Genomic DNA, 144,179 nt, shown 5'->3' with positions numbered 1-144,179 from the left:
AGTAAGTGTCGCGACTGTTATGTTAGACTGTGGTTCTACTTTGTTGCGCCATTTTGCTTTCTCCACAATCGAATAACGTCATTCGATTGCTACCTCGCAGCTGGATTCAAACCTTTCTAGTGCGTATTCGTTCGCAGATAGTGCTTTTGATCGTGCGTTTGTTATTAATATGTCGAAAAAGTGGTCAACAGCTAGAATTACGAGATTCTTGGAGGTGTATCAAGAACGAGAATGCCTTTGGAACCACAAAAGCGAATCATACAAAGACAGAAATTTGAGAGATGCTGCATTAATTGAAATATAAACAGTATGCGTGAATATGTACCTGGAATTGATGTAGCTAAAACAAAATTAAAAATTCGAAGCATTCGAAATGCTTGCATGAATGAACATAAAAAAGTACTGAAATCACTTAAGAGAGGTGCGTCTACAGACGGTATTTATAAACCCAGCCTTGCTTGGTTTGAAGCTGCAGACCGGTTCTTAAAACATGTAGTCGAGACAAGAGAGACGAGAAACACTTTGGTAATTAATATTTTACATTTATTATGTTTCCTAAACATCTTATTTAGTAATATGTACAGCCGTTTAATCAGCTGAGACAGGTGACGCCATTTTGCAAACTGCGCAATTACGAAGAATTTGTGGCGTCCTGTGTGAACGGTAGCTCACAACGCCACTCCAGAATGACTTGACTTGTGCCGATACTTTCGTTGCCTGTGTGAACCTGGCTTAATGCAGTACTGTATTGAGGAAAATACGAGCTGTGATCGTCTTGCCTTTAATTGTTGTAAGATGTGCAAAGTGTGGCAAAATGATTGCCCAGCAGTCCAAAGACCGCTGATCTCTCTGTAAAAGTGAGTTATCTTCCTGATTTGTTATTACAGAAACGACATTAGGAAATATTATGAGAGCATGAAGACAGAGGATAAATAGCGTAGATGTAAGAGATTAATAAAAATGTGTTACTTATAGCGACTATGTAGTATTATTAATTAAATAATATTTTTCAGTCGCCCTACAAACGTGTTATGTACGTGCACCCCATACATTCTCCACTATACTTGAAAGCATGTTGCCACCTATCACCACATGAGAGTATCTGACGCAACCGGGAACACTGTCGAACATCGTCATTTGATGGTCCAGATGTTAATGAGGCGTATTGTTGCATAGGTGTACTGACCTCCAAATATTTGAACATGGTGAACTCAATGTTATTGTGAAACTATACTGCATCGCCATGTATGTGGGTGCATTCGGCTCCCACTTCATTTTCATGGATGACAATGCGCGACCACATCGAACAGCACTGGTGGAAGAGCACATGGAGTGAGAGGATATTTGGCGAATGGACTGACCTGCACGTTCCCTGGACTTAAATCCCATCAAGGACGCGAAGAATTTGTTGGGGGCACATATTGCAGGCATGTCCACATGCGCCAACAACCATCCAGCGGTTCTCAACTCTTCTGGTGGAGGAGTTGAACGCTCTACCAGAAGAATTCCTTACTGCACTTGTAGCCTACATGGGAGCACACTGCTGTCCATGGTGATCACACACCCTATTAAAAACCATAACCCACCTCTTGTAATGTTCAGGGGACCATAATAAATCGTGGTGACTTCAGGGTACCAGTAATTACTGTATTTGAATAGAAGTGTCATTTCTATTCATCTCACTGTGCAGTTCCTTCAGTAAAGTTCTGTACTATAATGTAGTACTTCTTTCTTATCGTGGTCGAGTTTTCATCGATTTCTGTTACTTAGCTGTCACACATCATGCTAAAGTTACTTTCATCTCTAAGTTTGCGCATCAGTTACTTACAGTGTACCCAGAGGAGTTTAAGCAATCTCCCTTTCCTCACTCCATACATGAATGAAACAGAATGTAACTCTAATAACTTGTCCAAAGGAAACTATCCTCTGCCAAGAACTTCACAACAGTTTGCATCTTATGAATGTAGATTTACAAGCAGAACTGTGCCGACATACTTTAATTATTGTTGCTGTTGACAGCAGTGAGCTGGTTGCACAGTTTTTTTTTTTTTTGTGTCTTCATTTTCTGTTGTGTGGTGCACTAGATATTTATGCTCTATGTTAATTCTGTGACATTATAGAAGTACATCTTTTTTTTTTTTTTTTTTTTTTTTTTTTTTTTTTTTTTTGTGTTACAGTTGCGGTGTAACTTTTGGTTGTAGTAAAGAAAGGAGCAATAAGTTGTTTTTATTCCAATATACAGTATTTCCCTCTGTAATTTTCTGCCAAACACAATTAAAGACATCCAGTTATGGGCCCAGGCAAACGCATACATACAGTATTTGTTTCTGTTCTGTGAATTCATTGCTTTTATCGGAGTTTTATTCACGTGAGCTGTGACGCTCAAGTTCTGGAACCGTCGTATTTCATTGGTCTATTGTGTAAAACCTTCGTTTTCGTTTTAAACTGAGTATTATAAGTTTGTCTTACATTCAGCCTACAAGAAGATGGATAAATTGAAAACGTACAGCACCCAGGAATTTGACAGTAAAAATTTCCAGCTGTGAAAATATCAGTTGCAAATTATTTTTCTTCATGAAAAAGTGCTCGATATCGTTGAGGGGAAACCGAGGCCAAATGAATCTGGTGGGAGTCAAACCGCTTGGGACGACCTAAATGTGAAGGCGATGCTCATTGTATCTACTGTGATGGAATTTGACCAATTGCTATATGTTATGGCGTGCACAAATGAAGCGGAAATGTGGGCCAGACTAACGACTATTCTGAACAGCGATCTGCAGTTAATAAAATGGCCTTGAAGCAGAAAGTTTTTGATTGCAGAATGTCGCCAACAGACACAATTGTACAACACATCATTCAAGTCGAGTCCTTGGCACGAGCATTAGCTGGTGTTGCGGAACCTATTACAGAAGCTGACAAAATGTCTAAAATTTTGGGAAGTCTACCAGCAAAGTTCGCAGTTTTTTCAACTGTACTAGACTCGTGTGCTGAAGATCAAAAAACTTTCTATGATTTGGCTTTAGGGTTATTGAAACAAGAAAAAAAACTTTTACAATGTGATGAAAACTCAACAGCCTTCGCAGCAGTTAATGTGGACAAAATATGCAAGTTCAGTTCCAATACCAGTATCAACAGTCCGTTTATCATGGTCAGTAGAAAAGACGCTACATGTTATTACTGTCACAAAAAGGGACATTTTAAATCTGAGTGCAGAAAACTTTTAGCAAAACTTAATACGAAAACTGATACATCTGAGCGCCAATCTTTGCATACAGAACAAGCATATGTTTTTGCTCGAGGTTTTGACAACATTTGGTTACCTGAGAGTGCTATGTCAAAACATATGACGTCACACAAAGAGTGGTTCAACACATTTAAGCGAATTCGTTCCGATGAATCATTTGTTCAAATTGACGTCAACTCGATCGTCAAAGCAGAAGGCACTGGATTAATTGAAGTATAGTCATTAGTTGAGGGCAAATGGCAACCTCGCACTTTGGAAAACACAGTATATATTCTTAAGCTAAAGAAATATTTATTTTCAGTGGGAGCAGTCACAAAAAGACGAATGAAAGTTATTTTTGACGACAAGGGAATGGAAGTTCTCAGTTCAGGTCTAATTGCAGCAGGAATTGAGGTGGACAATCAGTGTTATCAAATGTTGTTTAAACATCCAGACGTACTACAGTCAAATCCTGCTTCCCTGAATTCCACCATGACCTGGCATGAGGGACTTGGGCTCATTAATTTCAGTGGACTCAATAATTTGGATGATCTGAACTTAATACCTGGTTTCAATATGTAGAAAGTTGAAAATCTTCCTTGCGAACCACGTCAGTATGCAAATATCAAAAGAAAATCTTTTAATTCAGATTTGGAATCAGTATCGAAAGTTCCTGGCGAATTTATTCATGTATATTTGAGTGGATGGATGAGAAAACCGTCTCTTGGAGGTGCACAATTGTACATAGTTTTCAAGGATGATTGCACTTCACACAGGTTAGTGTATTTTCTTAAAAGTAAGCATGATGCTTTCCCTGTGTTTCTGGAATTTCAGAGACTGATGGAAAGACAACCTGGAAAGAAAATCAATGTTCTGAGAAGTGACAATGGAACCGAATTTATAAATAAGCAATTTGAAGATTATTTTAAGGAAAATGGTATAATACACGAGAAAACAAGTCCGTATACACCACAGCAGAACGGCCGAATTAAAACAGGTCAATTGTTGAGTGTGCACCCACTATGTTATTAAGTGCTGACTTGTCTCACAACTCTGCTGCATACATTATCTTAAATAGCCAACCGTGTAAAGCAAACGACAGTGTTACACCATATGAAAAATGGCTTGGAAAACCTCCTTCTTCAGAACACATGAGGATGTTTGGATCAGCATCATACTTTCATGTTCCTGATAAATTTAGCTCAAAATGGGATAGTAAATCAAAGAAATTGATCATCATCGGCTATGGTGGGTATAGTACCAATTATTGCGTCTACAATCCTGAGTTAAAGACAATCTCCTGCAATGTCTCTTTCAATGAAGGGCAAACCCATAGCTTCAACATAGAACAAAGATATACTGAATTTTACCTGGGAGACTATGCTGCAGAAGATGTTCAAGAGGAATCTGAAGAAGATGATACTGGTGAACAAATGAAAGAAAATCAAAGGATGAATCTGAGAGATCGGTCTAATCTGTGAGCACCTGCTTGTTTTCGGTACCAAGATATAGCTTGCCCTGAATTTATCTTTGAACCTCAAACTTTTGAAGAAGCAATGGCATCGAAAGAGTCATCAAAGTGGAAACAAGCAATGGAAGAGAAAATGAAATCCCTGAAGAAGAGCAAAACTTGGGATCTAGTACCATTCCCATACAACCGCTAGGCAGCTGGATGTAAGTGGGTCTATCACGTGAAGCAGAATTCAGAGGGAAAAATTGAACACTTTAAAGCCAGATTATCTGCGAAAGGTTATTCACAACGAAAAGGCATTGATCATGAAGATACATTCTCTCCTGTGATCCAATATGATTCAATAGGAGTTTTATTAGCCTTATCAGCTTCACAAGATATGGAAATTAGGCAGTTTGATGTTAAGACTGCATTTCTGAATGGGGATTTGAAAGAAGAAGTTTACATGGAGCTACCAAAAGGTTTTGTTGTAGAAGCCCCAAATAATATTTCCAAACTGAAGAAGAGTCTATATGGACTCAAACAATCACCACATTGTTGGAATCAAAAATTTGTACATTTTCTGACAATGTTTGGCGTTGTGCAATGGAATGCAGACAAATGTGTTCTCCATGCTTTAACAGATGACACTGATGTTTACCTGACACTTTTTGTGGACGATGGCTTGGTTATTTGTAAGTCTCCAAAAATACAGTAAAATGTTTTAACAGCACTGGGATCAATGTTTGAAATTACTGTGGGCAATGGAAAATACTTCTGTGGATTGTAAATCTAACACTGCCCTTCTTCAAAATAAATCTATATAGGCCAGCAAAGACACATCAATTGTTTACTTTAGAAGTTCAACATGGATGATTCAAAACCGAACTCCTCTCAGTTTGATGTTGGAACCATGTTGCACAGTGGGCAGTCTCCTGCAAACCAACATGAGGTAAAGGAGATGGAGAGCAAACGTTATCGCCAGGCAGTTGACAGCTTAATGTTTGTAGCAACTGTCTCATGGTCAGACATCATGTTCACTGTGAGTATGGTGAGAAGTTTTTACATAATCCGGGTCTCGATCATTGGCAAGCTGTTAAAAGGATTATGAAGTATCTACAGGGGACCAGGAACATGACCATAAGGTACAAACATGACTCTGCTGGACTGGTGGTGTACTCAGATGCCGACTTCTCTGGTGACTATGACACTCGTCGGTCAACAACAGTCTATATGAGCTTGTTAGCAGATGGGCCTGAGACACGGTGTTCACGTCGGCAGAAATGTGTTATCAGATCAATAATGAAGGCTGAATACATAACACCTTCATAGGACCTATGTTGATGTTGTTGTTCTTGTGGTCCTCAGTCCTGAGACTGGTTTGATGCAGCTCTCCGTGCTACTCTATGCTGTGCAAGCTTCTTCTTCTCCCAGTACCTAATGCAGCCTACATCCTTCTGAATCTGCTCAGTGTATTCGTCTCTTGGTCTCCCTCTACGATTTTTACTCTCCATGCTGCCCTCCAATACTAAATTGGTGATCCCTCTATGTCTCAGAACATGTCTTACCAATCGAACCCTTCTTCTAGTCAAGTTGTGCCACAAGCTCCTCTTCTCCCCAATTCTATTCAATACCTCCTGATTAGTTATGTGGTCTACCCATTTAATCTTCAGCATTCTTCTGTAGCACCACATTTTGAAAGCTTCTATTCTCTTCTTGTCTAAACTAATTATCGTCCATGTTTCACTTCCATACAAGGCTACACTCCATATAAATACTTTCAGAAACGACTTTCTGACATTTAAATCTATACTCGATGTTAACAAATTTTTCTTCTTCAGAAACGCCTTCCTCGCCATTGCCAGTCTACATTTAATATCCACTCTACTTCGACCATCATCAGTTATTTTGCTCCCCAAATAGCAAAACTCCTTTACTACTTTAGGTGTCTCATTTCCTAATCTCATTCCCTCAGCATCACCCAACTTAATTCGATTACATTCCATTACCCTGGTTTTGCTTTTGTTGATGTTCATCTTATATCCTCCTTTCAAGACACTGTCCATTCCGTTCAACTGCTCTTCCAAGTCCTTTGCTGTCTCTGACAGAATTACAATGTCATCGGCAAACCTCAAAGTTTTTATTTCTTCTCCATGGATTGTAATACCTACTCCGAACTTTTCTTTTGTTTCCTTTACTGCTTGCTCAATATATAGATTGAATAACATCGGGGAGAGGCTACAACCCTGTCTCGCTCCCATCCCAACCACTGCTTCCCTTTCATACCCCTTGACTCTTTTAACTGCCATCTGGTTGCTGTACAAATTGTAAATAGCCTTTCGCTCCCTGTATTTGACCCCTGCCACCTTCAGAATTTGAAAGAGAGTATTCCAGTCAACATTGTCAAAAGCTTTCTCTAAGTCTACAAATGCTAGAAACGTAGGTTTGCCTTTCCTTAATCTTTCTTCCAAGATAAGTCGTAGGGTCAGTATTGCCTCATGTGTTCCAATATTTCTACGGAATCCAAACTGATCTTCCCCGAGGTCAGCTTCTATCAGTTTTTCCATTCGTCTGTAAAGAATTCGCGTTAGTATTTTGCAGCTGTGACTTATTAAACTGATAGTTCGGTAATTTTCACATCTGTCAACACCTGCTTTCTTTGGGATTGGAATTATTATATTCTTCTTGAAGTCTGACGGTATTTCGCCTGTCTCATACATTTTGCTCACCAGATGGTAGAGTTTCGTCAGGAGTGGCTCTCCCAAGGCTGTCAGTAGTTCTAATGGAATGTTGTCTACTGCTAGGGCCTTTTGCCGACTTAGGTCTTTCAGTGCTCTGTTTAACTCTTCACGCAGTATCATATCTCCCATTTCATCTTCATCTACACCTTCTTCCATTTCCATAATATTGTCTTCAAGTACATCACTCTTGAATAGACCCTCTATATACTCCTTCCACTTTTCTGCTTTCCCTTGTTTGCTTAGAACTGGGTTTCCATCCTTGTGATATTCATGCACGTGGTTCTCTTTTCTCCAAAGATCTCTTTAATTTTCCTGTAGGCAGTATCTATCTTACCCCTAGTGAGATAAGCCTCTACATCCTAACATTTTTCCTCTAGCCATCCCTGCTTAGCCATTTTGCACTTCCTGTCGATCTCATTTTTGAAACGTTTGTATTCCTTTTTGCCTGCTTCATTTACTGCATTTTTATATTTTCTCCTTTCATCAATTAAATTCAATATTTCTTCTGTTACCCAAGGGTTTCCACTAGCCCTCATCTTTTTACCTATTTGATCCTCTGCTGCCTTCACTATTTTATCTCTCAAAGCTACCCAGTCTTCTTCTACTGTATTTCTTTCCCCTATTCCTGTCAATTGTTCCCTTATGCTCTCCCTGAAACCCTGTACAGCCTCTGGTTCTTTCAGTTTATCCAGGTCCCATCTCCTTAAATTCCCACCTTTTTGCAGTTTCTTCAGTTTTAATCTACAGTTCATAATCAATAGATTGTGGTCAGAGTCCACATCTGCCCCTGGAAAATGTCTTACAATTTAAAACCTGGTTCCTAAACCTCTGTCTTACTGTTATATAATCTATCTGATATCTTCTAGTATCTCCAGGGTTCTTCCATGTATACAACCTTCTTTCATGATTCTTGAACCATGTGTTAGCTATGATTAAGTTAAGCTCTGTGCAAATTTCTACCAGGTGGCTTCCTCTTTCATTCCTTCACCCCCATTCCTTATTTACCTGCTACATTTCTTTCTCTTCCTTTTCCTACTATCGAATTCCAGTCTCCCATGACTATTAAAGTTTCGTCTCCCTTCATTATATGAACAATTTCTTTTATCTCATCATACATTTCATCAATCTCTTCATCATCTGTGGAGCTAGTTGGCATATAAACTTGTACTACTGTGGTAGGCATGGGCTTCGTATCTATCTTGGCCACAATAATGCGTTCACTATTCTGTTTGTAGTAGCTTACCCGCATTCCTATTTTTTATTCATTACTAAACCTACTCCTGCATTACCCCTATTTGATTTTGTATTTATAACCCTGTATTCACCTGACCAAAAGTCTTGTTCCTCCTGCTACCGAATTCCACTAATTTCCACTTTATCTAGCTTTAATTTATTCATTTCCCGTTTTAAATTTTCTAACTACCTGGCTGATTAAGGGATCTGACATTCCACACTCCTATCCGTAGAATGCCAGTTTTCTTTCTCCTGATAATGACGTCCTCCTCAGTAGTCCCTGCTTGGAGATCCGATTGTGGGACTATTTTACCTCCGGAATATTTTACCCAAGAGGATGCCATCATCATTTGACCATACAGTAAAACTGCATACCCTCGGGAAAAATTACGGCTGCAGTTTACCCTTGTTTTCAGCTGTTTGCAGTACCAGCACACCAAGGCCATTTTGGTTAGTGTTACAAGGCCAGATGAGTCAATCATCCAGACTGATGCACCTGCAACTACTGAAAAGGCTGCTGCCCCTCTTCAGGAACCCCACGTTTGTCTGGCCTCTCAACAGATACCCCTTCGTTGTGGTTGCACCTATAGTACGGCTATCTGTATCATTGAGGCACGCAAACCTCCCAAACAACGGCAAGGTCCATGGTTCATGGAGGGGGGGGGGGGAAAGATATATTACACATGTATTAATATTCTGTCATTCAATGTACAGAAATGTGCAACATAAAAAGAATATATATACACATAAAACTAGTTCACTTAGTTTACACCACATTGGTTTATAGATCACGCTGAATAAAGTCTTGTACACTTTAGAAGCAATGCTTTGTTCACAATGCTCTAAAAGTTTATTTTTCATTTAGTAACTTCTTGAAGAATCTCTGTTTCTTCCAGAAGATGGTTATAAAGTTGATTCCCATACACTGAACATTGTTACTGTACTATTTAGTTGCATGTGGAACTAACCTTAACAATCTCTTCGACCTTGTGTGGTGACTATCCATGTTCCAGACTAGCCTACTGATGTTTTGTTTAACAAAGCATAGATGTTCAACAACGTATTGATTAGGGAGAGGCAGTACGTTTAATTTTTTAAAGAGTAGTTTACATGTTGGTATTTTATTCTTGTGCATGATTGTTCTAATTTTTTTTTTTTCAGTTTGATTCAATATTACGACCCCAAAAAATGATCCTATAATTTTCTGTTGAATGGAAAAGAGCATGATACATACAAGTCAGTGTGCTAGTATTTAGCTCATCCCTCACTGAATGAAGCATAAAACAGACTTTGCTTAGCCTACAACTAATCATGTCAATGTGGTTTTTCCATATGAGTGTGTCCATGATGTGGATCCCAAAGAATTTTGTCTCTTAAGCAAATTTAGTATTCCTGTCACGTAATGTTACTGTTGGAGGCGGGGGAGCTCAGTTCTGAATGGTGTGAAAGGTTAGACATACTGCCTTTTTTGTATTGAGGAGCCTCTGTTTGACACTAGTCATGAGTCAGTTTCAGCTGCATTTCTGTTGTTGCTGACTGGAGAAGTTCAGCTGTATTTGAGGTAAGGACATTAGCATAATGGGCAAAGAAAGATGCCTTACTGGTTGGTAGGGTGGGGACGTCATTTATATAATGAAGCAATAACAAAAGACCTAAAATTTTATGACTTGTGTATGAGAGTCCATCACATTTAGGACACATACCTGATTTACTTTATTTATATGAACATACTGCATTCAATCTTTAATGTAACTACTGATCCAGCCACAGGCAGTTTCCCTCATCCCACACCAATCCAACTTTTGCAAAACTATGTTGTGATTAACCATGTCAAAAGCCATTGTGATGTCAAGAAAGACCCAAAAAGCTTGGCATTTCTTGTCAACTGTGTTTAGGTAGAATCATGTATTGCATCACTAGTTGTTTTATTGTCTTTGAGAGCATACTGAGCAGAAGACAGAATGTTATTTTTTCTAAGAAATTAATGTAGTCTGGCAGCCATTGCATACCAAAATATTGTACTAAATGAGAGCACTGCAACTGGATGGTAGCTGCCAGGATCTTCTTTAGATCCCTTTTTATATATGGGTATGATTTTTGCTGTTTTAAGCTTCCTTGGAAGTATTGCATCGGAAAATGAGGCATTTATTACGTGAGACTGTGGCTTACCAGTAACTTTACCTCATCTATGGAGAAGGAAGCAGGAGATCTTGTCTCCTCCTGCTCATGAGGCTTTCTTTATTTTACTACTGATTATATTTTCTTCTCTGCTCCCAAAGTAGATAGTTGCGTTAATGAAGGTATTGACGACTGATTGAGGAACGCAATTACTTTTTATATGTTCTGTTAGTTTTTCTACAGTTTCGATAAAATATGAGCCAAATTCCTGAGTTACTTCCTCTTGGTCAGTAATTAATGCTGAATTTATTTAAGTTTAGTGTTACTTACACTTTTCCTATTTCTACCTGTTTCTGAATTGATTAATTGCCATATGCATTTGCTTTTATTATATGAAGACTTCAGAAGGATGTCATTTTGTAGTTTTTAGCAGTTCTTTTGTATGCAGTGAAGTATTTCTTAGATTGTTCCCTGTTGCTAAGGTTAGCCTTGCTGAGGGACCAAATTCATCGATTACTTCATCATAGTACATTTGTTGTGTTATTGCAGAATTCGTGGAGAGGACCGCAAGACTGTTGACTCAGTCCTGCGACATGGATGTCCTCAGATAATTCTGGAGTCTTTTGAGGTGTGAGATAGAACAATCAGCTGGACAGTTGGTTGCAGTGGATGACAAAAATATTCGTAATGAAATCTCCAAATTGAACATCGTTTTCATGTAACAGTTTATACAATATATCTAAGGGAGGAGGTTTTTATTTCGTTCCTCTTATGTATGCTTTAAAATGAATAACGTCATCATTCAAAATTCTTCTAAGTCGTCTTTGGCATGCTGCTACAGTTCTCTAGCACATTTCAATAGTTCACCGCTATCTTGAAAAATTACTCAGGTGCTCAAACTTACTATAAAACTCTGCCAACATTTTTTTTCTTTTCGATGATTCAGATATCAGTCTCTGCATAATAACCAGAAATAGATTCACAGGAAAATCTTCCTTTCCTTCAAAAGTAGCATCGAGCTCGGCTGTTTCGTCCACTTTCAATTTTCTTAACTTTTCATTTCTGTGGCTGTGTTGTACATATTTATCTCATTCTTTTCGATGCCAGAGTCTTCATGTGTGGCGTACATGGAACGATTCTCTCGAAAGTATTCCAGTAAAGGATCGTACACCTTGTTCATCCTAACGTCGGTATCAACACTCTATATCTATTTGTAGCAATTAATCTCTTCAATATCACTGCCCAAAAAGCTGTAATTAACACAGTTTCCAGACTCTGGAGACTCCTCAGCATTCCAGTCACCTTACATCTTAGTGAACCCTTTTGAGATAATCCTGAATAACTTCCAAAGCTGATATTATTTATACTCAGTTGACAATAAGACTATAGTAGACATTTTGACTCACTGACTGGCGTATTTCTGAAGAGATTGAAGTATTTGCACTGATGAGCCAAAACATTTTGACCACCTGCTTAATAGCTTGTTTGTTCTTTTTTCGAACGAAATACATCTCTAATTTTGCTTATGAGGGATCCAACAGTTTGTTGGTACGTTTACAGAGGTATGTGGCATTAAATGTCTACGCCCTGGTCATGTAATTCGCGTAAATAACGTGATGTTGATTTGCATACGCGGTGATGGCGCCGATAGCGACCCATAGGATATACATCAGGTGACTTTCGTCGTCGAGACATCAACATGAGTTCGCTACCATTCTCCTCAGATCACTGCAGCAAGGTTCTGCCTCTGAGACACGGATAATTATACTGGTAAAAGATGACATCGCCATCATAAAAGACATCAAGCATGAAGGGATGCAGGTGGTTCGCATGTGTCAGCGTGTCTTCGATTATTATCACAGGTCCAATGCAAGCGCAGAAGAATGTCTCTCATAGCGTAGTATTGCTCCCACCAGGCTGCATCCGTGGTGCGCTGCTCGTTTCGAGCCGCCGATCACCTCCATGACGGCGTTTGTGGAGAAAACCATCGACCTATTGTAGCAGAAATGTGATTCAACCGAAGACCCAACACGTTTCCATTGATCGACGGTCGAAACCTGATGGTCCGATGCCCACTGCAATCGTAACTGATGATGCCGTTAGGTCAACATATGAACATGTAGGTGTGGTCTGCTGCAGAGCTCCCTGTTCAACAATGTTCAATGAACGGTGTGCTCTGGAAACAGTTTTGTGTTCACTAGCATTTTGCTCTTTCGGCACAGATAACAAAGATCACCATCTCTTCCACTTTACACAGCAGACAAGCCACCGAGTCCTTTGTTCTGTGAAGAGTCATGGTCTTCCAGTCACTTAGCGCCTAGCGGTAGTTTCACTGTGCTCCCATCTCTTTCCATAGTTGCTCATGACAGTGGCATGTGACATTCGACCAGTTTCACCATATCTTTGGGATTAGCAACAGAACTGTGTGTGATTTACATAATTTAGTGACCGGACTGAAACATATTCTCCACATCCACACAATTCGAAAGTAAAATGAGAATGAGGTAGATGGCTTAGAAGAGAGCATTGGGGACAAAATTGTATTGCAGACATCTTCAGTAATGCAGGTACAGGGTGGTAATAACGCTGACAACATAGCTGTTGATGTCAGTGTAGAAGTGAACTCAGTTTCTGTCATATGTACTGTTAGGACTCAATCTACATTTGACAGCTCAGAAAATAAAAAGTAGAGAAGGTGTTGTGTTAGCTTGAAAAAAATATTGAAAAGAGGCATATGCTCCAGAGAGGTACAAATATTTTGGAGAATGTACCACAGAATTATTTGATGTGTACTGGTTTGATGACAGAGCGATGGAATGAAAATTAGTTGGGCATATCCAGATTACAATAGGAGATCTAACGATAGAGTGAATGGATGTAGTGAGAAAATGATAGCAAATTAAAACAGTCAGACACTGCATAGAAAGATGAAATTTAGCTGAAGTGTTAATCAATAATTTGCATTATCAGAAGAGCTGTAGGTTGGGAGGTCAGAACTGAAGCGGAGACGAGATGTTATCGCCGCTTATGGTCCAAGACATGCAGTGAACTGGTTTTACTGCTGCACGCACGCACAATGCCCAAGGAAGAGGCTTGGGGACGGGAACGTGACGGAAATTGACAAGAGTTGTTTTTTCAGTGACATACGTTCATTTTGCTGTACCTCGCTAGATGTTGCAAGCAAACTCGTGGCTTTTAACGTCCGTACTGGTGCCTTGCACTGGTGGTTGTTGTTGTTGTTGTGGTCTTCAGTCCTGAGACTGGTTTGATGCAGCTCTCCATGCTAATCTATCCTGTGCAAGCTCCTTCATCTCCCAGTACCTACTGCAACCTACATCCTTCTGAATCTGCTTAGTGTATTCATCTCTTGGTCTCCCTCTACGATTTTTACCCTCCACGCTGCCCTCCAATGCTAAATTTGTGATCCCTTGATGCCTCAGGACATGTCCTACCAACCGATCCCTTCCACTGGTGGTATGGTTCCATAATTGATCCTGGATGGTACACTCTCCTTGATAAGCATGTTGAGCGACTGTGCGAACCGTGCAAAACAAAGGTCGCGTCACCGAAAGGTCGGTTTTCAGCGCGACCCGTGGAGCATCGTGTCTTTCGCGGATGGATGACAGACACTGTGAAACTAACTAGTTAAACGAGATTTTGCTACGCGCTTGTGTGGAGTTGCATTAACTCGACCCACACGGCCTGTGTCAAAAAAGATCGGAGACGTGTGTCACGTCCTATTGTCCAGATCACACTCACTGCATGCTTTGTCTCATGCGGGCTGGCCAGTACGTGTCGCACTGTTGCTAAAATTTTGTGTAACGGTAAACCTGCCCTCGGGGGCCAGTAAATGCCAGGCGCAGTTTGCCTGTGTCGGATGTGACCATAGTTCTCTCGTTCTCGCATTTCTGTGGTACAGCCGCCTCACAGATCCCCCCTTAAAGGGCGGAGCTCCGTAGCCGCGAGAAAGGGGCGGCGATGAGTCTGTGGAGTAGATGTGTTTAGTTAGTGCTTTGCGTGGTGACTTCAGTACTATCGTGATGGCGGTGGGTCGGTCAGCAGTGGAAGGGCGACGGCCCGTGACGTCAGTGTGAGGGACTTGATGAGAGTGCAGGGGTGTGTGTCCCCGCGCGGTCGACTACTGATAGCAGCAACAGCCAAAATGTCCGTAGCAATGTGTAGTGTAGGCTCCATAGCTGCGAGTCACTTGGAAAGATGTTTCGTAGGTTGACACACTGGTAGCTTAATAAAGACACAGAGTTTTCACTATTGCTACAGTTAATGCAGTACATTACAACGAGAAAAATGACTAACAAAGGTTGAGGCCAGGAGAGTGACAGGAGTGTAGGATATAGTGCAGGGAGAGTTCCTGCCTACGCAATTCAGAAAAGCTGGTGTTGGTGGGAAGAATCCATATGGTAGTGGCTCATTGTGGCCGGTTATTGTGCCCCCACTGCGATAATCTCTGCTGTCATAGACCAAAATCTTCAGCATATTACTTGGACCCTACCCTGCGACATAAAAGATACCAAATATTTCCTCCACTGACTCTCCACAGTTCCTGTCCCTTTACCACACAGTGCCCTGCTCGTCATTATTGATGCCACCTCCATTTACACTAACATCCATAATGCACATGGCCTTACCACTTTTGAACCCTACCTTTTCCAGCACCTGATGGATTCCAAACCAACAACCTCCTTCCTAGTCGCCATGACCAACCATATCCTCACCAAAAATTACTTCTCCTTTGAAGGCATTACCGACAAACAAATCCAGGGTACACTACGGGCAACCACATGGCACCATCCTATGCCAACCTATTCATGGACCATCTAGAGGAATCCTTCCTCAACACCCAGAATCCTAAACCCCTCTCCTGGTTCAGATTCTGTCATAGCTCCTGCACCTGCGTCGTGTACTTGTGTCTCCACCACATCAAACGTTGAGGCCAGATAGACACCCATGATGGTTTTCAGACTCACATTCCCATCAAGCTCTGGACGTCGCCTTCGTGCCACCAGGCTTGTCCATTGCACCTCTGGGACCTGCATTCGAGTTGTGGTGACACTGTTCTCATGCAGGTTCATACTTACTGTGTAATCCCTGTTCATTTGAGTCTCGAGCATTGAGTTTGGATCGAGTGCCGCGCTGTGGTTCCACAACTGAGTCTGTCAGTGAACTTGTAGTACAGTGCTACTCCAGAACATTGGAATTCTCTTTCTGGATGTCATTCTGAACAATTCAAAGATGGTAGATCAGTACCTCTGCCCATATAAGACCTACTAACCATATGCAATATCTCCACTGCCACCTGTTCCATACCAAGAAGTCCCTTCCATACTGTCTATCCACTCACAGTTCTCGCATCTGCAGTGATGAGCGGGCCCTCTCGAAATATACCGGGGGTTTCTCTGTCGCCTTCACAGATCATAATTATCCTCCCAACCTTGCACAAAAAAAATCGCCCGTGCCTTATCTTTCCAGTCTCCCACAACCTCCCAAAGTCTCGCTGTCTGGCCACAGAGGAGCATTCCCCTCATAACTCTGTACCGACCTGTCCCATTCATCCTCCCACCAACACCCACTCCAGTCTGGTCACAAACATCACCTGTCCCATCAAAGGTGGGGTTACCTGTAAAACCAGTCATGTAATCTACAACCTAATCCGCAACCACTGTGCTGCATTCTATGTGGGCATGACAACCGACAAGCTGTCTGTCTGCATGAATGGCCATTGACAAACTGTGGCCAGGAAACAGCTGGACCACCCTGTTGCTGAGCACGCTGCCCAACATGACCTTCTTCATTTCAATGACTCTTTCACAGCCACTGCCATATGGATCCCTCCCACTAACACCAGCTTTTCTGAATTGCGTAGGCAGGAACTGTCCCTGCACTATATCCTACACTCCTGTCACTCTCCTGGCGTCAACCTTTGTTAGTCATTTTTCTTACCCATCCAGCCCTTTCCCTGTTCCCATTCCAGCACTACACAACCCTCTTCTACCAACGCACACTGTTTTTACTTCTCTCCTTTTTTGCAACCATCCCCACTCCTACCTCTCACCTGCCCTCCATCTAGCCTCCTGACTGCACCTAGCTGCCCTACCCTCTCTCAACCTCATCCTTGCAAACTCCCCAGCAGCACTTCATTGTACCCCACCCCTACATGCTATCCCTCACTCTCCCCACCCCAGGCTCTTCCTTACCCTCACCCAGTTGCCACTCCCATCATGTACTGCTGCTGTTGCTCACAGTGTGGCTTCAACGGCCAAAAAAATGGCTCTGAACACTATGGGACTTAACATCTGAGGTCATCAGTCCCTTAGAACTTAGAACTTAGAACTACTTCAACTTAACTAACCTAAGGACATCACACATAACCATGCCCGAGCCAGGATTCGAACCTGTGACCGTAGCGGTCGCGCTGTTCCAGACTGAAGCGCCTAGAACCACTCGACCACCAGTGGCCAGCTCAGCTGCCAAAGGCTACAGTCATGTGTGTGTGCATTGTGTTTGCGTGTATGTGTGTTCGTGTGTCTGTCATCTATTTTTGACAAAGGCTTTGATCGCTGAAAGCTTATATAGTGACAATCTTTTTGTTGTGCCTATCTGTGACTCAGCATCTCAGCAACTTCCCTTTTCATAATATTGTTACATTCCATCTCGGATTTTCCACTGTTATATTATTTTTAGCAGTTTCAATTCTTATGATCTTTGGGTTATCTTCGTAACCACTCTCTTAGTATGTATTCCAGGGCAGAGTTGGACAGCAATGCTGATAGACAGTGACCTTGTCTTAAGCCTATTATTATAAGGAATGGATCAGAAATTTCTCCTGTAAACTTCACTTTCGGTTTGGTGTTGCTTGGAGTAAGTCCTATTAATTTACTTAGTTTTAGATGAAGTCCCAGATTCCTTAAAATTTTTAGTATTGATTGTCTAAGGAGGCACTCATATGCTTTCTTAAAATCTACAAATGTTTGTTCTGTTTCATGTAGTATGCCATAATCAATTTTAAACTAATGCTCTGCTCTGCACAGCTTCTCTATGGTCTGAAACCTCCCTGGCATTTCCCTAACTCCTGTTCTACTCGTTCTGTGATTCTTCCTTATAGGACCATGGATAAAATCTTGCATGTGTGGTCTAAGATAGATTCCTTTGTAGTTCTCTGGATTGCTCTTATCCCCCTTCCATTGTAGTGGGTGGATGGTGACTGTGGTCCAGTGTTCAGGGAATTATTCTGTTACCCAAATTTTTGTTAGAGACTTGTGTAAGGAGGTCTTGACAGTGTCTCCTGAATGTTTCTTCATTTCAACAAAAATGTGATCTTCTCCACATGCCTTATAATTTTTTTGTTCTTGGAAAGTTGGAGGTTCTAATTTTTAGGTTCGGTTTTAATTGGGGTATTTAAGTCAATGTGTAAGAGTTATTTGGGTTCTTCACAATTCAAAAATTTAATAAATGCGTTTGCTATGATTTCAGCATTTTCTTTGTTACTGTGTGCGAGTCTTCCCTCTTCACCTTTCCATATTAGCGTCAGAGGCTCATACCATTGTAGTTGTTTCCCAAAGATATTGTAGTAGTTCCTTGATTTTGTGTTAATTATTTTCTGTAGAGTTATTATATCTTTATGGAATCCTCTCCTAATTCTCCTGATGTTTTTTGTGAATTTTTCCATACATTTTTGAGGTTGATGGCATTTACCTCTGTTTTATTTGTTTGCAACCTTAACCATGCTTGGTATCTTTCTTCATGGAATTTGTCGCATTTTGGAGTCCACCTTGCATGTTTTCTTTGTGGGTTCAAGGGAGCTAGATTCATGGCTTGGTCTTTGAGATTTAATACCAATTCTTCTACATTGCCTGTTACTTTAATGATTTGTGTTATTTGTTGGTATTTGTCATTTTTAATTAACTTCTTGTTTTATTTCTTTTTTCATTCTTTTCATTAATGGAGTGAATTTGATTTCATGTTAACTGAGTACTGGTTTGAGCCTGTTTCTACTCCTCTCAATTCTTTAACGTTGTGTATTTCCTTATTAAAGTTTTTGTCTATACAGATATGGTCTAGCTACCATTCACCCTTCGTTCAGTCTGGATATTTCTAGTTTTAAGTTTATTTCTCTTCCTCTTGAAGTATGTTGATTATATATACTGTTGTGTTCTCTGCAAACTTCTTCAACACTTTGACCATTCTTGTTTGTAAATTTATGTGGACTCCATTTTACAATTATTCCTTTATATATCTTTTCTTTTCCTAGCTGGACATTGAAGGCTCCCAATAAGGTTTTGCGTTCCTTTTATTTATTCTGTCCACAGTTTGTTTGAGAAGGTTCCAAATTTAATCTACTGTTCCCTTTGTTTTCTTAGAACTTGTTTTTCATTTGTAGGAGCATGTGCATTTCTAATTGTGTAGGTTTTATTCATTGTTTTAAAAGTCAGAGCTGCAATTCTCGGCGATACTGTTTGAAAATCACTTATTGAATGTATTATTTTTATGATCACTATAAATCTTGTTCCAAACTGGGAACATTGCTTCATAAACCTCTGTCCTGGCGACCTATTATAAATACTATATCCTTGTGATTCAAATGGACCCTCTATCATGTTTCTCATTTCTTGGAGCATCGATATTAAAATTTTTTGTTTGTTTAATTCATCTGAGACATTATTGAGTTTTCCAGTCTTAAGTATTGAGTGTATGTTGCTAGATGATTTATTTGATTATATTGCATCTAATTTTTATGTGTCAGTACGCATTTTGGTGACTGCAAATGCTCCAATTCATTGCTGCATTCAGTTCGCTATCCATCGAATCTGATGCAGCGTTTGCCTGCGGTTTTGGACAGGACAGTGGTATCTTTTTCCCAAATGACCTTCTCATATTTCACTTTCAAAGGTAATCAACCTCAGGTGGAGCAAGCCCCAATTTACAAATAAGACTGTCAAATGCAGTGGGTGTCTTTGTCCATGAGAGTTATTTTATTTCACTAAAGTCTGCTGGTAAGCGAGCTAGGTCCACCCCCCCCCCCCCCAAATCTGTCACCTGGGACGCGCCATGTGGGAGAATTACCTGTCCTTCTACTATGACAGCATAGTAGTTTCCTGGGATTTGGCCATTAATAGTATTTGTCATTATTAGTTCCTCAATTCTGGTACTATACTGTGATATTTAGTATTAAAAATGATAGGTCACAACCTCACTTTAGCCTTTCAGTACTGAGCTAAGGGATGTGATGTGACATGACATGATGGACAGTGCGAATAAATGCTAAGGCGATGGTGCCTTGATATGATGTAAGCTGATTTTACTCATCAAAGCTACGAGCCCAGTTTGTTCAAATACAAATTGTTATGCTGTCTATAAAATGCCTATACCAAATCCACAACACCTATGAAGCGAATTTGTCTGTATTAACGATATGACGACATTCACAACTTATAGGATGGATTATGAACAAACCTATATCATACACCTAGATCATGCGACCATATTAGACAATCTAGGTTGACAACAGAAGATCAATCCTGTGTAACTGAATGCTCACACTGAATGCTCACATTTCCACACTATGCTGTAACATTCGGATATTAAATCCTGAATTACCACCAAAGTCAAATTTTGACGATTACAGTTTCAGAGAAAATGAGTGATTTACTCAAGAGAAAGCGCTTCACAGATTGAACAAGTAAATAACACATTGTTACTGGCCCCTATCAAACAGTTACTCAGCTTGGTATTGATTGACAGACTTGTTGGATGTCTCCCTGATGGCTAACGTGTCATATTTTGTACAGTTAGTGGGTTAGAGCGTCAAATCACAAATTTGCGACCTCTTGCATTACAATTGTATCCTTATGGTCCATGGTCCAGAATGTTGCTGCTGTATCTACACAGATTATTCTCAAATTGTTCCAATGTATTCTGTGCTAATTAGATATTAACCAAAGACCGTTTTCCATGTCTTGCCGGATTTCACATCTCTGACTGTTTTCTGTATTGCAGCGTTAGTTGTGAAAGTTGTAATAACTCACCAGCTATTTCTGAATGCAGTAGACGCTGTATCCTTCACCGTGGGTTGTCCATCTTCATCTGGAGATCTTGAATAATAATAAATATTTTGTGCAATTCTTGTGAGTGTGTGCAGGAATGCAGAATTAAAGCATAAGCTGTTGTTTTGTGAGAAGTTTTCCACAGCTTTGAATTCCATATGTACATTGGTAGGAGCCAAATTTTGCAGGTTCATTCTGTTTCAAACATATGACAACAATGGGTGCTAACTTTTTAAATTCCAGTGGACTGACCATTTATTTATTTACAAGTCTCATTCGGGAGGACAAAATTTGAGGAGCAAATCTCCGAGGTCATGGAATGTGTCAGTACTTGAAATTACAACATAAATGTAATAACAGATAAAATAAAATGCTTGTGAACCCCAAAAAAAGTCAAGCCATAAGTTCAAGTAAACGCAATGAGTAATCTAACATAAGAATCAGCTTAGTTTTTCTAGGAACTCCTCAACAGAATAGAAGAAGTGACCTATGAGAAAATTTTTCAGTTTAGATTTCAAAGCACGTGCATTACTGCTAACAGTTTTGAAATTTTGTGGTAGCTTATTGAAAATGGATGCAGCAGTATATTGAACACCTTTTGCACAAGAGTTAAGGAAGTGCGATCCAAATCCAGGTTGGATTTCTGCCAAATATCAACTGAGTGAAATCTGCTAATTCTTGCGAATAAGCTGATGCTGTTAACAGGAAACGATAGTAAAGAATATATATATTGAGAGGCCAGTGTCAGAACACCCATACTAGTGAACAGAGGTCGACAAGAGGTTCACGAACTTACACCCAAATTCCATTCCTGAGTCAAAAATATCCTTTGAGAATGGAAAGAGTTATCCCAAAATATAATACCATATGACTTAAGCGAATGAAAATAAGCAAAGTAGACTAATTTTTGTGTCAAACGATCACTTACTTCAGATATCATTCAAATAGTAAAATTGGCAGCATTAAGTCTTTGAACAAGACCCTGAATGTGGGCTTTGTATGACTGTTTACTATCTGTCTGAATATGTAGAAATTTGACCAATCAGTTTCACCAATCATATGCCCATTCTGTGAAATTAAAATGTCTGATTTTGTTGAATTGTGTGTTAAAAACTGTAAAAACTGAGTCTTACTGTGATTTACCATTACTTTATTTCCTACAAGCAATGAACTTGTGTCATACACTGCAATATTTTAAACCAAGACACTGTCACACACAACATCCTTTACTACCAAGCTAGTGTCAAAAGCAAACAGAAATATTTTAGAATTACCTGTAATACTAGAGGGCATATCATTCATATAAATAAGGAACAGAGTGGTCCCAACACTGATCCCTGAGGCACCCCCCCCCCCCCCAATTTAACCGTACCCCACTCATCCTCCACATCACAGTCATCCTCAACACTGCGAATAATTACCTTTTTCTGTCTGTTGTTAAAGTAAGAGGTGATCCATTTGTGAGCTACTGCCCGTATTCTGTAATGGTCCAACTTTCAGAGCAGTATTTTGTGATAAAGGCCTTAGGTAAATCAAAAAATATGCCTAGTGTTCGAAACCCTTTGTTTAACCCATCCAGTATCTCACAGAGAAAAAAGGATATAGCATTTTCAGTTGTTAAACGACTTATAAAGCCGAACTGTATATTTGATAACAAATTATGTGAAATAAACTGATCAATTGTACTTACATGCACAGCCTTCTCAATTACTTTAGCGAACAGTGATGGCATTGAAATGGGTGTAAAGTTGTCTACATTGTCCCTTTCACCCTTTTCATAAAGCAGCTTTACTGCTGAGTATTTAAATCATTCTGGAAACTGACCATTCTTAAAGGAAAAATTACAAATATGCTAAGTATAGGGCGAACATGTGTAGCACAGTACTTTAATATTCTGCTAGGCACTCCACCATATCCATGACAGTCCTTAGTCTTCAGTGATTTAATTATTGACTCAGCCTCCCTCTTGTCTGTATCACAGAGGAGTATTTCAGACATCAGTCTTGGAAAGGCATTTTCCAAGAGAATTATATGATTCCCTGTAGAAACTAAATGTTTATTTAATTCACTAGAAATACTTAGAAAGTGACTGTTAAGTACTGTACATATATCTGACTTATCATTAATAGAAATATTTTTACTATGAACTGACTTTATATCATCGGCCTTGTGCTGCTGTCCAGGCACTTCCTTCACAACGGACTATATGGTTTTAATTTTACCCTGAGATAGCTTTTCTGTTAGCATACCACACACTCTTTGATTTCCTAGAAACATTTTTAAGCACCTTACAATACTGTTTGCATAGGTGCTACTGTAGCTTAATTGTGACTACTTCTTACATTTTGATACAGTTCCCACTTTGTTTTACATGATATTCTTATGCCAATAGTCAGCCACCCAGACTCCTTTTACTGCTAGTACCCCATTTAAAACGTTCTAATGGAAAGCAACTCTCCAAGAACATAAGAAATGTGTTAAGGAAAGCATTATATTTGTCATCTATGTTATTAGCACTATAAACATCCTGCCACACTTGTTTCTTAACTGGGTTTAAAAAACTCTCTATTGCCATTGGATTAGCTTTCCTACATAGTTTGTAATTAATTGTGACATTTGTTTGAGTACAAAAGCCTTTTAGTGTTAAAATTTGTACATCATGGTCTGAAAGGCCATTCACCCTTTTACTAACAGAATGCCCATCTACTAAAGAAGAATGAATAAACAGATTGTCTATGGCTGTGCTACTGTTCCCCTGTACCCTAGTTGGAAAAAACACAGTCTGCATAAGATCCTATGAGTTTAGTAGATCTATCAACATCGTTTTCCTTGAACAATCATATACAAAATTAATATTGAAGTCACCACATGTAATTAATCTCTGGTATTTCCTATAAAGCGAACCAAGAACCTTCTCTAGCTTGAGCAGAAATGCTCTGAAGTCAGAGATATGGGACCTATAAAGAACAATTAGAAGTTTAGTTTCACTAAATCAACTACCCCTGCACAACATTCAAATATATGTTCAGTGCAGTGCCATGAGCTCAAACAGAATACTGTTTTTTACATACATGGCCACTCCCCCACTCCACAAGGAACTCCTTGAAAAACAGCCAGCGAATCTGTATCCTGGTAAAGGAAGTCTCTGAATTATCAAAATTATTTAAGTGGTGCTCCAATAGACCAATAATGTCAAAGTCAACATCTATAAGCAGGTCACTAACTTTATCTCTAATGCCTCTTATAATTTGATGAAATATGCTAATTTCTTCTCTACTTGGATACCTGGTCCCCTCTGAAGATGATTCCTTAGTTAGACAGACTTCTATTAAGCAGCTACACCTATCAGTGACTTCAATCTAAAAAAGGTGCAGCTCTAAGACCAACTACTAAAGGAATGATTCCACCACCACCACCTACACTGTCATCTGTAAGCTTTCCCAGCCTCCCCTTCCCATACCTATTGAGGTACAGACAATGCCTAGTGAAATGTGATCTATTGATACACCAACTGGCACCACTGCAATGTTACCCATGCTCTCTCCCATCAGTGCCTTCTCCAGCCCCATTTTAACATGCCTAACAGCCATATTAATATGAGGCTGAACATGATGCTGAAACAGTTGCACAAAATGCACATTAATGCTAGCAGTTTGAGTAGTTATCTTACCAGATCACCACCTACATCATGTTTCCCGTCCCTATCAAGACTATTCCCTGCTCCACCCACAGTCGCTACCTGATCCTCTTTCGTAAAATTCTACATAACTCCCCTACGCTGCCAGTCACCTGAACCACCCCTGCTCTAGGATTCAGAATGCTGGTGACCTGGTACTCATTCCCCAACACTTCCTGGCTTTGCTCGCCCACACCTTTACACGTTGAACAAATTCCACATCATAACCCACTACTTACAAACCTACGACAAAGGCCACACTTTCACTCACGGTAAAATTTTAAAGTTACTGAAAAAAACGAAATGTCTACATTACTTAAGTTCAATCACACCAGTAGAACTATTTATAGAACTAACAATAGTGGCCTCGAAATTACCACCCTACTAAGAAAGCAACAACTTTTAGTGATACTAATAAAACACAACTAATACCGATGCCAACAAACATTCACCCAACTTATTAGCTAAAACCAAACATTCAAGCGGCCACTGGAACACTCAACAAAGTTAAAACAGTGAATGAAAATTTTACTGAAATATTTCACCAGACACAATATGAAACATCAGCTGAAAACTACCACAAGAAATTTACTAAACGACTTCAACAGACAGAAAACTCTAAAAAACACAGTGAACGAATGTTTCCAAAAATTTATTAAACCATTATTTTGCCACAAACCGCACGAGATACCGTTGAAAACTACTAAATTAATAACTGTGTAACAGTGCACATGCATCCAGAATTTTTTTATGGTCCTCATATATCTAACAGCAAACTGTAAACGTTATAACTGCAATCCTGCTGCATATTTTGATACGGAGAGATATCCGAATTTTGGTATGCTTTGGTGTTAGTTAAAAATTGACAAATAACATTTTGGGTTCGGTATTCCATCAGTCTGGGAGTACTCAAAAATCTGGGAGTGCCAAATCACCTCAGTCATCTCATAAGGAGCTTATACTCGGATCAAGATTCAGAAAGGTGTACGGCAAGACTGCGTATTATCAACTTACTTATTCAGTCTGTATGCGGAGCACATTATGAGGAATGCTGGGCTGGATGAAGAAGAAACTGGAATCAAAGTAACTGGGATAAGTAAACAACCTGAGATACGCAGATGATACTATACTGTTGGCAGAAAGTGAAGAAGAGATAAAGACACTCTTGCTGAAGGTGAAAGACGAAGTGAAAAAGCTGGTCTTAGGTTGAATGATCAGAAAACGAAAATTATGGCAACTACACCTTTCATTTCATGGCATATAGGAGGAGAAACGACAGAGGTAGTGTCTACATTCAATTACCTCAGTTCCCAGATTTCTGCTGATGGTTACTGCAGCCACGAAATCAGGAGCCGCTTGCTGCTAGGTAGAGAGGCAATGTCAAACCATGACAAGGTTTTAAGGAGAAGAGATATAACATTAGAACAAAGATTCTTATTGTAAAGGCTATGGCGTTTCCAGTAGTGATATATGGATGTAAGACCTGGACCATTAGAAAGGCGGAATTGTGTAGAATAGACTTCTTTGAATTGTAGTGTTGGAGGAAAGTTCTTAGCGTCCTAGGGACTGCAAAGAGAACGAATACGACAATATTTGAGCATATAAAACCAGCGTGCTCCGTGGAAGGTCTGATACTAAAACAAAAGCTGACCCATTTTGGACACATCATGAGAAGACATGTTTCACTGCAAAAAACACTAATGCTGGGGAAAATCGAAGGCTCTAGAAGAAAAGCACGTCAGAGGATGAGATGGATCGATGGCATCACAGAAGTAATGTGATTCAACCTGGAAAGCGCTCAGAAGTAAGTGCAGGACAGAACAAACTGGCGTGCCTTGGTTCATGGGGTACAGAGATTCGGAACCGAAACCGACTAAACGAATAGAGAGAGAGAGAGAGAGAGAGAGAGAGAGAGAGAGATTATGTCTGTCTGCAACATGAGTATGACGAAATAAGGCATTTTTAGTTGAACTGCTGTTTTAATAAGCCATGTTTGTTGTGGAGCAGTATAAAGTACAGCGTATGTAATCAGTTCCCTTGAACAGAAACTTAGAGGCAATTGAAAGCACATGCTCATTATATGTAATATGTTAACTGCTCTCCATTAAATAATGAGAAGTAAGGTGTCTTCCATACATGGTTATCGATCACAATCTTATTATCTTGCACATTACTCGATCCTTGAGTGTAAGCATTGATGTCTGTTGCATTTCGTACTAAAATACTCGTAAGTTCTTGTTTTACATTGATGAGAGGTGTTTCATGCCTTCAAAACATTCCATTGGCAGTTTCAACAGGATGCATGTGCCAATACCTTTGCATTTGTCTGTCGACATTCTACAGTTGCATCGATACTCTGCAGTCCACCTTACAGAGTGTGGTGGACTGGGTACAGCTCCCTGTACCACTACTAGTGATTTCTGTTCCTGTTCCACTCACAAACGAAACTAGAGAAAAACGACTGTCTATGTGCCTCTGTATGAGCCCTAATTTCTCATATCTTCTCTTTGTAGTCCTTATGCACAATGTATGTTGGAGGCAACAGAATTGTTCTGCAGTCAGCTTCAAATGCCACTACTCTAAATTTTCTCAATAGTGTTCCTCGAAAATAACGTCGCTTTCCTCCCAGGGATTCCCATTTGAGTTCTCGAAGCAACTCCGTAACACTTGTGTGTTGTTTGAACATATCAGTGAAGAGTCTAGCAATCGGCCTCTGAACTGCCTCAATGTCTTCCTTTTATCCAACCTAGTGTGGATCCCAAATAGTCGAACAATACTCAAGAACTGCTTGCACTAGCATGCTATATGCATTCTCTTTCCTACTGCAATCATCACATGCTCGCTCCATCTCATAATCCATTGAAACATTACACTCGGATATTTAAATGACGTGACTGTATCAAGCAGAATACTAGTAACGATGAATCTGAATATTATGGGTCTGTTTTTCCTACACACCCGATTAACTTACATTTTTCTACATTTAGAACTAGCTGCCATTCATTGCATCAACCATAAATTTTGTCTCAGTTATCTTGTATCCTCCTACAGTCACTCAATTTCGACACCTTGTCCAGCAGACAACCACAGATTGCTGGCCACCCTAGCCACCAAATCATTTCTGTATGTATATAAAGAAGAATAGTGGTCCAGTCACACTTCCCTGAGGTACAGCTGGCAATAGCCTCGTTTCTGGTGAGCACTCGCCGTCAAGTACAACATACTGGGTTCTATAGCTTCAGAAGACTTTGAGCCATTCACACATCTGTGAACCTGTTCCATATGCTTGTACTATCTTTAACAGCCTCTAATGGGGCACCATGTCAAACCTTTCCGGAAATCTAGAAATACGGACCTGCATGTTGCCCTTCATCCATAGTTTGCAGTATATCGTTTGAGAAAATCTGAGTTTTATACGAGCGATGCTTTCTAAAACCTTGTTGAATCGTGGACATAAGCTTCTTAGTCTCAAGAAAATTTTGTTATAATGAACTGAGAATATGTTCCAAGGATTCTGCAGCAAACCGACGTTAGGGATATTGGTCTGCAATTTTGCAGATCTGTTCTGTTGCCCTTCTTTCACACAGGAGACACCTGCGCTTTTTCTGCAGTCGCTTGTGACTTCGTGCTGGACTAGAGATTCACGATAAATGCAAGCTAAGTAAGGGACCAATGTCTTATAGTACTTTATGAAAAACCGAATTGGGATTCCATCCAGAACTTGTGTCTTAATTGTTTTCCAGCTCCTTCAGATGTTTTTCAGCGCCTGGTATGTTTACTACAATGTCGTCCACACAGGAGTCTGTTAGATGGTCAAACGATGGTACATTTGTAAAATTCTCCTATGTGACCGTTTCTTGAACGCAAAATTTAAAACTTCTGTTTTAATTTTTATATCTTCAATTGCCACACCATACTGCCTCTTAGTTCGTCTCAAACCATCCTGCACTTTCTAAACCATTTGGTTCCACTTACTATATGAAACATATGTTTTAATGGTTCATGTAATCCCAACATTTCTCATGTGAGTGATTTTAACACCATTCAGTGAAACAGGAATTCGAATGCATTTTCACGAAGTTTTCTTTCCACATAGAGGAAACTGTTCCACAGAACTGTTAAAGCATCCTGGTGCTGAATGCGAATTCTGACCTCATCATTGTTATTAAATACTGCCAAAGCACAAGGTTTGTGCAAGTACTATCTTTGTTGTATAACCCATTCATTGCGTGGTTTCAAGAGTAGCAGTTTAAGAACTTGTAGTTTTCTGTGTTAGTGCAATGTTTTTCCGTTGCAAATGACACATTGTTGGCTTCATAAGTCTGTTTTATACTTTACTTCAATTCTGCGAGTGTACATCAAATATAGGTTCACTACGATTTCTTCACTGTGAAAGTCAATGAGATGTTGATCTTGGTCGAAAGTATTCAACTCAAATAAAGTCTTTTCAATCTCTAATGGCTGATCCAACTCACTAAAATGTTTATCAGGCTTCAGTCTCAAATACTGTACCTTTCTTAAACTTAATCAGAGATCCCATAGAACCTTCTTGTTCAAAGTCTATCTCTTTTGTTGCTCTTATTTCAGTTTAAACTAATTGATGGCTGAATGTATCTTTATCCCCTGTACCAACTGTTTTAAATATTATTTAAATCATCAATATTTCGTGCACCATAGCGTATTTGTACAATTTTATTGTCTGCTAGATCCAGTTCACAATTTGATGATGTAATGATCACTATGGTGTTGCAGGTTTTTAAATCAGTCAGTGCAATAGCCCTACTCTGCTTAAACCATAGGCAGAAAGTACATTGGAGGTAGAACTGATGAGCAATGTGTATGATATCACACCTAAAGCACTACTGGTAAATGAGATCATTTTTCATATTTTCTAGGAGTAGGAAAATGAGACACAAATGTCTGCATATGTATGTATCGAATTTTTGCAAGTTTTGAAAATTGTAGAACACATAGTTGTTGGCAAAACAGTCAGACGGTCATAGGTCTCCAAACGAATCAAAGTAGTAGATGCTATTTCCGTTTTTCTTAAACTTGTGCCACCAAGCGGGTTCCTGATCCTTCCTCAAGATCTAAATTTACAATTTTACATTCTGGTTTCCACATTGTCTTAGGTGAAGTATTTTGTGTGAACACTCAGTGTGATCTCAGGATGCAGAAGTTTTTGACGAATTTAAGTAGGTCGGTAGTGGTAAACAGTCTGTTTGGCAGTATAGATGGAAACTTTCTTTCTCCCATTAGCCTGTCGGCCAGCCTTCATGGAAATCATCTGGTGGGGATGTGTCGTGGTAGCAGCTGAAGAAATAGTGTCGGCTTCTTGAGTCTCCTGGGAGGCTGCAGTGTCACTCATTGTTGCAGGCTCAGCACAGGCCAGTGGAAAACTGACAGGACGATGCTGCAGAGGTTCCTCCTTCTAGTGGTAGGCAGCCTCTAGTCGCTCCATGGAGACTGTCCCATGCCTGCCATTCTGGTCAATCTTGAATATGTTCTTCTTTTTCGAAAGCACCCTGTAGGGCATGCATTATCATCTCTGAGTCAGACATGTGATGCTGCAAGCAGATCTTTATTTCTCTCTCCATGCGTGAGAGGTGGGCCCGCATGCAGATGTTTCACCTGGGAGCTGAACTGTCATGCAAACTCTGTCACAGTTTCCGAAGTGGTCGACTGCTCACCTGTTAACTTGGTACATGCAACTGCTTGCCATAGACCAGTTTGGCTGGCAAACATTGCAGATACTCATCAACTGATGTACACAGGCCTAACAATATTAGCAGCGAGGTGTCCATCCACGTTGATGAATAACACATTAATGCAACCTTTAGCATGCAATGCTTCGCAGCACCAGGGTTGTGTGTTCACTTTGGAGCAAGTCATGCAGCACAGTGTCCTCTTGTTGCTTGGCCGCTACCTCAGCATGATTTCATGATAGGCAATCAGCAACAGTTTTTTCTACCTGAAACGTCATGCCCATCAGTTGCAAATTTGACTATATAGCCCGCTTCTCTACACTGCTGCAGAGAGGCATGATACATTGTGTGTTGGATGAAATAAGTTAGTGGTCTGTGGTCAGTAAAAATTTTAAAATGTCTTCGTTCCACAGACAATCGAAAATGTTTAATGTCTGTTTGGATTTCCAGAAACTCACTATCGATAGCACTTTATTTCTTCTACTTTGGTGTAAGGTTCCGTGAGTAAAAGGCAAGTGTTTGCCACTGACCATCCATTCCCTGTTCCAGTGCTGCACTTATTGCATTTTCGTTCACATGCACCAATAGAGCCAATGGGGCACTAATGTGTGGGTGAGCCAGCCATGCTGCTTGTGCCAGACTTTGCTCGACTTTATGAAATACCGCTTCACTCGCTTAGGTCCAAGGTATCTTCCAATTACCGGTTGTATGCTTACCTGAAAGCAGCATAGTAAATGGTTCCAGCTGATTTACCAGCCCTGGAACGTGTCGCTGGCAGTAATTTAACATTCCCAAAAATCTGTGCAATCCTGTTGCCAAAGCCATATCTTGCACTGCTGCCACACATCCAGGGATAGGTGACAGACCGGCTGATGAGACTACATATCCCAAAAATTACACCTCTCTTTTGCTAAAAACACTCTTAGTGGTATTAGTGATGTGCCATGCTCCTATAGGTGCAGGTGAGTCACATTCTTCCAGCTGTAGATGAAAATATGATGAAATCAGCCACGTAACAGAATGGGAATGGCAACTCACACAACATTTCACACACAACATGCTGCAACATCTGCGTGTCGTTTTACAATTCAAAAGACATGCACCTTTTCTATAAAAAAAAAGCCTAAAAGTTGTTATTACAACAGTTTTTGAACATCCTCTAACACTATCAGTATTTGCAAAAATGCCTTCGTGCAATGAACCACATTAAACACCTGAGTTTAAGCAATGGCACTGTTAAAGTCAGTCACATGAGGAACACGATAACAATAGCGAACTGTGTGGGCATTGAGTGCTCTGCAATCACTGCATATCGCCAGGAGCCGTCTTTTTTGCGCACCATGTATCGTGGAGACGCTCAAGTATTATCTGATCTACTCACAATACCTGCTTTTAACGGTTCCTAGAGCACTGCTTGAACAGCCAAGAGCTTGTGAGATGGAAGCCCCCTTGGATGAGCTGCAACAGGTTGACCAGTTGAGGTGTGGATATGGCGCATTGTCAAGAGGCGACACTTCCCATCAGTGTTGGCCAGTTGTGTGAACACTGTAAAATAATTTTTGAAGTATGTAGCCAAGGATTGACAGCATTTATTATATTAAGGTTCCCATTGGCCATAAAACATTTTGCCCCATAGTCAGTCTCATGTAAGACACTCAGATGTTTTCCATGCTGTTGAACTGGCGCTACCTACTCATTTACCATCACAGATGGCACATTTGACAGATTGGCACTGTTACTGACTAAAGTTAAACGACAGTTCACTAAATCCAGCACCAGATGGAAATGAGACAAAAAATCCGTACCAAGTATAGGATTGACGGCAATGGTGATAATTAAATGTCCAAGTAGGTTCATACTGAAGACCCAAATAGAATGTCATTCTATGTTCACTGTATTTCGATGCACAAGTCATTCACTGTGATGAGTAAACTTGTATGTGTGTCGGTGGGGCAGGAACAACACTCACCCTGTTTAGGGTAAACATTCACTTCAGAACTGGAATACACAAAGAATTTTTTTCCGAAGATCCCATCCTGCATGAATAATCACTGTGACTGGTTCAGTGCTAACAGCGTTGCATTTACATGCTGCTTTTCTACCTTCAATTGCAGACGCCTACATTGTTCATGGTGAACGTCAGAGTCATCTAACATCCTTCCACAGCATTTGGATAACAGCGGGGACAGGTGCATTGGTGAGCCTAATCTCCAAATCGCCTGTAATACCAGCGCCATTGGTCAGTAGTCGTATCCAATCTACTCTGATCATCTTTCCAGCGCACTGTACGCTGCTCGGGAGTATTCTCATAGCGGCGTGTAATTTGCACGGCTTTGCTGATAGCTTCAGGTTCGGCATGCAATTTGATCTTCAAGCTGCTCCACTCTTTCCCCCTTCATTGGCACATCTGCATTTATCATATGTGTTTTGGCGCTAGTGGCGGCACTAGCTACTTCAGTTTTCGTTCTGTGACTATCGTAAGATCAACAATCTCAATGTTCACTACTGCATCAGCCATTTCTGCCAGCGCCTGCAATGGCAAATCTTGATATGTTTCCACGACTTGCGAATACCAATTGGTAACTTACAGAGGCACAGCACACATAGCTACTGTTCAGGCAGCAGGTAAGGACCAGATTAAGCATGTAAGGCTCGCAACATTTTAAATGGGGACTTGACGCCTAGCTGCTAATCCTTAAAAACTTTCTGCAGCCTAAGCTCTGGCAACAATGTGTAGCGTCGTGTAAGTGCGTCCTTTAGGCTATGTGCAAATTGAGTCGCGTATAGCGCGTGTGGTGCGGCACAGCGCAACGCGCTTTTTTGAAACTTCTCAGGTTCAAGTGGGACCGCAGAATTACGACGCGATGCGACTGGGACGCGACAGGCACCTGCGTCAGGTAGCGCGGCGTTGTGGTTGTAAAACAGTTTCTAGTGCCGCACGCCACGCGAGTACTGCGGGAGGGATGAGGCGGGTGGAAGTATTACCCGTCCGAAAAATACGGCCATACTGTATTATCACTGAGTAGTGTATCGTTTTTCGCCATTCAGTTCTCCATCACTTTTCGTTAGTACATAATAGTTTTCAGTTACATATATCTGTGCAGTTCTTTTCTTTGTTTATTCTTTTGTCAAGAACAATGCACACATCAATAACTGGTGAGCCATTAGCCACTGGGATTATATCTTCTGCCTCCACAATGTTTTCAGATCGTAAGAAGGAATAGACGATTCATCGTGAAGGCAGTGAATAAGAGAGTAAGGAATATTACACAATCACATGATTTAGAAGCAAGGCAGGAAAGTAAAACAAGTTTATCTACTTGCTGCCTGTTATGCTGACGCATCTCTATGATCTGTTGCAAAAATCGAGAAGGCGTAATTTCCACAGATATGAGAAAATAGATTAAGGAAAGGCAAACCTACATTTCTAGCATTTGAAGACTTAGAGAAAGCTTTTGACAACGTTGACTGGAATACTCTCCTTCAAATTCTGAAGGTGGTAGGGGTCAAATACAGGGAGCGAAAGGCTATTTACAGTTTGTACAGAAATCAGATGGCAGTTATAAGAGTCGAGGGGCATGAAAGGGAAGCAGTGGTTGGGATGGGAGCGAGACAGGGTTGTAGCCTATCCCCGATGTTATTCAATCTGTATATTGAACGAGCAGTAAAGGAAACAAAAAAAAAATTACGAGTAGGAATTAAAATCCATGGAGAAGTATTAAAAACTTTGAGGTTCGCTGATAACATTGTAGTTCTATCAGAGATTAGATTAGATTAGATTAGATTAATACTAGTTCCATGGATCATGAATACGATATTTCGTAATGATGTGGAACGAGTCGAATTTTCCAATACATGACATAATTAGGTTAATTTAACAACATACTTAAGTTAATATAACAACTTTATTTTTTTGTGTTTTTTTGTTTTTCTTTATTTTTTATTTTTATTTTTATTTATTTTTTTAATATTTTTGTTTTGGTTTTTTTCTTTTTTTTTCTTAATTTATATCTAAAAATTCCTCTATGGAGTAGAAGGAGTTGTCATTCAGAAATTCTTTTAATTTCTTCTTAAATACTTGTTGGTTATCTGTCAGACTTTTGATACTATTTGGTAAGTGACCAAAGACTTTAGTGCCAGTATAATTCACCCCTTTCTGTGCCAAAGTTAGATTTAATCTTGAATAGTGAAGATCGTCCTTTCTCCTAGTATTGTAGTTATGCACACTGCTATTACTTTTGAATTGGGTTTGGTTGTTAATAACAAATTTCATAAGAGAGTATATATACTGAGAAGCTACTGTGAATATCCCTAGATCCTTAAATAAATGTCTGCAGGATGATCTTGGGTGGACTCCAGCTATTATTCTGATTACACGCTTTTGTGCAATAAATACTTTATTCCTCAGTGATGAATTACCCCAAAATATGATGCCATATGAAAGCAATGAGTGAAAATAGGCGTAGTAAGCTAATTTACTAAGATGTTTATCACCAAAATTTGCAATTACCCTTATTGCATAAGTAGCTGAACTCAAACGTTTCAGCAGATCATCAATGTGTTTCTTCCAATTTAATCTCTCATCAATGGACATACCTAAAAATTTGGAATATTGTACCTTAGCTATATGCTTCTGATTAAGGTCTATATTTATTAATGGCGTCATACCATTCACTGTACAGAACTGTATGTACTGTGTCTTATCAAAATTCAGTGAGAGTCCGTTTACAAGGAACCACTTAGTAATTTTCTGAAAGACAGTTTTGACAATTTCATCAGTTAATTCTTGTTTCTCAGGTGTGATTACTATACTTGTATCATCAGCAAAGAGAACTAACTTTGCCTCTTCATGAATATAGAATGGCAAGTCATTAATATATAATAAGAACAACAAAGGACCCAAGACTGACCCTTGTGGAACCCCATTCTTGATAGTTCCCCAGTTTGAGGAATGTGCTGATCTTTGCATGTTACGAGAACTACTTATTTCAACTTTCTGCACTCTTCCAGTTAGGTACGAATTAAACCAGAGACAGCAAAGGACCTGGAAGAGCAGTTGAACAGAATGGACAGTGTCTTGAAAGGAGGATATGAGATGAACATCAACAAAAGCAAAACGAGGATAATGAAATGTAGTCGAATTAAATCGGGTGATGCTGACAGTTAGATTAGGAAATGAGACACTTAAAGTAGTAAAGGAGTTTTGCTACTTGGGGAGCAAAATAACTGATGATAGTCGAAGTAGAGAGGATATAAAATGTAGACGCAATGGCAAGGAAAGCATTTCTGAAGAAGAGAAATTTGTTAACATCGAGTATAGATTTAAGTGTTAGGAAGTCGTTTCTGAAAGTATTTGTATGGAGTATAGCCATGTATGGAAGTGAAACACGGACGATAAATAGTTTCGACAGGCAGAGAATAGAAGCTTTCGAAATGTGGTGCTACAGAAGAATGCTGAATATTAGATGGGTAGATCACATAACTAATGAGGAGGTACTGAATAGAATTGAAGAGAAGAGAAATTTGTGGCGCAACTTGACTAGAAGAAGGGATCGATTGGTAGGGCATATTCTGAGGCATCAAGGGATCACTAATTTAGTATTGGAGGGCAGCGTGGAGGGTAAAAGTCGTAGAGGGAGACCAGCAGATGAATACACTAAACAGATTCAGAAGGATGTAGGTGGCAGTAGGTACTGGGAGATGAAGAAGCTTGCACAGGATAGAGTAGCATGGAGAGCTGCATCAAACCAGTCTCAGGACTGAAGAGCACAACAACAACAATATGTATCTGGTAAAAAGCGTCAAGGAATGATGTACATAAGTTTCACTATCGTTACTTGGATATGGATGTATTATGAGACATTTTACTTTGTACATGTGGACATCACATTTCGACTTCAAGCTAGAAACAGTCGAAAAGCAGTCACACATAACAATGTTTTAATTGGCTCACTGTGTTGAGAAAAAGCATTTCATTTGTTGCATACACACTTTCAGCATTAATAAACTAATTATACAACAGGCTCTGCAAATGAAAAAAAGTGGTCGGTATTATTACGAAAGTAGAAGTTGTGATTAGATGTATTTGATTTGCTGAAATATATTGCTGAGAGAGGCAAATATACTTTCATGACAATGTTTTTCGAACTCCTGCTCACAAGGCACAAGTGGTTAGCTTTCATATTCCGTCACGTCCATTATTCTCAACTGCTGACGATACGCTGACCATTGTGTTGTGCGACAGATCAATTGTTTATTTTTCTCAATAACAACTATTTTATTAGCGAATCACACATTGTCAGTTTGGCAAACCGTAGCTGGGTAAACAGCATCTGGCATGTGCCTACCATTCCGAATATCGGAAATGCTCATCATTATTTAATAATGCTCAGATCAAGAGAAGGAATAAAATCTTTCGGTAAGTTTCCATTTCAGTCGTTCAGTGTTAAAAATAGGGTGGATTACGGGGATTCAACAAAAATTCCAACAGAATTGGCAGTTTATTTTTGTGTGAATTGTTAACCTTTTCTTAATCGAAGGAACATCACCATTTATGAGTGAGCGCCACATTTCTTTTATTGACACGTTTGACTGCACTTCCTTTGCCAAAACACTGTGTAGTTTGCACAATTTCATGTCACAGAGCTATTGCGGCAGAATTCTGAAACAGAGTGCCTCATTAAACAAGTAATTGGTAATCAGGGAGCTCAATAGCTTAAGAAAAACCTCATAGTGTCTCCTCACAGTAACATAACAGAAGAATTTTCATGTTTATTTTCATAATAGGAAACTCTTATTTCATTAGTTGTTGATAACTCTTAAAAATTACACTTAGTGGAGTGAAAAAAATAAATAAAAAGGAAGTATAACTACTGATATATGGCCGAACATAAGAAAGTCCCCTGTGTTTACGAACTGGCAAAGTACTCTCTTCCTTGTGTGCTATCATTCGCCAAATTCTCGTCTCGACGTCTCGAGCGGTTTAGGAGATATGAGGGAAGTTTTGAATATATCATTCCGCGGGCGTGAGGTCGGTAGTGAACGTGCTACATAGGATCCATTTTCTCGAGATCGGAGGCAGATAGAGACCTCCTCCCTAGTCTAAAGAAAAATTCAACATGTTAGATGAAGTTTTCCTATTTTGCATTGCAAACTTTTTGAATTTTGCGTAGCGTGTTACTAAAATGTGTATTCCACAATAAGTATGACCATTAGCGAGATGATGGGCACTTCGCCACGAATCTGACATATAACGGTACAAGCAAGGTAGAAATGAAATTTTTTACTGAATAGTTTCTGTCAGTGCAGAGCGTCGCCAACTGGCGCGCGCGAAATAAGTATACGCGTCTCATTATGCGTTGGAACCGCGCAACACGTGAGGGACGTGCGCGTCGCGCCACAGTGTCGTATCACGTCACGCGTGCTATACGCATCTCAGTTTGCGCTTAGCCTAGTGATTTGCAGACTGTAGAACGTCTTCTGTTTCTTCTATCATTGCTCCTTCTAAATGTGCAATTACGACCACACACTTGTCTTCATTGGTGCACACTCCGTGTTACTGAACGATCCACTCTACGTGCGCGAAAAAGTTTCACATGACCAAAGCGGGTTGTGGGATATACGTCTTGCTGATTTATGTCGGTGGCTGAACATTGTGGTGTAGCTGGAGATGATGTGGTTTGTTCCACTATGACTTCAGCCTCTGGCGAGACAGCGATGTCATGTGTGTCATTATCGCAAAAAAAAAAGAAGAAAAATCTTAGTTACAAATGCCCTTTTCAAGGTATCACGTTGAGGTCACCATCATGGCTAACTCGTCGACAAGAAATAATGCAAACACAGTGATTACTCAATACATAACTTTATAACACACTAAATCATAACAAAGAATAATGAACAAAACTCTTACTTCGATAGAAAACTCTCTGTGCAAAACCAGCTATACATATTTTGTTTCTCGCGCCCATAGACCACAGACAACATAGACTGTGCATGATGTCATTTTACTGAAACCAACAGCTAAGTCACGTCACTCGGGGCACGAAGCCGAGCATATCATTACGCATTTATAGCGCACGATTTTTTGACATACCAAAGAATATTTTTAACACTTCAAATATCACACATACCAGATGCCACAAAGGAAAACAAAGAATTGGAAAAATAAACATGGGGAATTTCACAGACTTAACAATCCTCCATCAAAACATGCAATCAATAAAGAATAAAATACAACTATTAGAATATTAGAAATTGAGCTCCAATCTTTAAACTGCACAGTAGTTTGTGTTACTGAGCACTGGTGTAGAGAGAGAGAGCAATCCAACATGCAGTGTTGTCATAGTATGAAAGGGCGAACTGTTACTGTAGAACTGCTTCAAGGGGTGGAGAATCATGTATTTTATCAGAAAAGGAACACAGTTCAAATCAAGACATTACCTCAGTACAGCAAGTGAAGACAAACACTTTGAAATATCAGCTATTGAATTAACAGGGTTTGATAACACCAAGAAATTAATTATTTTATGTGTTTGTAGATCTCCCAGTGGTAGTGTGAACACTTTTTTCAATACGTTAACAGCAGTTCTAGATAAAGTCTCAAGTACAAGGGTCAACATTACTCTGTGTGGGGACATTAACATCAACACTAATATCATAAATGAATCCAGCAGCACCCTCATAAATATCTTTCAAAGTTTTTGGCATGTCCTTATTGGTCAATAGTGCAACAAGGGTTGCTACAATGACTGCATCAGTAATTGACCATATGGCCACAAATACAGACAGGAAAATATGTGATGTAGCTGTAAAAGATCTCGGACTATCAGACAATCTCTGTCAAATAACAACAGTAAAATCAGGCATCGAATCATACCCTAAACTACAAGCCAACAAACAACATCTATCAGACATCAAAACGAAAGATTTTTCAAAGGGACTAGCAAAACAAAGCTGGGATGAAGTGTATAAGGAAACCAATGACCAATGTGAATACGAAATTCCCTAAATTCTCCACATTATTTAAACTGAACTTTGAAAAGGCATTTCCAAAAGTATGCATGCTTGTGTCAACATCTCACAAAAACAGATGGATAACAGCAGGTCCTCCCAAACACGTAAATACCTCAGTTCCATGAAAAAGATTTCTAATGATCCAGAATTCTTAAATTTCTATCATAGATACAAAAAGATCTATAGGAAGGTGCTGATAGCTGCAAAAAAAGTCATTTAGTGACAAAACAATAAATAATGCAGAGAATAAAAACAAAGCAGTCTGGAATGTTACAAAAAAGGAAATGGGGAGAGGCAAAGAAAGACAGAATAACATATTGATATCGGAGGGGGATGAGGTAATAAATGATCCACAACACTTAGCAAACTATGTAAATGAGCATTTTTCAAGTACTGTGGAGACGTTACAGCAAAAAGTCCCGAAAACAAATATAACACCTGTAAATAATGCACTAAATACAATGATGTTCCTTCCAACCACAGAGGATGAAGCCAATAAAATTGTTCAAAAACTAAAAAATGAAAGGTCAGTAGGCTTAGATGAAGTACCAATGTGTGCAGTGAAACAATGCATAGAGATTATACAAGACCCATTAGCAAATATAATAAATGAATCTCTCACATCAGGGGCATTTCCAGAGCAGTTAAAACAGGCAACTGTTGCACCTTTGTTTAAGAAAGATAATGCAGAAGACATAGAAAATTACTGGCCCATTTCTCTGCTGTCACCATTCTCAAAAATAGTAGAAGCAATTATGAAAGACTGATTAATGAATTACCTGAATAAATACAATCTTTTAAGTGAATCACAGTTTGGTATACAAAGTGGCAAAAATATGGAGTCAGCCACAGTAGAATTCACAAAGGTTGTACATGATGCTCTTGACAAAGATGAGCGTGTCGCAGCATATTTTTAGATCTTTCTAAGGCCTTTGATACAGTGAACCACAAAATTCTATTAAATAAATTAGAAGCATTAGGAATAAGAGTAGTAGCTAATGACTAGTTTCGACCATACCTAGCAGATAGCATACAAATAGTAGAGACAATACATATTTCAAATATATCTTAGCATTTATTAAAACACTTATCAGGACTAAAATACATTAATATAGGGGCTCCACAAGGTAGCATATTAGGACCAGTACTATTCCTGATATACGTCAATGACTTTCCCAGTAGTGTCACTTACGGTGAAAAAATTCTCTTCACTGATGACAGCAGTATTATAGTCACTGAGAAAACAAGAGAACTCCTTGCAGAGAAAGCAAATGAAGCTCTCAGGGAAGTTTACGAATGGTCAATAAGCAATAAAGTGACATTGAACATAAAGAAAACTAATGCCATGAATTTCAGTTTGAAGTGGAAAATGACAATGTTAAATTAAATGTAGATGGCACCTCTATAGACTGGGTAACAAATGCAAAATGTCTAGGAATGAATATTGATTCTCAGTTGAAGTGGTGTGAACACACAAAGATACTTGCAAACAGAATGTCATCAGCACATTACGCCCTTAGAATCCTATCAACAGTGTGTAACATGCAGTGTCTTTTAGTTAAATATTATTCATATGTAAACTCAGTTCTTAGCTATGGAATTCTTTTTTTGGGGAACAAAAGCAATAAATATGAACACAGTTTTCAAACTCCAGAAAAGAGCCATAGGAATCGTAACCATAAATGGTAGACAAGCTCATAGTAAAGATTTGTTCAAAACACTGAGGATTTTAACTACTCCATGTGAATACTTTTACCAGTCAGTTGTACACATTGAAAATAACATTGGTAATTACTGCACAAACAGTTCTGTCCATGACCATGGAACTTACATTTGCCAAGAAAAAATAAACATAAAACTCATAACAGTATTTTCTGCCAAGGAATAAAACAGTACAATAAATTACCAAAAGAGATAAAAGAAATTGCAAAAATACACTTATTTAGAAAGGCAAATAGAAAACCTGTTATGCAATACATTTTTTACATTGAAGGATTACTTAGATAGACCAGAGTAGGGGTTTGATAAAAAAAATTACACAAATAAATAATAATAATGATTATGAAACATCCAATATTCCACATAACACCTTCACAATATGTTTTGTCCTTCTTTTTCCCTTTTCTAGAAAACTTACTTCCAAGCTATGCGTTGCATGCGTTGTACAATACTAACACCTCTTCCTCTTTCTGAGCTCATTATCTTTCTCATTATAGAGGGATGCTGACTCAGTTTTTAGGGATAGCAAATGTGAAGTTGTAGTACAGAAAATGGCCCAGAGATCACCAGAGTGTGTGTGTTTGTGTGTGTAGTGAGTGAAGTGTTATGAAACAATGTGTGTACAGTGTGTGCAGTGACTGATAGTGAGATATGAGTGAACAGTGGGGCATTACATTATTTAATATGTTATTTGTATAAAAAAAGTATTGTATACCAGGAGTAAATCTAATTATTGTCTCTAAATAGAAGTCTGTATATGTATGTGTACACGAATTAGTTTATTTTAAATTGGTCTAAACTTGTAAAAAGTCCTATATCCTTGTAAAAAGAGATCTATGGATGAATAAAGCTACAGTCTACTTCTACTACTACTACTACTACTACTACTAGATGCAGAAGTAGAGACCTTCACATATGCTCAGATTAGATAGTTGTTTTGTATCCTACAGATTAGATAAAGTGACGAAAATGTCAGTTGTATAAATGAATTACTTTAAAAAGCTTGCAGAGGTATTTCCATAAGTTGAAAGGTAGCATGGATGTTGGTCCTTGGATGTAAAACTTCGTGAATGACTAAGATTTTGAGACGACATATCGTTAATATCGAGCTCACTACACCAGTATAATCAACATTTTGCAAATATATTACGCTTTCTGTCTTAATATCGTTTCGGTAACTGTACTGGATTAAGCAAAAGTCAGAAAACATACGTGCTTATTTTGTGTAAATGCTTGACATTATGCATATATACGAATTTCCTTTCTTACAAAAGCTTACTAAAGCATCTACATCTACATCTACATCTATACTCCGCGAGCCACCTTACGGTGTGTGGCGGAGGGTACTTATTGTACCACTATCTGATCCCCCCTTCCCTGTTCCATTCACGAATTGTGCGTGGGAAGAACGACTGCTTGTAAGTCTCCGTATTTGCTCTAATTTCTCGGATCTTTTCGTTGTGATCATTACGCGAGATATATGTGGGCGGTAGTAATATGTTGCCCATCTCTTCCCGGAATGTGCACTCTCGTAATTTCGATAATAAACCTCTCCGTATTGCGTAACGCCTTTCTTGAAGTGTCCGCCACTGGAGCTTGTTCAGCATCTCCGTAACGCTCTCGCGCTGACTAAATGTCCCCATGACGAATCGCGCTGCTTTTCGCTGGATCATGTCTATCTCTTCTATTAATCCAACCTGGTAAGGGTCCCATACTGATGAGCAATACTCAAGAATCGGACGAACAAGCGTTTTGTAAGCTACTTCTTTCGTCGATGAGTCACATTTTCTTAGAATTCTTCCTATGAATCTCAACCTGGCGCCTGCTTTTCCCACTATTTGTTTTATGTGATCATTCCACTTCAGATCGCTCCGGATAGTAACTCCTAAGTATTTTACGGTCGTTACCGCTTCCAATGATTTTCCACCTATGGCATAATCGTACTGGAATGGATTTCTGCCCCTATGTATGCGCATTATATTACATTTATCTACGTTTAGGGAAAGCTGCCAGCTGTCGCACCATGCATTAATCCTCTGCAGGTCCTCCTGGAGTACATACGAGTCTTCTGATGTTGCTACTTTCTTGTAGACAACCGTGTCATCTGCAAATAGCCTCACGGAGCTACCGATGTTGTCAACTAAGTCATTTATGTATATTGTAAACAATAAAGGTCCTATCACGCTTCCCTGCGGTACTCCCGAAATTACCTCTACATCTGCAGATTTTGAACCGTTAAGAATGACATGTTGTGTTCTTTCTTCTAGGAAGTCCTGAATCCAATCACAAACCTGGTCCGATATTCCGTAAGCTCGTATTTTTTTCACTAAACGTAAGTGCGGAACCGTATCAAATGCCTTCCTGAAGTCCAGGAATACGGCATCAATCTGCTCGCCAGTGTCTACGGCACTGTGAATTTCTTGGGCAAATAGGGCGAGCTGAGTTTCACATGATCTCTGTTTGCGGAATCCATGTTGGTTATGATGAAGGAGATTTGTATTATCTAAGAACGTCATAATACGAGAACACAAAACATGTTCCATTATTCTACAGCAGATTGACGTAAGCGAAATAGGCCTATAATTATTCGCATCTGATTTATGACCCTTCTTGAAAATGGGAACGACCTGCGCTTTCTTCCAGTCGCTAGGTACTTTACGTTCTTCCAGCGATCTACGATAAATTGCTGATAGAAAGGGGGCAAGTTCTTTAGCATAATCACTGTAGAATCTTAAGGGTATCTCGTCTGGTCCGGATGCTTTTCCGCTACTAAGTGATAGCAGTTGTTTTTCAATTCCGATATCGTTTATTTCAATATTTTCCATTTTGGCGTCCGTGCGACGGCTGAAGTCAGGGACCGTGTTACGATTTTCCGCAGTGAAACAGTTTCGGAACACTGAATTCAGTATTTCTGCCTTTCTTCGGTCGTCCTCTGTTTCGGTGCCATCGTGGTCAACGAGTGACTGAATAGGGGATTTAGATCCGCTTACCGATTTTACATATGACCAAAACTTTTTAGGGTTCTTGTTTAGATTGTTTGCCAATGTTTTATGTTCGAATTCGTTGAATGCTTCTCTCATTGCTCTCTTTACGCTCTTTTTCGCTTCGTTCAGCTTTTCCTTATCAGCTATGATTCGACTACTCTTAAACCTATGATGAAGCTTTCTTTGTTTCCGTAGTACCTTTCGTACATGATTGTTATACCACGGTGGATCTTTCCCCTCGCTTTGGACCTTAGTCGGTACGAACTTATCTAAGGCGTACTGGACGATGTTTCTGAATTTTTTCCATTTTTGTTCCACATCCTCTTCCTCAGAAATGAACGTTTGATGGTGGTCACTCAGATATTCTGCGATTTGTGCCCTATCACTCTTGTTAAGCAAATATATTTTCCTTCCTTTCTTGGCATTTCTTATTACACTTGTAGTCATTGATGCAACCACTGACTTATGATCACTGATACCCTCTTCTACATTCACGGAGTCGAAAAGTTCCGGTCTATTTGTTGCTATGAGGTCTAAAACGTTAGCTTCACGAGTTGGTTCTCTAACTATCTGCTCGAAGTAATTCTCGGACAAGGCAGTCAGGATAATGTCACAAGAGTCTCTGTCCCTGGCTCCAGTTCTGATTGTGTGACTATCCCATTCTATACCTGGTAGATTGAAGTCTCCCCCTATTACAATAGTATGATCACGAAACTTCTTCACGACGTTCTGCAGGTTCTCTCTGAGGCGCTCAACTACTACGGTTGCTGATGCAGGTGGTCTATAGAAGCATCCGACTATCATATCTGACCCACCTTTGATACTTAACTTAACCCAGATTATTTCACATTCGCATTCGCTAATAACTTCACTGGATATTATTGAATTCTTTACTGCTATAAATACTCCTCCACCATTGGCGTTTATCCTATCCTTGCGGTATATATTCCATTCTGTGTCTAGGATTTCGTTACTGTTCACTTCCGGTTTTAACCAACTTTCCGTTCCTAATACTATATGCGCACTATTTCCTTCAATAAGAGATACTAATTCAGGAACCTTGCCCTGGATACTCCTGCAGTTTACCAATATTACGTTAACTTTTCCTGTTTTTGGTCTCTGAGGACGGACGTTCTTTATCAACGATGATAATGTCCTCTCTGGTAAGCCGTCAGGTATTTTATCGTTTCGCCCAAGGGGGGGTCCCTCTAACCTAAAAAACCCCCGTATGCACGCCACACGTACTCTGCTACCCTAGTAGCTGCTTCCGGTGTGTAGTGCACGCCTGACCTGTCTAGGGGGGCCCTACAGTTCTCCACCCAATAACGGAGGTCGATGAATTTGCAACCATTATAGTCGCAGAGTCGTCTGAGCCTCTGGTTTAGACCCTCCACACGGCTCCAAACCAGAGGACCGCGATTGACTCTGGGCACTATGCTGCAGATATTAAGCTCAGCTTGCACTCCGCGTGCGATGCTGGTTGTCTTCACCAAATCAGCCAGCCGCCGGAAGGAACCAAGGATGGCCTCAGAACCCAAGCGGCAGGCGTCATTCGTTCCGACATGTGCTACTATCTGCAGCCGGTCACACCCAGTGCGTTCAATAGCTACCGGAAGGGCCTCCTCCACATTACGGACGAGACCCCCCGGCAAGCACACCGAGTGCACACTGGCATTCTTCCCCGACTTACCCGCTATTTTCCTGAGGGGCTCCATAATCCGCCTAACGTTGGAGCTCCCTATAACTAATAGGCCCGCCCTCTGTGACTGTCGGGACCTTGCCGGAGAATCGGCCACTGGCCCAACAGGCGAGGCATCCTGTGGTGGCTCGGAAACGATGTCATCACCACTAGGAAGCACCCCGTACCTGTTGGAAAGGGGTAAGGCAGCTGCCACGCGGCCAGATCCCACCTTCGCCTTTCGGCCAGGCACGCGCGAGCCCACCACTGTCCGCCATTCACCCTGGAGTGATGGCTGACCGGTAAGATGCTCACTGCCGGAAGACGCAGCGACATCAGGGGTTCCATGTGATTCCAAGGCCACCGAAGTAGGCATAGGTCTCACCACAGTTGCCCCAACGCCACTACGAGCCGACGCCTGCGCCTCGAGCTCGATGAGCCTAACAGACAAAGCCTCCACTTGCCCCCGAAGAGTGGCCAATTCTCCTTGCGTCCGCTCACAACAACCACAGTCCCTACACATGACTATGTTTACCCTACTCTATACGGTGACAAATTCCCAAGATAATCTTCTGATGAGCTACTCTGATAATCAAGAAACACTCACTGAAATACGAGACGCGAAAACTACGCTAGGTTTTCCCAGAAAAACTATTTAAAAGCTAAGCGCAGCAAATAAGTACAAAAACGCTTTATACAAACAGTACTCGCTGCTGCTGGTGTTCTCGCTCTGGCTGTCACAAGACAACTGCTGATTCACCAAGTGACTAGTGGCTAACGGCCGCGAAACAAACAAAAGACGGTATTAGGGCGCTTTCTGTTCTAAACGATCAAGAAAACACTAAGAAATCTAACACGAAAACTACGTAAAGTTTTATCAAGAACTGTTAGTTACTATGCAGAGCAGATAAACACAAATAGAATCCCTTCCTTAGTGGAAGGTCGTAAACAAAATGCAAAATAAACGCTTTATACAAACAGTACTCGCTGCTGCTGGTGTTCTCGCTCTGGCTGTCACAAGACTCATTTCACTCATATGCTTGTGAAATAGTGAGAAAACTAATGCTATGCTCGAAATTGTTATTTTGTAGTCCATTTCTGTGGAAGCGGCGGACTACAAGAATTCACAGAGCAAAAAAAAAAAAAAAAAAAAAAAAAAAAAAAAAAAAAAAAAAAAAAAACAAGTATTCACTAAAGAACAGTCATTCTGTTGCTTGCCACATGTAAAAATAATAACCACTGCTTTATTATCAGCAATTTTGGAGAAACTAGGTTAACTGCACTCCTACATGTGTATGAGTAGTACTACTTGACCACATGTAAAAATAATAACCACTGCTTTATTATCAGGAATTTTGGAGAAACTAGGTTAACTGCACTCCTACATGTGTATGAGTAGTACTACAGTTCGTTGAATTATCAAACTCGATGCTTGATTTCAACTATAAATGAGAGACACTGCAACTGTCAGCTTCACTTGACACACCACATAATGACAGGTACTCGGTTTTCTGATAGATTGTGTGAAGATGATGCTGTCGTTTACCTTCTGGTAGAGTCCTCAGAGATCAGAAAGAATGTCAAAGTATTTCAGACAAGATAACCATATGGTGAAAAAAGAGGCAACTGATCCTAAATAATAAATGGCGTGATGTCGTCTTCACGCGTACTTAAATCCGTTAAATTTCGGTTATTTGATAATTCACTTAGATTTAAAGGACATCGATCCAGCTAAATACTTGAGGATCACAGTTATGACCAGCTTAAATTGAAACCGTCACATAGATAATGTTGTAGAGAAGGTAAACCAGACACTGGATTTCATGGACAGAACGTTTGAAGAAGCAACAACTCAGCTTATACTACACTTGTCTGTCCTTTTTGGAGGGTTTCTGCGTGGTATGGAACCTTTACTAGGTAGAACTGGAGGAGAACATTGAAAAAGTTCGAAGAGGTGGCAGGTCGTTTAGTTTTATCGCGAAATAGGGAGAGAGTACAATGAATATGATAGGTGAGTTGGGTTGCCAGTCTTTAAAATAAAGGTGTTTTCCTTTGTGGAGAGATATTTTCGCGCATTTGCAATCATAAATTTTTGGCTCTGAAGGTGAAAATATTTAGCTGACTCCTACATCCTTAGGGAGAAATGACCATTGAGACAAAATAAGAGAAATGCGAGCTCACACAGAAATATTTTTTTTTTTTCGGTTGCCCACAGACTGGAATGGTTGAGAAGTAATCTGAAAGCAGTTCTAGAAACAGTTTCCCAAACACTGACGTGTGAATTGGGAAGTAGTGATGTACAAGTAGGTTACTTCCTTTATCACCACATGGTAGACGCTTTTTCAGTTTTCCTGCTGATCCACAAATTTGAAGTTGGGCAAATTGTCTAGAAGACCACCACTACCGTATACAGCATGCTTGCTATTGTGCCTGCTATGCTACTACATGCGTTTGAGAGCTTTGGCATCCATCCAGCTGTTTTGTCAAAGTAGAAACCCCAGCCATAGAACCAGTGCATTGTTCCCCCAAGATCTCAGAACACGCTGAACAAGGAATACATCTGGTATGCTACTCCCTGTAATTCTTCAGTGTGGAAACTCGCTGCTATTTTTCTCATGTTTAAAACATGTGTTATTCTGTTGCATCGTGGACTGACCTACTCTAAACACAATATTGTGGAAAGAAATGTTAAGTGCTCAAAATAACAGATCAGATGAATACCCTTTGTACTGAGCAATGTACCATTAATGTGTTTTTTGATGTCTTAAAACACCAGCCACCTTCAGTGATGAGAATCTTTGTCATAGGCGATTTCAATTGCAGAAACACATCATGGGGATACCCAAAGACCGACACAAATGGTACAGGACTAGAAACATGGGCTGAGGCTCATGACCTACATCTGATCCATGATCTGAAGCTCCCACCTTCTTTTAACAGTGGGAGGTGGAAAAGAGGGTACAACACAGACATCATCTTTGTTTCTTCAAAGGCAGCTTCACAATGTACGAAGACTGTAGGAGAGTCGATCCTCCATACCCAACATAGACCTGTCACATGCACTGCGAATCCCATAGTAGACCCTGAAGATGTACCATTCAAGAAGAGGTTTAACTTCAAGAAAGCTGACTGGAAGACGTTTAGTGAAGAGCTTGACTCAAAAGTGATAAACATTCTACTGCAACCTGAAATGTACGAAACCTTCATCAAATGCGGCCAATAAGTTTCGAGGAAAACTATTCCAAGAGGATGCAGAACTCAGTATGTTCCAGGCATGCCCAGTGACGACAAGCTGTTATTAGAAAGATACCTAACACTCTATGAAGAGGATCCATTTGCAGAAGAAACGATTCAAGCTGGTGAAATGTTGCTGCAAGCCATTTCAGCAACTTGCAAGGCCAAGTGGAGTAACCTGATAGAGAACCTTGACATGAAGCTGAACGGTAGACAAGCCTCGAAACTGCTTAAAAACCTGAGTGGTGACCCTGTAAAATCAGAAGACAATTTTATGAGTGTGACTCCTGATGAAGTGGCAACCCAGCTCCTGCAGAACGGTAAAATAAAAGGAAGGACGCCCAAAGAAGCTCTTCAGCGCGACCCAGAAACAGAGCATTATTTTCTTCTCCATTGCTGAACTAAAAGCTGCCATCTCCGCTTTGAAGATGCATAAGGCTCAAAGTGTCGATGACCTTAGAGTTGAACAGATAAGTAACTTTGGCTGTAAAACGATGGAGTGGCTACTAAGCCTAATGAACACACGTGTCGCCAAACTACACATCCCCAAAATGTGGAAGGAGTCTCGAGTCATTGCAATACTTTAGCCTGGGAAGAAACCAAGTGACCCAAAACGTTGTCAACCTATCTCCCTTTTATGCCACACCTTCAAGATATTAGAGCGGCTGGTACTTAACCGAATCAGTGCCACCCTCGAAATGAAGTTCATCCCACAACAAGCAGGCTTTGGTGCTGGCTAATCATGTTGTAGTCAGATCTTGAATGTAACCCAGCATATCGATGACGGTTTTGAGCGTGGTGAGATTACTTGGAGTCACTTTTGTTGATCTAACAGCTGCATACGACACTGTGAATCATAGGAAACTGTTAAAGAAAATGTATGACCTTACTAAGGACTACCAACTAACATCCCTTATTAGCACCTTCCTTCAGAACAGAAGATTCCAAGTTTCATTACAGAGTAAGAGGAGTAGACGGCGAACGCAGAAGAATGATCTCCTTCAAAGCAGTGTGCTTGCTCCAGCACTGTACAATATCTACACAAATGATCAATCAATACCAGCAAGTACTAGGCTCTTCATCTATGCAGATGACACAGCAGTAGCTGTTCAGGGCCCAACCTTTAAATAAGGAGAGAGAAAACTGTCTCTAGCAATGGATGAACTCTCCAAGTACTATGATGCCAACCACCTGAAGCTCAATCCCAGTAAAACTCAAGTGAGCGCCTTCCACTTACGAAACAGGGAAGCTCAGCAAAAGCTGGACATCACATGGCGAGGAGAGCAACTGAAACACTACCCAACACCAGTCTACCTAGGTGTCATACTGGACAGGGCTCTAACGTACAGGCAGCAATGTCTAAACGCGAAGCAGAAAGTCATTGCTCGCAATGGCCTACTGATTGCCAGCAGCTGGGGAGCCAACCCGCACCTCCTAAGGATTTCTGCACTTGTACTTTGTGTATCAGCCGCTAAGTATGCTGCTCCTGTGTGGAACGCTTCAGCTCATGCTAAGCAAGTCGATATTGCGGTCAAAGATACTGCAAGGATCATCTCAGGATACTTGAAGCCAACACCCAATATCTGAAAGGCCACTGGTACAGACAATGAGAGAACAAAGCAGGAGTATGACAGCCGACATCCTCTGTATGGTCATCAGGCAGCAAGATCCCACCTTAAATCCACTGTATAGAGGTCCCACAACCGCCTAAGAGTGGGCGTCCCCCAATGCAAGATCAACCTGAAGAAATGGGGAATCCTTCCATCGAGCGCAGACACCTCTTGCGACTGTGGGGCTGAAGAAGATCCAAGCCAGCTACTTTTATGCCCCCTATTGGACAACCCGTGCACAATACAAGATGTTTACGAAGGAAATGACAAAGCTATCACAGCTATTTTTTGGAAATGCTGACTGGACACAGAAATGAATGAATGTCTTTAGTAGACATGCTCTCTCAGATAAATACTTATGTGAAGCAATCTACTCTGTGTTTTAAATGTAACCGTCATATACCATCATACCACCTACTCTGATTTGTACGATACCATGATCTTCTTTCAGTACGAAGTATGACCTAAAGGTCCAATAAAAACACAATACAAAAATATTTCATAAAATAACAAAGTTTTTTATGAAAGTGCTGAGGAGCACATAACTAAAACACTAAAACTAATCAAACTTATTTAAAACTGACAACCAGTGTGAAAGAAATAGCCCATTTATCAGTTAGTCGATGTGATACAATAAACTGTCAGACACCATAAAGCACGTATGGGAAATTGTACTTGGAGCGTAAAATCGTCCAGGTCAGGGCACAGCATGACGCAGAAGAAAAATAGCTTATAAACCAGAATTAGAATGAAGTACATTGTCTTATCATAGATACGGTATCTATCACTGCTTATCATTCATCGATCGCTTACCCAAAGTTGTAACTACAAATTTAAACGACCATCTTTGACGGTAGGACATCGTTAGTAAATCATATGTTTTGACTTTTCGTGTGTGTTTGTAAATACGTTCATGTTCTTTAACTGTACTGTGAATTTTCTTTTGAATGTCTGATAGCGAATTTGATTCAGCCACAGAAACCACCGGTTTAATGGATGCACATGTTGGTCAGAGCAGAAGCGAGATTTCTGGTGAAAGACCTGGCAGACGACAAAAGAGAAGACGGAGCACAGAGCGTCGGACTGCTAACGAAGTAAGCAATTACCGGTTTCCGTTTCAAACCCTATGAAGTGATATTTACACATCAATGAGTACCCCACTAAGTGGTCGTAATATCTGCTATTTCACCAGCATTTTTTTTTTGTTGCAGGACGAGAATGGTGCAATTCCCGAAGTCATCATAGCCTCTAGTTCAGCAGGGAGTCCGTCTAATGGCGAATGGCCTAGCGAAGAAGAAGAAGAGCTAAAATATGGGGCAAAACATGTCATTAAGTTATTTGTCCCGGTTTCACTATGCATGTTGGTTGTCGTTGCTACCATCAGTTTTGTCAACTTCTACACAATCAAGGATTTATACTTGTAAGAAATACTGTTATGATGTTGATTTCGTTTAAATAGGTTTTCATATTGCCCAAGAGTAATTTAACAACCCACTAGACCATAGCAACGGACGTGGCGATACCCCTACACTGTAAGAACAACAACTGACACTGATAATTGACAAGTAAAGATGCAGTGAGGGGTGTGCTTTCTTTTTCTTCCTTAAAAAAAAAACGCTATGCTGCACCGTTCCACATCATAATGATTATTGTGAATGGGATCCAACAGTTTCAGCCCGCATTTGGTCTAAACATGGTTTCCCTTCCAACCTTGGCATTCATATCCCGTAGAATAACTTTCACATCATTTTCCACTATAGCATCATATGTGCCCTCGAGCTGTTCATAAAAGGAGTCTTTAGCTTCATCATTCATGTACTCTGCTGGAACATGGGTGCAAATCAATGTGACATTGAAGACTTTCATTCTCAGTCCAAATAGCCTGCTGTATATTGACTCAAAATTTGATATTGCCAAACTGTGCGCACTGCGTACTAGGAAACCGGTTCCAAAATTAGCTGTACCACCAATGCTGCAAAACATTGTGTAATGGTTTGGGTATTTGTCATGTTTCTGAGTGCTCCTGCTCTATTAAGAGTCAATAATACATTCCAAGTAGCCATTCTTAGATCAGTCTGAGTCTGTCATCATTGTAGAGGCTGTCTGATTTCCATATGTGCTCAACATTTTCGTGACTACATACTTTTTATGTAGCCATGTAGTCACCCCTGTGCGCTGCTAGCAGGGGGGCTGCTCCTTTTCAACCCATTGGGGGGCTATCTTTTCTGCCAGTGTAGGTCCCTCCTCTTCCTACAAAGTGGCAGGTTCCTACTGTTAGCCTCTGTAGGCAAGTGTCCCTTCCACTTGCTCTGCCATATGAATAAGCTTTATCTCCACCTTCACTGTCATTGAGAAAATATGCTTATAATACTATGAATCCAGTTTTCCTTTAACACGTCACATTCAGTTTGCGAGTCTGTGATAGCTGTTTTTGCCTGTTCATGTGTAACTTGATTTATTACACATCCCTGAGACTCTCCTTCATGATATAGTTTATAAATCATGGTATATGAATAAATAAATAAATTAAGACTGGTCTACTGGTGTAAGAAATAGACATTAATGGTCATACACTGAATGAAACACACGTGTCTAAAATTCTTTGGAGTCTAGCTGAATAACAAGGAAGGTGGAGTCCACAGACTGAAAAATTGATGTAGAGGCTCAGAGTTCAAGTTTGTTATGTTTTATAGGTAGAAATATCTTTATGTTGTCCTGAAAACAATGATATTGTATTATTTTGCAATTTTTCATCTTACAGAATTCTCATGTTTGGCAGTACACCTAAAATAGGTAGCGTATTAAGCAAAAGTAAGCAGTAGAAATACTGTGTTTGATAGATAACCATTACTTGCAGAGACCTCTGTAAAGATTATTAGTGATATTTGTTTTTTGGGCATTAGGCCATGGTCCAAGGCATAAGTCTCTGCTTAATATTCTGTCTTCTGATGCTGGAGACATCATCAGAGGCTTTAATGGCTCAGAAAGCAGTTACAGTCTCATACAAGCTGAGCAGGCTGAACTGTTTATATGTATCTATGCGACAGTCAGTTCATGGTGTCGTCAGACCACTGCCTAAGATTGCAAAGGCACACTGATTTATGTTACATAGGTTGTAGTGTGAAAGATTCTAAGTTGTTTGTTTTATTTGGTACTAATGTCCACAACTTGTGCAATTTAAGTATTTATTCATTTCTATTAAAGTCGTTTTTGTTCTTTAGAATTTGTATGGTCTCTCCCTGGTCCCAGTGCATGATCTTCTACTGCTGATTTATCCATATTGCACAGGCAACAATTGCTCTTGTGTTCCTTAAGGCAGATGTTAATGCTTCTTGTAATTCATATGTACACTTGACTGAAAGTGCAAGGTATGTTATATACTCCTGTTGTGGCAAGCAGTGCGAATAGGTCCTTTGTATATTCAAATATTCATGAATTCTTCTTGTTGGTTCAAACACTGTACAGTAACATGTTTATTGAGTACTGTTGGTAAGAAAAAAGTTGGTTCTTTGGTGGGGTGTTGGCATGGTGGTTCTCTGCCGAAGATGGGATGGACATGTGCAGCAGCAGGAGGTGGTCCTGGTGAGGGTACAATAACTTCTTGATTACTGTTCTACTAATTATATAGCCTGGACTCCACCATGTAACTGATCCGAAGTGGCTGTGGACAGCCATGAGGCCTCCATGTAATACTGTGGTGCTGTAGCAGCAGGCAAGGTAATGGGCAAAGGTGCAGGATTGCGAGCTGCTTACACAGAGGAATCCTGACACAGCACACTGACTTGATGGTGATGGTGCAGACACCACATGTGGCCTGGTTGCAGTGTGGAGCAAGGCAGCAACATCTTATATTTAGCAATAGGACATAGCGTCCCAGAGACGCGGCAATATCGCTGCCCTGTATGGAAGTCTGGACCGACGGCTGAAAAGCAGTGGTGGGCCTTCTGGTCTGGGCAGACAGGCAGAAGTTCGTGGACTGTGGCTCGATAGTGGCAGAGTTTATAGTGAAGACTCCAGGGCTGCATCAGCACAATTGTAGCTACAACTGACACGTGGCAAGTGCTGTGGATGTCCTTGACGCGCCATATGTCATGTACTCAGCTGGGACAGATGTAAATGCTAGTTCTTAGTAATGAGTCTGTGTAAGGGATGTGTGTTTATGGGTCACCATGAATCATCTGGAACATGGCAAGAGCCAGGCCCTGACGTAATCAGCATTGTGCATTGACAGTGTGGATTTCGGTCAAACTGGATTGGTTTCTTGACAGCTGGCCCCAGGACACCAACACCCAGAATAGTGTCATGGAAGTCTGTCTCTAGTAAAGCCAACCAGTGCCCTTGAACAGTGCAAGGAGATACTTTACCAGTGCTTTGCTAGACACAATTTCTTCAGGTCAGGTTGATCCGAATATTCTGTCTTTTAATCACTAATGCCTCGCATTTGAAGATCGAATGTGATGCGGTTTCCTCGCCCCCAACACATATCCTACATTTGGGGTCTTCTATTATCCCCATTGTATGTAGGAGTTTTCTGAAATTACTGTGGCCTGTCAATAGTCCAACCATGAGTTTAATTTCTCTCCTGTTCAAATCCAGGATTGAGAGAATTCTTGGCTTTGGCATTAATACCGTGCCATGTTTTTGCTTTTGGACCTTAGCCCAATATTCTACATGCTGTCTCCTTCTCCAGTCTTGAAGTTTTATTTTGATCATCACCTTGGAGATTGTCAGGACAGGTTCTGTTCCAATAAATGGTGTCATCGCCCTATCCTGGCCAACCTATCGGTTTGCTCATTACCACTAATCCCTGAGTGACCAGGGACCCACAATAGGTTTACCCTAGTGCTTTCCCCTAGCTCCACAAGGACTTTCTGACATTCTGCCACAATCTTTGATCTTGTTGCAGAGGCTGCCAGTGCTTTCAGGGCTGCTTGGCAGTCTAAATAAATGAAAATGCTGCGACCTCTGTAGCACCTCTGCAAATTCTCCCCCATGCTCTCCCAGATAACAGGTATTTCTGCTTCAAACACAGTGGCCATCTTCCCTAGAGAGATGATGCCCTCCAGCCTCGGCTGCACCCCATATACCCTGGCCCCAACACCTTGGTCTGTTTTCGAACCATCAGTGAACCAGACTATGTCCTCAGTATGGTGTCAAAATTTGTTCTCCCAGAGCTCTCTACTTCCAATTAATACATTTAAAGACTTGTTGAAGCAGTTGGGAGTTGTTATATAGTCGGCTGGCATTTCCTCAACCATACCTATGGTTACCTCACTCAGTATTTTAGTGTGAGATCCTGGTTACCCCAATGAGTTCGAGTTTTTGCCAGTCTTTAACCTGTGTGCTCCAGCTGCTGCCCCCATCTTTACCCACAGGTGTAATGGGGGCATGTACAGCGTGGTTTCCATCCCAGCATTGGGTGTGCTGCTAATTCCTCCTGTAATGGCTAAGCAGGCCAATCTCTTTCTCTCTTTACCTTAGCAAGCTGTTGTTTGTGGTAACATACGTCAAATTTGTTGTTGTTGTTGTTGTGGTCTTCAGTCCTGAGACTGGTTTGATGCAGCTCTCCATGCTACTCTATCCTGTGCAAGCTTCTTCATCTCCCAGTACCTACTGCAGCCTACATCCTTCTGAATCTGCATTGTGTATTCATCTCTTGGTCTCCCTCTACAATTTTTACCCTCCACGCTGCCCTCCAGTGCTAAATTGGTGATCCCTTGATGCCTCAGAACATGTCCTACCAACTGATCCCTTCTTCTAGTCAAGTTGTGCCACAAACTCCTCGTCTCCCCAATTCTATTCAATACCTCCTCATTAGTAACGTGATCTACCCATCTCATCTTCAGCATTCTTCTGTAGCGCCACATTTCGAAAGGTTATCGTCCATGTTTCACTCCCATACATGGCTACACTCCATACAAATACTTTCAGAAACGACTTCCTGATACTTAAATCAATACTCGATGTTAACAAATTTCTCTTCTTCAGAAACGCTTTCCTTGCCATTGCCAGTCTACATTTTATATCCTCTCTACTTCAACCATCATCAGTTATTTTGCTCCCCAAATAACAAAACTCCTTCACTACTTTAAGTGTCTCACTTCCCAATCTAATTCCCTCAGCATCACCCGACTTAATTCGACTACATTCCATTATCCTCGTTTTGCTTTTGTAGATGTTCATCTTATACCGTCCTTTCAAGACACTGTCTATTCTGTTCAGCTGCTCTTCCAGGTCCTTTGCTGTCTCTGACATAATTACAATGTCATCGGCTAACCTCAAAGTTTTTATTTCTTCTCCATGGATTGTAATACCTACTTCAAACTTTTCTTTTGTTTCCTTTACTGCTTGCTCAATATACAGATTGAATAGCATCGAGGATAGGCTACAACCCTGTCTCACTCCCTTCCCAACCACTGCTTCCCATGGATTTTTTCTGATTTGCCAAAGTCACATAAGGTGTATGCTGTGATGGGTCCTTTGAAAGAGGACAGCCAATACCATCCCCATTCTTCCTTAATCCAAGCATAAGTGACACTGGTACTTCATCTACGTCTGCTGATATAGTTAGATACATTTAATCACATTTACTCCTTCATGTTCACTAATTGGAAGTAGTTTCATGCTTTCAAGCATTTATAAAGTAATCATTTATATAATTCAGCAGGTCATTAGTGCCAATACTAATGTTGCCAGTGTTTTCAAGTGTGGTTTCCTGTTTCTCATGCCTGTTCTTTGTTTTACTTTTTACAGTTTACCGCAGATTTTTATGTATTAGTAGTAATTCTTACTAGCTACCATTTCTCAGCAGTTCTACTTTTACTATTACCTTTCATTATATTTTCTTGTGGCTCTTTACATATTCCATACACTATGGATCAGCAGATATCTTCATTTGAGAACTGTGATTTTTTAGGGTGCTAAGAGAATTTTGAGTGCCTATTGTAATCCAGTTACTAGATTTAGTGTCTCCACATGAATGAAATGTGATCAATTTCATTGGAAAGCACATTTCCAAATTTGTCATGAATAACAAAGGGAAAAGGTTATAAGCATTGTTAACACCTGATTGTGAAAGTGCTTCTGACCAGGGTTCTTCACTTAGAATATTTACAAAATTTGCTCAATTTTCCACATAGAAAGTTCATCTGTAGGCAGATGTAATCTCTCTCTTTCACAGAGCTGTCACACATTTGAAAATACATTGTCTGTAAGACTTTCTGTTCTAATTGTTATTTATTTATAAGAAACACATTGCAGTTATGCAATACATTCAGAAATTGCTCCTGTGATGCAGTTTCATTCACAAGGTTTATATTGAAGTCCCTTCAGACAATTGTCTTCCCTTCACAGTTTTCTATCTAAGTTCATGAATCACTTCTGTAACATACTTGTATTGGTGGAACCAATTGGTAACAAATCTAGCAGCACACCTCTGAATTACTTCAATGTCTTCTTTTAATTTCATGTGGTGGAGTATCCAAACAGTCAAGAGGTACTCAAGAATCTGTCAAACAAACATTTTGTACAGGAATATGTACATGTACATGAACTATACTGACACACAACCTTCCCAATACACAGCAGTCAGCCATTTGCCTTCCTTACATCTGATGCTGGGTGTTCATTCCACGTCATGTCATTTTGGAAGACTACATCTAAGTACTTCCAATAGTGGAAACTCCAGGTTAGAATATCAACAATATGAGGAAAAGGTAAAATGCTACTCATTGTAAAGATGGCACATTGAGTTGCAGACAGGCACAACAAAAAGACGGTTACACACTTAGCTTTTGTCCAAAGCCTTTATCAGAAAAGAAAACACACACATGCATAATCGCGCGCGCCCACACGCGCACACACACACACACACACACACACACACACACACACACACAGACAAGCACACCTCATGCACACATGACCACCATCTCCAACAGCTTGGACTGGCATCCTTACATAGGCTGTTGTCATGGTGAGGTCACCACTCCCAAAAGTATTTTAAAGCTACAAGCACCTTATGTCTGTGTCTGCTACAATTGCATGGTGAAATGTCACATTGTTCCTTCAAAGTGTGTATACATCATGTGTCTGAGGCAGAGTATGGGAACCGGCATTGTATTTACCTAGGTGGATGTGGAAAACTGCCTAAAAGCGACATCTAGACTTGATAGTTCACCAGCTTTTATCATTAATCCATAAGGCTGATTTGATCCAGGGCGGCACACGTTCCCATGTTGTGGAAGCATGTACTTTAACATACTGGGCTATCGGGGCAAGTGCTGTGCACCCTTCCTGTCAGAAAGTGAATATACATGTAGAACAGGAGTGGTCCTATCACAGTTCACTGGGAACTATTGAGGTTGGCTTTGTCTCTGATGAATATTTGCCATACGGAAAATGTACTGACCTCTGTTATGCAAAAAAAATATGCTTGGTTTCTGTGAAACCTAACTTCTATTGTTATTTCTAAATTGCTTGCTCGGCTCCTTCACTTCCTCTGCAATCAAACTGATCATTTTCTGCCATGTCTTCAATGTTGGTTTATTTTTAAACATTCTTTTGTTTGTCCTATCAACTTTTTTAGAGTTTAAGATGTCAAATTCACAGAGTTAGTGTTTCACGTAAGTAGAATAATGAACACATAAGGTGGTTGGGGAGAGCTACCAATTAACCTATCTTAAATGCCTGGTAACAAGAAATATTTGTTTGTTGAAGCATATGCTAAGCTGAAAGTTCACACATTTTCCATATTTACAAGAGTTCAGAGCTTCTTATAGATTACTTCAGTCAAATATTTATTGAAAATATGCCTGTTTGTTCTACTCTAGCATTTTATTGTTCTTTGCAGCATTCATAAAATCATATCTAAACTTGTAATTTTTTTCTCACTATAATTTTATGCGGGAGACACATCTGCCATTGAAATTTCATAAATTGTCCTATATTAGGACAAAATCATTATGATTACAGTGAAGTCTGTATAACAATCCACAGTAGTTTTATAAGGGATTAATAAAAAATGGCAGGCTGAAAGATGTGAAAAGTAGAGCTGTCTGCAAAAAAATATTTTATTCATTAAATATTTAAAAGTCTACATCAGGGCCAGTGGTGTACTTACGTGTTTCATACAGCAGTGTTATCGCCACACGCTATAAGGTATGATGGGTGGGAAAAAGGATGCGTCAGCTGCTAGGTCTACACAGTCAGTGAGAGAGCAACAGGCAGATGACGTGTTTCAAAGAAATATTGTCACATACTAACATTAGTTCATCACAACCTCCAAACTGCTAACAAATGTGGAAGGAAAAGGCAAATGTTTTGACAATGAAGATTATGAATTTAATGTATGTTGTGCTATTAGGTCTCAATCTAACCCTAAATTGTTTCAGGCAAATGCCGGGATGGTTCCTCTGAAAGGGCACGGCCGATTTCCTTCCCAATCCTTCCCTAATCCGAGCTTGCACTGCGTCTCTAATGACCTCGTTGTCGACGAGACGTTAAACACTAACCACCACCACCACCACCACCACCACCATCAATCTAACCGCAACCTCATAACTCTTGACGAATTTGGAAAAAATTCACATATGACAACAAAGATTATTAATTTAATATTTGTGAATAAATCCCCTATTCAAATCTAACCAAGGCCTTGGGCTAAGTTGCCGGTATTTTAACTTTTGCATTGACTGGCTTTGGCATCTCTCAACCAAACTCTCACATTCCAACCTAACTTAAACATCGGACTAAGCTACAGATCAATCTTTCTCCACAATCAGGTTTTTTTTTTTGTTTTCACGTTTGTTGGCTTCACCAACTCAAACCAAACTCTCACATTCCAGCCTAACCACTGTGTCGCAATTCATGACACACTTGGAAAAAGGTCAGATGTTTGTGACAACACAGATTATAAATGTAATTACTACTCATTTCACTTGCAGCAATTTAAGCTGTTCTATCAGTTCCAAACCTAACACTAACCTTGTATTTTATCACACATTCAGAAAAAAAATAGTAAAATATTTGTGACAACAATGAAGAAGAGAATGGTTTCTATTTTGGCACCAGATATCTAATGTTTTTTTCTCGCCTCTCATTGGTTACGTGGAAGTGTCATCCCATTGGCTATGCGAAACTGACAATTTGACAACCCATGAGCAGTAGAGAAATACTGCCATGACTTACGCTAGCCCTGATCTTGACTTTAGTGCATTAATTTAATTATGTGTGGTTTATTGTAATAACAAGTAGTGGTTTAAAATTAATGGTACTGACTAATGTACCTATAATTCTTTTCAGGCTTTATACCCCATTTCATGAAGATAGTCCTCATGCGAGTACCAAAGCATGGAATGCTGTTGCAAACTCTTTAATATTGATGGCTGTTATTGTGGTGATGACAGTTCTTCTGATTGTTCTATACAAGAATCGTTGTTACAAGGTGAGGATTTATATTGTTTGCCCCACTCCACACTGTCATGCAATAAATAACTTTAAAATTCCATTCATAAGTGTAGAGAGGTATTTCAGAACTACACGGCAGTGTTATTTTCCGCCCTTTTGTTTGACACTAATCTGTTGCACCATTGCTTTTAATGGGAAAAAGTAATGTGATTACAATAATTTTTTGTAATCTTCTCTACCTTGTTTAACTGGTTAGATAAAAAATCTATTTACCAAGTGGCATCAAGAGAACACACAATATAAATGTTAAGGAATTTTGGAGCCAGTGGCTCCTTCTTCTTGCAGAACAATTGAAGGGGAAGAGAGAGGACTGACGAGGTTCAGGAGATGGAGAGAGTTGGGAAAATTCAGCAGAATCCTGGGTCAGGGGAGACTTAACAGATGGGATGGAAATGGTCTTTCCTTCTCATCTCGTCTCATAAGTCTCCCCCGACCTGGGGTTATGGGCAACTTTTCCTAATTCCCCCCATTTCCTAAACCTCACCAGTCCTTTTTCTTCATACCTCTTCCTTCCCATTCAGTTTTTATTCCAGAAGAAAGAGCTATTGGTGTTTGTGCTATTTGTGTGTCATTGTTTTGCAGCGGCTTGGTGAGTAATTTTTTTATCTATCCATTTGCATTAAATTTTCAAAAATTGATTATTTTTGTTGATGTATTAGCTCTACACTTCATTCTTAATTCTGTTTGCAGGTCATACATGGATGGTTGATAGTGTCTTCATTAATGCTGCTGTTCATTTTTTCATACATTTATCTTGAGTAAGTATACGCAAAAGGTATTAATTATCATGTGTAACATTGATTTCAAATAGTATATTTTTGTCTGACTCTATTACATTTTAAATTGGAATCAGATACCATAAAAAATTATTCTACTTATCTGTTGGCAGTAGAACTACATACAAACTAAACATGACTATTTGCTAGCTTCCACAAATTGAATTTTCTTAATTTGGGGAAGGAAATTGGCCCTTTCCTTTCCAAATATACTATCAGAATATCTAATCAAATCCATTTTGGGGAGAGGATAGCCACAGCATCATGTAACATAAAGACAATATGAAACATAGGAAAGAAGAAAACCAGTAGCCTCATAAATAAGAACTAGTAGATGGCTTTGAGGGTTAAATTGTACACTGGAATCAGATGTGTGTAGCGTGGCAAAACTTTTTAACAAGCATTTAGTGTCACAACATTTTGATGAGTATTCCGCTTATCATCTTCTGCCGAAGTGTCAGGTTCATGACAAGTCGATTCTGCCAATTGCATCTGTCACTTTCATGTCAGTCAGAGCATTCTTGATATATTTTTGCTAATGTCACATCCCATGTGGAGCTCAAAAGGAGAGGTCCATCTATATGGTGCCGTAGGTGAGAGTCCCAGGTATCACACTCTGCAGCCATTCACCCTGGTCATCCCTTGTCAGCAACTAATTGCTGGGGGAAAAAAATCATAGTTTCGCATGATATTAGAGAGCCTTAAAAATATTAATAGTACACAGAGGTGTGATGTTGGGATTATGGTATGTCCCTTACATGCAGAAGATTGTGGGTTCAAATCTTATTATGTGCCTCAAAAGTTTTCATTTTCAAATTCTTATCAAAATGACTTTGATCATTATTTTTATTCAATTCATTGATTTAAATGTAGTTTTTTTCAATTTCAAGTCCTTTGTTACAATATTTAAATCATCGTATTCAATATTTCGTTTTTCTCTAATTTTGTCTTGAAAAAGAAAGGTATGAATCTTTGTGCCAAGTGATATTAATTGTGTTTAACTATCTATCACAATATTTAATCATTTGAAAATACCATTCTATTGTTTAGAAAACAAAAGACAAAGTAATATATGTATGTTGGCTTTGCAATGGTGTCAAAAATGTATTTTTTAATACAAGATGTACACATTTTGGATGGTAATAGTTATACAAACCTTTAAAATACAAATTCTTATTGCATTGTGGACAAAATAGTGCAAATGAAGATTTAAACAAAAGAGAGTATAATAAATAAAACAGAAATTCAAGCAGCATGAGAAATAGAAATAACGAATGCAATAACATGAACGAAAATATAAAGTGATAATACGGTAGAAATTAGCACACAAAAATACATAAAATCTCATGCACAGAGATTCCAAATGAAAAGCAAGAATGATTTGAAGACAGAATAAGAACAGTTGAAATAGTTAATATGATAATTAAAATGACGTGACACAGGATTAGAAATTAAAAAAAAATACATTTAATCCAATTGAATAAACATAATGACCAAAGTCATCTTGATAGAGATTTGAAAATAAAATGTTTCAAATCAACTGAGGAGGCCATAACCTACATCACCATAGATGGTTTCAAAAAGTCTATCCCACGTCTGAGGACCTTTCCTTGTCTGTTTTTAACCAACTCTTTGAGACAGTGAAATTAAGATTTAATGGCAATCTTCTCAACTGCAGCAGCAGATTCCAGCTGAGCTGTGCATGGGTTGTTAGCAAAAAATACACCGGGAACATTCTGATGTGAAAATGACAGAGGCAGTGGGCAGAACAGACTGGCAGCACCAGGGCTCAAGCCAGGACCTTCTCATTCCCCTCCACCCCTCCAGGGTCCCTCCCCCCACCACTGTCTTTGACATCTCTGCTGGAGGCAACCCATTGAGCACTCAACAGGGAAGTCTACGGTCCAGCAACTATAAAGGAACAAACTGGATACAAATGCAACACTTCATCTGAAGGTTATGCATAGAAAACTTGTCGAAATGTTGTGATAATGTGACACCACACTCAGCTGATAATTTGAGATTATTTCATCAGTGAAATTCACTGAGAAAGCTTATATTCCCATTTAATATTTGTTACTGAAAAGTTCCCATTTAATATTTGTTACTGAAAAGTTGGCGTCATCAGGCTCAGTAAGTGCAACCTTGGAATAACTGAGGTCAGCCTTTCCAAGTAACTCCAGTCATGTGCAAGCGAGGTACTATCCAAAATTTTTGGGACTGGTGCTGCCATCTGTTGAAAACCTTACCTTTGGACTAATGGTCACCATCACCCACTAAGTAGCTCCCATCCGCACGTACACACTGGTCCCAGCACTTCTGCCACTGGTCAAACATTTTCTGGAAGTCCTGTTCTTTGAGGGTGTTTATCACCGCCAGCGATGCTTCTTGAATCCTGTCTAGAGTGTCGAACTGATGGCCTTTCAACTTGAGTTTCAGTTTCGGGAATAGCGCAAAGTCACAGGGTGCCAAATCTGGCTAGTATGGTGGGTGGGATACAACCACCATGTTGTTTCTTTCCAAAAAGGTCCTGGTGAGCAAGGATGTGCGACAGGGCGCGTTGTTGTGATGCAGCAGCCAGTTCCCTTGATGCCAAAGTTCGGCCCGTTGTCACCACAAGTTTTCATGGAGCCGTCGCAAAATATCACAGTAGTTTGGTTGGTTGGGACGAATTCTTTGTGCACAATTCCCTTGGTATCAGAGAAAACAATGATCATGCTCTTCACTTTGCTCTTCACCTGTCTCGCTTTTTTGGGTCATGGAGAGCCCGGGCTCTTCCACTCACACACACACGGATGGCTCATGCTCTGTCCCCGAATACTTGTTGAATCATTGTAAGGGTCTCTGTAGCACTTTTCCCGAGATCTGCAAAGAATTTTATACACATGCGCTGTTCTGTTCGCGGATCCATCGTAAAATCACCACACACTAAACACAGAGTAGTACAGAAATCACTGTGGACATGCAACACATCCTCCCAGCCGAATGCCACTCTGCATACTGACTCATCAGATATGCAGCTCTCGCCACCTTGCGGTGCAAAGATCTACTACTACTACTTTCCAGATGGCAGCACCAGTCCCGAAAATTTTGGATTCCACCTCTTATATACTTCACTAAACCAAACAATGTAATGTCCATCGTAAAATTTTTAGACTGAAGATAACCTACACTTATGCAGAAAATAAACATTTCCATAAAAGAGTATTTCTCTTAATTTACCGATTTTAAGTTGTTTATATAATCTGTAATTTATCGCTGGAACATTTCTAGGCATCCCATTGTCATTAAAGAGTGGAAAACTCATATACAGTTCAGAAACTACAAGAGGCACATGCATAAAATATGAGGCTCTGCAGATGGAAACAGTTAACACTGTTAATTTCGTTATATTGTGACTTGGTGATAAATTCAGTTGAGGCAAGCGTACCACAAAACTGTTAAAATCACTAAACAAATCCTTATGTGCAATTTGAATGTTGTGAGACATGGGTGATAAAAGATAATAAATCTGACCTCCTTCAGTTTCTCTCATTTCGTAATGTCCTACAGTGTAATATTTTGAGGTGAGTAGCATGTTAAGTCAAATAAAAGATAATAAATCTGACCTCCTTCAGTTTCTCTCATTTCGTAATGTCCTATAGTGTAATATTTTGGGGTGAGTAGCATGTTAAGTCAGGCTAATTTTTAGGAGTCCAGAATGGTGTAATATGAATTAGTGTGCTATGGACTCGTGTTGAAGCCTGTTCAGGGAACTGTTTTAAACTACTACCACTCCTTATAAGGGAAGTACTCCAACTCACATGACTAAAACTGAATAAAAATTATTTTAAAATGCAAAAAGTCTGTTCTACCGCTCATCAAGGTCATTCATCTGTAAGCCTTTATATTTCCGTACAATCAACGTTTGACGGTTAACAAATAAGACTACAGAAGTGCAAATAGCTCAAGACACAGTACCGTATTACAAGCAGTTATGACCAGCAGTTTCACAAGATTCTTAATTCCTGACATTGGCAGTTGTGTGAGCCACAGCAGCGTATATTATTTATTATAATTTTCGACGTTCTTGATCGCAGTATAATGTAATATCAACTAGATGCTAACTGGTTTCAGTTGATTAACAACCATCCTTTGATCATGCTCACACAGTCATTGGTAGCCGTATACAGTTTTAATTGGCAAAGTATGATGATTACAGACAAGTACATGCAGCGATTAGTCTCCTACAGGTTTTATATGATAACAGTAATTCTCTGATGTGCCTCGGGATACTGGCAAGTGCTGTGGCTGCTCGCTGCGTACATTGTAGCGCCTACTGCATCGACATCCCACTTCATGTCCAACCAACGGGATGCCTGTATCACAGGGCATACATTCACCAGGAAAAACTATGTCATCTATGTTGTCAACACAAATATTTACTGGCAGCCACAACACAACACAGCTCCCTGTCTCCACCAAAGGCCGCCACTACCCGTTCGCAGAGCCTGCAGAACAGCTTCACCGGATGTCGCAGCTAGCCCAGGAACTACTTTGATATGCCAAGCACGTGATTGCAAATAGTTCCGGCAGATACATCTGCCAAATGGGCTTTATAGGGCGGCGCACTGCTGGGAAAGGGCAGTTTGATGCACTGCTTGGAAGTATACAGAGCTGCCACCCCATCAGCCATGGCCAGATGTCTCTTCTAGCTTGCCAATCTCTTCCAGATGGATTTGGTATAGTTGACGAACTTTTTGACATTGTAGAACTGTTTTATTGTGATCTCTCCCTGTGAAGAGTCAGATCTTTTCTATTATTATATGTTATTTCATATTTGTGATGGCCCGCAATTGGGATCCAGTCTCTTGTTTTTTTGGAGATTGCATTATTGTTTCATTTTGGTGAGTCCAATAAATTGTTTTTGGACTTGGGTTTTCCACATTTCTGTTCTGCTAGCACAGGTATTTCAGCAAGTTGCACTTGTTAGTAATGATGCTGTGGTGGTTAATACTGTATGTAGTTACCAGTTACAGTGTAAGCATGATCTGAGGATGGCTGCTAATCAACCAAAACCAGTTATTGTCTAGTTGATATTATATTGTATTGTGATTGAAGCCATTAAAACCTACAGCAGCTTCACAAGAGTCATAAATGATGTTTTATTTGGCAAAAACCTAACCATTTGCTGGTGACAGTATATGTTATCACGTAGCACTACCATATTTGCAGGTGATATTTCTCAAAATAGAAGTTGTGTTCCCTTATTTGTCAACAGAGTGTAAAAGTGGAGTTTCAGTGAAATGATTTAAACACAGTGGAATGGAGCAGTTCGTGGCAAAGATCTGAATAATGTGATTGCTGTGACTCTTGGTGTTGGACTACTTCAATGTGAATATACCCGAAATGATGTAGCATGTCCACGTGTTGCCCTTTCTAAGTACACATTCTGTTCAGTTCTGCTGTTTGCCAAATAATATCTCATTTATGACTTCAACATTTTGAACATGGCTGCACTTCAGCTGTGGTTAGAGATTAATAAATGAATCCAAAGCAGCCAACCAGTTGAGTTGGTGCACAGTTCATAACATGGCTTTACATTTTATTTGATTGGTTTTATTTCTGGATTTTTAACCACTCTTACTTGACAGGCCCTGATTATAGGGTCCAGCATATTTTATAAGTTACATAATGATGTGTGCCGATGGCATATTTTCATTGGACGAATGTCAGAGTGCTTCATTATTTAGCGTTTTTCCAATGTGAAATTTTAGTTACATGTATTTCTCAAGAAGTTAGGTTTACATCTTTTGAAACCATGGTCAGGTTGAATAAAATCACCTTTTGTTGCAACTGGTTGGCTGCTTTGGATTCACTTAACTCATTAATAACTGTTATGAATCTTTCTACCACTCATCGAGGTCGTTTATCTGTAAGATTGAATTTGTGTACAGTTGTTAATTAATGTAAATACAACAGAAGCACAAGCCCCTGAGGAAACCATACTGTGTAACACACAGTTATGAGTAGCAGATTCATAACTCATAAATGAATCCAAAGCAGCCAACCAGCTGAAACTAAACATGGTTTTGTTCAACCCTTGTCCATGGTTTCAATAAATGTAAACCCATATTTTTCACAAATACATGTAACTAAAATTTCACATTGGAAAAACACTAAATAGTGAAAGTATATGATGACAGAAGAAAAACATTCTAGTGACATGGGTCCATAAATGATATCTTTTGTGAGATAATCGCAAATCTGTGGTTACAAGCCATCACTGACTTCAGTGTGAAATATTGTCCTAGTTTATAAAAATGTAATTGAAATATAACCTTTTCGATTAGCTCCCCCTCTAATTGGGCTCAAATTTTGCTCATGGTTGAGGAATGCCATAAATGCATAATGGGCCACCAGCTCATTTTCCTACTAATGTAAGATATCTTACGTGCCAATAAAGTCTGAGATAAGTAAGTCAAGTACGGCCTGTACCTTGGCTTTTGAGATCGCCTGACCTCAGTCCTATGGATTTTTCTGTCTAGGGTTGTATCAGAAGTGAAATTTACTGGACTCCCACTGATACAGTAGAAGGACTGCAATAGCGAATCTTATCAAGATTGGCGAGATGATCTGCTGGTAGTTGAAAGAATTTGTAACTCACTGCAGAAATGGGTGCAGTATTGCATTTAAAAGCCATCGCAACATATGGAACACCTTTAACAGCTTTTGAGAGTGAAGTAAATTTTAAGATGCTAAATTACTATTGTATTTATTGTAAATTATAAATTGCAGCAATCAGTCGCCCTTTTTAAATTTTATTATTCAGATCTAAATTTCGGCTAGATGCTAGCCATTCTTGATGCTAAGAATACGAGAAGTACATAGTCAGATGATGTCATAAAGAGTTAGAAGTAATGGCTTAACGCATATGGTTTGTATATTACATACCACTATTATTTTCGCTCAAAGCATTGAAGTCCCTGTTGATCAGCCTTCACCCACAGTTCATTGAATACTACTGTTTGCAGAAGGCAGGCTGTATGGAGAACACATCCGTTGCTTACTTGGCGCCATCTACATGAACTACATATATAAAATTCAAGGGAAGTAAACCACTTCAAATTTGCATGAGAATTACATAAAATGAAACCTCTGTAAAATTCTTTACATTGTAGTCCGACTTATTTCGTAGTTGTCGGCAAGTAATAAAATTTCCATGTTCACTCCTTGTGAGTCTGTTATTATTATTAAAACATCTAAATTATGTCAGATGGGTAAAACTTTAAATTTAAAAAAAAATTATAAGACACAAGAAGTGACTTGCTGTATACACCTATTAGTTGAAATGGCTTAAATATTTTTATCTTTATATTTTATCTCCCTTTATTAAAACATAATAAGTTTATTGTTCATCATATTTACTAAATAGTTCATAGATGGTACCAAATGTCAGTCAGATGCATGGTTGGTGCAATTTGGCTATTCTGCTATAGATATAGAGGGTACTAACCTCATTATCCCTTATAACCGATTTTCCTTGTAAATGCAGAACAACCAATATACTGAATTGCTGTTAATAATACTGTATATGCATCTGAACTAACATATCATTGAAGAAGTTCTGTTGGTTCAGAATTATAATCATCGTAACAACCTGATCATTAATTAGGTTGCTGTCGGTATTTTTGTGATGGCAGAAGATGTCGAGCTCTTCTACGAGGTTGAGGAACCTGCCCTTCTCGCACTTATGGAGCGACCTCACATTGGATGTTGAAGTCAGCACCTTATGTTTTGTTGTAAGTAAATTTGCAGCCATACTTGATTTCTCTGTGTTATCTTTTCTTCACAATGTGACATGTTCCCCAAACCTGATTTCCAGCCTCTGTCCTGTTTGGCCAACATAACAGGCCCTACAGTCTGGGCAATCAATTTTATAAACTCCTGAAGCATGAAATATGTTTTTTATGTCTACAGATTGTTGCAAAATACATCCTAAGTTATTTTTAGTACCAAAAGACACTATCATATTGTACTTTCTAAGGATAGTTGCAATCCTAGTGCTCATTTTTCCGTGGTAAGGTAAGCTGACAAACTTAGTATGTTCTTTAGAAGCCGTATTATTATTGTAAAGCAACATCCTATTTTAGTATTTATTAGCTATGTTCTTATATATAGCATCTGCAAAGTCACATGGATAGTTATTTACTTTTGCAATTTTACCTTATTGTTGACATTTCCTTATCATGTTCGTCTTTCGACAGCAGAATTTTAAACAATCGATTGACAGCAAAATTGAAAAATATCTTTTTTTTCTGAGACCGAAATAAATAAATCTGTTACTTTTCTAGATCTATCAACTCGAAATGAAAATGGCAGGCACACGTTTGGTATATTTCGTAAGGAGACTTGTACCAATGGCATTGTGGATTTTGCTTCAGACCACCCTGTTCAACATAAAATGACGTTTTTCAATTTTGCTATCAATCGGTTGTTTAAAATTCCGCTGTCAAAGGACGAACAAGATGAGGAAATGGCAACAATAATTCACATTGCTAAAGTAAAGAACTATCCATTTGACTTTGTAGGTACTATATATAAGAACATAGCTTGCTTACTTCCTGTCATTCCCTCTGGAACATAGGAGCCATGACAAAATTCCTCCACCTGGTACTTCACTTCACTCCAGGCTTCCCCATCCTATGCAGCTTCTCTCTCGATCGCCCTTTCCCACGTCTATTTGGGACGCCCACATTTTCTAACTCCTTGAGGGTTCCAAACCAATGCCATTCTTCCAACAGCTCCTTCTGGTTTCCTCAATGTAGGCCCAATTCAGTTCCATTTTCTTTCTTTGATTTGTAAATTGATTGGTTGCTGATTTGTCTCCCTCCAAAGATCTTCATTTGTCATTATATCTGGCCATCTCACATTTAAAATACGCCAGAGACAGTGGTTGATAAAAACTTGGAGCTGGTTTTGTACGTGGTTATTCACCTTCCAAGTTTCGCAACCATACAAAAGACTAGCCTTCACATTGCTGTTGAAAAGCCGGAGTTTGGTCTTCTTTGAGATGTGCCTATTTCTCCAGACAGGTTATAGTTGTACAAATGCACCATTTGCTTTGTGGATGCGGCTACGAACGTCCTCCTCAGCACCTCCTGTAGTCGTGACTATACTTCTGAGATAGAGGAAAGATTGGGCCTGTTCTACGTCCTCTCCATTAATGACTTCCCTATTCGTGATAGTCGAATTTATCCGCATTTCTTTGGTTTTGCGAACATTTATATCTTGAGGCCTACAACTTCCGCCTCTCTCTGTAACCTGGCCAGTTTCTCTTCGATGTCTCGATATTGTTGTGCCATTAAGCAAATGTCGTATGCGAAATCTAGATCTTCGAGCCTATCCTGCATGCCCCATTGTACACCTCTCTTCATCACATGGTCCAACACCAAAAAAAATAGTGTTGGCGAAAGAATACACCCTTGTCGTACTCCCGAATTAACTTGGAAAGGCTCTGTTAGTTCTCCATTATGTAGTACTTGGCATTCATAGTCTTCATACATTTCCTTGATGATGATGATTTTTGTTAGAATGCCATATTTTGCAAGAGTATCCCATGGCTCTTTGACTTTTCAGAGTCAATGAAGGTAAGGTAGAGGGTGTGTTGCCACTCCCCACTTTGTTCCAGAATAATTATGAGAGTATTGATAAGGTCCACACAGCTTCGATGTTTTCTAAAACCTGCCTGCTCTCTCCTCAGTTGTGCTTCCACAGAATCCTTAATGCAGTTTAAAATGATCCTTACTCGGTACTGACAATAGGGTAATGCCCTGTCAGTTGTTGCAGTTGGTAACATCTCCTTTTTTTGAGTATTTTCACGATAATACTTTGTTTCCAATCTGTTGGCAGTTTCTCCTCTCTCCATATCTCCTCTAAGAGGATGTACAATAACTCGATAGTGGTGTCCAAGTCTGTTTTCAGCATCTCAGATGTTATATTATCTGGTCCTGGTGCCTTCCCATTCTTGATCTGCTTCAGTGCTGTCCGAATTTCTGCTTTTGTGGGTGCATTTACACCAATGCTGGGATTAGGATCATTGTATTCCGTTTGTTCTTGTTCTTCTACCTCCACTGTGAGGTCTCTATTTAGAACTTCTTTAAAGTGTCCCTTCCACCTACGTGATTGTTCTTCATGTGTAGTTAGTATCTCTCCTTACTGGTCGGTTCTTCTGGAAGCTTTTCTTGGAGAGCAATTTATTGATATCATATAGTTCTTTCACATCCCCTCTCCGTGCTGCCTGTTCTGCTCTATCAGCCTGTTCATCTATCCATCTTCTGTGGTCTCTTCTCACACTCCTTTTCACTTCCTTATCTGCTGCTCTATAATCAGCTTGTGCCTGTGCTTTTTGTTGCCTGGTCCTGCTCTGATTTACTCTTCCCTTGGCCTCCTTTCTATGGGTGATTTTCCTCCAGGTATGTCTGGACATTCAATCTCTCCACATGCAATTTTTAAAGCCAAGTTGTCTCTCACTCACTTGCACAAAAGTATTCTTAACTTCTATCCACATTTCCTCCATGTCCTTATCCTCAGCCTTCTCCAGTTCCAGCACCTGGAATCTATTCCAGAGCTCCAGCTGCAACCCCTCAGCTATCTGTGGATCTTTCAGTTTACCTACATCAAATCTTCTACACCTTGGCTCGAATTTCTTTCTGGAAGCCACAATCTTAATTCAAAAACAGACAGTAATAAGAAGGTGGCCGCTACTTGTGTCTGCTCCTCTTCTATTCGCACATCTTCCAGGCTCCTCTTGAATTTCCTGGATACTGTGATGTGGTCAATTTGATTTTCTGTAATATAATCTGGGGATACCCATGTTATCTTATAACATCTCCGATGAGGAAACAAGGTCCTTCTTATTACAAGGTCATGGCTTGTGCAGGTCATTAAATCTTTCCCCATTGTCATTCATTTCACACAAGCCATGTACCCCCATTATCTGTTCCAAACCCTCACTGTTATCTCCCACCTTGGCATTTATGTCTCCCATAACAATGAGGATATCTTTTTTGTCTAAGTTCGTTATCAGCTTGTTTCCTTACAGTCTCTCGTAGCAGGTAATAGAACTCCTCCTCCTTCTTAGTCTCTGATGTCTCTGTGGGGGCATAGCTTTGGATAAGTGTCACGTTTCGGACCTTCGTCGTAAATCTGGCAGTCATGATCCTACTGGACACAGGTCTCTATTCTAGAAGGCTCTCCTTCGCTGCCTTGGTCAACAATAGCCCAACTCCATCCCGGTGTTCCTCTTCCTCTTCACTTTCTGAATATAAAAGCATAATTCCATCGGATGTCTGCATTTCACCAAACTCTGGCCACCTCACTTCACTCAATCCCAGGATATCAAGCTTATAGTTATTCATTTCCCTTGTCACTTGTTTCAGCTTGCTATAAGAACATAGCTAATAAATACAAAAATAGGATGGCACTTTACAATAAAAATACGGCTTCTAAAGAACATACTAAGTTTGTCAGCTTACCTTATCATGGAAAAATGAGCACTAGGATTGCAACTATCCTTAGAAAGTACAATATGATAGTGTCTTTTGGTACTAAAAATAACTTAGGATGTATTTTGCAACACTCTGTAGATGTAAAAAACCTATTTCATGCTTCTGGAGTTATAAAATTGATTGCCCACATTGTAGGGCCTGTTACATTGGCCAAACAGGAAGGAGGCTGGAAATCAGGTTTGGGGAACATGTCGCATTGGGAAGAAAAGATACCATGGAGAAATCGAGTATGGCTGCACATTTACTTACAACAAAACATAAGGTGCTGACTTCGACATCCAATGTGAGGTCGCTCCTTAAGTGCGAGAAGGGCAGGTTCCTCAACCTCCTAGAAGAGCTAGACATCTTCTGCCATCACAAAAATATCTACAGCAACCTGATTAATGATCAGGTTGTTATGAAAAATGCACAGTTCTGGGAATTATTCGAAGATTTGTTGCTGGGAAACAGTGTAGGGTTTGACCCAGGGGGAACAAGGTAACACCTGCTGTCTTGCCAATATGTAGCAGCCATTTTCATAATAATATGTGAGTACGATGATTATAATTCTGAACCAACAGAACTTCTTCCATGATATAGCTCAGATGTATATACAGTATTATTAACAGCAATTCAGTATATTGGTTATTTTGCATTTACAAGGAAAATTGGTTTTAAGGGATAATGAGGTTCGTACCTTCTATATCTATAGCGGAATGGCCAAATTGCAACAACCATGCATCTGACTGACATTTAGCGCCATCTATGAACTATGTAGTAAATATGATGAACAATATACTTATTATGTTTTAATAAAGGGAGATAAAATATAAAGATAAAAATATTTAAGCCATTTCAACTAATAGGTGTATACAGCTTGTCTCTTCTTGTGTCTTGTAAATTTTTTAAAAAATTTAAAAAGTTTTACCCATCTGACATAATTTAGATGTTTTAATAATAATAATAACAGACTCACAAGGAGTGAACATGGAAATTTTATTACTTGCTGGCAACTATGAAATAAGTCGGACTACAATGTAAAGAATTTTACAGATATTTCGTTTTATGTAATTCTCATGCAAATTTGAAGTGGTTTACTTCCCTTGAATTTTATATACGTAGTTCATGTAGATGGTGCCATGTAACTAACGGATGTGTTCTCCATACAGCCTGCCTTCCGCAAACAGTAGTATTCAATGAACTGTGGGTGAAGCCTGATCAACAGGGACTTCAATGCTTTGAGCGAAAATAATAATGGCATGTAATATACAAACCATATGTGTTAAGCCATTACTTGTAACTTTTTATGACATCATCTGACTATGTACTTCTTGTATTCTTAGCATTGAGAATGGCTAGCTTCTAGCCAAAATCTAGCCCTGCATAATAAAATTTAAAAAGGACAACTGATTGCTGCAATCTACAATTTACAACTCAATATAACAGTCACTGAGTGCAACTGCTTTCCAAATGGAGGGTAACCTGATGACTCTATTTCTTCTTGACCATGATCTTCGGGTGAAATTTGAGATATCTTACTTGGCGTCTATATCCAGAAACGTGCATTTCACATTTATTTTATTAAGTAGGCAACATTTCACTGTGAAATCAGTTGTGGCTTGTAACCACACATTAGCAACTATCTTGCAGACAGCTCATAAGCAGACCCATATTTACTTGAACATTTTTGTCTTTTATACTTTCACCTGTATCAGTTTTTGCTATAATGATACACCCTGTTAATCTCTTTCAGAGCAATATCCCATGTCACAAAATAAATACTAGGAGAAAGAATAAAATATATAAAGGCTTAAAAATCACTTTATTTTGAAAAAGCATTTGTTATTCAGGAACATGCATTTTCAGTAACTTGCTGGTAACTGTAAAATTTTTAGCTACTAATGAAGTAAAGATTATGTAGAACATAAACGTTTTCTTTGTTGCCATCTCGTCCTACTTCATTAATGAATTTCTTAGCAGAGCCAGTTTACTGTTTACTGTCAATATAAGTTGTGTTCTGTGTAATATAATAAGATAAGTATTGTTTTGATTAGTAAATGAGAACATTTTTTGCCATGACCTTCAGGATCGTTTCACTTAGGATCATTGGAATAAATAGCATATTAGTTATTTTTTGGGTGTGTAATTTTTTTTGTCAAGTTTCAAATCCTTGAGGATCTTATTACCATGGGTCTGCAAAATGATCAGTGTATCTAATCTTATCGAACCTAATGAAGTACAGCCTCTTCAAATGCACTATAAACTCATTGTCATCTTGAAAGCTCCAGTGAAAAAATGAATATCTGGTAGGCTTTCAGCTACTTTTTTCTGTATTCTTTATGAACTATGTGAGTAACATTATTTTAAAGTTTTGTTTGTATGTTTGGATTTTTGATTAGTATTAAATATGATTTCAGGGAAGTTCTTAGAGCTTTCAATGTGCCAATGGATTACATTACCCTTGTTTTCCTTATGTGGAACTTTGGTGTTGTTGGGATGATATGCATCCACTGGCGAGGTCCTCTGCGTCTTCAGCAAGCATATCTCATATTTGTTGCTGCTCTTATGGCACTGGTGTTCATCAAATACCTACCGGAGTGGACAACTTGGGTTGTATTGGCAGTAATTTCAATCTGGGGTAGGTATAGATTTCATGTAATTCTTAGCGTTTCTTACTTATATTTTCATAGCATTGTTCCAAAGCATTGTAAGTATTTACACGTACATCTACAACAACTGTGAGGTGCATAGCAGAGGGTACACCACAGTGTACCATTTATTAGGGTTTCTTCACGTTCTATTTAGATATGGAGTGCAGTAAGAATGATTGTTTGAATGTCTCTGTGCATGCAGTAATTAGTGTGATCTTATCGTCACAATCCCTACGTGAGCGATACAGAGGGTATTGTAGTACATTCCTAGAGTCATTTAAAGATGGTTCTTGAAAGTCTGCTAGTAGACTTTCTTGGGATAGTTTACATCTATCTTCAAGAGCCTGCCGGTTCAGATCCTTCAATATCTCTGTGACACTCTCCCATGGATTAAACAAACCTTCCATTTATGCTGTCCATCTCTGCATATGTTCAATATCTCCCGTTAATCATATCTGGTTTGGGTCCCACAACTTGAGCAATATTCTAGAACCAGTCACTCAAGTGATTTGTATGCAATCTACTTTGTAGATTGATTGCACATCTGTAGTATTCTACCAATAAACTGACGTCTACCACCTGCTTTATCCATGAATGGACATAAGTGGTCATTCCATTTCTTATGGCAACAGCAGAAACTTCGGTTGTAAGATGTTTTATTTTAAAAAAATTAAAAATAACCTTGTTTCAAGCATACAAGGACATTTACAAGTGATACCTGCTACACCATTCTCCCAGTCAAACATATACTTGATATCAGCTGAAAAATGCTTCCTACAAGACCAAAGCTAGTTAACCTTTGGTGATTAAGAATAAGGTTAGTTTACCACAAATTGTCTATATTTGTATCGACAGTTGCGAATAATACTTTTATCTTATTTTTCTATTTATCTGTTACGTTATTCTCATATTTTGGTTAAAGTCATCGCATAAGAGCCAAACTCAGGATTTGTTAATCAAAGTTCAGTGTCGGTCACTTATGAAACAAATATCAAAGTGGAACATTCATAATTATCTGCCTGTCTCTTTCTCCTTATATATGAACTGTGAAACATTTCTAATAACATTGGAGAGTTTAAACTTATAACTGTAATTATCTGTGAACAAGAATAACACTCTTAGGAGCTACTAGTTGGATCAGTGAAAAGGATAATATCTGAAGAAAGCCTAGTGCTGTATAAGAGATCTGTTCAAAGAATTCCGGAACTTTGTCTACAGAATTGTTTTGTACTTATGTTTTACTCATTGTGCATTCTCTCCTTCAAAATACTCTCCTCCACAATTTATACACTGCCCCCAACACCATCTCCACTTCCAGAAGCAGTCTTGGTATGCATCTTATTGGATCATGCGAAGCGCTGTCTGCGAATTTTCTTTTACTCGGCTACTGTTGCAAATCTTCGTCCTTTCAACAGGATTTTCATCTTTCGGTGGAGGATGAGGCACACAGTGATTTTGTTTCTTGTGCAATAGTAACACACCAACAGAAATGAATGTGCAGGTGCGTTATTGTGGTGCAACAGCCATGAATTGTCTCACCACATTTCAGGCTGTTTCCTTCTCATATTTTCTTGTAGGCATTGCAACACGTCCCAATAGTACCATCAATTAACAGTTTGTCCAGTGGCATGATGGACTAATCCTTCAGAGTCAAAGAAAACTATCATCATGGCTTTGACATTTGACCTGATTTAACGAGCTTTTTTTGATCTCGGAGGACCTTTCCCTACCCTTTGTGAAGATTGAACCTTGGTCTCAACATCATAACCATAGACCCACGTCTGATCATCAGAGATAAATTCTACCGAAATTTTTACAAAGGTACAGACGGTGTTTAGAAAGGATAGATTGCATGCAACCGGTGGTGGAGTGTTCGTCGCTGTTAGTAGTGGTTTATCCTGTAGTGAAGTAGAAGTGGATAGTTCCTGTGAATTATTATGGGTGGAGGTTACACTCAACAACCGAGCTAGGTTAATAATTGGCTCCTTTTACCGACCTCCCGACTCAGCAGCATTAGTGGCAGAACAACTGAGAGAAAATTTGGAATACATTTCACATAAATTTTCTCAGCATGTTATAGTCTTAGGTGGAGATTTCAATTTACCAGATATAGACTGGGACACTCAGATGTTTAGGACGGGTGGTAGGGACAGAGCATTGAGTGACATTATACTGAGTGCACTATCCGAAAATTACCTCGAGCAATTAAACAGAGAACCTACTCGTGGAGATAACATCTTGGACCTACTGATAACAAACAGACCCGAACTTTTCGACTCTGTATGTGCAGAACAGGGAATCAGTGATCATAAGGCCGTTGCAGCATCCCTGAATATGGAAGCTAATAGGAATATAAAAAAAAGGGAGGAAGGTTTATCTGTTTAGCGAGAGTAATAGAAGGCAGATTTCAGACCACCTAACAGATCAAAATGAAAATTTCTGTTCTGACACTGACAACGTTGAGTGTTTATGGAAAAAGTTCAAGGCAATCGTAAAATGCGTTTTAGACAGGTACGTGCCGAGTAAAACTGTGAGGGACGGGAAACACAACACCGTGGTACAACAACAAAGTTAGGAAACTACTGTGAAAGCAAAGAGAGCTTCACTCCAAGTTTAAACACAGCCAAAACCTCTCAGACAAAAAAAAGCTAAACGATGTCAAAGTTAGCGCAAGGAGGGCTATGCGTGAAGCGTTCAGTGAATTCGAAAGTAAAATTCTATGTACCGACTTGACAGAAAATCCTAGGAAATTCTGGTCTTACGTTAAATCAGTAAGTGCATCCAAACAGCATATCAGACACTCTGGGATGACGATGGCATTGAAACAGAGGATGACACGCGTAAAGCTGAAATACTAAACACCTTTTTCCAAAGCTGTTTCACAGAGGAAGACCGCACTGCAGTTCCTTCTCTAAATCCTCGCACAAACGAAAAAATGGCTGACATCGAAATAAGTGTCCAAGGAATATAAAAGCAACTGGAATCACTCAACAGAGGAAAGTCCGCTGGACCTGACGGGATACCAATTCGATTCTAAACAGAGTACATGAAAGAACTTGCCCCCCTTCTAACAGCCGTGTACCGCAAGTCTCTAGAGGAACGGAAGGTTCCAAATGATTGGAAAAGAGCACAGGTAGTCCCAGTCTTCAAGAAGGGTCGTCGAGCAGATGCGCAAAACTATAGACCTATATCTCTGACGTCGATCTGTTGTAGAATTTTAGAACATGTTTTTTGCTCGAGTATCATGTCGTTTTTGGAAACCCAGAATCTACTATGTAGGAATCAACATGGATTCCGGAAACAGCGATCGTGTGAGACCCAACTCGCTTTATTTGTTCATGAGACCCAGAAAATATTAGATACAGGCTCCCAGGTACATGCTATTTTTCTTGACTTCCGGAAGGCGTTCGATACAGTTCCGCACTGTCGCCTGATAAACAAAGTAAGAGCCTACGGAATACCAGACCAGCTATGTGGCTGGATTGAAGAGTTTTTAGCAAACAGAACACAGCATGTTGTTATCAATGGAGAGACGTCTACAGACGTTAAAGTAACCTCTGGCGTACCACAAGGGAGTATTATGGGACCATTGCTTTTCACAATATATATAAATGACCTAGTAGATAGTGTCGGAAGTTCCATGCGGCTTTTCGCGGATGATGCTGTAGTATACAGAGAAGTTGCAGCATTAGAAAATTGTAGCGAAATGCAGGAAGATCTGCAGCGGATAGGCACTTGGTGCAGGGAGTGGCAACTGACCCTTAACATAGACAAATGTAATGTATTGCGAATACATAGAAAGAAGGATCCTTTATTGTATAATTATATGATAGTGGAACAAACACTGGTAGCAGTTACTTCTGTAAAATATCTGGGAGTATGCGTGTGGAACGATTTGAAGTGGAATGATCATATAAAACCAATTGTTGGTAAGGCGGGTACCAGGTTGAGATTAATTGGGAGAGTCCTTAGAAAATGTAGTCCACCAACAAAGGAGGTGGCTTACAAAACACTCGTTCGACCTATACTTGAGTATTGCTCATCAGTGTGGGATCCGTACCAGATCGGGTTGACGGAGGAGATAGAGAAGATCCAAAGAAGAGCGGCGCGTTTCGTCACAGGGTTATTTGGTGACCGTGATAGCGTTACGGAGATGTTTAACAAACTCAAGTGGCAGACTCTGCAAGAGAGGCGCTCTGCATCGCGGTGTAGCTTGCTGTCCAGGTTTCGAGAGGGTGCGTTTCTGGATGAGGTATCGAATATATTGCTTCCCCCTACTTATACCTCCCGAGGAGATCACGAATGTAAAATTAGAGAGATTAGAGCGCGCACGGAGGCTTTCAGACAGTCGTTCTTCCCGCGAACCATACGCGACTGGAACAGGAAAGGGAGGTAATGACAGTGGCACGTAAAGTGCCCTCCGCCACACACCGTTGCACTATCCAAAAGCTCTTCACAGACTGCAAGGTGAAGGACTTTCTGGTCTTGACTCATGAGCCATGGGATGAACTTGGCAGCAACATGTTGCATTCCAGGATGCCGTCAAGATTTCATGACATAATCCAACTGAAATATTACATTCTTCTTCAATCTCTCGGACAGGCAGTCTTTGATTGGCATGCACAGTTTTGTTGACATTCCTGACATGAGTGTCGTCAGTAGACGCCAAAAGGCATCTTGAATGAGGGTCATCTTCAACTTTTGTCCAGCCATTTTTAAACCATGTGAACCATTCGTAAGACCGTATACAGCTTAAGCACTCATCACCATACACTTCCTGCATAATTTGGTGTGTGTCTAAAGGTTTCCTTGAGTTTCACACAAATTTTAATGCAGACGCATTGCTCCTCTAACTCTGCCATCTCGAGATTTGCAAACTGTGTGACACAATGCTCTACTCAGTGCAGCACTGAACAATAATTAACAGACATACAACAATGAAACTTCCAGCAGTTACACATTATATACAGGCATGTACAGGGATGCCAACCACATCTCGCTCCAACACACCATTGATGCAAAATTATGAATGTTCCAGAATTTTTTGAACAGACCTCATATGTCCTACATTGTTTATAGCTTTTTGCTGCAGTCTGTCCATGTTACTTTGTTAGACAGTGAAGAGGGTGGTTATACAGCAGTTAGAAATTGGTGTTACATAGTTGCCAATGTCATTTTTTTGCTATCATGTTAAGGGTTAACTAGAAAAATCTAGTGTCTCTGTACATAAGAAAACACTATGAGAAAGACAACTTAGTTAATACGTAAGTGTGTTGGCACTCAGACTTTGGTCTATGTTGTAGGAAAGTTCTTGTTGATTGTAAATATTTTAGGGTTAAAGGAGACCACTCACCGACCAGCAGAAGTGTTTAGTTGTTGATAGGAACAAACAAAAGACAGAAAACCAGCTAGCTTTTGGATCTATCCTTTGATGAGCTAGAGTAAAAACAAACACACACACACACACACACACACACACACACACACACAAGGACGTGAAGTGGGAGGGGATGACAGGACGATGGAAGGGGAAACTGTTTGGTGGAGTAGGTAATCCGCTGTCTCCATACCCTCCACCCAACAGTTTCCCCTTCCTGTGTTCTGTGTGTCCTATCACCTCTCCCAGCTCATGACCTCACGTCGCCTTCAGCATGTGCTGCTTCCCACGGGACACTACAGTCTTGTCAGCCCATATACCTGCCACCTCTCCTGCCCGCATTCCTAGCCAGCAAGCCAGCTGCCTCTCCCTGAGTTGCTATGTACCCATTCCCAGTCCCAGTCCCTCTCCCTGACTCCTGACTCCCTCTCCCTTCCCTTCTCCCCACCCAACCTGACACTACCCCCATCACAACCAGTCCATCTGCCACAAAATAGCATTGGCACTATCTGTCACCATATTGGGGGCACAGGCGTGTGTGTGTGTGTGTGTGTGTGTGTGTGTGTGTGTGTGTGTGTGTGTGTGTGTGTGTGTGTGTACTCTGGCTTGTCAAAGGATAAATTCAAAAGCTAGCAAGTTTGAATGGTCTCCCTTAGACCTAAACAGTTCAATCATTGTGAAAGAGTGCGGTCATCCAATTGTTTTAGAATTTTTTTGCTGACTTTAATGTGAATCATGATCAGTGGTGTTATGTTTTATTGGATGTATTTTTTCAATGCTATCCTGGACTATTTTGTAATTTTTCAGCCACTGTCCACTTCCCATTTCAACACACAGCTCAGCACTTAGCAAAAGGAAACATACAGTTGGTAAAATTTTCATTGAGCTCTTGGCTTTCAATTACTGAATCAGAGAAAGATCTTGGTGCTCTATCAGTACTGTGTGCATAACACAGTAATAACCATTTTTGACAGTCATGTTTCACTTTTTTTTGTGTCTGGACTTTTCATACTAGAACAAGTGATGAAGCAGCTTATGATATCCCTTTCTTGGATAAGAGAAGTCAGTATCCACAGTGTGGGTAAATGTTAGGCACGAAGTGTGTAGCATAAATATTGTGGCAGCATTGAGTGAGGGAGGTGGAGCTTATGGGCATGTAGCCCTTGTACTGCTCCTACTTTTGCAAAGCGAGGCATTTATTTGGGAATACAACTTTTATCTTTGAAAACATACAAGTTCATATTACAGAATGATATTGACTTATTTTATTGATGTGTTAAATTTTGTATACTGTTCTCAATTATTCTTCTTGATGTTATTACTTAACAGATCTGATAGCAGTTTTGAGCCCAAAAGGACCACTCCGCATACTAGTTGAAACAGCACAAGAGAGAAATGAGCAAATTTTTCCTGCACTGATTTACTCTTGTAAGTATATTTTACCATGTGAAATACATTTGGTGTATGTGTACATTATGGTGATAGCTGTATGCTCACATGTCATTATGAAATTAGATGGTCTAGGTGGCTTATCCTGAACAGAAATTTATCCAAAGTTGATGAAGGTTTGTAAGGAGTCTGCTTCTCCCTTTTCAACAGTTAAAGAATTGATGACCAAATTGATACATGACCATACTTCTTTTGAAAATAATCTGCGTGAAAGATGTCCTAAACCTCCAACAACCAAGCGAAAATACCAAAAATCGATGACTGAAAATGAGCAATCAAAGGTGTCAGAAGTAATTGATTTCATAAGCATATCATAAAAAAGGATGTGGTACACAGTGTGTTCAGGAATTCCCGTTAAGACTTCTAGGACTTGTAGAGTAAAGTGAGCAGATAATATTTTGATTTGGAATCCCTGTCTGGTAATACACAGTTTCCATGCTACAACTATTTGAAAACACGTTGGTAACGTGACCACTTTTACAAGTAATTAAGTGTGACCTAGTATGTCATTTGTTTTACAATTCCACTCATTAATATTAAAGGAATTGGTAGTGTACTGAGTTCTCTTCAACATGATGCAGTATGACTTCTTCCAGTTAGGGTGTGTGGCATCTGCTTGGAGGACCAGAGTCATGCCTGCTGATAGTGAAGGTATCCTATCTCTAAGCCATTTCTTAACTGTGGCATAAAGGGTATGCAATGGAGTCAGACAGCGTGGAGAACAACCGTGAGCTTCGCCATTCAGAAGGATCATATCAGTGTATTCTGCAAATGTGTACTCAGTGATGTTGCTCTAACACTCACAGACCTGTAAATGAGGCTCAAACCTGGTCAGAGAGGTAGGACAGACGTCAGATGACATCAGCCAATCCAGTGTAACCCCCCACCCGCCACCCCACCATGACTACCCTGTTGCATTCCTAACTAGCAAACCTGTTTTCAAATGTCTGTAGCATGGAAACAAAGTTTCCAGACATGGGTTCCTATTCAAAACATTATCTACCCACTCCCCTCTACATGCCCTAGAAGTTTGTAACAGGAATTTCCAAACACCCTATATTTTATGTGAAGAAAAGCTTTGTATGGTAATTATGCTGCATTTGTTGAAAGCTTACAGAAATCAAATGTTTGACCTCTTTAAATATAATAGAACAATTTTTAATGCTGATTTTATGCTGTGGATAAGATGTAGGTCTACATTAGAAATCAAGGAACAGTCAAGGCAGTGGGTGGAAGTCACTGGACCTGCACTAAAAATGTGAAGTTGATTCCAACCACTTGAAGGCTTGAGGGCAGTGTTTTCTGGGTGGCAAAAATGAATTATTCTGATGGCTTACCTCACAAGAAGTAAAACAGTAACTGGTGAATATTCGGCAAGTCTTCAAGACCGACTGGATGAAAAATTTCATTTGAAGAGGCCTGGATAGTAAAAGAAAAAATAATACCTTTTTCAGGACAATGGACCTGCCCACAATGGTACTGCATGAGGTGACAAAGTGGTTAGCACATTAGACTCACATGCAGGAGGACTGGTTTTCAGATTTCCTTGTCATCATCAATATTTTAGGTTTCCTTGGTTTTTCCAAAATTAATTAAAATGAGTGCCAGAATGGTTCCTTTGAAAAGTACATGGCCCAAATCACTTTATCCTTGCTCTAACCAAACTTCCACTTTGTTTCCAATAGCATTGTTGGTGGGACATTAAACCCAAATTTTCCTGTTTTTGTCTTTGACTGAAAAAGTGCTTTGGTGTCGTGATTTGAGTACTAACTGTTAGAATATGCATCATACTCCCCAGACTTTGCATCCTCTGGCATTCACCTGTGCCCACATACAAAGAAATTTTTGGCTTGAAAATGTTTGAATATGATGACCATGTGAAGTATATGTGGATGTTTTGCAGACCTTTTAGGAACACACTTCAGGAAAGGAATCTACCTGGAACAATATTGGACAAAAATAGTGCCTAACGTATATGTTTTCTATTTGTTCAAGTGTGTGGAACATTGTGAAACTTTTAAAAAACATTAGTGGAAGTACATCAAGATATATTCACAAAGAGCTTTAGTAGCTATATAATCAGTTGTAATTCACAGATACAGATACAAATACAAATATGGTGTAACTTTTTTCGTAGCATTTTAGTGGTAGTTGATTATTAATGTAGTCTACGGAATTTGTTGATGTTACTGGAAGAATGCAAGGTTGGCTTCACTTCTTTATTCATCTGCCGGCCACATAGCTGCATAACAGCATGGGAAGGGCTGCTGCAATGCGAGTGGCGTGATAGTGGTGTGGTGTCAGCCAGCTAGAAACTCAGCAGCTGTTGGATTACTGAAAATTGAGACTCAGTAGCAGATATCAGAGCCTGTGACACAGTGGAAGCAACCTTGGCATTGTGGGATGGCACCCAGCATGGTGTTGTAGCTAGTTGAGTCTGACCTGGAGATGCTCTTTCATCTCTACTGGCAGATGCTACAAGAGATACAATGTGCATCACTGAGTGGTTTATTCTTAAAATTACAAGAGTGTACATTCATAGAAAATTCAACCAATTATTGCTTCCTCCTAAATATTGTGTATCTCACAAAGTGTCCACCAAGGTAAAATTAGAAAGATTCAAGTTGGCATGAACTCTTATCAACAATTATTCTCCCTATCCATGCCATTCACAACTGGAGACATGGTGCGGGGACAGAGGGACCAAGCACACAGGCAGAATGAAGACTGCCGGCAATTAGCAGGAAAAGGGCTAGCAAACTGGTGTGGAATTCATCACATGGCAGTGGTAGTATGCAGGAATAATGGACAATGAAAGTTGTCAGTATCAGTGCTAACATGATACATGGAAGTTGCACAGTGCCTACAGTGAACAGCAATAGCTTTAGGCTTCGAAACAATTATCCGAAAAGCTTATCAGAAATAATGGTTGGTTGCTATTCTTATCCTCTGTGGATCCTACTTCTCCTTCCACTTGGTCATAGCATAGTTGTCTGCCTATTGACATCCTATTTGGAACTCAGAATATGTATAAACTATTGGAAACGTGAGAAATAGAAGACTTGCAAACTTTGACTGTTACCAAATCCCAGCCCCCTTCAAACACCATCCCTTGTTGGTTGAGTAGTGCCAGACAAGGTCAACTACGTGTAATGGCAGATTATGCATGAAGGTTTTGGGGTGGTAAAGTCATGCATCTTGACATCTAGGAGTTGCAATGCAAGAGGCTCCAAGTGTTCATAGTAAGAACTGCCCAATTTCTTTCTGGCAGAAACACAGACAGAAAGTTGTTTCATATACAGGAGACAAGCTAGAGTCTGTCATCAGTGGGACAGGCTGCATCTTACCGTATAAACTAAAATGTCACTATATCACTTGAATTTGGTGTCAGATGACCATGTTTGATGATGTGTAGGTGTGCACCTTTAAACACTGTGTCTCTGAATAGTGATTCCCAGTGTCCATTTTCATTGGATTTTGAAGATGTGAGTTACCGCCTTCCTAGGATGGAACTCAGGCTAATGCTGAATTACCTGTCAATTATCCCAAGCATAGAATAGTTGTTGTAGTGTTCACTGTTGATGGTTACGTAAAATTTCAACCTGTCTCTTGATATTAATTGGAATTGTCCACTATATGCTTAGAAAAAATGTTAATGCATCATCCTTTTTCTTTACCAGGACAATCATGTACCTGAAAAATCTGAACCGTCATCATACTGCCTCATTTGTCTGTGAATGTTTTGGGGGGCATACTCAGATTTGTAATCTAGTTTCTGGCAGATTCCTGATAAATCACCAATGTTAATCAAAAGAGAGTCTGTCATCTGTGACTATTATATGTGCATGTTGGTCTTTGGTGAGAACTATTCTTAGAACTCACAGAAAGTTATCCATAATAATGAGTATCATATGTGGAAAATTCAAAAAATAGATCTATGTTGATGATCCTCCAGAACTGTAGAAAGAAGCAGCAAAAACAACATACATTCACACTTGTGGCTCTGATGGTGTCAGCCAGGGTCTGAAGTCTGTTTTGGGTACCACCAAATGCTTAACACAGATTTTACAAACCTGTTGAGGTGATTGATGTCCTCATTGTTGCAGCGGCAATAACAATATCGATCATCCATGTTATGCCACAGTGATGGCAGTGTAATATGCAAAGGGCCTTTCCAGTTATGTCTGTAGGTGTCTGAAGGAGAATAACACCGTGTTGTGCCACTAGAGAATGTTGCACACGATAATATTTTCTGATGGCTGCATCAACCACTGCCACTTTGAAGGCAACCATCCACTAGGTATGAACACTTGAACATTCCATGAGATTGGGTTGTGTTCCACTTTTTGAGCGATGTAGAAGTCATACACAAGAAAATCTGGTGTCCTGTTAGAGTTAGCTGTGTCCAAGGCAAAATACCAATCTTCCTTAATACAAAATATGCAACAGGTTACTAGGATAGACAGAACAAGGCATCAGCATTTACATGTTTTGTAGGGTGGTGGGGGCATATTTCACAATTGTAAATTGCCAGGGTGCACACCTGTTGTTACAGATGCAGAGCTGTATGATCTAAGCTGCCTCATGTGTGATTAAAAATGTCAGGCAGTGGCATATGGTCCTTCATTAGATAGAATATCATACTGCATAGATATTACTGAAATTTCATTAACATGAACAATATGACAAAATAATTCGCATGTGAATGGCTGGATGTCAGTGTCTAAAGGGCACAATATTTCGCCAGGTGGTCATGTTGTTGGATCTGCCGTGACTGCTTCTTATTGGTGGTAATGAGAGTGGAATTTATTGGGTGGAATTTATCAGCAATATTATTATTTTGTCTGCCAGCTGATCCATTCCTAACATTGCAGTGTCACTTAAGGTGAAACAAATGGGCTTTGTGCAGTAATATGTCAGTTTTATACCTGCCTTCAGGGAACTATGAATCTGAAAATGGCTTCTGCAGCTCAGGTCATATGGAAGAAGAGCTAGCCATAAGCTTACTAAATCTCATAATGTGTAATCTATGGTACCAAATGTACTTGGTCATGTAACAGAAATCTAAAAAAAGATGCTTAATGTTCGGTGTATGACAATATGACTTACGACTCCCATATTTGCTAAAAAGTCCCAATTGTTTTCTGAATGTAGAGGGGTCATGTGAATGAATCTAGCTTCAAACTGAATAACAATCGCTTTCATTGATTTGATGTTACACAAGTGAAACAGTCTGCACTGTTCTCTAGGCAGATGGATTCCAAATGCCCCCATTTGTCACAAAGTGTACAAGTAGTCTGGCAGCTGTGCACTGAATAGCAATTTTGGCATAATTTAATACCATTTCTGAGTATAAACACCATGTAAACATCTGTAGGGTGACTTGGACTTTGCTGAGCCATGTGCTTGAAGAAACCTGTCATTGCTTTGGTTTTTTTTCTCCTGCCTGGATCCGTTGTATTTCAACATCAACCTGCAGAATGGTTTTGAATGTGTTTGCTGTAGTCAACACTTCCTTCAGCGGTGGTTTCAAAGTTTGATGCTTTCATATAGGCAACTTCATGTGGAACATGCTGAATCAATATGTGTCTTATCAAGATATTTACATATGAGGTACCACTGTCTGCTTTTTTACATTTGAGCTGGTACCATTTGATGAGACCATGCAGTTCAGTGACATGCTGTTTATGTTACCACTTTGGCAGTTATGCGGTCTGAGAAGGAAAACTAAATGAGACAATACAGTATTAAATTATTAAATTTCTTGGAAAAATACTGAACCATGTTTTGCTAATATGCAGGCTGCACCCACAGTGGGCCTGACACTGGAGCATTCCACTGGCAGTGGCTGAATATGGCCAATCTTTTCACATCAGTATGCCATTACATGTTCAGTCTCAGTGCACCCAATCTCAATGCCCTACATACAGGCTTCAGATAATGGTCAGCGGAATTCATCTCAGTTTGTTTTCTTCTGTGGAACTGGACAACATTCGCACACACAATATGTGGAGTGTGAGAAATTTTTAAGTTTAATACAAGAAAGGAGAAGTTAGTAGCATCGTGAAGGCAAGATATATAGCAACAGTGATATATCTCAGAATCTATGGTCTAATATTGCTACTCTATTGGAAACTAAAGGTTTTGAACAACTTAAGAATTTTATAATAATTGAGTATATTGCATTATACATGTTGTGTGGCTGTCTAGTCATTCCTATTTCATGTTTGTACTTAAAATGCAGCATCTCATGCAGACAAAATCTGCGTTGGAAACTCTAGACCTTGATTGTTGTTGCCTATCCTGTGCAAGCTTCTTCATCTTCCAGTACTTACTGCAACCTACATCCTTCTGAATCTGCTTAATGTATTCATCTCTTGGTCTCCCTCTACGATTTTTACCCTCCACGCTGCCCTCCAATGCTAAATTTGTGATCCCTTGGTGCCTCAGAACATGTCCTACTAACCGATCCCTTCTTTTTGTCAAGTTGTGCCACAAACTCCTCTCCTCCCCAATTCTATTCAATACTACATCATTAGTTATGTGATCTATCCATCTAATCTTCAGCATTCTTCTGTAGCACCACATTTCGAAAGCTTCTATTCTCTTCGTGTCGAAACTATTTATCGTCCATGTTTCACTTCCATACATGGCTACACTCCATACAAATACTTTCAGAAATGACTTCCTGACACTTAAATCAATACTCGATGTTAACAAATTCCTCTTCTTCAAAAACGCTTTCCTTGCCATTGCTAGTCTAGATTTTATATCCTCTCTACTTCGACCATCATCAGTTATTTTGCTCCCCAAATAGCAAAACTCCTTTACTACTTTAAGTGTCTCATTTCCTAATCTAATTCCCTCAGCATCACCCGCTTTAATTCGACTACATTCCATTATCCTCTTTTTGCTTTTGTTGATGTTCATCTTATATCCTCCTTTCAAGACACTGTCCATTCCGTTCAACTGCTCTTCCAAGTCCTTTGCTGTCTCTGATAGAATTACAATGTCATCGGCGCACCTCAAAGTTTTTATTTCTTCTCCATAGATTTTAATACCTACTCCAAACTTTTCTTTTGTTTCCTTTACTGCTTGCTCAATATACAGATTGAATAACATCGGGGAGAGGCTACAACCCTGTCTCACTCCCTTCCCAACCACTGCTTCCCTTTCATGCCCCTCGACTCTTATAACTGCCATCTGGTTTCTGTACAAATTGTAAATAGCCTTTCGCTCCCTGTATTTTACCCCTGCCACCTTTAGAATTTGAAAGAGAGTATTCCAGTCAACATTGTCAAAAGCTTTCTCTCTAAGTCTACAAATGCTAGAAACGTAGTTTTGCCTTTCCTTAATCTTTCTTCTAAGATAAGTCGTAAGGTCAGTATTGCCTCACGTGTTCCAATATTTCTATGGAATCAAAACTGATCTTCCCCGAGGTCAGCTTCTAACAGTTTTTCCATTCGTCTATAAAGAATTCGTGTTAGTATTTTGCAGCTGTGACTTATTAGACTGATAGTTCGGTAATTTTCACATGTGTCAACACCTGCTTTCTTTGGGATTGGAATTATTATATTCTTCTTGAAGTCTGAGGGTATTTCACCTGTCTCAAACATCTTGCTCACCAGATGGTAGAGTTTTGTCAGGACTGGCTCTCCCAAGGCCATCAGTAGTTCTAATGGGATGTTGTCTACTCCCGGGGCCTTGTTTCGACTCAGGTCTTTCAGTGCTCTGTCAAACTCTTCACGCAGTATCGTATCTCCCATTTCATCTTCATCTACACCCTCTTCCATTTCCATAATATTGTCCTCAAGTACATCGCCCTTGTATAGACCCTGTATATACTCCTTCCACCTTTCTGCTTTCCCTTCTTTGCTTAGAAATGGGTTTCCATCTGAGCTCTTGATATTCATACAAGTGGTTCTCTTTTCTCCAAAGGTCTCTTTAATTTTCCTGTAGGCAGTATCTATCTTACCCCTAGTGAGATAAGCCTCTACATCCTTAAATTTGTCCTGCCTCTGCATCCTTAAATTTGTCCTCTTAGCCATCCCTGCTTAGCCATTTTGCACTTCCTGTCGATTTCATTTTTGAAACGTTTGTATTCCTTTTTGCCTGCTTCATTAAGTGCATTTTTATATTTTCTCCTTTTATCAATTAAATTCAATATTTCTTCTGTTACCCAAGGATTTCTACTAGCGCTCGTCTTTTTACCTACTTGATCGTCTGCTGCCTTCACTACTTCATCCCTCAGAGCTACCAATTCTTCTTCTACTGTATTTCTTTCCCCTATTCCTGTCAATTGTTCCCTTATGCTCTCCCTGAAACTCTCTACAACCTCTGGTTCTTTCAGTTTATCCAGGTCCCATCTCCTTAAATTCCCACCTTTTTGCAGTTTCTTCAGTTTTTATCTACAGTTCATAACCAATAGATTGTGGTCAGAGTTCACATCTACCCCTGGAAATGTCTTACAATTTAATACCTGGTTCCTAAATCTCTGTCTTACCATTATATAATGTATCTGATACCTTCTAGTATCTCCAGGATTCTTCCATGTATACAACCTTCTTTCATGATTCTTGAACCAAGTGTTAGCTATGATTAAGTTATGCTCTGTGCAAAACTCTAGCAGGTGGCTTCCTCTTTCATTTCTTAGCCCCAATCCATATTCACCCACTACGTTTCCTTCTCCCCCTTTTCCTACTCTCGAATTCCAGTCACCCATGACTATTAAATTTTCGTCTCCCTTCACTACCTGAATAATTTCTTTTATCTCATCATACATTTCAACAATTTCATCATCATCTGCAGAGCTAGTTGGCATGTAAACTTGTACTACTGTAGTAGGTGTGGGCTTCATGTCTATCTTGGCCACAATAATGCGTTCACTATGCTGTTTGTAGTAGCTTCCCCGCACTCCTATTTTTTTATTCATTATTAAAGCTACTCCTGCATTACCCCTATTTGATTTTGTATTTATAACCCTGTATTCACCTGACCAAAAGTCTTGTTCCTCCTGCCACTGAACTTCACTAATTCCCACTATATCTAACTTTAACCTATCCATTTCCCTTTTTAAATTTTCTAACCTACCTGCCCGATTAAGGGATCTGACATTCTACACTCTGATCCGTAGAACGCGTTTTCTTTCCTGATTATGACGTCCTCTTGAGTAGTTCCTGCCCTGAGATCCGAATGGGGGACTATTTTACCTCCACAATATTTTACCCAAGACGATGCCATCATCATTTAACCATACAGTAAAGCTGCATGCCCTCGGGAAAAATCACGGCCGTAGTTTCCCCTTGCTTTCAGCCATTCACAGTACCAGCACAGCAAGGCCGTTTTGGTTAGTGTTACAAGGCCAGGTCAGTCAATCATACAGACTGTTGCCCCTGCCAATACTGAAAAGGCTGCTGCCCCTCATCAGGAACCACGGGAACCACAAGATTGTCTGGCCTCTCAACAGATACCCCTCCGTTGTGGTTGCACCTGTGGTATGGCCATCTGTATCGCAGAGGCACGCAAGCCACCCCACCAACGGCAAGATCCATGGTTCATGGGAGGGAGACCTTGATTATAATCTCAAAAATTATCTGTGCAAGTGAGAAAGGTGGTTTATGTTAATTTTTATGCTTAAAGTTACTGTAGTGGATCTTTTTTGGATTGCAGTAGCTGGACAGAAGCTGTCTATAGATTATCTTTACAGCTTACCAATGTATTATTGCAAGTAGGATAGTGATTCTTTAATGTGAGATCATTTCCAAAAGTGGTGTGTGTGCTCCTCCTTTTCAGTGCTTTAAGTGTTCAGAGTATCTTATTCCACAATTTGTATTTGTCTTTCACTCACATGCTAAATGATAGCCATTGAAGATTAACATATTTCTGTTTTGATGAATTTATTTGAAGTCGTCCAGAATGTTTGTATCTTGCTTTTCAGTGACACAACAAATCATTTCAAGTATTTAAAAGAACAGTTCTCTCGCCATCTCACATATTCATAAAAGTTGTCTGGTTATTCCAATAACTGAGTTAAAAGTGTACAGTACTCAACATGTCAGAATAGGTTCTATCTAGTCTCCTCAGTGAAATAGTCTAACCTCCATGATCCCACCAAAAACTGCCAGAGGAGCATACTGTGACAAAGCTGTTGGCCAAAGTTGTCGGACAACCTCTAGTGACATTTCTGGTCTTGCCTTTGGCAGAGACAAGTAACACTGCTAATGCTAGTCTCATGCCTTGTGTGCTGGTAAAAGTTGGATCATAATGCTGCTGCTTGCACTGTAGGATCTGATGCATGCTGGCAGCTTACACATCTAACTGAGCCCTGTAACACCTGAACTCCTAACAAAACTTGTCACTAATTTACCTTTTTTATTGTTCCTGTTGATATGAGAATAATCTGTGGCTAAATTAATCTATTTATTGTTTCACTATGCATTGGGCATGTAAATAACACTGGAAAGCTTCTGCTAAGCAAATGGCTTTATATACGGGCTGTGTTAAAAAAGTAAGGTGATTTTATATTTTTATGAAAAAACATTTATTTATTCATCAATATTCATGTTATCCCCTTCATAGTATTCCCCCTCAGATACAATATACTTGTGCCAACACTTCTTCCAATCCTCGAAGCACTTCTCGTAAGCGCTTTTTGGTGGAGCCTTGAGTACTTCCAGCGATGCAGTTTTTATTTCCTCAGTCATTGAAAATCTTCGTTCTTTCATAAGTCTCTTCACTTTTGGGAACAGGAAAACATCGCAGGGAGCCAAATCCAGTGAATATGGTGGCTGAGGCATGATTGTCGTCTTGTTTTTGGCCAAAAAATCTCTCACACGCAATGATGAATGAGCAGGTGCATCGTCATGATACAAAAGCCATGAATTGTTTTTCCACAATTCCAGATGTTTTTTGTGTATTGCTTCTCACAAATGGTGCATAATGTCAAGGTGATGCTCCTTATTGACCGTATGACCATGAGGCAAAAATTCATGATGCACTATGTCACAGTAATTGAAAAAAATAGTGAGCAACTTGACGTGCTTTTTTCGGTCTTTGCTCTCCAGGATGCTTCCATTGGGACTATCGGGCTTTGGTTTCGACCTCAGAACTGTGAACTCACGTTTCATTGTCAATTATGACCCTTTTGAGTAAATCAGGGTCATCACTGGCGTTATTCAAGAGCTCCTGAGTTATGGTCTCGCGATGGCTCTTCTGATCAAAATTGAGAAGTTTTGGAACAAACTTAGGTGACACACGTCTCGTGCCCAAAACATCAGAAAAAATTGCGACACGAGCCAACCGATATGCCAATGTCCTCAGCAACTTTTCTTATGGTAAGCTGATGATTTTCCTAAACAATTTTCTTCACAGCTTCAACGTTATCATCTGTTGTTGGTGTGCTGGGGCGTCCAGAGCGAGCTCATCATTGGCATCTTCTTTGCCATCTTGGAAGAGCTTGTACCACCTGTAAACATTTATTTTACTTAGAGCAGACTCATCATATGCCAATGTCAACATTTCCATTTTTCGTACAAAATGTGATGCAAATTCTTTGCCCCATTTTTTTATAATAATCGAAATTTACCGAGCCCATTAAAATGCGTATAACCTTTCTATCTGTCAAAAACAAACAACATATGCTGTACACTTGAAACTGTGAACATATGTTCAGGACATGTGTACCAACATAAGAAAAAAGAAAAGATTGTTAATCGAATGTACATTGCCCCTCGTAATTTGAAAAGTAACCTTACTTTTTGAACAGCCCTCATAGATGTGGTGTGGCCTGACATACTTGGTAACTGGTGCATTCTCGAGCAGTGAGGCCTCGTGGTAGATATGTAATGTGGTTCCCAAAATTAAGTGACCTTAGTGCTGTGACAAGAGACATATAATACTGTTGACAATCCTAGTGGACCAGGTTTGAGCACAATATGATGTTGTGGCACAAGAACCAAGTTTACAGGCATTTCAGTGACTGCTGCAATCAGGAAGATGCCTGGTGAGACGCCATGGAAAGTGGCGCATAGTGGTGGTTTTGCTCACGGCTAGTGGATGAAGTAAGTGGGAATGTCTAGCTCTCATATAGTACAGAAAATATCATGCGATGTTTGTGGTGAACAGCTCTGTCTTTCGGCTGCGAAGTGTTAACCCAGAAAGCTTGTTGTTTAGTGAACTGACATGTTATTTTTCATGTTGGGTGACTGACTGATTATTATGGACTCTGTGATGGCACTGTTCCTTGCAGTCAGATGTGGCATTACCCTCTGTCTGGTAACACACCATTTGGAACTAAGAATTGATGGTAGCTTTTGAAGCAGATGTGGTGCTATATGCTGTGGATAATGCCAGAGAATTACACAGTCCAGTCACATTGACGTGATCACCTGTCAAATGCCTGTGAGATGTGCAGGAAGATTGTCAGTGAGGTTGTGGAAGATACCGACTGGGATGTGGAGCCATGCCGACTCCAGTGCCGTAGCCAGTTGTGCTAGATTTCCCACTTGGGGTCCACGGCATGAACAACTTGATCAAGATGGTCTCACAAATTGTCAATATGGCTTAAATCAGTGAAGTTTGCTGGCCAGGAAAGTACATTAAACTCTTCCTGATGCTCTCTGAGCCATGCATGTACACAAAAGCTGTGTTATACATAGCACTGTCCTGCTAGTAGAGGCCATCGTACCAAGGAAAAACAGACTGTATAGAGGGGTGGACATGGTCTGCAAGGATAGATGCATACTTTTGTTGATCTATTGTCTCTTCCAGAATAATGAGATCACCAGGGATGCCATGGAAACACTCCTCGGACCATAATGCTTCCAACATTCCTCAGACCATAATACTTCCTTCTTTGCCCTGGACCATTCTGACAGTTGTTGCAGGGTGTTTACTTTCAGTCTGATGGAGTGTAAAAGTTGATTCATCTGAAAAGGTCATATGCCACCATTCAGTAAATGTCCAGTGGCAGTATTGGTGTTTAAATTGCTGCCTTCATTCCTGATGAACAGCTGTCAATTTGAGTGCATGAACCAGGTAGCTGCTGCAGAACCCCATACTGAAGTATCCAGGACTTGGAATACTTCCGCAAGATACACACAGGCATTTAGTTCATCTTCGGTGTTTAAGAACACAATTAATTCAACCCATATGGTCCTTGTAGACCATCATAAACAAGTAACAAACTTCGTAATAAGTTCCTAACAGGAAAATAAGTTCACAGCTAAATGTAAGTACTTGGAATACAATTCGTAGTTGAGAAAACAACACAATGAAATCTTCTACAGTCGCCATTCGTCCTCCACTACGTTGACTACCAAATGTTTAAGTCCTTGCTCTACTTGAGCAAAAAACATTGGAACAGACTAATACATAACTTACATTCTGTGTGACTTCACAGTTTCTATGGTCTTGCCAAATGAGTCTGATAGAATACCGAAAGGCCCGCGAGCACGTTGCTGAGCTCCCTTCGTGGCAAAGGCAGAGTGCGGTCGAGGCAGTGCTGAATCCAGAGTAGACTTCTTCTCTTGTCTGGCTGTGTTGTAACTGCTGTGATCAGCATGGGCACCGTCCTAAATACCAGCATGGCAGAGATACACATCCACCTGATTGGCTGTATGTGACATTGGCGGGTGCAGCAAAAGCTTTGTGAGGGGAGCGACCTATCTTGCTGATCTACACCCCCTCATTGGCTCCTGATCTCTTTTGCGACATGCCATTTCTCTCAAAGTGACAGAGGCAAGGTTACTCATGTCCTGCTGGCTCGCTCTGGGAGGTGAATGAGGGTGGAGTGGGATCGATTTCCATTGGGTTGTCGGGCTGTGTCATTGGACACCACCTGTCCCATTGGAGACACGCGCCGAGGTTGGCACTCCCAGGAAGCCCATCGTCATGCTGGGTGTCTGGAACAGAAAATTGAGGTAAATTTTCTGTCAGTGGAATAAAGCTATGCTGTGGTCAGACCTGATTGATGTGTTTGTGACCACAGGAGCCGTCTTGTAGGATAACTTTGAGCATTACACAGGCAAGGATGCGGGACACTGTAGCAGGGAGCCAGTGGTATTGACCTCAGGCATAGTTCGTTGCCCACACTGGGTCTTGCAAGGAGAAATGGTGCTGTCGGAATGGGTTGGGTGGCCCTGCTGTTTCTTGGGGTGAAGTCTGGAAAGAGACTACAGGAGCCGTCTTGTAGGATAACTTCGAGCATTGCACAGGCAACGATGCGGGACACTGTAGCAGGGAGCCAGTGGTATTGACCTCAGGCACAGTTCGTTGCCCACAGTGGATCCTGCAAGGAGAAATGGTGCTGTCTGGAATGGGGTGGGTGGCCCTGCTCTTCCTTGGGGTGAAGTGTGGAAAGAGAGGAGCGATTTGGTTGACTGTGTAAGCATCCCACTGGGGAGATCCCCTCCTGCATATTGACCCAGTATGATGCCAAAAAGCGAATGAGTGCATCATCCAAGGAGTGATGATGACACAGTTTTGCCATTTGGGTCTTGCTGTGTGGACAAACTGGTCATTGATGCCACTGGATGCCAGATGGAGTGGTGTCATCTGAATGAGAGAGATTCGATTCCTGGCATAAAAGGAAGAGAATTCAGTGGAGGTGAACTGAGGTCCATTTCAGGGAGACGTTCTAAGGCAAAAATGTGTGCGAGGGCTTTGATCATCTTTGTTGCAGAGGTAGATGTCATCTTAATTGCAAATGGAAACACCGTGCCAGCATCAGTAATGATAAACTAGGATGCTCCAAGGAATGGACCCACAAAATCGAGACGGATGCGGGACAAAGGTCGTGTTGTAGTGGGCCAGGGGAGTATCGTCGAGCTGGTGCAGCTTGCTTGCTTTGACACTTTGAGCAGGCAGCGACCATGTTGGTTATTGCAGTTTCCATGGCCCTCCAGTAGATATGTTGCTGTGCCAGCCACTTGGTGAGGACCCCCCCCTCCCCCCCCCCCCTCCCATGGCATTCTTGGAGAAGGTCAAGGCCACATGGAATAACCCTGCATGTCTGTCCATTTTGGCCCTGCATGAGTAGTGAAGCCTTGCAGTGTAAACAGTTCCTGTTTGTGCCCTCAGAATGACTGGAGGTCAGGATGTGGCAACGTGTTATAGTTGGAAGGCCAGCCCTGGTGGATATAGTGTAGAGCTTCTCAGAGTATGGGGTCACTGGTTGTGTGCTATCTGACGAGGTCTACATCAGGTGGAAGCTGGGCAACCATCTCCTTCGCCACTGCATCCATGCAGAAACAAATATCTGAATCCGCACCAAAGGCCAGGTCTTGTCCAATCGGCAGCCTGGAAAGTAAGTCAGCATTGGCATGGTGTGATGTGGAGCACAACTTGATCTCTATGTGTAGCTCGATAGAAAGAGGCCCAGTGTTGTAAGCATCATGCCATCATGGTGGGGACGGTGGCAGTGGACTGGAGCAGTGGAAGCAGCGGCTTATGGTCAGTGAGAAGGATGAACTGTCGGCTGTAGAGGGTGTTGTGAAACTTCTTAATTCCAAAGATGATTGCTAGAACCTACTTTTCAATCTGACTGTAGCTGCACTGTGCAGCATTCAAGCTCTTCAAAACAAAAGCAACTGGCCCATTCTCTCCCATCCATCACTTGTGAGAGGACTGCTCCCACAATGTAATGCAGTTGGTGCATCAGTTGCCAAGATAAGAGGGTTGAGTGGGTCATATTTGATCAGGCAGTTGAGCTGCAGGAGTGTGTGCCATAGGGCACAAAATGCTCTGTCACATTGTGGCAACCAGTTTCATGGAACATTTGTGCAGAGCAGTTGGTGCAAAGGTTCGGCTAGTGCTGTGGCATTTGGAATAAATATCTTGTAAGAGTTGTCCATGCACTGACTTTAGTTGAGATTTATCTTTGGGCACTGGCAGTCTTTGAATAGTCTCTGCATACTTAGGGGTAGGGCGATCCAGTAGCAGGAAGCACATGTCCCAAGTATTCCATTTGTTGAATGAAGAGGGGACATTTGTCATTGTTACATTGCAACTGATTTTTTTAAAAAAGGGGAAAAAAGATCATCAAAGTTGCATGCGAGGTTCTCAATAAATGTGCCAGTGGCCAAGATATCATCCAGATAATTGGCTGTACCAGGGATGTCACGGATTAACTGTTCAAGATATCTTTGAAAAATGGCAAGCAATCTCAAAATGATAAATGGCAGCCAATTTTATTGAAACAACGCAAAAGGCATGTTGACCATAAACACTTCTCGAGAAGCTGCATCCATTGGCAGCTGTAGTAGGCCTCCTGTAGCTCAGTCTTGGCAAGCACTTTATCATCATCAAGTTTAGTTAGGATGACATCCAATTTGGGGATTGGGTATGAATCTATAACTGCTTGGGAATTAACTGTTGCACTAAAATTGTGAAAGACCATTTGGTTTTTCCACAATTATTGTGAGAGTAGGCGATCTGCTGTTGCAAACTGGCATTAAAATTCCCTCATCTTGAAGCCATTGCAGTTCCTTGGGGAACCTGTCTTGTAGAGCAAACAGTGTGGAACTGGCTATTAGAACTTCAGAACCACCAACGGCAAAAAGGTGATGTGTGCTTCTAAATTGTTTACGCCAGAGGAAGGTCCTGAAAAGGCCGATAGATATTTGTCAAAAACCTCCTTTGTGTAAGGGCCACCATCCACAGCATTAATGGTGGGTATAGGGTTGCAGGACTATTAAGACCAAGGCACGAAAGAGGTCCAAGCCCAGGAGGTTGCAAGCACCAGGGTGGGCTACAACCAATATACAAGCCATGAGTGTCTTGGATTCATACTGGATCTGGGCTGAAAACATTCCCATAACAGAGACAATGTATTTACTGAAACTACGGAAGGGGTATCAAAAATTTTACAAGAGGGGGGGGGGGGAGGAGGGGGAGGGGATGCTCCCAGCTTCCAATATGTAGCCCAGTCGATAATTGTGGTAGAGGAGCTGGTGTCTATCTGCAGGTCCACTTGTACTCTCTCAATTAGGGCAGAAATAGACAGCTTCTTGAAGGGCGTAATAATGAACTGTACCAAAGAGATGTCAATGGGGTTAGCAGCATCTTCTGTCCACCCCAAGTCGAGTGTCTCAACCTGCGTCCAGTCCACCTGCATTGCCTTGGAGGACTGCCAGACTTCCACTTTGTGGCCCGATTTACCACAAGCTGCTCATTGTTTGCCCATCTGTAGTGACATTGCTGGTACTTGTGACTGATGAGCAGTGTTCTACCTTACGATCAAATTCCCGGAAAGGTGGTGGAAGTAGCTAGCTGTTGCAGATGGAGACATCCAGTTGTGCTGTGCTAAGGAGACACATGAGCATGTAGTTCACCCTTTATATTTAAGAACGCAATTAATTCAACACAAATGGTCTTCGTTGACCATCACAAACAAGTAACAAACTTTGTAACTAGTTCCTAACAGGGAAATATGTTTACGATTAAATGCAAGTTCTTGGAATGCGAATCGTGGTTGAGGAAACAATGCCATGAAAGCTTCTACAGTGAGTGTTTCGTTCTCCATTGGTTTGATTACCAGTTGTTTAAGTCCTCATTCTCCTTGAGTCGAACACATTGGAACAGACTAACACATAACTTATAATCTGTATGAGTTCACAGTTTCTACAGTCTTGCCATATGAGTCTGACAGAATACCAACAGGCCTGTGGGCATGTTGCTGAGGCGCCTTGGCAGTGAATGGGGTGTGCAGTCGAGGCAGCACTGGATTCGGATAGGCTTCTTCTCTTGTCTGGCTGTGTCGTAACTGCCACGATCGGCATAGGCATGGTCCTAAATACCTACACAGCAGAGGTACACGTCCACCTGATGGGCTGTATGTGACACTGGCTGGTGCAGCTGATTTACGCTCCCTCTGTGCTTTGGTCCAGTGTTCACAAAGGACCTCTTCAGGTTGTATTGCAAATGGCGGAGCTGAAATGTTGTGTAGTCGCAGGGGCTGAGCTGGCAGTCAACACGACAGTGGTGTGTTGCTGTGTGGCAGCGGCACCTAATGGCTTTTGCTACATGCCACATACGATGCCATGTTTGCTGAATGGTCATTGAGGAGACACTGTTGGTTGCCCCTAGGTTCATCTTGGCTCTCAGTTACTCAACAGTTGCATGACTAATTTGCCTGTACACATCTCCAAAGCTGTTGTTCACTGCTGTCATCTATGGACCATGATGCACTACAGTTCTCTCTGCACCGGTTTTGGATAGCACTATTTTGCCATGCACTGTGTACTTTAACCATGGTGTCACATGAACAGTTTGCAAACTTAGCCATTTCAGAAATGCCAAAGATCATGCCCTTTTGGATGTAAGATAAATCTTACTGTTTCCACAGCACAACAACTTTTGCACAGTTTCCCGTGTTCCCCTGACACGCTTTATATACCTCCCACTGCTAGTGCTGTCACCAACCATCTGTTAGTGGTTATTGCACGTCGATATCCAACATAGGCAGTTGCCACATTAATGTGACTGGACTGTGTAGTTTCAGACAGCTGTTTATTGATGTTCATATGTATGTTTACTTATTCCGTATCTCTGAAGCCTCTCATTTATGGAGGAATCTCAAGAAGATGATGAGTAGTCAAAATAATAATGAGTACAAGAAAATGAGTGTGGAGCTAAATCCTTCAAAATCTTAGAGTGTCCCCATAAGATGAAATGGCTTATGTAAATCAAGTCCTTAACCAGTTTAATTCTTTCATTGCTGTAGCTGCAGAACTTAACTGAATATGTTACATTGTGAAATAAATTGGTTTAAAAAATTAAAAGAAAATAACTATTGTTGTGCAAGTAAAGTTCTTTATACATGTGCAGCCAACTATGAGTAATGATTAGGAAAATCTCATATAAAGATGTGAAACAAATACTAACAAAGAGATAGAGGGGCTGGCCAGTACTTACCTCAGCTCAGTACAGCCGATAGATACACAAAAAACAGAATCGAAAATTTACATTCCTAGCTTTCGGAACAAATGTTCCTTCATCAGGGAGGAGAGAGGGGAAAGAAAGGGAAGAAGGGAAAGTGGATTCAGTTACTCACAACCCAGGTTATGAAGCAACAGGGAAGGAAAACAAGGAGGGTAGCAAGGATGGAGGCGTGGTTGTCAGAGGGAAGCCAAAGATATTCTACTGTAAGTACTGTGCCAGCTTCAAACCAAAGAGGATGCAACAGAAGTAAAGAGGTATACAGTATAAAGATAAACACAACTATGTAGGACGAATAGATGCGTGAATGGCTAAAGAGGAAAGGGAAACAGGAGAAGACTGAAGAGTAAATGGGAGTGAGGTTGTTTAACGTAGGTTCAGTCCTGGGGGATGGCGGGATGAAAGGATGTGTTGGAGTGCAAGTTCCCATCTCCGCAGTTCAGAGGGACTGGTGTTGGGTGGGAGAAGCCAAATGGCACATACGGTGTAGCAGGTTCCTAGGTCCCTAGAATTATGCTGGAGGGCATGCTCCGCTACTGGGTATTGGACATCACTCCCATTTACTCTTCAGTCTTCTCCTGTTTACCTTTCCTCTTTAGCCATTCATGCATCTATTCATCCTACATAGTTGTGTTTATCTTTATACTGTATACCTCTTTACTTCTGTTGCATCCTCTTTGGTTTGAAGCTGGCACAGTACTTACAGTAGAATGTCTTTGGCTTCCCTCTGACAACCATGCCTCCATCCTTGCTACCCTCCCTGTTTTCCTTCCCTGTTGCTTCATAACCTGGGTTGTGAGTAACTGAATCCACTTTCCCTTCTTCCCTTTCTTTCCCCTCTCTCCTCCCTGATGAAGGAACATTTGTTCCGAAAGCGAGGAACGTAAATTTTCGGTTCTGTTTTTTGTGTATCTATCGGCTGTACTGAGCTGAGGTAAGTACTGGCCAGCCCCTCTATCTCTTTGTTAGTATTTGTTTCACAACTCTGAGTAATGAATGATATGGAGATTGGCATTTTGTGCTTTCTGTTATTCACTTTATTCAAATTGTGGGAAGCAAGTGTAGTCTTTCCTACTTCACATGCTAATATAGTAAGGTGCTGTCTAACTGGTCCTTGCCACTGAGTGGTTTTCATGATTCTGAAAAAAATCAAGCCCTCATGACATCCTCGCCCAGCACTCTTGTACGACATCACATCCATTGCTTAATCATTCAAAAGTAATAATGATTGCTTGTATACTAACTTTACTATCACTATGTTATAGTATACACAGTATATGAAAGAGATAACATTTAGGAAATTTGGGAGAAGGTAAGGTTAATATTTCTACAATGTTGCATGTTTTTCAATAGTTTTAGGAGTGGTTGGAAAGAGAGTTAGAAAGTCCATATTTGGAAGACACTTGCAATTTTACATGCAGTCCACATTTATTGGGTCAGTTTTTCTGTATTTACAGTATTGAATGAATAATTTTGGTAAAAACTAACAATGCTCGAAATTTAGTAGGCTGTGTAAATTATCTACATCTTGGTTTGTCACTTAAAGTTCTAAAATTCTAGTATGTTGAAAATTTAGCATTTAATGGTGTGATGTGGCTTTTGCATATTGTACTTGAAATATTTTAGCCACAATCCATATTTGACTAATCCGTTTTGAGTGCGCAGCCATTTGCTATTGTGTTTAAAAATGTTGTTTATTTTATTTTGCAAGGTAAGGTGGTACTTTTTACTGGATTTCACTTAGGAAAAGATCCTTTATGGCGTAAAATTATTATGTAACTTCAACATCTCAAATGGGAAGGCAATGATCAATTTTAATAATCAGAACAGGTATGGTTACTTGAGGCAGCTGTGGGCACTAGCTGTTGTGATTGAGGTGTTCCATGGAAAGGCCACGTCCATGACTGAAATCTTCCCTTTTGGACTGCTAGAGGAGGAGTTGGGTCTGCAGGTTGATCGTCTCTACACTGTGCCTTGTATATGTTAAACTCTGTAAAATTTTTGTTATGAGAAGTATGAGAATGATTCCTGAACAATGTTATAACAGTTAAGTGAGCTAGTTTGAATTGCTGTTAGCTGTTCCTCATAATGCCATCTGTCTTCAATGTCACATGATAAATTGAGTTATATACGTACAAAGAACTGATTTAGTTTGTAATGGCAGTAATGACCGAAATTTGTGGGTGGAAATTTTTCCAAGTTACTTGTTCTGTGACATTAGTGAGTCCTGAAAGACAAGCACCAGAAAGAATTTTTGTATTATATCAGTTTTAAACCAGTTATTGTATTTGTAAATACTGGTCATTGTGAATGTGACTGAATCATTTTAAGAATATAACCCATCTAAGTTCAGGAGTGTGTTAGAATATTTGGAAGAACAATTAAAACAATCTTTTTTGACAGTATAATGTAATTGGATAGATAAAAAAAATCTACTCACAAAGAGGTGGCAGAACACACACATAAAAGAAGCTTATAATTAGGTAAGCTTTCAGAGCCAGTGGCTCTTTCTTCAGGCAGAAGGGTAGAGGGGGTAGGAAGAGGGGTGAAGGAAAAGGACTGGGGAGGTTCAGGAAAAGGAGTAGATTTCAGAAAAGTCACACACAACCAAGGCTCAGAGGTGCCTTATCGGACAGGATGAGGTGCCTTATACGTCCAGAAGCCTCCCCTGACCCATGTTTCTGGATGACTTTTCCAAAATCTACCCCTTTTCCTAGGCCTCTCCAACCCTTTTCCTTCACCCCTTTTCTGACCTCCTGGACCCTTCTACCTGAAGAAAGAGCCACTGGCTCCAAAAGCTTGCCTAATTATAACCTCCTTTTATGTGTGTGTTCTGCCACCAGTTGTTAAGTAGATTTTTTATCTATCTAATCACTTTATATTGGTAGAACAACTGGCAGACATTTAATTTTCCTTCCTTTAAGGATTTACATTATAAAACTACTGTGTTGGAAAAGTTGCAGTTTTTAGACAAGGCAACTGAAAGGAGCCTACAGTAGGTTATCATAGGGGACAATGTCTTTTTCCAGTATTTTTCATGTGTCATTTCCAACTGTGTGTGCTTCTACTGTAGAATGGGAAGCATAAGTGATTCAGTAGCTGGACACTTAGTGAGCATACTAGTTTCAGGCAAAAGAACGGTTGTAAACATCACTAAATCAGAAAACTGGATAAAAACAGTTAACATTTTCTCCGATAAACCACCAAGCCACCCACAATTTTAATGCTTCCCCACAAAATGCCATTACCTTCCTTTGCATCAGCCTTGTTACACAACATTCCCTGTGGCAGTAATATCCAGTCAATATTGTCCTTCCACTGCTATTTTATTAATGTCTCACTAAGTCACTATGCTTCCACTCTTCATTCCACCTCGCTTCCTCTTGGTAAGATGAGGATGAAACACATAACAGGAAAACAAAATCGGAAATGGAAAATCCTGCAGTCAAACATTTCTTCTCTAAGAAAAAAAGTGAGAAAACTTCATTTTCATTCAGTTTCTGTACCACTGTAGAGATGAATGTACTGACCCAATGATAACGGTAATGTATAAAATTTGAATTTGCTTAAACTCAACAATACTCTGGCAGCTAATGAAACCCTTTTTGGGTTGTATGTTGGATTCCTAAGAAAGTTTTCTTAATGCTCAGCCATTGCTTCCTTCTGGCCCCTTGAGCAGAAAACTGTTCCAAGTTATGGTAAGGGAGCGCAGCTCAAAATAGTCCAGTAAAACTATCATCTTACGTCAGTTACCTCTATCGATAGCAGAATTCTATAAGGGGCGTTCAAAAAGAAATGAGCTGGAGGCATAATTACAGTAAACAGTACCTGTGTGTTAAAAGTATTGACCCTGGCTGTTGAGACATTTGTCCCACTGTGACACAAGGCAGCGAATGGCTGTCTCATAAAATTCCCAGGGCTGCGATGTTACCGGTTCCGCACGTACAGCTGGACGTCATCATCCGAGGTGAATCGTTTGGCCCTCAGAGCAAGTTATGCTGACGTTCTTCTTTCACCAAGATGGCCCCATTCTGATTCGCTTCCTGCAACACGTGACAACAGTGAATGCCCAGCGTTACTCGCAAACCTTGACCACTCTTCATCAAGCGATCAAATCAAAATGACCAGGCAATCTCACCTGTGGGGTCATTCTGCTCCACAAAAATGCAAAGCTTGATACGGCCAACAGAGTTGCGGCACTCCCGCAGAAATTGAAATGGGAGGTTCTCGGCCACCCTCCATACAGTCCGGACCTCTCTCTTTGTGATTACGCCATTTTTGGTCCCTTTAGAAAGGCTCTGATGGGCAAACAATTTACCTCGGATGAGGGCAAACAATTTAGCTCGGATGACAGTGTCTAGCTGTACTTGGGGAACTGGTTAACATTGCAGCCCCGGGAATTTTGAGAGACAGCCATTCACCGCCTTGTGTCACAGTGGGACAAGTGTCTCGACAGACAGGGTCAATACTTCCAACATACAGGTACTGGTTTCTGTAATTATGCCTCCAGCTCATTTCTTTTTGAACACCCCTTGTAGTTCAGTTCTCAGTTTTGTGGCTTCCCATGTACCATTTCCTATACAGACATTAACAATAAAATTAGTATAGTAATGGCTCTTAGAAAGTAATAAAAACAGTAATTCTTTTCCTGTTCCATATATTAAAGGAAGGGGAAAACCATTCAAGTGAATTGCTGAGTCTTAATGTAGATTTATATTATTTTCTGGCTCATCACTATTTATTTATTTATTTATTTATTTATTTACTTCATGTTTATAATTATTTCTCTGTTGTGCATTACTTTCCTATTCCAACTTACTTTCTTTTACTTTTTAATCATTTTGTTTATTGACTCTCATTCTTTCATGTCATTTTGGTGCTAGTCCTTAGTGTGTTAGAGTACATTTACATTTTATTCTGCTACAGCTGATACTTTGTCATTAAGTACTGGCCATTTCTCTAACATTGTGAAATCAAATTTAAATATTCGTTTTAATCCCAGTTCTTTAATTTTTTTGACAAACAGCTTTTCCCTGCTCTCTATGTCTTTAATGAAATGGTCAAATCCATGAGTAAACTTTTTTGTGACATGTTATGACATTTTGAACATTGTGTTCTGTTTCGCGTAATTCACTATTGTCTTGTGATGCTTCAAGGTATAATACCAATTAGTGAAAACACACAGGCTTTCAAGTTTCATCACATAAAATTCAGACTGTGCTTCAAGTGAAAGTAGACTTTCCTTCACACATTGCTTTCATCATAGCAATATGCTTTTGTTCTGTTGTTGCACTACATATAAAATTTAAGCACTACAACTTTTCCGTATGTAGTAATCTTGTGCCATTTTTTTCTCAGCCCCCCCCCCCCCCCCCCCCAGCAGTTCTCCTGGTGCTGTGTATGCTTATCACAGTATAGGCTATTATCTGAATACACACAAAAATTTATTCAAAAAGTAATTGTATATCTGCATTTATTCCTCATATAATATTTCTATGTTGAATGCTGTAGCTTACTGTATAGTCAGTCACTTTTAAAAATGATTTTAGTCTATACCTTAACTTCAGATTGTAATTTTTGTTGTGTTTCCAAATTAGCAACCATACTGTACAGCTATGTGGGTGTTGCTGATGGCGGAGATGCTCAGGAACCTACAACTCACCAGCCTCAGCAACAGCAACAGCGGACATCTTCAAGTGATAAATCTAATTTACCACACAGACGGAGACAAGCAACACCTGAAGGTGAGAGATTTGACATTGTGTTCAAGATATCTTTTAAATTGCTCTCTCTTTACTACTGGATTAGTTGATACAATGATAAAGAATTGCTAGGAGGAGTACGGTCCCAGTATTGACTCTGAGTGTGTGATTTAGGTAGTTAAGAATTGACTAAGAAAATCGATAATTGTTATGATGACGATTCTTTCATGAGGCCACAATCAAAACTAAATTACTTCCCTTTTTTCGTATTTTTGTATCTGGTTATACATTAAACTCCTCTGAAAACAGTGTTGGACTGTAGCTTCAGTGAAAAATAAAAACAATCATTGCACTAACTACTTCCATACAGGAAATGACTCAGCTGATGGTTTTTCAAGAGAGTGGGCTGAAACGAGAGAGCAGCGAATCCAGCAAAGGCAACGTGAAATGAGAGAAACGTCAGGAGGGAGAATACCAGACTACCAAGCCATAACACAACCTGCTGACACTCACCAAGAATCTGCAGAAGAGGAGGAGCGTGAGTACTTTTTTTTGTCTGTTTATTTGATCCAACTGCAGTTTGTCTAAGGGAAACTTTTGTCTAGCTGTAGTTCGCGTTTTGCTAAAAAATATCATTCAGTACTACGCTGTGTTATATATTCCTATTGACCTTCACTGTCTTGGTAAATCAGTGGTTAATTGTGAGCATTTGATCTAACTAATTGAGTGCTTCAGATGGAAGGCCCTTTGTTTAACATAATCTAAATTTTTGCATAGTAAAATTCAGATCTGATGTAACATAAGAAACTTTTGGCTACTAAGTAAAATTCCTTGAAACTATCACTCTCTCTCCATATTGATGTTTTTACTTATATTTAGTGTTATCTGTTTTCTCGTGTGATAGGTGCTTTTGTGTTTGATTCCTTTTGTAGAAATTTCCCCCACATTACTAATATTTATTAGAATGTGGAACATCTGTTATTCACTGGACATAATAGGTTTTGTGGAGAATAGTTCCCATGAACTAATTTTGCAAAGTATGATGCAAGAGCAGTGCTCATCCTACTTTCTGACACTTTCTTTTTAAATTACCTTGAAGCAATTGATGTATTACAGTTAATGTACCAGGTCAAAATACCTCAACACTTTTAATTTTTGTCATCCAAAAGAAGGTGTTTTAATTAATGACATTTTTAATTTTCCTAGTGTAGAAAGATTTAGAATATTTCTTGGGTATTCAACCAGATGGTATTATCCAGAAGGCGCAATGTTACACATGAATTAACAAAATATCTGATAGTTATTCTCAGCCCCTTTGCAGGCAAATGCCAAAACCACATATGGAATTTGGTACATTTCATCCAGCAGCTACAGAACTTTGATTGCGATCCGTTGTTGCTCATTTCACTTACAGCAATGTAGTGCAAAGGTGAAAGGAAAAAGTAGAATACAGCACAATGCGAACTTACTACCTTCTACTTCATAACTCCATACCTCTCCTCTGTTCACTATGCGATGGTGAACTGATACAACTTTTGACATTATCTTTTATTTTATGTTATCCTGAAAGCTAATATCACTGATGTCATTATTTACTATTTAATTGTAACAGACTGTACCAAGAGTGACAAATTTGCAATAAATTTTCAATGCACCATTGCATTGAAATGGCATGCTGTCATGACATGCAAAGTAAAATAAGAAAACAATGAAATATGAATCCAATATGGTGTCTCCAAAATTCTTCATTTGTCAACTACAGTTTCATTCTTGAGTTGAGTTTTATGGAAGACATGTCATTTTGACATCACTTCTCAGCAAGAGTCGGGTGCAACGAATTTCTCCCTCGTGCCAAGCGCTACTCGGTTTGGTAGCTGATGGCAGTAACTGTTTCAATAGAAGTATGTGTGACATTCACTTGTTTCTTGTCACTACCAACCTTAGCTTTCAATCTTGTGTGCTTTACAAAAATGGTATGCTGACATTATTTAAGAGATATTGCTTCAGTGTTAACATCACCCTCTGATTATGATCATATGCAGAGGTCACCCACTCTTCAGTATTTGCAACTAATAATATAGTTTCATTTGTGGCTTGTATATGCATTGAACACAGTATCGTTTGCTATCTTAGGCTGACTACGCTGATGGCACCAATAAAGCTGTCACAGACTGAGGCGAGTTGATTTCAGTCGACTCATCTACTCCTGTCACCCACCATTCCATGAGTTAATTGAGCATGCAGTGTTGTTCACAGCCGTGCATAAGTGATCATCATGTTGCGTTGTTAGCTGTTTCTTTGAAGTACAAGTTGTAATGTTTTCTGTTGCAGTTTTAAGATGAAAAGTACACACATCAAAAAAAGTTTTTCATCACCTCGGTTCCGAGAGTTCTGTACCCTGTACAGAAAATTGGAATGGAGATCAACATAAACATCATTTCCGCACTTGTTATTGCCCATGAAAACCACAGATTGCATGTTGTACCACCATACAGCGAGAACCTTCAGAGGCGGTGGTACAGATTGCTGTACACACCAATACCTCTAATACCCAGTAGACGTTCTCTTGTGTTGATGCATGCATGTGTTCATCATGGCATACTATCCACAAGTCCAGATTATCCCACTCCCCGATGGTGATTCGGCGTAGATCCCTCAGATTGGGTGATGGGTCACATTGTCCATAAACAGCCCTTTTCAATCTATCCCATGCATGTCCGATAGGGTTCCTGTCTGGAGAACATGCTGGCCACTCTAGCCAAGTGATGTCATTATCCTGAAGGAAGTCATTCGCAAGATGTGCATGATGGTGGTGCGAATTGTTGTCCATGAAGACTAATGCCTTGCCAATATGCTGTTGATATGGTGGCACTATCAGTCGGTGGATGGCATTCACATATCGTACAGCCGTTAGGGCACCTTCCATGACCACCAGTGGCGTACGTCGGCCCCACATAATGCCACCCCAAAACAGCAGGGAACCTCCACCTTGCTGCATTCACTGGCCATTGTGGGTAAGACTTTCAGCCTGACCGAGTTGCCTCCAAACACATCTCCGACAAATGTCTGGTTGAAGACATATGCGACACTCGTCGGTGAAGAGAACGTGATGCCAATCCTGAGCGGTCCAATCGGCATGTTGTTGGGCCCATCTGTGCTGCACTGCATGATGTTGTGGTTGCAAAGGTGGACCTCGCCATGGACCTCGGGAGTGAAGTTGCGCATCATGCAGCCTATTGTGCACAGTTTGAGTCGTAACACGGCATCATGTGGCTACACAAAAAGCATTATTCAACATGGTGGCATTGCTGTCAGGGTTCCTCCGAGCCATAATCCGTAGGTAGCAGTCATCCACTGTAGTAGTAGCCATTGGGCGGCCTGAGCAAGGCATATCATCGACAGTTCCTATCTCTCTGTATCTCCTCCATGTCCGAACAACATTGCTTTGGTTCACTCCGATACACCTGGACACTTCCGTTGTTGAGAGCCCTTCCTGGCATAAAGTAACAATACGAATGCGATCAAACTGTGGTATTGACCGTCTAGGCATGGTTGAACTACAGACAACACAAGCCATGTACCTCCTTCCTGGTGGAATGACTCTAACTGATCAGCTGTCGGACCCTCTCCGTCTAACAGGCACTGCTCATGTATGGTTGTTTACAAATTTGGCCAGGTTTAGTGACATCTCCGAACAGTGAAAGGGACTGTGTCTTTGATACAGTATCTACAGTCAACATCTATCTTCAGGAATTCCGGGAAATGGGGTGATGCAAAACTTTTTTTTTATGAATGTATTACAAAAAGAGAGAGGAATTTCGATGGAAGAGAAAGTAAAGACTCTTGAAAACGTTAAAGTCCATAATGGGACGCACATTGCATTGGCACAGAGTTAGGGATACGTGTGTCTGTGCTGAACACCATTGTGAAAAATAAAGCTTTGTTCTGGAAAGTGCAAGTAACAGTAGGCTGTAAACAAAAAATATTAAATATGCCAGTTATTCTAAATATCTGGAACGGGAAGACATTATAAAGAACTGGTTTCAGACAGAAAGTGCCTCAAACATCCTTGTGAATGGTGTGATGTGCAAAAATGCACATAAGGTGGCGATTATATCTGGAGTTGAGGACTTCTCCTCATCTGATGGGTGGGTAAAGAGGTTCAAGAAACAGTGTGATGTGGTGTACAGAACTGTATGTGGTGAAGGAAACAGTGTGAGGTGTTACAGCTGATGGCTGCTTGCATTGTTAGACTCCAATGTACAGACTGTCACCCTGATGCCTGGTTGTCAACTTTCGCCCTTTAATAATTTTTGGTCACTGTTTTCAAAGTTAATCACTTTTGTGGTCTTGCTGTGCAGTGCTATTGGACTTCTTTATCTTATTGTTACGTGCAGGTGCTGGAAGACGGCTTCAATCTGTCCAAGCTGCTAAATGACATAAACAGTTTTGCAGCAACTCTTCTGTATTTTATGCGCAATGTTTTTCTTGTACAGCTTCAATTACAATAACAAGTAAGCAACTGTATCTTACTTCATAGCTGATGATGACAGATTACAACGTGTGTGTCTTGCCTTGACATTAGCCATCAAATCAATGACAAATCTTACAATGATTTTTCAGTTGTTTATGATTGTTTACGTTCTTGCACATGCCTTTTTGCTCCTCGACCTCCAAGACACTGCTAAGCCACAACGTCCAAAGAACAAGTGATCTTCAATCCTCAACAGCAGACGGAGATGCACAATCGCCTCTGCATCTTGCTGACGCCCAAAGCTAGTGGCTTTTGTATCCCACCTATACATAGGTTGTTAATGTGTCCCATAGTGAGTTGTCCTGACACAACCTATGTTTTCAGTTATCATAAACATTTTTTGTGAGCCTAGGAGGATAAAGATGGAACATTTTATTCTGATGAATCCCATGTTACACCTCGGCTCCGCCTACTTAACCGAAAGATGTGTAGCTCAACAAACTTAACTAACTACAACATTGCATAAGAACAAAATGTTATTTAAATTATAATAGGATTATTTTTATTTATATTATTATAATTTTGCATGCTTAAAGTCTTCTAAAACAAAATACATTTCTATTTTTGATGAATCTTCATCAATTAATCCATATTGGTCAGACAAAGAATAGATTAACACTGGATGTACTTGTTGCATTGTTTGTGAAGGTCCAATTGGTCATTCTTTTCTGTCAATAAGAGTACAAGCAGTAGCTGAATTCCTTCAGTTGGGTTATATTATGTTTAATTCAATATAACTGCTATTTCTTTACTTTGAAGTTATTGATCCCATGAGTGTAAGTTTTTCAATTATGGTGAGGTAGAAAAATGGTTAGCTTCATCTGTACCATAAGGAAGTACATGCTGATATTTTAATTTACAACACTCTCTACAAATCTTATATTTGTAGTAAATCAAACATTTGCAGGCATCTGGATGCAAAGAATCATCAGTGCTCATCTAAGTCTATTAGCTTCTATTTTGGAGAACATTTCAAGAGTGTGACTGTTACTGTATGGCTTGCTATCTCTATAAGAACTGCTGTTACAGCTTATTCTGTTGGCAGATGCTGTGCAATTACCTTTTTATATTTTCAGTGCGCGTGTACTTCTATTGACCCCACGTCTGTGGATTCACCTAACCTAGGAATATGCCATGCTTTCCATGGATCTGCTTATCCTTTACTCTCTTACACATTCATTACGTAAGTCAGGTAATTCCATCTATGGACTCACCTGATCTAGGTATATGCCACACCTTTTATGAGTCCAGTATCTGTCTAAAATTGGGTACACCCCATCTTAAAACTTAAACAGCTTGCAGAGCCTCTGACCCTTTATGCCTCCCAAAGGCTAAGTTTCCATGTAACCTGGTGACTCTACCTGGTTTCTCTGGCAGATGTTTCATAACTCATTGTTTTATAATTTCTGCCTGTACTTCTTGCAATGTTATATATTACCTTTCTATAAATAGCATTTGTTAATTAGTATTTGCCTGGGTTATATTCACTACTACTCGATTATATGATTTATTTTTCTTAACTATAACAGTGGTCACATTCTGCCCGCACTAAAAATCATGCAAAAGTGAAATTTGCAGTGACAGATAACATACTCCATTCTCACTTTTTGAAATGCTTGCTTGCACTATATTAAAAGCCTCTTCTCAAGTTCTATTGAGAATAATTCTACTTTTCTCCTAAGCTGTATTTAGTCTTCCCGATAATAAGATACTTAATAGGGAATGGTTTCCTTTCCTACCCACTTACCCCAGTTTTTGTAGTGTGACTAACATGTGTATTATCATCAAACATAATGTCTGCATTGATTAACTGTGTAATTGTGTCAGTGGTGAATGTGTGTCATTGCTCTATGCTAGTAGGTTGTGATCACCACAATGTAGTCTGGAAAAGAAGTGTTCCGGTAATAATGTCGCAGAAGGAGCTGAGTAGCACCGTGGTGCAGTGGTTATGGTACTAAACTGTTGAATGGAGGGTTTGTGAGTTCAAAACTCACTTGGACTGTCCAATTTTAATTTCTATATTCAGTTCGAGTTCATTCTAGAAGTATCCAAAAATGGCAAGAATCATTGTACTGGAATGTTCTGTAGCTGTATATGTATACTGTATGTGATCTGGCCGGAGGCAGTTTGCTCCGCACTCTTGTATGTGCAAGTGCTGAATAAACCTATGTTAAGTGAAGTTAGTGTTTGTCATTCATCTAATTACACCTTCTTCTACGTGACATTATTCTTGTGGTGACATTATTCTCAGAGACATTTGATGAACATATAAAATGACTGAGGGCCGTTCTTGAGTGTCTCCAACAAGGCGGACTGAAACTTAATCCAAGAAAGTGTCTCTTTGGTGCAAAAGATATCAGAGTACTTGGACACCTTGTGTCAAACAAAGGTGTGCGGCCAGACCCAGATAAGGTGAGATCTATAATGGAATTCGCTATTCCTAAAAGTATTAGAGATGTGAGAAGCTTCCTCAGATTATGTTCCTATTACCGTCATTTTATCAAAGACTTTTGAATCAAAGCTAGGCCACTCCAAGAGTTGTTAAAAGCTGATGCTAAATTTATCTGGGGTGGTGCTCAACAAGACTCTTTCGATGTGCTGCAAAAAGCTCTGACGACTGACCCTGTACTTGGTCTGTATGATGAGAGAGCACCTACAGAACTACACACAGATGCCAGTGGGTATGGGATCAAGGTGCAAATTTCGGATGGAAAAGAGAAGGTTATAGTCTATGCTTCTAGGACACTTACAAAAGCCGAGATAAACTACTCAACTACAGAAAGAGAATGTCTTGCTGTGATCTGGGCCATGTGCAAATTTCGACAGTATCTCTATGGAAGGCCATTCACAGTTGTTACAGACCATCATACACTTTGGAGGCTGACAGATCTTAAGGACCCAACAGGACGACTCGCCAGGTGGGCACTACGTCTTCAAGAGTATGACATTACCATAGTGTACAAAAGTGGAAGAAAACACCCAGATGCCTACTGTGTCTCAAGAAACCCTGTGCAAGACCATCAAGACTTTGATGAAGATAGTGACTGTCTCGCTGCACTCCAGGATCTTTCTGCTGAGCAGAAGGAGGACGCCAAGATATCTCAAATTATGCTTGCCTTAAATCAGTCAGAGGATGCGGAAGGACAATTTTTTAAGGTAGTTAATGGATTACTTTGCAAGAAAAACTTTGATCTGTTTTGGAAAGAGGTGGCTACCAGTGATTCCTAAACACATGTGCTTAGATGTTCTACAGAAATTCCATGAGACACCTGAGGCAAGACATTTAGGATTTATTAAGACCTACGATAGAATCTGCAAGAGACTTTTCTGGCCAGGTTTATTTAGGAGTGTCCCTCAGTATGTGTAGCACTGTAGAGTGTGCCAGAGGAGAAAGGCAGTTCCTCAGAAACCATCTGGCCAACTCATACCAATTTCTCCAGCCGAAACTCCTTTCCAGCATGTTGGGATTGGCCTCCTTGGACGATTTCCAACGTCTGCTTGTGGCAATGGATGTATTATTGTTTGCACTGATTATCTGACACGCTATGCCATTACAAAAGCCGTGAAAACAGCTGAAGCATCCAAGGTAGCCAAATTCATTGTGGAAGACATTGTATTAAAACACGGTGCCCCAAGGTCGTTAATTACAGATCGCGGGAAAGTTTTCCAATCGATTCTTGTGACAGAGATAAACTGTCGGTGCACCATTACTCATCACATGACGACTGCCTACCATCCACAAACCAACGGGCTTACTGAACGCCTTAATAAGACCTTGGTCGACCTGCTATCAATGTTCTTCAGTGTTGAGCAGAGCAATTGGGAGGAGGCGCAACCTTTCGTGACATTTGCCTACAACACATCCAAACAAGACACCACAGGATTTATGCCATTTTTCCTGGTGCATGGGCGTGAGGTAACTTCGACGATGGACATTGTGTTTCTGTTACATCCTGATGATGTGGACGACGACTACATCGGCCAGGTGTTAACCAGAGCTGAGGAAGCTCGGCAGTTAGCTTGATTCTGCGTGCTGTAGGCTGAAGAAAACGATCGCCGAAGGTATGACGCGAGCCACCGCCCTGTTGTCTACCAGCCTGGTGACCTCTTCTGGATCTTCACTCCTATTCAGAAGGTTGGTATCTCTGAGAAGCTCCTCAGGCGCTACTTTGAACCGTATAAGGTTGTAAGACAGTTGTCTGATGTTACTTATGAAGTTGAAGATTTCGACTCCGGCACAAGATGACGAAAGATCAGAGATACGGTCCACATCCTTCGAATGAAGCCCTACAAGGATCCTGCCATCCAGGGTAAATTCGAAGCTCCAGCGACAGGCAACAAGTGAAAAGGTGACGAAGAGTGTAGCGCACAAAGAAGTTCTAAGAAGATCACTGCTAGGGTGAGCATCAGTCATTGGGAGTCGGAGTATGCAGGACTGATGACTTGTTCCCAGACTAGGAGGAGGTAAGACAGAGACTCTCTTCTCTTAAGAGGGAGCAATGTTGCAGAAGAAGCTGAGTAGCGCTGTGGTGTAGTGGTTATGATACTAAACTGTTGGATAGAGGGTCGTGAGTTCAAAACTCACCTAGACTGTACAATTTTAATTTCTATATTTGGTTCGAGTACATTCTAGAAGTATCCACAAATGACAAGAATCATTGTACTGGAATGTTCTGTAGCTGTATATATACTGTATGTGTTCTGGCCAGAGGCAGTTCGCTCCGTGCTCTTGTATGTGCAAGTGCTGAATAAACCTATGTTAAGTGAAGTTAGTGTTCGTCATTATTCTAATTACACCTTCTTCTATGTGACAATAGAAATATATGAATGTGGAAAGGGGGAGGATAGAATTGGTAGGGCCTATTCCTCTCAGAAAAGAAAGAAAATGAAAATTAATTACAAGCTTGCTACGATCAAAGAAAGAAGATAGAGTCCCAAAGAAAGAATCCCACACCACCCCCACATCCCAGGATCCCTTCTTGATGGATTCTTCATCGATATGCTGTATATGAAAAGTATGAAACTCCTACTATACAGAACATATACAGTACATCTTGTACTGTAGCTGTAATGGTTTTTGTTTGTATTTTTTGTATTTATTTCTTTTCCATATGAGAGAACTGTAATAAGTCTTTCTGTAACAAGACGGGTCATTCTATGACTAAAATTAATATAGGACAGTGAAAGATAAATTCAGGTTAAAAATCACAGGATAGTAAGAGTAGAAGAAACTGCTCTGGGGAAAACGGAAGTATGAAAATGTAAAGCAGCTAACTTGGAAGCTTGCGGTCATCACTCTGCCAAATATGCAGAGATGGCAGATTGTCCTAAGGGTTTAAGTTTCTTTAACATATCAATGTTATCTAAGCCCTTCTCTTGAGTAGTGTTTGGGCCTACTAAGTATACTGCTTTTAGATGACGAAGGCCAAGCATATTTAAAGATCCCCTATATTTTCGAAAAGAATTACTTGTTTCTCTCTTTAAGTTAGAACTAGGATGGAAGTCCTTGGCTAATACTAAGTCATCAACCTAGAATGCTGATGTAATTGCTTTTTTGTTATATTTCCTTAATCTACTTTCGAATTGTTTTTGCAAATTATCCTTCACTGTATTTTGTAGTTCTTCAGATTTAGTGGGCACAGAAGGCAGCACTTAAACAACATCAACAGTACAAGTTTGTTTGCATGGCCACCCTCAACAGGAAGCACAGAAATACTTGTTTTGTAAATAAAACCGCCTTTTCTTGCTGCAACTTATTTTATATTTTCCTAACAAGGAGAAACATGGTGAACAGTGTGAGAAAGTTTGGAATACAAAATTGTGCTTATGTTTTGAAAATAAAATGGTAGTGCAACCTCCAGACCAGATCAGAGGAAATGCAGATCACAGCAAATTATCCCACTGAAGATGCCTTCGAGCAAGAAAAAGGCGAAATGCATCAGGGAAGAGTTGCACCAAGAAAAGTCGGTTTTATTTACAAATCAAGTGTAACTTTAACAGTGGTTCACCATTAACAGTTTTATTGATTATTTTTACTGGTGATGAATCTGTAAACATATGGAGTAGTTCATTCGAGGTGGTATGGAATTCAAGGATTAACTAAGCCAGTGCCTGTTAGATCAATATGTTCTTCACAAACATTCAATCTTCTTCATAATCCAGCCACAAGGATTGGATTGTGGATGACATTTCGAAATAGCTATAGATATCATAATTTTTTGCTAAAAATTCTTTGAAGTTATTACTTGTAAACTGTGGGAGTCTGCAAGGCTTACCTATGTCTTTAAAACAGTCTCTTAAACATTTTATTACTGTATCTACATTAGCTTGTTTAAAAGAACAAAATTTTGTGTACTTTGACCAACATTCTATCAGTACTAAGATAGTGGTTACCCCTCCTCTGTTTGAAGGTAGCTGTAAAAAAAAAATCGGTTGCAGTTAAATCATGTAATCCTTTGGGTTGTTGTGGTCTTTAGTCCAAAGAGTGGTTTGATGCAGCTCTCCATGCTACTCTATCCTGTGCAAGCTTCTTCATATCCCAGTACCTACTGCAACCTACAACCTTCTGAATCTGTTTAGTGTATTCATCTCTTGGTCTCCCTCTACGATTTATACCCTCCACGCTGCCCTCCTATACTAAATTGGTGATCCCTTGATGCCTCAGAATATGTCCTTCAAAGTGATCCTTTCTCCTAGTCAAGTTGTGCCACAAATTTATCTTCTCCCCAATCCTATTCAATACCTCCTCATTAGTTATGTGATCTGCCTATCTAATCTTCAGCATTCTTCTGTAGCACCACATTTCAAAAGCTTCTGTTCTCTTCTTGTCTAAATTATTTATCTTCAATGTTTCACATCCATACAAATACTTTCCGAAAAGAGTTCCTGACTCTACATTTTATATCCTCTCTACTCTGACCATTATCATCAAAAAATTAAAAATGGTATCTGGGTACAAGGCAATCAAGCTGCCTTCCAACATGCTATGACTACAAATTATACATTCAAAACACGTGTTTTTGAGAGTTCATAATTTGTACTCTCTCAGAAAAAAAGCAAAAATCGGTGAACATGTTGAATTAAACCAAAAACATCACAGCAGCTAATTGGTTAAACCATAAGCATAATTTGCATACATCTGCTCAATGACATTCTTTGTCACCTTTGCTGTTATTGTTTAATGCTTTTCTTATGAGCTGCACTTCCTATGCTCACCACTGTTAAAATGTTATTTTAGGCTTAATGAGAGAAACAGAGATGTGACAAAATGAGTTTACTTTCCCAATTGATGTTACAAACTTATTAGAAGTTGGCTCAGTGAATTTCTGTACACTGTGTAAAATGAAAATTTGGAAGACAATTCAGGTGCTTCAGTTTCGCTTCATGTCCTCTGTCACTGCTACCAATCTCTACAATCTGCAGTGTGCAAAGTATATACATGAGTAATGTATGTAGTTGTTGCAACTGTATCATGTCAGAATTGAACACTAAAGCATCTAAAATGTGTTATCTAAAAACCTTTGTTCTATTTCTGTGTGACATCTCTGTCATAGCACATAATCTGCATGAAAAGTGTATTTTTAGCACTTCACAAAATGATTTCACCCCTACCTGCACCCCCATTGCTGAAGCGCCATTCCCACTCTCCCCAACCGAGCGAGGTGGCGCAGTGGTTAGCACATTGGACTGGCATTCAGGAGGACGACCGTTCAATCCCGCGTCCGGTCATCCTGATTTAGGTTTTCCGTGATTTCCCTAAATCACTCCAGGCAAATGCTGGGATGATTCCTTTGAAAGGGCACGGCCGACTTCCTTCCCCATCCTTCCCTAATCCGATGAGACCGATGACCTCGCTGTTTGGTCTCTTCCCCCAAACAACCAACCAACCAACCAACCAACCCACTCTCCCCACACATCCAATAGGTGAGCTCATTTTACCTGTATTAGTGTGGTGTGATGGCTGTTGGGTAACTTAACAAATCACCAGCCAATAAGAGCGCGCTTGCTGGAAATGGACAATGTTTTCTCGATTACGACCGAGCATATTCTTTGAGAGAGAATTTAAAAGGTTGATGATTGATATTGTTGCTGAATATTGTATGAGCTTCATTCAAATGAAACCTGGTCATTGTATCTACCTTTGCCTTAGATGTAAGGTGGCACCAAGTAACTGTGGGTACGGTTGTGCCATCTATTGGTCGAGACTGATGTGTGCGCACCGTTTGACGTTGCATAGCGCCAGTGTGGTTTCATGCTGAAGAGAAGGTGTTCACACAAGTTATTGTCCACTACCTAACATACAGGCGAGTAAGCAAACTTATGAGGAGTGATTTAATTTCTGACGGCGGAGGTAGTTGGAGGCCATGAAATGAATCGATTTGTGAAGGCTGTGTATGGTGATTGCAGTCTGAGTTATTCAAGCATTGTGTAATGGCACAAACGATTCCTTGAGGGGCACGAGTCACTGGAAGACGATGCTCATCCTGGACAGGCTCATCATGTCATCACACCAGAAATGGTTGCGGAAGTGAATGCTTTGGTCTTGGACAACCGCAAAATCATTATGGACAAGATCCATTGGTTACTGGGTGTTAGCTTAATCACCAGTCACATCATAATGCATCAACACTTGAACTTTGGAAAAATCTGTGCGCAGTGGGTTCCCCACCAACTGACTGCCGAACAGCACGATACTCGTATGGCGCTGCCTTTGAGTCATCTGCAACATTATCATGAGGAGGAATACGGCTTTCTGTCATTTATTGTCACAGGTGACCAAAAATTGTCACCATTTTTAATTGTAAAGCAAGCGTCAATGCAAGCAGTGGAAACATGTGAGTTCACCACCTGCAAAGAGGTCAACGGCCGTGCACACCAGTTCTGGTAAGGTCATGATGTCCTCCTTTTCTGACCACAAGGGCCCACTGCTTGTCAAGTTTCTGGAATGGGGAAGCACCATCAATGCCCAGCATTATCAAGCCACTTTACAGAACCTTAGATGAGCCATCAAGTTGAAATGCCATGGCATGTTGTCCAATGGCATTATCCTCCTGCGTGATAATGCCCGTCCACACATGGCCTATGCAGTGAAGACAACATTGCAGCAGTTTCGGTGGGAAACACTGGAATATCCACCGTACAGTCCCGACCTTTCACCGTGTGACTGTCATGTGTTTGGACCTCTAAAACAAGCTATTTGTGAACATCAATTTGCAATGGACGACAAAGTGTGTGACTGTGTCCAGGCCTGGATCTGACAGCAGCTACTAGCTTCTTCAATGATGGAATTGACTGCTGGTGTCACAGTGGGATAAATGTGCCAACAGTTTTGGTGACTATTTTTGAGTATGTGTATTGTGTATAACTACATTTTTGAGTTAATAAAATCATTGCCGTTAGTTTATGCTAGTGACTGGGTTTCATTTTAATGCCCCTTATACATTTGAAATACATGCAAAAAGAAGAGACTGAGTTAAAAGTGGCATTAGAAAAGGTGGTGGCTGGGCCACTTCGTCACGTATTAGCTTGTTCCAGAACAATTCACGTCAACTGTCTTGTTTTTCCATTACCACTGCAACCTAGCAGTAGTTCTATCATAATTGTTACAAGTTGTGTGGGCTACATTGGTTGTGGATTACATCAGCATTTCCTGTCTCACATCTCTCCTCTCCTCAACGGCCTAAAATATTTTCTTAGTTCCCCTGCTACCCATGGTACAAACCATCTGTCTTTCAAGCCACTTATTAAGTGTTCAGTCACATCAAATATCAATAGGAAGAAAATGGGATGAAGTCAAGTGAGAACTTAGAATCTTGGTAAACCTTACTAGGAATAAATGTAAAACCGGGGAATTCTTAGCATTGATCTTATGGGTTTTACACAGGTTCTATGAATTTATTGTGTAGAATTGCAAAAAACGTAAAATCGGAAAATATAAAATTGGAAGTTCCACTGTAGTTCATATTGTAGGTGACTGTTTTCATTTTTAGCCTTCCCACACTTCACAGCATGTTAGTAGCTATATTATTTACCTACATAAGTTTTTAAAGTAATAAAATTTATTAATGTGCCTAATACACTTATGAGAACCAAAATGTCTCTCTCCCTTATGGATAAACCATATTATATCTTCTTCCACATTTTGAGGTATGTACAAAGGACGGTTGAAAAGTTTCTACCTCAAGATAGTTACCATAATATCTCGCACAAACACCACCACCAACTTTTATGATGACACTTTGTGGGTATGCAAGTCAAATTTCGCGGCTCCAGCTTTGTTTGTTTTGTCGCTAGGATGCATTGTATATTATAGTGTAGGCAAAATGATGAATATCGAGAAAATTAAGATCAGTGCTGTGATTGAATATTTCCATTTGAATGGAATGATGCCCAAAGAAATTGTGGAGACATGTGGAATACACTTGAGGACAGTGCTCCATCTCATGCAACAGTGAAAAACTGGGTGTCTGACTTCAAATGTGGAAGAACGAGTGTGGAAGATGCACCAAGGAGCAGAAGGCCTTGCACCATTGCCAGTGATAAAACAGTGACTGCAATTTATGACACAATTTTCTGTGATCATCAAACAATGTTGCGGCACTTTGAAATGATATATGGAATCTCCCATGGGCATGCTCATGACATAGCTGTGGATATTTCAGGAATGCGGAAAGTTTCGTCTTAGTGGATCCCAAAAGACTTGTATGCAGATCAGAGATGGGAACGTGTGCAGTGTTGTGAAGAAATTGTCTGCCAATTTGAAGTGAGTGAAGATGGCTTTCTTGCAAGGTATGTGAAAATGGACGAAGCGTGGGTTCACCACTTTGACCCTGAGACAGAAAAACAGTCACAACAATGGAAACATACTTCATCCCCTACCCCAAATAAATTCCAGGTGCAAAAATCAGCAGGTAAGGTGATGGCATCAGTCTTCTGGGATGCAGAGTGGGTAATTATGGTAGATTACTTGCAAAGGGGCATAACTATCAATGCATTGTTTTATTGCGCCTTCCTGTGCCATTTAAGAGAAGAGAGAGAGAAAGGAGGAGCAGAAATTTGCATCAGGACAATGCACTGGTGCACAGAACCCTTGCAACACTGGAAACTCTGCATGACTGTGGGTTCGAATTGTTATGTCGTCCAGCATATTCTTCAGATTTGGCTCCATCAGACCTTTTTTCTTTTCCCAAACCTCAAAAGAGGACAATTTGACAGTAATGATGCAGCGATTGATGCTGCGAATGCTTGGTTGGACTCAAAATCGAAGACGTTTTATTTGAATGCTTTGCAGAAGTTATCCGAGTATGCCCCCAAGTGTATTAGTGTACACAGGTATTATATTGAAAAATAAATTAGTATTTTGAAATTTCTACCATTGTTTATTTGTTTGGCTAGAAACGTTTTGACCCCTCTCGTATAATTTCCCAGTAGTTTAGTCTCCAGAACAAAATATGATCAATAATTATCCATAACTCCTCTTCAGATGGTGACAATCTTGCCTGTGTGCATTGCTGAAATTTAATGCTAAATATTCACCAGTCTTTATTCATTGTTTATTTTTAAGGGTAAGGTCCGTATTGGTGTAACTTACAGTTAGAAAGTTAATCACAACAATGACACCAGGTCCCTTGGTACGTTTCATTTAATTTATACTCAAAGATAATCTTGATAAAGCATTGGGAACTTTGTTCTGAGAACCCTTCATGTGATATATTTTATCTGGTATTCTTGTAGGAACATAAACATGAAAACTATTTGTGAATGACAGAGTGGTAGATTACAAAAACTTATAAAACCATGTAAACTGAAAGTCACCTTCAACTGAGATGAAAATTGTCTCTTTTTTTAATATGCTTCTAAATAAAACACTTGCATTTATAGGAGGAAATTTCCATTAAGGGAACACAGACTAATCCAGTCATGCTAGGTACAAATGCTCATGGCAAAAAAGTACATTGGTTTTAAAATGTAAAAACATTACTCATGGACCATAGTGCCAATAGCAAGGTGTGGATGACATTGTAAGTATTCAAGAAGCAGTTGATTCAAAAATGGGTATCTGTAATATGAAAATTCTCCTGTTTATGGATTGTTGCCATGCTCATCCAAAACATATAAATTGTGCAGTTAAAGTTTCTGTCACCAAACTGCACTGCATATTGCTGCAGCCCTTGGATACTGATTTTATCCATACCTTCAAAACCTATTACAAGAAAGCCATAGTGCAGAAGGCATTAAGTTTGATGGAAGCTAGAAAACATCTGACCTCTTATAAACTATCAATTTTAGATGCTTTGTAATATATTGCCAAGGCATGGACAGAGGTTAAAGAGTCTATGGTCTCCAACTGCTTCTGAAAAGCTGCGTTCTTTCAGGCAGGTGAAGGAAATGCATTTGACTTACCAAGACTGAGTAATAATGATGACACTGGAACTCTCCATTGTTCATTATATGAAAATCTGCCGCTGGAGCATCCAGTGTGAGATTTCCTACATACTGACGATAATGTTGACACTGTTGAAAATGTATGTGATGAAGATAGAGATAATTTAGGAGCAAGAGACAACCCCCTACTTTGCTAGCTTTTGACAATTGCCACTCCAACGCTTAACCCTTTCAAAAGGGTTATATCATTGTCTAAGAACAAATTGCAAGACCTTTGGAGTCACCCAGCCAGCACACTCACTCCAATCCTGTCACAGGCTTATCTAATTCCATCAGAGCACCTATGAAAGTAGGCATGTCATGTACCAGATCTGCTGCAATTTCTGTAAAGCGTTTTATGTAGGCATGACCACCAAACAATTGTACACAAGAATGAATGGCCACTGAAAACTGTGGCCAAGACCAGAGTTGACCACCCAGTGGCGGAATATGCTGCTAAACACAATATGCTTGAGTTCAGTGGCTGCTTCACAAACTATGCCATCTGCAGACTAACCCCCCCCCCCCCTCCTCCCCTCCCAACATCATCTTTTACGAACTATGTGAGTGGGAGTTGTGACACATCAACACATTCTTCACTCCCACAATCATCCTGGCCTCATCTCCACTAACCCACGACACCCACACCCACTATCCAAGAGTCTCCCCATCCTCTGTCCTGCACCCTCCTCCAGTTCACTCTGCCACATCAGTGTCGTTATGCCGCACACGAAAACGTCGTCTCCCGTGCCCGTGTCATACCCCTATCCTGTACAACTGATGCCTCTCCCTCCTGTGTTCCTACCCTACACACCTGCTGCCTCCCTCTGAGCCTTCAGCCATCTCTTGTCAACCCTCCCTCCTGCATCCTTTCTCCCTCTATTCACTCTGTCTGACACAACCTCTCGCAACAGTCTACCTGATGAACTGTAGTCATCATGCATTGTGCCTTCTGATAACTCAATGCTTCTTTCATCTGGTAACTTGCCTCCTTTACTTCTAAACCATTTGCATTGTTTTAAGTATAACTGGCTTCCATATACAGTAAAATGATAAGAGATAGAGATGATGACAGTGGGATTCTCTCTGTTGCCTACGTAAATGCAGCAGTGAAGACAGTAAAAAGTACAATTGTGCTGCAGATATAGATGTCTAAGCTCTCCATTGTGTTTATGAACTGGAAAGCCATATTGAAAAATCACAAAAAATTAAAACAATAAACAATTTTTGATTTTTTGTAAAAAGTATGAATGGCTGTACCAGTTGTTAATGACTTATTGATGTTTTATAAAATAAGTGCTTAAAAGGCTAAATTGTGATATGTACAACTGCCTCCCCCTACCTCCCACCCCAAAATCTTGATTATGGTGTCAGATTGATCTGTAGCAAAGCCAGAGGTCAAAGTTAATTCTTAGTTTGTAAAGTGTCAGTTTGGTTGCTATTTGGTGAAGCCACCGACTATGATTGTGAAATAAAGTCTAGGTGACAGACTGATCCGTAGCATAGCCCAGTCTCTTATGTTAGTGTATGATATTTAATGCACTTTTCAATACTTCATGCACTTGTCATTGTAAAATCTAAAATGATTACACAAGTTCTTGGCACTGTGTTAATTTATGGTCGTCCCTTTTTCCAACAATGTAGCATGATGAAGTGCACTGCAAATGATGCATTTTGAAGAACTCTTTTACGTGGTGTAACACTTAAACTGCGTTTGTGTAGTACACGAGTATGAAGACAAAACTGCCAAATATGCCAGCTTAGCATCACAAACACTTAAATCAACATGGTCGGTGCTCAATTGGCTACTGTCTGCCTCTCTCCAAAAAACATAATTTTTGTTAATCACCCTCTTTACTGTGGCCCTTTTCCAATTGGTAAACTTTGGCTCACTCCAGGCTACTGTGGAGTGTTTAGGCTTGTTGCCAGCTGTAACAGTGAAGTAGTCAGTGTAAAAATAGTGTTGATTTGTGTGTGTTGTGTGTAGTGGTTATTACTGTTATTTGGAAAAATATGAGAAGAGGCTATACCTGGTTGTTCTAGCAGCTCAACACCAATTTTCATGTCACTTCTAGGCTGCATTAACACATTAAATGCTTATATGTGACTGTAGGCTTTCCCGGCATAAACTATTGATGAAGGTTTCTCGGGTCTCCAGCCGGGTGATAAGTGTTGATATCTCGCGACATTTCGGGAAGTGTCATACTACCCATCTTCTGGCGAAGTGTCAAGATTCGTAGAGAGCGGGCTATTTATATGCGCGGTCGCCCCCCTCCACTGGACCTCCAGTGGCTGTGGTGGACCAGCGGCGTGCGCGCAGTGGTGGGGATGGCAGTCGCCCCCAGCGGCCGCGTTTGGTTCTCGGTGTAAGCCTTCTGTCTGCATCCGCAGCGGAGGACGTTGACGGACGCACTCCCGACGGATTGCCGCTATCGCAGGGTTCCATGCTGCACTGAGTTGGTATCTCTCATCTCTGTTGACCAGATTGTCATGAACCCTTATTTCTATGGATTCTTTGATAACGCTTTCCCAGAAGCCAGATGCTCAGCACAGTACCTTCGTGTTTTTGAAGTTGAAGGTGTGTTCTTCATTTATGCTGTGTTCTGCTATCGCTGATTTTTCTGTGTGACCCAGTCGCACACATCTGATATGTTCTTCGCAGCGTTAACATTAAATGCTTGTTTCTTTTATAACCTATAAATCTGTAATCAGCTTTGCAATAAGAGGGCAGTGACTGTCCCACCAGTGAGTCTGCTTTGATCCAATTGCTTTTGCCCAGCATCTTCAGCAAATGACATTTTATAGTGTGAGATTAGTAACATGAGTTGTTGTGTTAAAATGTCAGGAAATGCCATGCTAGTGGCTAAACATAGTACCAAATTAGGAACACGTTTGTTAAATAATAAACAAGTCTGATATGGGTACTTTGATGCATAAAATATGGAAACATGGGGAGGAGGAGTTCTACTTGAAATTGTTGCTGCTTAAATAGCAATTTCCCACCTTTCATGTTTCCCCACATTTTACACAGTTTTTGAAGTCCCTTGAAAAGTATAAAAGTGGTATTTAACAGTACTCCTTTCACAGTATTCCTGTTTCAATCATAACATTTGTTTTTTGTCTTTATTTATTTCTGACTCCTTTTTTGTCTGGTACCATTTCTCCTCCCCCTTTCCCCTTTCCGATCCCCTTCCCCTCTCCCCCTAATCTATCTTTATAAACATTAATCATGGCTTCATTAACATTCTTTGCAAAATTTCAGCGCATACTAGATTTTGAATATCTTCATCGTCACCCCACTACAGGAGTATTATTATCATAGTTCAATAGACCACTTAGTCTTATGATTTCAAAGTATTTGTTTGAGGTGCACACATTCATCCACATGCAAGCACAGGTGCCATCTCTCCTCCTTCCACGCACGCATGCGTTTCCAAGAGTATATTCAGCAGTAAAAGTGTGACAGCATTTTTTAAAATTATATCAACATTTAGGCTCTTTATCTCCCTCTGGGGTACAGTTTTTTCCCCCTTCCTCCCATTGTCACATATCATCATTTCCCCTCTCCACCTGTCATGGTTTGTGTCTTTCCAGGTAGCTCGGAGGTGCTGTTCTTTTGACATTTCTTCTAATGTTGTCAGTTAGCTCAAACTAATGTTACTCATTAGCAGAGCAAAGGTGCCATTGTTTGAGACAACAGCAGTAATGATGCTTGGTATTGGTTTATTATGATGTTCAAGAATTTCTGTACATATGCAAAAAATATCTATGCAGTGCTTTGGGTAAGGGCACCTAATCATATTTATCTTAAATGCACAGAATATGACAGTTGCTGATGTTCACCATCACATTTGTTTGTTTCCTGGTGGGAAAAACATGGATTTGGCAGTTGAACAAAGAAAACAACTACTATAGGATGAGAAACACAAAGGGCATTTGTATTTGGTGAAATATAGGCACCCTGTGGAAAAGAAGATGAAAGAGAACTAACAATTCACCATGAAAACTCTGTTTCTGCTTTTCCACAAATTTCCGCACACATTCTATCATGAAACTGTATACTCATTGGATTTCATATTTACCACAAGAAGTTCACAAAAAGCCTCAAATAAGAGGGAGGGGCTTTCATAAATATTACAGTTTTTTGTAAGACACTGCAAGGAAGATGATGAATTTTTCAGTTCCACTGAATATTTTTTAGCCATGTCTTCCTGCCAAAGAAATTCGCCCCTCTTCCCAGTTCCACATTATTGCTTATGGAAAAGCTGTTATATTAACTACCTACTAGTTATCTTATATGATTGTTAATTTTTGTATACATGTTTAGTGAGAGATAAAGTTGGAAGTTGTGGTTTCTGTTTGCAGGAGGTGTTAAGCTGGGCTTAGGAGACTTCATTTTCTACAGTGTTCTTGTTGGGAAAGCTTCATCATATGGAGACTGGAATACAACACTTGCTTGTTTTGTCGCAATTCTCATTGTAAGTATTTAGCATTGGACAAGTATGAATATTACAGAATGTAAATAAAGATTGTTTGTACACAAATAAGTGCTTTCAACAGATTGTAAGTTCCCACCATCATGTGATATTCATTCTCTCAGCAATACTCAGTGGTTGGTTCCAGTCTTCTTGGTTGCCTGAATTTTACTGCCCTTAAGCTATCTACTTGTAGTGATATACTATTGTTAGTTGTTATTCATAGCAACAGTGACATCCATTTGTAGCTGTATTTCACTCTATTGCAAGGCTATAGTCCTCTGATTCTTTCAAAAGTGACGATTGTGCGTAACTGTTCGAAGGTAAGACTACCAGCAAACACGCAGTGGTTAGCACACTGGACTCGCATTCGGGAGGACGACGGTTCAATCCCGTCTCCAGCCATCCTGATTTAGGTTTTCCGTGATTTCCCTAAATCGCTTCAGGCAAATGCCGGGATGGTTCCTTCGAAAGGGCACGGCCGATTTCCTTCCCCATCCTCCCCTAACCCGAGCTTGCGCTCCGTCTCTAATGACCTCGTTTTCGACGGGACGTTAAACACTAACCACCACCACCTACCAGCAAACATGTACCTTACATATTTATAATACTGCAAACATCCAGTTGATTCATCTGCAGCAGGCTGTTCTGACCATGTTAAGTTTCCAGCAGTAAATTTCTTCATTTTCTATTTAAAATATCAGTTTTATTACCTTCAGTGCATAAGGCCACAGAGAAGATATACTGTACAGGAAACATTTTTTCCAAACTTTCATTTTCAAGTTAAATATTCCACTATGGTATATCATGATAAATAAATTTTAACTTACTTTCTTCTTTAGTTTTCAGTAATATGTTGATTATTTTTTATGCAGACAGACAATACAAAAATGTAACAACACTATTATGAAAAGGATAGATTGCTACTAACCACATAGAGGAGACATTGAGTTACAGACAGACACAATGAAAAGACTACTAAACATGTAAACTTTCAGACAAAAAAGTCCTTCTTTGCAAATAGACAACACACACATTCACACAAGCACAACTCATACACATGTGGCCTCTGTCTTCGTCCACTCCTCCGAAACGTATACATGTATAAAGTCTCTATAAAATTTACTTTATTCTGTGCAAAGCTGAGCTACTCATATAATGAGCAGTGTGAGTCGACAATCAATATTCCTTTTGGTCTGAATTTAAATTTTGCAGTGGGGAGAGATGTGACAACTCGACAAGACATTGGCAAGCCTCAGTCCTGCATGCAGTGTATTTCTTTGATACAGTGCAGTCCTGTGGCTGATCTTTGTTTCTAGTATTGTGTTTTAACAGGTCAGAATTCACATTTTCAATATTTGTTTGAGCCAGCATGATCAATTTAAAAACATACGTATTTGTGATCGTTAATGTTCCAGCTTTAGGGCATAATTCACACCATGAGTGTCTTTGCTTTGCACGGCAAATAATTCTTACAGCTCTGTTCTGTAACTTTAGAAACTTTTTAAGGTTTGCTTGTGTTGTGACACTCCATTCTTCTATTCCGTATTTTATACTGGACAAGACCACTACATGATAAAGAGTCTCTAGTACATGGGTATCATTACCACATTTGCTAAGTGTATTTATGGCAAATATATTTTCAGCCAGTTTGCTTGCTGCCACAGAATAAACAAGCCTGTCCACTGAAGTGTGTCTTGTATTGTTATTCCCAGGAGTTCAACATAATTCTCTTTAGTGGCAATATCAGTTCCAATGTATTTCAGAATTTTTTTGTCTTGTGGTGTCAAAATCTTATCCGAGTGTTCAGTGCTTTCTTTGTGATGACAAAGTGAGTTTCATTGAAATATTGAATTATTTCAGTTTTAACATGACTGCATAATATTTCTAATTGATCATAATATTTATGCTTCTTATGTGGTTTTTGGGCAGTTTCCAACATCCCACTAGGTGAATACCGGGCTGGTCCCCACATCCTGCTTCAGTTAAATGACTTGCAGACCTTTGAAACATGTGCGCACTATTTCATGGCTTACATGGACGCAGACAGCTGGGGTACACTAATTCTGTCCCAGAGGGTATAGGGTGGCAACAGGAAGGGCATCCGGCCATCCTCTGACACTAACATCGCCAAATCCATAGTAACAAGGCTGACCTTGTGTTGAAGTGGGACAAAGACCCAGTGCAAATGATGAAGTGCAGTGGAATGAGGCCCAGATATGTTTTCAATGCAAGACTTCAAAATGTTTCTATTAAGCCCATCACATCCTGAAGACATAGAATTGCATAATGCCTTCACTACGCATTTTATTTCATTGTCAGTTGGGGTGAAGTACATGCTGTATGTAGAAGCATTATCCTTAAAGTTATATTTATGGTTTCTTAAACTATCATTGTTAGGCTAACCAACAGAATGAAGGTTCATTGTTGTTGGGTGTGCAGTGATAATATTTTCTTCAGAATTCCATTTTCAGTAATAACTTAAACATCCAGTTTATTAATACATATTGTGGTGTCCAAATCATTGTGTTTATTTTGTAGGTTTCTAAAGTTTGGTGGAAAATCGTAAAACTGAAATGGTATTGTTGGATGGTTTCTGTAGACTTTTATTGGAACCATCACTTGGAAAATGTGGAGAAGGTGAACCAAAGACTGTGTTTTCTCACCAAAACTCTTAGAAGATGTGACAAGTATACTACAGACTGGCTACATTACACTTGTTCATCTTGGTGTGGAGTATACCAGATATAACCAATGACATACACTGAAAAAGTTCAGAGAAGGACAGCTCATTTTTTATTATTGCAAAATAGGGGAGAGAAGGGTCACACATATGATATGCGAGCTGAGGTGGCAATCATTAAACAAAGACATTTTTCCTTTTGGCGAGATCTTTTCACAAAATTTCAGTCACCATCTTTCTCCTCTGTATGTAGAAATATTGTGTTCACGTCCCCCCTGTGTAGGAAGAAATGGGAATCATAGAAAAATAAGAGCAAGGTTTAGGTATTCATTTTTCCAGTGTGCTCTTTTGAGTGTGGAATGGGCAAGAAATAGTCTGAAACTGGTTCTGTGAACCCTCTGCCAAACACTTGGATGTGAATTGCAAAGTAGTGATGCTGTAGCACTCTATCAGATTGTCCAGCAAGCTTTACATATTGTCCTGCTTCACACTAATATGTTAATAATTGTTGAATGCGATGAGTAATGAGGATAATGAGAAAGGCGGACCACATTTGTAGTGTGTGGATAAGTTGAGAATTTGGGTCTGACGGGAGGCTTACTAGGGTAGTCAATGCAGTTGCCATGACCACTGTATCTGGATGGCTCAGTGGTTAGAGCATCTGCCTAGTAAACAAGACACCTAGTTTCAAATAGTGGTCCAGCACAAATTTTCAACTTTCCGCATTGATTTCAATCAATGCCCGCTCGCATCAAAGGTCTGTAATTCCTTAGTGTATAGTTGAAGTTGGTTGGATGACAGTTCAGGGTATTTCTTGATTTAGAGCTGTTTGGTGGATAGTTAGAAGTTTCTAGGACAGGTAAGGAGCTGATATTATTTATGGTTGCTGTATTTTTACACTTCGATCTATAGGTTTTGTTAGCAATGGGACTCTTGCTACTGCTGCTATCCTTACTTTCAACAGTGTTAGGTCTGCTCATGAAATGGTGGAATTTTTGTTTGAGGCTGCAGCAAAACATGGTGTAACATTGAAATTTTTGCTATATCTGAGACGTAATACTAGGAGACTGACCATTGCTTTTTGTTGGTTTGGAGATGAGTTCTGAGAGTTTTGTTCGTCGGAAGTTATTCACGTGAATATAACACTCCCTACAAAATTCTGTTGCTTTTATAATGGTGGAATTTTGAATTTCGACCACAAGTTATGCAGACATTTATTTGCCTTCATTACTTCTAGATTTACACATGACCAATTTGTGACGTGATGTGTAACTGGTGTGTCAACTATAAACACCTTCTTTGGCATAATGCCTGATAATATCCTTCTTAAATCATTTATTATTTTCTGGCTGTTGTTTTTAGCTATCATTCGTTCCTGTGATTATAACGACAATATTTGAATTGGATATTGTACTGAGGCTGGTGCCCACATTCTGTAAGGTATCCTACACACATGGTAATTTTTTTTTTTTTTTTTTTTTTTTTTTTTTTCAGAATACTTGAATGTGTCATTGACTGGAACTCATTATAGCAGCATTAATGTTCTTGCGTAACATTTATTGAGTTACACACTATTTTGTATCTATTTCAACAGGATTGGAAGATTTCTTGGCTTTTTTAGTGGCACTTTGTTTTGCGGAGAATGTTGTTCATTTTCTACGTTGTTCACAAAATTCGTTTGCTTTTGTAATATGATCATTGTTCGCAGTTGGACAAAATAGTGTAAACTTGATTGGATAAGCAAAATTCACTAAACTTACTTTGTTGTTTCCACTTATTGTCCTGCTTTTGGAATGAATTGTTTAGCAAGGTCATATTTCCATTTAATTTTGATCTACTGTCAAGGCCTATATTTCCTTTTGTAGCTAACAAATTTCCGCATGTGCTACTCTTTGATTGCAGCTTGTTATTTTCTTTCTTGAGATATGTAATTTCTCTATGTGAATCTCCGACAATTTTCTGCAGTTTGTTAATACATTCATTTAATGTTTCTGTAACATAATTGCAGTACATATTGATTGTAACTAAGGAACAATAAGTTTCACATACAGGAATATTTCGAACACCTGTTGCCATTTTACAATACTTTATGCAAGATGTGTCCAGATCCTAACAGTACTTTACTTGTTTCATTGTCTTTGTCTTTACTACAGTCTCAGATTCTAGGCAGACCACTCTTCAGTTTATATGGTACTGACCTCAGGGCAACAAATAGATCAGCTTTTAACATTCTGCATTCAACTGACTTCTATGCTCAGATCCTTAAATTTCAATTTCTTCTGATAGGCTTTCCCATTAATATGCCCATCCTATGGGACTGAAATGTTAAGAACCATGATCTTTTATAAGGCTGACATACAAAATATCACCATTCTTAACTGCAACTGTTTGGTCAGTATGTATTCGTTGATTGTATAGGATAGTGTTACTACTAGCTGTTGTGATCACTTCATGTGTACTGTTGTTCCATTTTTTGGAGAGATCTGATTCTATTAACACTCCACATATTTACCATTGAAGGTACAAGTATGCCTTATTGTGCACCTTGAGTTATGCTTCTTCACAAAGGTGGAAAGCCTAATAAGTGGTCTGTGGTCACTGATGCATCTCATCTGTAGTTTTTTAACTTCTCCAGGTGACTTGGGCACTGACTGTGCAGAGATTTCTGTCTTCAGGTGTGTTGTAACTTAGTCTGAGGTCCGTTTTGATATTACTTTGAAAAAGTCTTTCAGTACCAGTACCTTCTGCTTAAGAACATTCTTATTGTTTTCTTAGCCTGGGCAATAATTCTCTATTTTCATTTGCCATATCAGGGTGTATTATTTGACAAGAATATGGAAACGATAGATTGCTACTCACCACATAGAGAAGGCATTGAGTTGCTGACAGGCACAATGAGAAGACTGCTAAAATGTACACTGAGGTGACAAAAGTCATGGGACATCAATATGCACATATATACATGGAGTTGGTATTGCACACGCAATATATAAAAGGCAGTGGATTGGCGGAGCTGTCATTTGTACTCAAGTATTCATGTGAAAAGGTTTCTGACGTGATTATGGCCGCACAACGGGTAAGACTTGATCTTGAATGGTAGTTGGAGCTAGACACAAGGGAGTTTCCATTTCAGAGCTCATTAGGGAATTCAATATTCTGAGATCTACAGTGCCAATAGTGTGCCGAGAATACCAAATTTCAAGCATTACCTCTCACCATGGACAGTGCAGTGGCCAACAGCCTTCACTTAATGATGAGAGCAGTGGCATTTGCATAGAGTTGCTAGTGCTAACATGAAAGAAACATTGCATGAAATAACTGCAGAAATCAATGTGGATTGTATGATGAATGTATCCTTGGGCAATGTAGCGAAATTTGGCTTAAATGGACTTTGGCAGCAGACAACCAATGCGAGTGCCTTTGGTGATGACACGACATAACCTACAGTGCCTCTTCTCAGCTAGTGACTGTTTCAGTTGGACCCTAGATGAGTGGATTAGCCATGGCCTGGTCAGATGAGTCCTGATTTCTGTTGATAAGAGCTGATGGTAGGGCTCAAGTGTGGCACAGACCTCACAAAGCCATGGAACCAATTTGTCAACAAGGCACTGTGCATGCTAGTGGTGGCTCCATAATGATGTGGGCTTTGTTTGCTTGGAACAGACTAGGTCCTCTGGTCCAGCTGAACTGACCACTGGGTGGAAGTGGTTATGTTCGTTTACTTGGAGACTATTTGCAGCCAAACAGCGATGGAATTTTTATGAGTGACAATGCACCATGTCAGCAGCCCACAATTGTTCACGATTGGTTTGAAGAACATTCTGGACAATTCGAGCAAATGATTTAGCCACCCAATTGCATGGCATGAATCCCATCAAACATTTAAGGTACATAATTGAGAGGTCAGTTCATCCACAAAATCCTGCACCAGCAACACTTTTGCAATTATGGATAGCTCAATATTTCTGCAGGGGACATCCAATGACTTGTTGAGTCAATACCACATTGAGTTGCTGCACCACACTAGGCAAAAGGAAGTCCAGCACAATATTGGGAGGTATCCTGTGACTTTTGTCACCCTCAGTGTATAAGCTTGCAGACAAAGTCCTTCTTCCGAAATAGAGAACATACACGTACACAGTCACACAAACACAACTCTTGCACACATGGCCACTGTCTCTGGCCACTCGGGCCCTTCTGTGGCTGTATCTGATGTGAGTAGCAGTCTGTTGGGATGAGCGATAGGGGTAAGGAGGACGCATGGGGTGGGGTGGAGGAGGCATAGCAAGGTAGGCATGGGGAAGATGCTGGTAGTGGTGGGGAACGTGGTGTGCTGCCTGTGGGAGCGTGCAGGGGCATGATGGTCCCCATGTTAACAGTACTAGCACGTAACTGAACAAAACACCTTAAGAAATGGAAATAATGTGCACCATCATGATACAGGAACAAGCAAAATAAGTAATAATGTGACATTTAATCATGGAATATGATAGAGCAAAAATTGGGCACACACAAATGAAGAGCTGTTCTCTCTGACATAATAGAAACTAGTAAATAACAGGTAATTCACACATAGCAATGTCTCTCACAGAAAACTGTGTTAACAAAGGACTGGAAAGTACAAAAGATGCAGTGATCACGTGTAACTCAAAAATAACCGATAGTGAAATCAACTGGACACAGTGCTACAGAATGTAAGAAAGGGACACCAAAAAAACAAATAAGACAAAGAAAACACCCAACAGCAACTGGTCTACCAGAACCATAAAAAATATCACATGGAGGAGGCATGAAAACAGAGAGGAAGGCTACCCAGTTGAGTACAAAGACACACAGATCGAAGTTCCATAACCGAAACAGTTGTTGCTAAAAACTGTACCCTCATCACAACTGTTTAGAGCATTACGGAAAACAAGCTTATCCTCATCCCACTATTGAATCCCATTGTGGGATGTGCATGCTGCAATGAATAGATGTGCCCAGGTAGCCAAAAGAACAATAGAGCTGTATTACACAGTACCTTCAGAAGTAAAATGGCTAACAGCTTCAAAAGTAAAACCACTAAAGATTGTCTGGATCTGATAAAGGTTCACGTCCAAACACAGTGACAGTTTCTTGAATGTCTGTTGCACCATTATGCTAAAGTAATCACTGAGTTAAGTATACTGTCAATCCTAAATTGGGTAGCATTAATATAGCCCAGAAATGCCCTCATGTGAGTGTAGTCTGTGGTTGAAGCACTTGCAAAGATTCAGCAGTTCAGACATGTATGTGAGCCTGTAGGCTCTGACTAGCGTGCGCTGTGCTGTGGTGAATAGAACTGGGATTGTGGGACCACTTTCGCAATCAGTTCCTTGTCCAGAGAACATTAGCTGTGAACTCCCGACATTGACTGTTTGTGAGCAGTTGGGCTGCATGTTATGAATCCATGTGGCAGAAGAATACCAGGATACTTAGATAATATCAAGTGGCTTGCGGATGTGAGCTAGTGCCAGTGATAAAAGTGCTGTACCCTGCAGATGTGGCATCACCATATACCGTAACAAATGGCTCTGAGCACTACGGGACTTAACTTCTGAGGTCATCAGTCCCCTATAACTTGGAATTACTTAAACCTAACTAACCTAAGGACATCATACACATCCATGCCCGAGGCAGGATTCGAACCTGCGACCGTATCGCTCGCACGGTTCCAGACTGTAGCGCCTAGAACTGCTCGGCCACCCCGGCCGGCTATACCGCAACAGCTGCTGCAGGTGTGATGTGCTGTAGTCAAGTTGCAGGTGCCTTTGGCAGTGCAGCAACCTGCAGCACTCTGCTGTGTGGTTGGTGGCTGTGTCAAAAGGCATCAGTCACAATTACTACAGTTAAAATTATCTTTCTGAGAAAGTGTGAAACCTTAGACTATGGTTCTGAAACAGCAAAGTTAGTCAAACTTTAATGTCCGACGTCAAACTTTAGTGACCTATGATCAAGGATTCTGGCAGTCCAGAGGTAGTGTGTGTGTAGCTTTCCAGGCATATTTATTTAGATGAGCAGTTGCCTGTTTTCCATTTTATGGCTTGATACCTAGTAGCATACTTAACATACATATACAAATGTGAAGTTTCACAAACAAATTCATGTACTCAGTATTTCATATAATAATTTACAGGGATGATCTTAAGTGAGAATTCTAGTAATAGATTACATACAGGCATCAGTGGGAAGTGCAGAGGTAAAATTAGACTAATTACAGCATGCTCAGATAAATTTAAGCAGTCATTCGTCTTGTGCTCCTTATGCAGGTGAAATGGGTAGAAACAAAACTTTTTATTATGTACTGCATACTTATCAATTTATTTGATGAAATGTGCTCATTTTTTGTCATTTTGCAGGGCCTCTGTCTCACATTGTTGCTGCTTGCAATTTTCAAGAAGGCATTGCCTGCTCTTCCAATTTCTATTACATTTGGTCTAGTTTTTTATTTTACAACACGTGAAATTGTCAAACCATTTGCCGACAGTCTGGCCAGTGAGCAGGTGTTTATTTAGTCCACAGGTAAGTGTCATCTTTTTGTAAAACCAATTTATTATTTTTCATTAGGAAGATTTTATGGAATATGAACCGCATTCACTATATTCATTTACTGATGGTTTCAAGATGCCATAACATTTTCAATTGGGTTCCATAGATGTATCAACTGTTAGCCACCCCCACGCTTCTCCAACACCACATTCCCCACCATACCTGCCTTCTTCCTACACCTGACACTACGCCTTACCCCAGTCAAGCTGCAGAACTACAGCAGGCCATGCTAGGTGTGGTATATGAGTGATGTGCCACATACTCCTGTCAGACATATTTAGGGGCACCTGACAGAATCTGAAATAAGACTCGTTGTTGGTGGTTGGTCAAATCTTACAATACCCAGATTTGTGGGGCAATCAGTGAGACTGTGGCCCAGCCAGTGTTAGACTGTGTAAGAGTGTGATGGCAGACATACTTGTTTTCAAGGTTCTGGTCGGCCATGTCTGGCTGCCACAATGGAGGATCACCATATTGTGCACTAAGCGCATTGTAACTCTCTCGTGTCTGTGACTGCCATCTGAGAAAAAGTAATGAACTCGCCTGAGCATTCTGAGTCATCCCATACCATTGGTTGGAGACTAGCAGCAGTCAGACTAGGGAATTACCATCCCATGTGTAGGCTGTTGTTAACGCCATAACAGAAATGGCTGTGTTTGGGTTGATGCTGAAACTGGGAGGCAAGGACAGTGAAAGAATGATGTCACATTGTGCTCAGTGATGAATTGCAACTCTGCACTACCCCACATCATCAGCAAGTAGGGCGATGACCTGGAGAGTGGTCCAATTCTTCCTTTGTTGTGGAGAGACATAGTGTTGTTACTCCTGGTGTTGTGTTGTGGGGAACCATTGATCATGATTTCAGGTCATGGCTTGTAGTGATTGAGGGAACTCTGAAGGCACAGTGGTACGTGACAGACATCCTGTGTCCTTACGTGTTACCTCTCATCTGGAAATATCATGGTGTCATTTTTCAACAGAACAGTGCTTGTCCACACATGGCACATTTGTTTATGAAACATCTGCATGATGTTGAAGTACTCCCATGGCCAGTAAGATCTCCAGATCGGCCCCCCATTAAAAAGTGATGGACCAGCTCAGACATCAGCTTTGTACCAGTGCCAGTATTTAGGATATCAAGGACCAATTACAACTGTTGTGAACGAGCTCACCTCATGGGAGGATACAACAGCTTAATTAAACCCTTGTCAACCAGATCAGTGCATATGTCCAAGACAGAGAGGGTGCAGGATCATACTGATAAGTGAGAGTCATATTGCCAAGTTCTTTGTAAATTTGACTCGATTTTGTAATCACCACATACCCTCTCAACCCATGAGGTTTCATTTTATTTCCATCGTATGTTCTGGGTGCTTCATTTTTTTTTTTTTTTTTTGCAGGCAGGATATATTATGAGATAGACTTACCTTCAGGAAGTGAAATATATATTACTACCAATGGAAAATGGAATGGAATTAGTAGTTCCTTTGTCAGGGAGGAGAGAGGGTTGTGTTGGGAAAAGTTGAGAAGGAAGGTCACTCAGATTCCAGAATGAGAAAGATCCACCTGTAATGAGGGGGAGGGTAGACAAAGATGAAGGGAGATACACCAGATGGTTTTAGCATATCAGTCATCAAAGGAAAACGTGTCATGTTGTATAAATACATAAGGCAGTTCTTGCAAACTGGCTGTGGCATTTGACTCTCTCAAATATTCAGTGACTTGCAAATCGCCTAAAAAAAATTATATGCTGAAGAACAGCTCCACCCGATATTCTGCCATTGTACCAAAACCAGTTCCATTAAATCCATAATTTGCATCCACTGTGGAAAGCACATAAAACCATTGGGTGGATAGGTTCGTATTTAAAATAAAATGACCAAATTGCAGCTGTAGGAATTATATTAGCATGTTTTCTATCAATGCAGCATGCAAAGTGCATAAAATTTCACCTCTATGCAAATCATTCACTATCTTGGACCGATCATGTGAGCATACGTCGTGTGAGCTCAACCTATTTCAGGTACAAACAGATGCTTGTACAAGCTTATTGGTAAGCTAAGAATTGAAGCTCAGCTGTTGCTGTCATACTGCATGTGACACTCTTCATCTGTAGGTGTCAGCCATTTTGTTTTTCCATAATTGCCGATTCCAAATTTTGTTCATGTTCCCTTATCTGCCATTTCTGCAAGAGCAAGATCTGATGTTTTGACATTTGTTGTATTGGCAGTCGTCTTGTTTTAAAATATTTGATCTTAAGCTAATGTGATTAGCATTTGATTCAATAAAACTTTACTGAGTGTGTGTTGATATTTTGGTATAACAAATGATTCAGCTGTATATCATGGCTTTGCCTTGTTACAACTGGAGAGAAAGGGCACATATACAACTGCAGTGACAAACCCCAAGCAGTTATACCAATGAAGACTACTTGTAAAAGTTACCAAAATGGTCATTCTTTGGGCTATTTTGTCGAAAACTGACAGCCTGAGCCCGTGGCTGTGTAAAAAATATAAGTTGACTCTTACACAGAAGATAACTGTAACCAACCACTTTTTATAATGTTATTTATTTAAATAATGCCGTTACCAGTTTCAAACTGACAGGCTCATCAGACAACCTGTCCACATTAAGATTCATTTTACATTAGTTTTCACTTTTTGTTCTCCTAGAACATGAAATTTTTTTGGAGTAGTGGTGCCCTACAACCAAAACAAGATATGAGCCAGTGTCTATTTAACTGTAATTATGCATAACAATGATTTTAAATGATGCAAACAAATTATCAAAGGGAAGATGTTTTGGTCACTTACGTTGAAATCCATGCCATTACATTCCAGTGCTGACTGCTTGTGTTCATACAGCACCAAAGACTGCATGAAGCACCATATATAAAGAAAGTGCTTCATACAGTCTGCGCTGCATGAACACAAGCAATCAGCACTAGAATGTAATGGTGCAGATTTTTCAACGAGAGTGGCCAAAACATCTTCACTTCAATAATTTGTTTACATCATTTAAAATTGTTGTGAGGCACAATTACAGTGAAATAGACATTTTCTCATATCTTGTTTTGGTTGTAGGGCACCATCGCCCCAAGGAAATTTCATCATTTGGGAAAACTAAAAGAGAAAACTAATGTAAAATGTATCTTAACCTGAACAAGCCGTCTGATGATGAATCTTTCAGTTCAAAACCGCTAACAGCGCTATTTAAATAAATAAATAAATAGCATTATAAAAAGTGGTTGGTTGCTGTTATCTTCTGTTTAAGAGTTAACCTATATGGTGATTCTTTGCTTTACAACAACACTTTATTTTCTTTAGTTGTTATACTGATTTATTACAAAATATGTATTTTGTTTCTCTTTTGAAGTGAACTAAACTATTGTTATCTTCACAGGTCTTTACCATGTTCACCTCTTTAAGTAAGTGTTTGGATGTGGTCCGACAGATGCTGAAACCAGCTTGAGAGTGTTGCTTACTTGGATGGAACCCCTGTCACCAGACCATGCAAACTGATCTATAGTCTGTGATAATGAAACTGTTGCATTCACTTGTCTTTGTTACCATAATTTTTGGCAGCTTGATATATCTGAAACTCAGTAGCTAGAGATGGGACTTACATATGTATATTACAACATGCAACAATTTTTTATACTTCATTTGCTAACTTATACTAAAGCCAAATATAAATAAAATTTTAAAGTTGAAAAATAGGTCAAATCTTACATGTAACTCTAGTAACTAATTGATATTGATCCTCAAGTATCATAGTTGATCAAAACATCATGAAGAACAGTTGTTTAGTATTTTTCTTTTGTGTAATTATGAAGTGTGAATGAAATTCTTGGAGTCTGACGTGTACGTTATTTTGAATGGATGTGTTCATTAACAAATATAACCTCATGAACAAATGTTACATTAAGTTACTTAAAAAATTTCTGTTAAGGTACGGCCACTTTATAATCAGGCCTACCCGTTTTACATGCAGCTTATACTGCAGTATTTGATGAAAGATAATGGATAAGTTAAATTCTGTCCAGACACTTATTGAAGTGAAAAAAGAAACTAAAAAGCACATAAAAGATGTGTAAAGTCTTTAGATAAATTGTTTGTTGTTTGGGATGGACACCACATGGAAAAGTTGACAATATCAAGGTTTCAGAGTGAGTGGTTGCCTCTTATGGTTCAGAGAGCAGACAAAAATCTATGAAAGTAAAAAGAAAATCTACTCAGTAATATAATTTTTTCGGCACTATGGAAAAGAGACATGGGATGAAATAGGTTTAATTGGTGAAACATTACAAACAAAATTCAAATTGCTGTGACACTGAATGACAAATTTTCCCATGTGCTTTCCATTTCTTTAAATTTCTTCTGTCCTGTTTAGTTCAGTATTTATCTACTCAGGAACCAGGACTTTTGCCTGGTGCCCTGTGCAGTCCCCACTCTCCTCCCACCTCTCAAGACCATATTTTTAATTAATATATAAAAGACACTGCCAGTTTCTTGATGTGGCTATTACCCTCAACATCAGTTAATTAGTTAGTTGTGGAGTTAAAATGTCTACTTGTAGTGTAATATTTATTGGAAGAATCACTGACAAGGAGACCTCGTGCTAATCGGATTTTTATAACTTTTTATATTTGTGGTACATGAAGTTCAGAACTCAAATATCAATTTCCCAAAGCAGTTCAGTGCAACCCCCCCCCCCCCTGCCCCCCCCCCCCACCCCCCCCCCCCCCCCCCCCACACAAAAATGGTCAAGAAAATTGACTTTGAAGTTTTCTGATCATCATTAATATGCTAAATTAAGGTCAATTCTTATACAGGAAGCACGGTAGCGTGCTTGCCTGCTGTGTAGGGGGCATGGGTTCGATTCCCAACAGTTTCAAATTTTTAAACAAAGTTGTGTGTTCTTCAAATACTTCCATGAAGTGTAAAATACATAAAGATGGGGAAACAATCAATAACATTGAGATTAATTGCTTGATCGGCTCTCATTTGTAATTCCTTTTTCATTTAGTTCAAATACGTATGTCATTTAAATACAAAAGTTGTCAGATATATGCTGGTTAACACATATATATGTCTCATTTTTATGAAAAATTCATGTTTTTCTTATTGCTAATGACATATCACTTACAAAATCCAGTTTTTATAGCAAATATAAATTCTTATTACCAATCTTTTATAAAAATTGATAATCAGCAATATTTAAATTTAAAAACAACATTACAAATTATTTTTTGAACTGCTTTGATCAATTTATATTTGAGTTCCAAGCTTCACCTATTCTAAATATAAAAATTTACAAAAATCTAATTGGCATGTGATGTCCTTGTAAGACTGTAGTTCCTAACATTTAATTTGAACAACTCAAATTTCATAAAAAATACAATTACTGTATTTATTTTGTTCATATTGCATGTACAGTTTTATATATTTTTAATAATAGAATTTATAATACATAAAATCAGTTGCATATTTATTGTTGTACTTCTTTTCATTACCACATTAACATTGCTGCACCCCTGCAGTGCTATTGTTTTATGAAAGATCTGATGTTATAGTATCAAATCTCCTCTTTACAGGGCAGAAAATAGCTTTGGTTACATATGATTCAATTTTAAACAGAAAAAATATTGTTTGAATTTTTAGTTAAAAACAAGAGTTTACTCAGGAATACAATAACTTTTAGGAAGTTGTGAAATGTGCTAGAGAAGATTGGAAATGAGATGTCAGCAGTGAAACTGTTAGTGTAGTACTGACAACTTTTTTAAATCTGGATTTGTTTTTATTTTCAATTTTTTATTGAACTGCCATAAAAATTTCAAAACTTGTTAACTTTGATTTATGAGAACCAATAATATACCTTGATTATTAGAATTTTCTGTACAAATATCTGTCATGTCACAGCTTTCAATATGAAAGTAGACCACCCGACCAATACAAGACATTGCTATGGATAAATTTGTACCTATTAATAGATGATGTGCTATTCTTGAACAGAAGTGAATTGGATTTATTTGCCTGTAGACAACAGTTGTGTTGTATAAGGCATCATAATTTGTTACGTAATTATACAGTTGCTTACACAAATTATACAAAAGGTAGATACATAATTCTACAGATGGTTCTACAAATGATTATACAAAAGGTTAACAT

The 144,179-nt window shown here is 39.9% G+C and overlaps 1 protein-coding gene across 1 annotated transcript; it reads left to right on the top strand.

The window, feature by feature from the left end:
* The first annotated feature begins 51,292 nt into the window (after window positions 1-51,292).
* LOC124608089 (presenilin homolog) lies at window positions 51,293-143,900 on the top strand. Its single transcript, XM_047139959.1, has 11 exons — window positions 51,293-51,535; window positions 51,653-51,861; window positions 60,744-60,885; window positions 61,599-61,666; window positions 75,630-75,850; window positions 82,570-82,668; window positions 107,223-107,369; window positions 107,698-107,865; window positions 128,650-128,762; window positions 137,820-137,982; window positions 141,412-143,900. Exons 1-10 carry the CDS (start codon window positions 51,389-51,391, stop codon window positions 137,973-137,975), a joined length of 1,470 nt encoding a protein of 489 aa, XP_046995915.1. The 5' UTR covers window positions 51,293-51,388; the 3' UTR covers window positions 137,976-137,982; window positions 141,412-143,900.
* The last annotated feature ends 279 nt before the right edge of the window (window positions 143,901-144,179 follow it).

This window comes from Schistocerca americana, chromosome 1 (assembly GCF_021461395.2).
Source record: "Schistocerca americana isolate TAMUIC-IGC-003095 chromosome 1, iqSchAmer2.1, whole genome shotgun sequence".
NCBI lineage: Eukaryota > Metazoa > Arthropoda > Insecta > Orthoptera > Acrididae > Schistocerca > Schistocerca americana.
Note: the sequence above shows the minus strand (reverse complement) of the source record. Positions and strands in the feature narration are given on the sequence as shown.

Excerpts from the sequence above, each read along its gene's own strand:
- LOC124608089 (XM_047139959.1), top strand. The coding sequence starts at position 51,389 with ATGTCTGATAGCGAATTTGATTCAGCCACAGAAACCACCGGTTTAATG. Across the intron at positions 60,886-61,598 it reads ACAAGAATCGTTGTTACAAG|GTCATACATGGATGGTTGAT; the intron begins GTGAGGATTTAT and ends TTCTGTTTGCAG. Across the intron at positions 75,851-82,569 it reads GGCAGTAATTTCAATCTGGG|ATCTGATAGCAGTTTTGAGC; the intron begins GTAGGTATAGAT and ends ATTACTTAACAG.